A 138,130-nucleotide genomic window follows, 5' to 3' on the forward strand; every position below is an offset into this window, starting at 1 on the left:
GTGAAAACACACATTAGTTATATTATAAAGGAGAGAAATGTATATATCCCGAGTAACGGTAACATTATCTATATAATTATCTATTTATCTATCTGAAACATCTGGTAAAGTTGCCTACCGAAAAAAAAGCTAAATATTATACATTATTATACATGATGCTCTGTCTTCTGAAATCAAGGATTTCCTTCTCATGTCGCCACCTTAAAAAAAAACACGCCCCACGCTAATGCTGATTGGGTGGAAACTCGCTGCTGTCGTCTCCTATTGGTTAGTGCTGTTTCATTGATGCGCCTCCACCTTTACTTTGTCAATTTTCCGGGCTTTCATTGAAGTGGCCGCTGAACCTTCAGGGTTGGCTATCGATCTACGCACTGCGCCGGAGAGGGCAACTTTGCGTGTGTGCAAATGAATGCAGCAGCGTCGCTGGCTCGGTTCGTCATCTGACGATCTGAGCGACTTGCCATAGAATTTGGACGGAGAAGGGAAAGCCGCAAAACTGCAGGCGCAGGAGAGACCCCCACCGCTCCATTAGCGCTCCGCTCCTTCGCTACTGATGTTCCGATTCGAGTCGCTCCTTTCGGTCGAGGACGCGCTTTAGCAATGATCGCGCTGCAGGACGCCCGACCCATTACTTCATAAGCTTTTGTCCACGTTTCTAAATATCTTAGTATTTTTTTTTTATAAAGATCACAGTTGTGGGATTTATCTGGCGTTTTAAGACAAAAGGAATACAATGCCGGACCAGATTACCGTGGCGGAGTTCGTGGCCGAGACGAATGAAGATTATAAATCGCCCACTGCCTCAAACTTTACCACACGGATGGCTCACTGCAGGAATACTGTTACTGCTTTGGAGGAGGTGAGCGGTGCGGCGTTTAAAATACTCCCTGAACCGTGGTCGCTACACTTGCTTTTAGATAAACTGAACAATAATGTCAAAGAATTTAGGCAGTAGTATTAAGCGCTTGATAAATGCACTTACTCTTAGAACTTCGGAGTTGCTGAACAAAATCGTGATAGTCTTTATTTCTTTATAAATTAGGCTACTACACCGTTGCACAAAGCAAAGGGGTCTTTCATATTAACCTTGCGCTGGGATCACGCGTCTTTTACCGAGTTTTTATTACATATCGCTACAGGTTAAAACCGTTATCCAGCCCCTTTCGCCTTGAGACGAGCTGATGAGCGAAGCCTCGCCCTGGCAAGAGATAAAAATAGCGATTCTCAGCCCAGTCAGCTGTGCTATTATAAGGCTTTCACGGGTTCGTGCATGTGGCTTCCTGGGGGATCTCCATCTTTTAGAGCTATGGATGCAAACGCTGGTACCTCGTCATCGGAAGGGTTGAGAAGGTGATTTGGCTTGAGCCTGCAGTAACCCGAATGCCCGCCGTCTTGCAGGCAGTATATGTCAGATGCTATCAGTGGCGTGACAGCTTATGGTTATTTAGGACCCACCTTCTCCAGCTGTCTTATGTGTTTCTGAATTAGGACCACAGCCAGTACTTCTCACGTATTTCGCCAATTCTTTCCTGGACGCAATTTCTGTGGCATTGATGGCGACCGATTTTGGGGCTGATATCCTGATGTTTGGACAGGTGTTTCGGTTATGAATGCAATGCCACTGAACTATGCCAGTAAATAGTTATTACACTAGTGCTGGTCTTTAGTTGGTCTTGTGCATGAAGCTTGTTCAACAAACACACATTTTACAGTTCTTGTAGCTAAACCTTCATCTCCACATGTTCCAATATGTATTCAATTATGCATTTATTTTAATGGAACCATCAAAGTTGCCCTCTTGTAGTAACTGAGGTTGAATAGTTCAACAATCACAAGAGACCCAGAAAACAAAGTGTGCTATTTGCTGCGGTTTTTCTCTGAGGCCCTCAGGAAGTCCGGCCTGGAGCGAAACAATTGTTTTTGCCTTTCCTCCTCACATGAGCTGTTTGGGTTTTGTGGGTTTTTTTTGTTTTTTTTTTTTGTGTGTGTGTGTGTGTGTGCTGTGAGCATGGACGTGAGGGGCATAAATGCAGAGTGAAGCAAAGCCAGCTAGTTTGGACATTCCCTTCAGCACCCCCCGTGTCCCGTGACCTCGTTCTGTTCTAGCCAAAGCCAGTAGACGAGGCCAGTTGTGCCATGGAAGAGCGTCATGCCTGCTGGTCCGCTTAGGCCTTATTCCATTAAGGACATGGGAAATGCTTCCGCATATTCTGCAGACGTAGATGCCTGGAATCCCAGGAGCTTGAATGATGTGACATGCATGAGTAAACCTTCTGCTAGCTGATAGGATCATCGGGTCCACTCCCTTTTGTCATTTAAAACTGAGTTTCTTTTAATCTCAAAGGACCTATCTGCTTCTTTCATTCCAGTTCACTCCCTCTCTCTCTCCCTCTCTCTCTATCCCCCTGCCCTAAGCATAATCCCCCAACTATTTAAACTAAAAGGCCCTAATGCACCGAGTGTTTACTTTTATAACATGCTTACACCAGTTGACAGGTTAATAGAGGCTTAATGTTATAAAATGCATTCCTTACAGGAGGCGCCACTTTATTCAGCTCCAGAACGAACGTCCGCATTATGGATTTGGCTTCTCTGTGAGTAGGAACGCTAGCTAAGCGCTTGCCGGTCACACTCCAGGTCTGGTTGCCTCATCCTAGCATCGTTTTTCCGAGCCTGTGCGTTGCCGGCATTGCTGCCGGGCTTCTTCTTTTTTTTAAACCCCTGTAGTTCTCTTTGTGTGTATTGGGTTCTAGTGGCACAGCGCTGCTGTGGTCTTCAGCACGTTGTCCGGCAGAGGGTCCTGTACGGTGGACGTCCTTGCCCTGTAGCGAGGTGAATTCAAGTGAAGTGGCCTCTGGATCAATAGGCATCTCTGTGTAATGTTATTTGTAACGCTTCCCTTTACAAAAGCGCAGCTAGAGAGTCGTCCTGGTAAGCTATCGCTCCTCCACTTCCTGTTTTATTGCCTCTCGTCTGAGGTGGCAGGCGATTGGGGCATTCAAAACCTTTTATTTATTTATTATTGATGAATTTATTTTCATTTGAATGCATGAGGACTTTTATTAAGGGCTGTCTGGGAAGGAAATGCACAACAGTCCTCCTGGCCGCCCGGCCTCTCGGATCGTTTAGGGCTACTGCCCAGGCAAGCTCTCTGCCAGAATTCTAAGAAGCTTTTCTGTCTTGCTCTTGTCCACATCGGTCTACAAGATTATACTCCAGATTACTAATGGAGTAGAATAGGCCGGTTACTAGGGAGGAGTTGACATCCACCTGCTGCTCTGGAACGCTGGGTCAATCCAACAGCTTTTAGAGCTGCGTAAAGGGCTTCCAAATGGAGGTTAAAAACGCCCCCCCCCATTGCTACTTAACGCTACCACTTCTGTTGCAGCACACCGAGGGAATGATGTATCTCAAAGTCACCTTGATTTATTGCTGAACGACGTTAAAACACACAGCTATCGTGTTGGCCACTTTTCCTCTGTCGGGACTCAGGATGCAGCGTTTTGCCTGTCACGAGGCAGTGGGAGTCCCGCGTCTTCCTGTCCGCCCGCGTGTAAACAGCGGACCCGGGGATATGCCTCATCAGCTGCCGGCACCAACTGCAGCGCTCTGTGGGGAGATATGCAGTTAGTTGCCATGCACAGCTATGCGCACTCACCTCCTGCTTTATGAGAAACGCCTACTTCATTACTGCACTCCCTGGCCACTAGGTTCATCTATCTTGTACAACTCATAGTCGTACTGTTCTGGACTGTGTTCTGTTGGCATGCACGTGTTTTTTAGGCATAGTCTACATCAGGTCATTACTGATCAGTTTATATTGCATGACAGTACATGGGCTATAAACACAAACTGTGCACCTACATAGTGTACAGACTAATTAAACATTTCTGATTAAGTGGGTGGTGTATGTATTTTCATACAGAGTTTTTAATGTAAGTTTAGATGTTACCAGCGCAACCGAGTAATGGCTGTGGGCATTCCAGATGTAGCTCGGTCCTGAGCGGCCTCCGCATGCAGGTCGCTGGCCGGTCAGGTGGTGGGACCCCCTGCCCCCTGGGGCCAGTTCGGGCCCCACTTCCCGGAGCAGGCCAGGGGAGCCTGTGGAACAGCTGCTCCGTGGAACAGGTGGTAGCGGGGGATCTTTTAATGAGCACTGAGGACTGAGAATATCTAAGCAGTTCTAAGTCTGAGAGCATCGTGACCTCTGTTACCCAAGCCTACACGGTGGCTGGTGGGAACCAGGGAAACCGATGTCCCCCCCACGCTCACCAGTTTAAAGAAGATCATTATTCTCGCGGAAGCCTGACTGAGATCGTGTGTTGGGCACAATCAGAGCCGTCCTTTACTGACTGTCGCCGGTCTCCCGAGGCGCTCTTCAGTGAAACCGTAGGAACAGATTCATTCCTCTGTGCTGGGATCGAGCACATGACTTGAGTGTTAAAATCTTCTCGCCTTGAGTGTTATGAAGTAGATCTCTGTGTCATAAAACAGCTACGTTCTCCGTACATGTTTTCAGTTTGGTGGTGTGAGAGTGTGAGAGGATCTATCCCCAAAGATTTCCTCCCACACTGACTCCCCTGACTACGGGCTATAGGATACCAACTCTCTGTTGACACCAAAGAACCCACTGGAATTATGGGACTGAGAAAATCCCATGAATTAGGGCGGCATACTGGGCATTGCTCAAGGAGGGGTCAGAAGTACAACTGACCGCTGTGCAGGACGTGTTAAATGGGGGCAGGGAAGCCTTCTGTTGGGTTGGGCTCTGTCACAGATTACCATAGACGAGTCCCATTCTGGGCTGTTGTGAGGTGTCAGGCCGTGCCTCGACATAAAACCCCTCACAATGATTTGTCGCAGCGTCTGTGGAGAATGCGTGTTTCAGAGGTGCGTTGTAATCATGTTCTGCTGTCACTTTGGCTTATGTGTGCACCATGGTGAGGTCGCGCAAAGGTTCCTGACCTAGGCCATTCAGAAAGCTCTGGTTTGCTGTGTTTAAGTAAGGTGTTGTTCCTGGGCTGGTGACTTGCAGAAATCACATGAGGCAGGGCTTTTCAGACAGACGTTTTCAGTGACGGCATTAACCGTGTGTGCTGTATTTTTGTGTTGTTATTTTGGGTGTTTGCCGGTGCGTGCTGGCGGTTGATGGTTTACTTGTATTTTTCAGCAACAGCATCAGCTGTGTTGATGCTGGCACGTCACTCGCGCGACCGGCGGTAGGTCGAACACATTTTGCTGTCTTACAGACAAATTAAATGAACGGGTGTTCAGCGTGCTTTGGCTCATCCTCGTCCTTGTGGTTTTATCACCCACCCTAAAACAACCCCAACAACAACAAATCCCTCCTCGAGCAGGAAAGCACACGCAAGCTCAGCCCCTAGCAGAGCTGTATGCACCCATCACCTGCACGTTCCCTAGTTTGGCAGCTTCCCCCGTTGCAGTGTGGTAGCAGGGCTATTTTTAAAAAAGCTAACTCAATTTTTTATGGAAACAGTGAGTGTGCAGATGCCTGGTGGGAGCCCATCCCCCAGGTCCTGCCTCCCTGCGCTCCTCTGTTGGCCGGAGTGCAGGCTCTCCCAGTAGGGAGTGGGCCTACGCCACCGTCCAACTCCCGCGCTACTTCAAAGAGCCGACGGCTGAGCGCGCCGCTTCTGAGGAAGGCACAGGCGTGCGCTCGCCGCCCCGCAGCCTGGCTACCACATGTTCTTTATATTTTTCAATCCTTGAAGTTTTCCATGGGAGTGAAGGGGAGCTGTCAAATGCCTTATAAGTGTATTGCACCCCCAATGGAAAATCAGCGGTTTGCGCTGCAGTCTCTCCTCATACCTCTTACCCTGCAGTTTGTGTTGGTCTGCCAAAATATTATGATAAACGTCACATTTTTAATGCAAATTTGACACCAGTTATTTTCTGTTCAAAAAAGGGATTGTATGCGCAGGTCTGAGAGGGGTTATTTGCCAGTGCATATTTACTCAGGGATTTGTTGATGATTTACTTGTGTGTGTGTGTGTGTGTTGGGGGGTGCTGAGAGGTGTTTGAGAGCTGTTGTTTATGTGCCTGAGTGCACATTTGGTCTTCATTTCCTCACTGACTGCGTTTTCATCGCACACCCCCACCGCTGTTTATCAACTTCCAGACACAGTTGCTTCAAAGTCGAGCGCATGCTCCCAAACGCCTGCCGATTCTCATACCGTTCCCGTCCTCATGCCATGGTTGTCCAAGCATCTGACAGACTCCATGTCCAGACAATGTGACAGACATGCACGTTTCAGGGGTTGAGTCATCACGTCAGGTTTGACAGCAACTGGCTTTACCAACTCTGCTGGTGTGATGTTTGACCACTTGGCTAATAGTGCCTGATTGGTCCTGTCACACCCTGAACTTTGGCGTGCGCAAACTCCTCAGAGGTGTTTTTAAAACCAGGCCTCCTAAAGCTACAGGCAAAAAGGCAAGCGCGCCGTCGTACGTTTGCTGACTGGAGATTGTAAATTTGAAGTAGTAAGTGAGTTATTCCATGAAAGCAGGAGCAAGACGATCTCTAACTTCCAAAAGAGATGTGTCGGCTGACCTTCACGTTCGGTTTCCTTCGCTGACGTGCACAAGCGCGTTGGCAATACAGCGTGAGGAGCCATCGGGACATAAAAAAGCGCTTGCCTTTGAAGTGGCTGGGGTGCTAAAGGTCTCCCTGACGGCGAAGTGTTTCTCTTCATCCCAAATGGAGTCGGCCATAGATGTAAAACAGTGTTGTAAGTGGCGGGAAGGACCCAAGGGGGGTGTCACCTTCATTACGCTTTGCCTCAGCTGTTTAATTGCTTCACTGTGTCCACTGTGCAGATTCGCTTGAATAGTTTCCACAGAAGCGCTCCAGTGTGTGTTTTCTGCCTCTCTCTCTCTCTGTCTCTGCTCAAACAATGGAGTCTTTGTTGGGCTTAACCGTCAGAGCTCTGCAGAAACACAGGCCAGTGATTTCCAGTCTGTGGCATTTTCTCTCTTTGGAAGTTAGTGATGTTTTAAAGATGTGGCATTTGTATATGTGCGCACATATGAGGAAAAAAAGACACGGGAGAGGTAGACGGAGCGAGGCTTTAATCCCGCTAAGCAGCACGCTAGCAGCAGTCCTGGGGGAAGGTTATGTTCACATACTCGGTGTCAGCCCGCTCTCGCTTCATTCCCATGAGGGCGTGGAAGAGAAGTTCCTGCCCTTTTACCCGCTCACGTCCACACGCTCTCGTGCCCCGCCTCCGCGTGTCCTCTGAAGCTCACGTCCGAGCTCCTGACATCAGTCATTCACAGCTGCGGTAACGTCGTCATCAGAGCATCCAAGTTTATCAGCCGCCTCGTTCGTATCGTTAGCCTTACTGGCCATCTGTTCACAGAAAACATTCTCTCCCTGTATTTCCCACCATATGTTGGTTTCCACCGCTGGGTCAGTCACGCTAGGCCTGTGCCAGCTACAGCTGAGGTCATAGCTTCAAAAAAAAACAAACCGTCAGATGAGTTCAGGGGACAATGAAAAACAACACACACTTCCTCCCTTTGAGATGCGTTGGCTTTGTAAATCGCCTGACTTTTAACAGCCCCTCAGTGCTCCAGGTCGGGCCCAGGCTGAGCGACCCCAGGCGACAGCGGGCGTGAAGCTGTGCACGCCGTGCAGTGTATTTAGATGAGTTACTGTGCACCCCTCCCTCCCCCCACTGAGGTAAACTCCCCTCGGCATCGATGTTGGCCAGTTGCTCCTAAACAAGCGATTTTCTTCCTGTTTACAGGGTACGTGGAAGGTGCCGGAAGGCGCTCCGGGTTTCTGCGAGTGGGATTAGCCAGATGTGTGCATGCATGAGGGTGGATTCTTTGTTGCTGCCTTGTGGAGCGTACCTGGTGTTGACAATCGGGTCCGGGCTTATAGAAATCATGTGTGTTTGTGTGTGTGTGTGTGTGTGTGTGTGTGTGTGTGTGTGTGTGTGTGTGTGTGTGTGTGTGTGAGACAAAGGGAGTATTAGATCCAAATACACCCCTGATGTCATCTCAATCAACCTGATGGAAGGTGTGGCCCCAAAGCGGTGGGTGAGAGGGCTTTAGCAATCATGGTAATGGACCACACACACACGCACTCCACATCAGAGTAAATACCATTCCTTGCTCTCAATAGGCAATGTGAAGCATTTTGAAATGTCAAGGCTGTATTTGCCTTGTACTGAAATTCTTAGTGATCCCACATGCTGTTAACCCCGTCCCACACTTGCTGGTCAAAGGTATAACCTTTGTCTCATGCTGAAAGACACTTCACAGGATTGAAACAGCCAGGTATTTACCTGCCTTCCGCTGGGTGGGCAGTGGATAAATGCCAGCTAGGCAAACACTTGTTAAATGTTTACCGTTAACCGACAGTACGAGTTCTAGCCGATTAATACTATCAGTTAATCAGCAGAAAAATACAGATTTAAAAAAAAAAGTAAGTAAAAAAATAGCTGCACGGTAAAAAGAAATCTAGTCTATACATATAATCAGCTCCTGGGAGCATGATGAACAGGTCCATGATCGACATGATGAACAGGTCTGGCTTCTAGTTGCTGTTTATTTGAATAAGATGCACAGGAGATCTAAGCTATTCTGTTCGAAACAGCACACTAGACACTGATGGAGCCATTGTGAGCCTCTTTCTGTTCTCTTATTGATGATGACACTATCTGCCCATTCTTATGGAAATAAAATGTTCTGCTGGTATTGTTTGTTTTTAATGAGACACAGACACTTGTCCATTCTAAGCAGCACATTTTAATCTCGATTGGTTAATGAGCGGTTAATGATCAGTTAATGAGCCTCAGCTATTGATCAGGTAAAATAATTGAAATGAGCATCCCTAAGGCATGCTGCTTTTTGCTGTTAAATTCCACTTTACACTCTTTAGTCTTTGATCCATAAACTGCTAATCATGGATACCAGCAGAACTCCAATACCGCAACTCCTGTACAACAGCTGAGAACAACAGCTGGTTTGGCTGCACAGGCGACGTGAGCACCCACCCTACATGCGGCATCCAAGAACCAAATTTGTGCTTTGCAATTAATAGCAGCCAGGGACTTTCACACTGATGGAGCAACGGATCAGGCCCAAGGATCCCAGTGTTCCATGCCATGCCAACGAGTCCTCCCCCTGCCGGTTAAATGTTGCAGGCCCATGTTGCTTGGAGTTGCGTACGCCACTCGCGCGGCAAGCCAGCCCCGAAAGCTGCTCCTTCCTCCAGCTCGCGCTGTGGGGAAACGTCTTCATCCAAGCAGAACATCTGCCCACCTCACTGAACCTTAGACGTTAATCAGCTCAGTTTCTCTCTCTCTCTCTCTCTCTCTCTCTCTCTCTCTCTCTCTCTCCCTGAGTAATTATACTTCAGGCTACATTTCTTGTTTGTGGCTCAACAACATTCAACATCACACTCAACGTCGCCCTTGGCCAGTTTTCACGGCCGGCGGGAGAGTTCAGAGGATGAAGCGTGGGATGAGGATGCGACTCAGAGCCCAGCACGCGACCACCCTGCCTGAACCGCCCAGCACCCCACTCCCCCCAGGTTCCAAGGGAGCAGCGCTGCCTCTGGACCGTTGCGTGGGGAAGGAAAAGCATCCGAAATATTTCCAGCTGGCAGGGCCGCTTGGTTTCCCTGGGCATGATACAAAAGGGGCGGAGAGGCCCTCACTAGACATGATGTCATCGGACAGCTGTGAACAAGGGAGGCTGGGCTATCTCAGATCCCACAAAGGGCACAGGGCCCTGGGCAGTGTTTATCCTCAGGAGCTTTATGTCATCACCGGAGAATATCAAACGCAAGACCGGGATTGACACCTGCGTGGGTTGGGAGGGTGGCACTTCATGTGATCGTGTGGAATTTGCCCTTCACCTGTTAAATCAACTCGTGAGGTTAGATCTCTGGGCGGCCCGATGGCGGTGGAGTCAGACAGTTCTACACAGGGCGAGCCGATAGCCAACGCGCGTCCGACTTGCTTTGATTGGCTGTTTCGTAGCTGCTGAGCTGGCTGCGGTTGGCTGGTTTCAATACTGCCGGTGACCAGAGGTGAAAGCAGGATGCTAACAGCCACGCAGACAGGATGTGTGTTGGCGTGTGCAGTAGTGGCTGTTGGGGAAACACTTCCCTTTAGAGTAGAAAAATGTATTTGTGAATCCCAAGAATAAGAACAAAGATGCCCTACTATATAAGGACACAAATGTTCCAACTTGCGTGTTCATTTTCCTAACGCGCCAGTCAGCCTGCAGCGTATCAGGTGCGCTGTGTCCAATTTAATATGTGCCAACGTCTGCCGGGCAATAAATCACGTTTGGTCATAGAATCGTGACTTATCCGAAGCACGGGAGGCCTGTTCACGTGGGGCTATAGAGTGACACTGCGACCTCTGGCCGAGGTATGGTCACCTCTGTGATGCTGGCCTCTCCGGGCGGGAACAGCACAGATGGCACCTGACGTCACACACGCAGGACCTTCGTCTACTCGTCCAAGCCCAGCCAGTCACCAGAGGTTGGCTTGTTCTAGGCAACCGAGCTCCAGAGTATTATGAAATCAGCGGTTTTTGTCAGCAGTGTGTATTTGCACTTTAATTACGCAAGACAATAATCTGAAACATGTCTAATTTTTGCCTAAATTCCGTCTGCAAGGGCCACGTTCAACACAGGGTGGGCAGACTGCCAATGCTGGGACTGTCATTCTCTGGCCAAATAGGGTAGCTCTCCTTCTCCACCGGGGGTGGGGAAATGACGATGTGAGTTTTTAGAAAGAGCAGGGTGGGAATCTGCTTTCATTGTGAGACCACAGAAGATAACACAGACACATACACACATTAAAAAGCCATACCCTGAGCAAAAAGAGATTCCTAAAGCGATTTTCCTCAGGAAAAATGCACACGTGTGTGTGTGTGTGGGTGTGTGTGTGTGGGTGTGTGTGTGTGAGAAGGAGAAGGCAAGAGAGAGGCTGCCCTCTGAGCTATTGTCTAGCTTCTGACCCCACCTGACAGGCTTGATGGATATTAATCATGTTGGCTTAATCCCTCTCAGCAGGGAGGAAGAGAGGCAACACTGGCTTATGGGCCCCTTACCCCTCTTTCTCCCTCTCTCTCTTTCTCCCTCTCTCTCTCTCTCTCTCTCCCTCCCTCTCTCTCTCTCTCTCTCTCTCTCTCTCTCTCTCTCTCCCTCCCTCCCCCCTCTCTCTCTCTCTCTCTCTCTCTCTCTCTCTCTGTCTCCCTTTCTCTTTCTTTCTATCTCTCTATAACCCCCCCTCTATCTCTCTCTCTTTGTCTGTATCTCTGTCTCTCACTTTCTCTGCCTCCATCTGGCTAAATTAAATTAAATTCAAGGTAGTTTTATTGGCACTTTGCTATTAGGAACACTTTGCCACAGTAAATAGAGTTTGGAGCTGAACATGCTCCCAGGAGATAACAGTAATGTTTTTAGTTTGATAATGATAATGGCCCTACATAACAAAATAATAACAACAATAATAATAATGATAATAATCATTGCTGGCAGCAACTCTCTCTCTCACTCTATCTTCACCTCTCTCTTTCTCTGTTTTCTGTTTCACCGTCGAGCATCTCTCAGGCGTGCCGATGAAGACCTGAGCCTGTCTCGCTCGGAAGAGGAAAGGATAGGGGGGCGGGGAGGGATCGGATGGCCCCCCGGAGTTTCTAAGTGGGCGTAGCGCAGAGGTGCAGGCGGATGTTAAGCGAGGGCTGTGGTAGGACGCTTTCAGGTTGCAGGGTTGATCGGGCGTGTTCCAGTGGCCTCTGGGACGCCGTGCTGCGCTTCACGGCCTGTGAGTCAAAGGCTGGGGTTTAGAGGGAGCCTACTTTCACAGGCACTTTTACTGCAGCTTTAATTAGACGCTTTATATTCCCTTTGTCATCATTTACTCAACAAGGCTTGGAAAGAGGGTGTGTGTGTGTGTGTGTGTGTGTGAGTGTTTTGAGGGACACTGTGTTTTACAGCCAGACGGACTGATGGCTTTGTTCCAGCAGGCCACTCAGACTTGTTCCCCGGGGTAATGCAACCTTTCTCCTCCTCTCTCTGGCCTGTGGGGTGAAGGTCAGGTCCCACCTCAGCCCTTCCACACTTCGAAGGGCTCAGCGACTGCCCCAGAGTTCCCAAATACTTCCCTAGAATTCCAAAACACTCCCCTAGTGTTAAGAAACACACCTCCAGAGTTACGAAGTTACCACCTTGGGTTATGTAACACTCCGCTAGGGGTCTAAAACACTAAAAATCTATGGCTCTGAAAAACTCACCTAGAGTTATAGAGTTAACTCACTCAATTATGAAACACTCTGCTAGAGTTAGGAAACCCTTCACTGGGGTGACGTTGACTGCACGTGGGAATTTCCTTACCGTTCACCTGAAGTTCAAACAAGGACATCCAGAAAGTGTGGAGTTCTCTGTTCCCTGTCTGCGATGTGTATATATGCCATTGTCTTTTCTCTCATCCCTGGGCTGGTGTTTATAGTGGCATTGTTTTCCCAGAATGCTGTCTTTGTGCTGTGCTGGCCTCTCTGACTCAGCCTGTGCCTCGTTCATCAACGTGAAGGGGACATTGTCTACTCTCACCGTGTAAAATAAAGCGTCACGTTTTGGTTTGTGGCGCTGGGCGTGGCAGTCCGCACAGGAATGTGGTGTTTGGAGGAATGGCGGGAAGTGTGTGTGTGTGTGTGTGTGTGTGTGTGTGTGTGAGTGTGTGTGTGTGTGTGTGTGTGTGTGAGTGTGTGTGTGTGTGTGTGTGTGAGTGTGTGTGTGTGTGAGTGTGTGTGAGTGTGTGTGTGTGTGTGTGTGTGTGTGAGTGTGTGTGTGTGTGTGTGTGAGTGTGTGTGTGTGAGTGTGTGTGTGTGTGTGTGTGTGTGTGTGTGAGTGTGTGTGTGTGTGTGAGTGTGTGTGTGTGTGTGTGTGTGTGTGTGTGTGTGTGTGAGTGTGTGTGTGAGTGTGTGTGTGTGAGTGTGTGTGTGTGTGTGTGTGTGTGAGTGTGTGTGAGTGTGTGTGTGTGTGAGTGTGTGTGAGTGTGTGTGTGTGAGTGTGTGTGTGTGTGAGTGTGTGTGAGTGTGTGTGTGTGTGTGAGTGTGTGTGTGTGTGTGTGTGTGTGTGTGTGAGTGTGTGTGTGAGTGTGTGTGTGTGTGTGTGTGAGTGTGTGTGTGTGTGTGTGTGTGTGTGAGTGTGTGTGTGTGAGTGTGTGTGTGTGTGTGTGTGAGTGTGTGTGAGTGTGTGTGTGTGTGTGTGTGTGTGAGTGTGTGTGTGTGTGTGTGTGTGTGTGTGTGAGTGTGTGTGTGTGTGAGTGTGTGTGTGTGTGTGTGTGTGTGTGTGTGTGTGTGTGGAAACTGTGGGACGGTGCTGAGCAGGGGGTGGGGGGTGATTAGTCTGGGTTGGACTGGGGTCTGGGAGCGGACCCTCAAAGCAGAGGCAGTCGAAGCGATGGCATGACTGCTTGCTTGCTCACGGAGCGCGGCACGGCCAGCGAGGGGACATGGTGACAGCCAAGCCGGCATCATCTCCTTCAGCGGGATTTCCGTTTGCTGAGTCAGGAGCTCGTGATTGACTGGCATGCCCACTGAACGCTCACCTCCAACATCTGAGACTGTTTTTTTTTTTAAGAGTTTCTTTTAGGATTCTCATTTGCATAACAGCCTTTTGCGATGTCAGAACTGCAACAGCACAGCAGGCTTATTCATATAGCACATATCATAAATGAGGCATTTCATAGATTTACATATTAAAAAGATTTGTAAAAGATCATTCATTTGAATAGAATAATTAAAAACTTAAATGATTCAGAAGAATACCAATTAATTAAAAAGATGCAATAAAATCAAGAAGAATGACTTCAAATGCAGTGAAATGCTAAAAGGCAGACAGTGTGCTAATGCTGTAGTGCACAGCTCTGAGAAAGCTGACGCCACCGGGCCCTTTGGGGCTCTAGATGCGGCGATGCTGAATATATTGAGCAGGCAGACGCCGCAGAGTTTTGTTCCTGGGGTGAGTGTGTGCATGCCCTGCAGTGGCTGGGGCTTCAGTGTGTTAGTGACCCAGAAACGACCCCTCCATTACACGCAACAAAGAGACAGACAGGACAGACAGACACAGTGGCACCAGCAGCCTCATATCCTGGAGAGAATGAAGCTACGTGTTTTGTCTGTATGTAATGTCTCTTTGATATGTATTCATATGTATGTATTGTCTTTTTATTCTCTCTCTCTCTCTCTCTCTCTCTCTCTCTCTCTCTCTCTCTCTCACACACACACACACACACACACACACACACACACACTCTCCCTCTCTGTAGGCTCTGGATGTAGATCGCAGTGTCCTGTACAAAATGAAGAAGTCGGTCAAGGCCATTTACACCTCTGGTCTAGGTGAGTGTCACCACTCTTCTCCATAACACCTGCCCATGTGTGGGGAGGGGGCGGGGTGGCCTTGTCATTCTCGTATAGCTGTGGCATGTTCCCCGGGTTCCTCTCACTCTGCTGCCGACACAGGCGTTCTGTTTGGCAGTTGGGTTCCTCGGGGAGAGGGGGTTGTGAGGTGAAGGGAGCTGGCTTGAGGTGAAGCGCACTTCACCTCCATCTGCTCCTCATATGGTTGGTGGAACATGGAGAGAGAGTCTTGTGCAGGAGTGCCTTCACCTCACCCGGCCTCACGCTCGTGAATCCACCTCATGGTGATGGGAAGGCCTCTAATAAAGTCTGGATTCAGCTTCATTCTACCAACCATGACCCCCGTGAGCTCTGTCACGTGTGCACTACTCTGTGTGCTATGTGTACATGTATTTTAAATACTGTGTTTACACACACACACACACACACACACACACACACACACACACACGCACACTACTCTTGCAATACTAGTGCCGTGTTAGCTGATGGTGTGACAGTGCTGTTTGTTACAGCAGTGTCAGAGGGGCCTGGTACAACACGCACACACGCACACAGAGTGGGAGGCGTCCTCTGCTGTGCAGGTCCTTTCCACCAACACTATGTGCACTGTTGAGCCTTTGCGCTTGTGCTCATTTCTGACAGCTGAACAAGGTCACACCCTCTGCCTCTGCACGTTTCAACCCCTTGTTTGCTCTGCAGTTGAAATTCCCACAACTGCTGTCCTTTCATTACTCATTGACTCCTCCTCTGAGATTTTATATTCCCTTTGACTCAAATGAGGTCCAGGAAGTTAGTGTGACTGAGCAAACGAACACGCCGAAAGTCGTTTGACGCCCACTCTTCTGCTCCGCGCCTCCGAGTCTGATTTTCACTGTTCGTGCCCCACAGGGCCACCAGGTCTTGGGTTTGGTATCATTAACATTCCTGCAGTGTTTTCATAACCGATAGTACTGCTTGAAGCTTCACTCACAAAGGACAGAAATCCTTGGAAGTCATATTACGTTTCTAATCAGTGTAACTAAGATGCTTTTGGGGCTTAAAGCAACTGAATCGCAGCTTAAGAACAAATGCAAGACGAGAACTTGTTGACTAATGATTTAGATGAAAATAAACTTCAGCTGAAAGACTGCGGCTTTGCTAAAAGTAGGTATTGGCCGTCGACCTCCTCCTAGTGAAATAATGCGGGGCCTTTCTAAACACAGCCCGCAGCGATTTGGGTGCGAGCCTGGTCCGTTATACTGGGCAGAATAACCAGGGTGGGCGGAGTAGGTAACAGCAGTGAGAGGAACTAACCTGCTCAGGAGAGCGTCCCCCCAGCTGTTTGAACCGCTGTGTAAAACTGGCCCTAGATAGCCCCGTTCCATCACTCCTGACCCTGTCTGGAGCGTCTGTGCAAGCCGGGGCCGGTTATCAGACCCCACCGAAGGACGTGGTGTCTGACGGTGCCGCAGGGCTGTGGGGGCGGTGGTGTTTCCTAACATGGCGGGATTCCCACGTCACGCTGTTGAACAGGAGGATGTGGGCTTGCTGGGTAGGTGATGACTGACAGCGTAGATAGCTCAGCTGGCAGGGGAGGTTCTTTTTGAGCAGTGCCTACGGGTGTCTGTTTGCATACCCAGTGAATGAGGCAGAGAGGGACGAGTGTTAGAAAGGACGTAGAGAGGAACGGCCTTGAGTAATTCCTGTCCGATGGAATTAGTAGCTTTTCCACAGAATCTCAGTCAAATTACATGGAATCAGATTACCAAGGATGTGGCTGCTCCAAAATGCCAGAATAACATCATGCTATGGGCATTATAACCAACATGGAAAAAAAGAAAATAACCTTTAGCGGTCACTCTTATCACTCTAATATTGAAATTCTAATAAATATTTTTACATATTTTTAGAGATAGTTGATATATATATATATATATATATATATATATATATATATATATATATATATATATATAATGAAAACATAAGATGTTTTGTCTATAGAAAAAAGGCCCACTTTTCACAGCTGCTCTGCGTCTGAGAGCTTCTTTCTCTTGGCTATTTATTATAGACTCCATAAGGAATACTAAGTCACTATCACTTCAGTTGAAAGGCAAAATGCTGTGACTGAGGCAAAATGTTGTAGCCGCCTCTCCAGCTAAAGATACTGGAGTTCTGAAGCCTCTAGACTGCAGTAGATTAGATAACAGGGAGATGGCTTCACTGAGCTGAAAGCTTTGTTTCATTATGCTGATCTGGTACAAGCTTCACCCTCTCTGTATTGACTGTTGTACGTGAAACTGCAAAACTGGCCTCAGGTCAGCATGAAAAGCAATCATCTGCCAGGACCTGATGTGGCTCGGTCTTCCTTATTGTGGCAGGAGAGTGGGCTTTGCTGCTCTGTCGGGAGGGCCGGCGTCATGGCAAGGTCATGGGTCATCTGAAGGTCAGTCCAGCTACCATATGTTCCGTCCATCTGTGGGTGCTGTCTGGTAGGCGTGCCTGCTCCTGGAGAGGGCATCTGGAGCTGCCATGGTGATGCTCGGAGCTTGGACCTGTCTCTCTAGCCCAGGGATTCCCAGAGCTGCTGCAGTCTAAACATTAGGCAAGCCAGAGGGTAGGGGGCCAGTTTCTCAGACCCAAACGAACCCTAAGTCTACATAAAAAAGTCATTTTCAAATGAATCCTAACTCATGATTCATGCCCGGGAAACCGGTCCATTAGGTTAAATCCAGTCTTATTTACTTACTTAGTGAGCAGGTGAATGACTAATGAGTGGAGAAGAGATCAGCTCTTAGCCCAGAAGTACCAGCAAGAGCCAGGACATGAGAACTTTCTGACAGCGTGTTGTTAGTTACGCGTAGGAGTACCGAGAGTCACTGTAGAAGTAGTCAGTGTGAGAGAGACAGGAGGTCTAGGGGAGGTTGAGAGAGAGAGACCGAACAAGAGCGCTCAGCGTGTGGTCAACTGGGGTCATCAGCACCTCCAGAGCTTCCCAGGCACAGTTTTCTGCACGTGTTGGCGCTCTGCTCCTGGGATAGCATTAGGCCTGTCATGATTATTGCATAATTGTCCGATTGCGATTATTTGAGCTGACTGCAATGATTTACTCTGAGTGTGATTATTTTCTGTAGTAATTTGATTTCAATTGTGTTGAGACACAACTGAGTGAACATAAGAGCATCTGCTTCTTTATTTCAGTATGCATACAGAAATCCAATAAAATGCTCTTTTCCCCAAGTGTGTAGAATCTGGTGTCTGAGGTTTTAGTTTCGCACTGGTGCTATGAGGTTAATGTAGCTAACAAAAGAAACCATGAACATGGTTCTGCAAGTCAATACTTGTCTTTCTGATGCTGTCTCAAACCTCGTTGAGTTATTAAGTAATCTCAGGCAGCTTGCTTATGTGCTTTCTGAGCCTGCACATGTATAAAAATGGTTGGAAGTGCTGACAGAATCTAGACTTCGGACGGCTGCTAAGTGTTCTGTGGAGCCTAGCGTTGAAAATAACTCAAGTGACTGTTCCATTAAACATGGCGTGTTGTCGTTGTGTTAGGCGATCCTATGCATTAGTTAATATGTGCTGCAGAAGTGAAACCTTCCTGCACAGCATGTGAAGACACTATTTTGCGTCTGATCGAACACATTTATTTTCATATACAGTACATTTTGATATTGATCATTTATTTTCAAATTATTATAAGCATGCTAATTTCATTCAATATATTTTCCCAAGTGTACTGTTCAATACATTGCCTTGTGTGTTGGTTGTGTGTGTATATGTTATTATAGTATTTACAGGCCTACAGGCATACAGATAAGTAGATAGTTAATCACAATGAATTGTATGACCGTTAATGGTGATGTCCTGGGTGCTGAGCTGCTTTTCTACTGGAGCATGCATATCAAGTGCTGCAGCTTTGCTTAGTGGCACGCTGCAGAGAGCTGCATGTGTTTCTGGGAAACGCAGTCTCTTAGGAGAATATTGACAGGACCGTGTTGTGCGGGCCCCACACGTCATTATGGCAGTCTTCTGCACTGTTTTCATTTTCTCCTGCCTACAGAGAAGCTCTCTACGGATCATTTCTGCATATGGAAGCACTGAAGGGAATATGGCTTGATGGCATGGTTGTTTGTTTTAAACATGGGCCCCTGGGGTGCAGTGCAAACAGGTGTCGTGTCCACATTACTTATACAACCCCCACATTGGGTGAGTGCTTTACTGGGCAGTGCTGGTAATGTTTAGTGCTTGTGGTAGACCAGGCTTAGTTAAGGCAGCAGAGCCCAAGAAGTGCACACCACTTAGTACAAATGAATTGATGTCAGTGATTGCTTAATGTGCCTATAAATTCCCCAGCGCTGTGCTGTGTGTGCATGCTCGCGGGTGCAATTGGGCGTGCACGTGCACACGAGAGAGCGACACTGAGCCAAGAACCCTGGACCCCGGAAATGAGCCTGTCTAGCTGCCATCACTTAATTAAACGCAGGGTAGCCTCAGAGAAGCCTCAGAGAAGCAACGTGCGTTCCCATGCCAGGCGTCGACGTTGTAGCGTGCGCGCGCGGGATGCTCGTCATCGCGGCACGCTCGGTGGCTAGCCGTCACACGCGAGCTCTGGCGTAACGCCAGACGAGAGCAGGAGGGATTCAGTGACGGTCAACATGGCACGGGACAGAGCCGTGCTCCATGCTGTACACGTGGCTAGGTCTGCAGGGATATTTTCATAATATAAGACTAAAAACGTTTTTTTTCAGCTGAGAAAAAAGTTTTTACACTGTGAAAAACCAGAAGGTGTCATTAACACCCACCAGATCCAGACTATTGTCTATATCTAAGAACTAAAAAAAAAGATTTTTTTTTCTTTTTATAGGATGGCCATTTTTCATAAAGAGTAAACTGTTATTCTCTGTTATTGTAATACTGATATGGGACATTCGTAGAATCAGTTTTGAGATGGCCTAGAAACAGCTTGTTCTGACCCATTTGACTTTTTTTTTTCTGTTTAGCTCTGGATACACCCATGTTTTCCTGCTCCACAAATAAATAGAATGATCAGGATAAATTAGGTGTGTTACAGAAAGGAAAACATTGCACTGCAGTGACGGAGCTGCGGCGTGTTACAGGCTCAGGACTGGGCTAACACTGCAGTGATGGAGCTACGGCGTGTTACAGGCTCAGGAGTGGGCTAACACTGCAGTGATGGAGCTACGGCGTGTTACAGGCTCAGGAGTGGACTAACACTGCAGTGATGGAGCTACGGCGTGTTACAGGCCCAGGACTGGGCTAACACTGCAGTGATGGAGCTACGGCGTGTTACAGGCTCAGGACTGGGCTAACACTGCAGTGATGGAGCTACAGCGTGTTACAGGCTCAGGAGTGGGCTAACACTGCAGTGATGGAGCTACAGCGTGTTACAGGCCCAGGAGTGGACTAACACTGCAGTGATGGAGCTACAGCGTGTTACAGGCCCAGGACTGGGCTAACACTGCAGTGATGGAGCTACAGCGTGTTACAGGCCCAGGACTGGGCTAACACTGCAGGGATGGAGCTACAGCGTGTTACAGGCCCAGGACTGGGCTAACACTGCAGTGATGGAGCTACAGCGTGTTACAGGCCCAGGACTGGGCTAACACTGCAGTGATGGAGCTACAGCGTGTTACAGGCCCAGGACTGGGCTAACACTGCAGTGATGGAGCTACAGCGTGTTACAGGCCCAGGACTGGGCTAACACTGCAGTGATGGAGCTACAGCGTGTTACAGGCCCAGGACTGGGCTAACACTGCAGTGATGGAGCTACAGCGTGTTACAGGCCCAGGACTGGGCTAACACTGCAGTGATGGAGCTACAGCGTGTTACAGGCCCAGGACTGGGCTAACACTGCAGTGATGGAGCTACAGCGTGTTACAGGCCCAGGACTGGGCTAACACTGCAGTGATGGAGCTACAGCGTGTTACAGGCCCAGGACTGGGCTAACACTGCAGTGATGGAGCTACAGCGTGTTACAGGCTCAGGACTGGGCTAACACTGCAGTGATGGAGCTACAGCGTGTTACAGGCTCAGGAGTGGGCTAACACTGCAGTGATGGAGCTACAGCGTGTTACAGGCCCAGGAGTGGACTAACACTGCAGTGATGGAGCTACAGCGTGTTACAGGCCCAGGACTGGGCTAACACTGCAGTGATGGAGCTACAGCGTGTTACAGGCCCAGGACTGGGCTAACACTGCAGTGATGGAGCTACAGCGTGTTACAGGCCCAGGACTGGGCTAACACTGCAGTGATGGAGCTACAGCGTGTTACAGGCCCAGGACTGGGCTAACACTGCAGTGATGGAGCTACAGCGTGTTACAGGCCCAGGACTGGGCTAACACTGCAGTGATGGAGCTACAGCGTGTTACAGGCCCAGGACTGGGCTAACACTGCAGTGATGGAGCTACAGCGTGTTACAGGCTAACACCGCTTGGCAGTAAATTAATTGGGACGTGCAGGCTGGGAGGTGAGGAGGGGCACTGAGGAAGGTTTTTGATGTTTGGAACATGAGCTCATGGTTGGGGGTCCCCTTTGATCCACAGAGAAAAAAAACAACCTTGTAATCTTAGAGAAGTTATTTATTAATTTGTGCTTATTTATTTGGATTTCATTGCATTTCTTCTTTGAAGTGCTGGTGGAGCCGGTGGGTTTCTGACGTCCGCGTGACTGAAGTGTGCAAAAAAGCGTCTGGGCTTTTAATGAGATATGCGCTGAGTCACAGTGGAGAAGCAGGTGTTTGGAAGTCAGCAGTACTCCTGTGTTTTTTTGTTCTTGTCTGACATGTTTGACATTCCCTGAGCTATTTTGTCTCCTCTCCCTCTCTGGAGAAGAGCGGCGACCTGATTGTTCAGTGTGCCTGTGCGGTTTGCGCGGCTCTGCGTATCACACCTTACCTTGCCCTTATTGGAGGGAAAATTTTTAGAGGAACTCATAGCTCATTCCTTCCAAGCCCAGTCAGATTCTAAAGGCGAGAGAGAGAGAGAGAGAGAGAGAGAGAGAGAGAGAGAGAGAGAGAGAGAGAGAGAGAGAGAGAGAGAGAGAGAGAGAGAATTATTTCTTTATTTTCTTTTCACTTCTTTACCTTTCTCATCTGGATGTCTTTCAGGTACTCTTTCAATACCAATTGCAGTTCTTTTCATGTTAATTATTATTAAGATTGAGTTCTTGAGTTCTTAATTTCAGCAATTTCAGAAACCAGCAAAGGCTTGTTAGCTTGAAGTGGTAACGCTAACCTGTATTAATTGCACAACTCTATAGAGAACCTTTTACCTGTTGTCTTCGTATGTAAAAGAAAGATTTTTCCATGTAATAACCGTAAGACCGCATCTTCCAGGCCTGTGTAGGTATGTCTGTAGGGGTCATGTCAGACACCTGTGAACAACATCCCTGTATTAGTAAACTTTTCTTATTATATATAAATGATGGCACTGTGTAACTTGCCCTAGCACAGCTCTGACATGTGGCCTACGTGATGGCACGATGCTAAAAGCAGACATAAAGTGCACATAGCAATACCGGTATTGCTATAATAAGAAAACACTTCAGGTGTTGATAGCACCAACACACACACGTGCAGCATGCGGTGCCCTTTTATGCCATATTTAGGCGTATGCACTACACTCTCCCCTGGGGTGAACTGAAAAGAGGGTTAATTGTTAACAACACTAGAACATTTCCTGTGCTGCGGTGGACTTGACAAGCTTTGCCTCCGGAACATTCACTTACATTAACTCTGTGAGCACGGGAAGTGGGATGTAGGCTCTGCTAATTCTGTTTTCCTGGACCCAAGGAAGTTCTAGAGTTTTTTGGACATGTTTCAGTGTCCACTGGGCTATGTCAGGGATGTTTAGCCTTGTAGACAGAGGCAGTAACCGAAGGGCTTGCAGTAACCTCCAGAGCCAGAGACTCCTGGCACCACGCAAATAAACGGGGAGAGAAAAGAAGATGAAATGATAAGATGATGAGATCCAAGAGCTAGTTGACAGTAAGAGCATTTGACCTTTGCCTTCAGCTGTCTGGCAGCTCGCGTGGGCTTAAGTGGCGATACTCTGATGTGCTTAAGCGCATGTTTCGCGTCTGTCTATTTTCCTGTTTCGATCTCGACCACAGCCGTGCCAAAGTGTCTCATGCAGTGGTCTGTCTTTGTGGCATGTCTTTTTGGCCAGACCGTGTTCTGTAGATTGCACTGCACCATGCTAGTGCAGCGAGGCACTCCCGATGCCTGGAAGAGCTAGCGGCGGGGGTTCTGACTGCTCCATTCCGCCTGCTCTCCCCTCAGCTCATGTGGAGAACGAAGAGCAGTACACTCAGGCGCTGGAGAAGTTCGGCGAGAACTGCGTGTACCGAGACGACCCGGACCTTGGCTCTGCCTTCCTCAAATTCTCCGTCTTCACCAAGGAGCTCACCGCCCTCTTCAAGAACTTGGTGAGAGAAGACTGTGTGTGTGTGTGTGTGTGTGTGTGTGTGTGTGTGTGTGTGTGTGTGTGTGTGTGTGTGTGTGCGCATGCATGCATGTGCATGTGCTATGTGTTTACTGGCTAGGATAAGAGCGTCTGCCAAATGCCGTAAATGTAAATGTGTTATTTTAGTCTTGAAGAACAAATGCATTATGCGCATATTTCCTTCCTGCAGCCAGTGCACTGGGGCCATCAGCCTGAATATAACCCTCTCTCATTGGCCAGTGGGGCAGATCACCTTTCATGAGCATCTCTTGTTTCCTTCACTGTAATCCTTTTTATGAGTGTCGGTCCTGGCACTTCCAGACACTCGGAGCATCTAGAACGGTTGAATGGTGTCGGAATTTTACTTGAGTAGATTCATTGCCCCATCACCCAATTTATATTCCAAATGGATCCTGTTGAACTGATTATCAGAATCCTGCTTGGTTCCCCAAGCTGTTTGGAGCGCTTCCTCTCCACATAATCGCCGTCACAGCGGAGCGCTGCAACCGAGGAGAGGAGGAGTTGTTTAACGCGCACCTCTTCTTCTAGTTTCAGAACATGAATAACATCATCACCTTCCCATTGGACAGTCTGCTGAAGGGAGACCTTAAAGGGGTGAAGGGGGTGAGTAGGAACGTTCTGGAATATTAGCAGTGTTGACTATTAACACGGTTTCACCAGGCCCAGACGCTTTTCTGGTGTTTTCTTTTTGTAACGCTGAGTTTAGTATTGTCTGCTTTATCCCTATACACAAGTGCACAGGGCTGTGAAAAGAACTGTAATATTCAACAGTAGCAGACAGGAATGAAAATAATTGGAAGTAAATATTGCACCAATAGCAAAATGCGCTAAAATATGTGCACAAATAGCAAAGAATGATAGTAGTAAAATGGCATGGATAGTAACTGGTTTGCAGTATCAAGAGAGCTTGGTAATCACACAGCACTTCAGCAGTGTGTGACAAACCAGAGCTACACAACAGTAAAGTGCGAAAGGGTGGAGAACAAAACGCAGGGCATTAAACCACTGGGCCCGTGGAAAGACCCACGGCTTCTGTGCCAGTTTTCCACCTGCTTGAAGCAGAGCGGTTGTTGTTTCACAGCCCATGTTGTGTGGGAGGCGAACAGTGAACAGCCAGCACGTGATCTCTGCCACGTTCGCTCCGGCCTCTCAGGGTTCGGGGAGAGGATGTCATCCCGGTGCCGATGCCGTGAAAGACCCGGAGCGTGTCGGGCTCGGCGAGGCTTCTCTGTTTGACTCTCGTGCCAGCGTGAGCAGTGTGTGTGCGAGTGTGTGTTTGAGTGTGTGTGCGAGCGAGTGTGAGAGGGAGACTGACAGACAGCTGAGGTGTGTAGATGGAGCCCTCTTGGCCCATCATTCCCCATTAAGGTCTGTGCTGACCTCCTGACCCCTGGTCCGTGCGACTGCCCTCGTGGGGCGTGCCAGGCGGTTTGCTCTTAAGGAGGCCGCTTCTCGTCTCCTTGGAGACTCCCTCCTGCTCTCTTTCCCGCTTTCATTCTCCCTCTGTTTCCCTTGGCAATGGGGCCCAGCTCGCCGAGAAAAGCAAACGTCTCCCGGAGACATGGTCTCCCACAGCTGTGACGGGTGTAGTTGCCGGGTTGTCAAAGACTTTCAGACCGAGTCCAGACCTGATGTGGTGGAACCTTCCTACTGGCTCTAGGCTGTTCTGGTTCTGCTCCAGCCCGTGTGACGCGTAGAACCTCAGGGCCAATTATAGATGCATAAGCAGGACTGAGCAGCTGTGAACCTTTCTGAGCGGGAACAGCACAGTATAGGACTGGAAAAAGATGTAGTTCAGAGTGGATGTCTCTGACTACCACTGCCCAATCTGCAATGGCCGTCCTCGATCTTAAACTGATAGCAATGATAAATGCTACATTTCCTTTGGCTAGTTTTGAGCGAGCTGGAACCCCTTTTAACATAGATTGACCGAACTCTCCCTTTGTGCCTTACATTTATATGTAAATTTTATTCTTGCATTCCCTCACTGAGGCGAGTGAGAGTGTGCCCTCCGAGTTCACATTTACATTTAAAGCATTAAGCTATTACTTTTATCCGGCATTTTACTGACTGTATGTCTGCCTACTGGGAATCAACCCCATGACCTTGGCGCTGCTGGCACCAGGCACTACCAGCCGAGCTACAGTAGTGGGTTGCCATAGTGGCCGTGGGTTTGAAAGCTCTGGGTGCTGGGATGCTGATCGGCTCTGTCGGAGACCGCCACTAATGGCTGGAGACTACGAGCTTCAGTCCAGGCTACCTTTGCAGCCTTTCTTGCTCTGACCACCGTGGTCTGTTTGACGAGAAGCGTATCACTGCAGGCAGGACTGGTTCCAAATGGGCGGGCCATAACTCCAAACAGAGTGCTTTGCTATTGGTTGTTGAGAAGTCCCAAACAGCAACTTTCTGTGATGTGGGGTTTGGTATTCCTACTGTTCTGGTATTCTGATGTAATTAATTAAACATCGTATTACAGTGGTTTCCTTACATACAGTCAATATAGAGAAAACTAACATATCACTGCTTATTTTTGTAATCTAAAATGTGGGTAGTTAATTAGGCCACACAATGTTGGATTACAGTGTGTATGCTGTTTTCGATTACGACACAGCTCACCAGCACCCGATCCACCACTGCCAGTTTGTCCGCCCAGGAGACATTTCAGTTCAGGTGTATTTTATCTGCCCCTGCAGAGACAAACCTGTTTATTATGACGGAATCAAGCGCAGCTGGGTTATGTAGACAAAGGAATATCTTGTTTAACCTAGCTTATCTGTATTGTGTCTTAAAGGAATATAGTAGACAAACTGGAATTGGATACAGTTTGTGGCACTAAGATACAAAGAAGCATCTTATTGTTGATAGTTCATCGTCTAGTTATATTCGAGCAGCTACAGCTACATAATTAAGATGAATATTAAAGCGTCGTCATCGCGCTGAATGTGCCAGCACTGCCGTTTCGCCGCCGGTGTGCAGTGTTTTTATGAGTAAACCTAAGTTTGCAGTCTATGTCTACCTAAAGTGATGAACACAGATTGGCTCATTTTCACATACCTTATATGAAACGCAATCGAATACTCGGCTTATAGATCCCAAGGGTCTGAGCTCCATGCCTACAACATCAATAATGGCTTCTAATCATACCTTTCATTTTTTATTTATCATATTATTTTGTCGTAGGCCTATAGCCTCAGTTAACTGATGTGTTGTCATCAATTGGATAACGTTTTGCACGATTACCAACTTTTGGCTTATCAGATGATAACACGCAGAGATTTCGTTTTCTATCATGCTATTTATATTTCACATTAAAAGTGCATATTATATTTAATGTATTTAAAACTATTGCTTATAATTTAAAAAAAAATCAACATTTCACCGCACTGAAGTTAGAAGTAAAGCACATAGCTTTGTGCTTATTTACATTTCAATGACAATAGAAATGACAATTATAACTCCGTACAACTTGAGGGTTAAGGGTCTTGCTCAGGGGCCCAACGGTGGGGCTTGAACCAACAACCTTCTGAGTACAAGTCAAGTACCTTAAGCAGTGAATTCCCTTCATACCTTGGGAACAAGTTTGAAAATGAGTTTTTCCGTTGGTATTTGGGACGGCTCTGCCTTATGCACATCCAGAGAGAGGCATGAGGATGGATGGTGGGACCCAGCCTGTGCGCTGACCTCAGGGTGACCCTCCAGGCAGCAGGCTTCTGGGAAGTCCTGAGTCTGTATGTGCGTGGGCCTTTGAGCACCCTGCCGCCTGCCGCGCTCACGCACGTACCCGTATGTGTGCGTGCACGCGCATGTGATTAATGCCCAGCTCGGCATTCACTGGCACTGTTGGGTGCCTCTGCGCTGACCTGCGTGGAAAGCCAGCCACACGTGCACTGCCAAGACCGGCTCCTTTGCGGAGGCTGGCCGGGTCCACGGAGCTCCTGTGACGCCATTCTGGCTTTAATGCGAAGTGCACTTCGGTTGCCACGGATGGGCTTCAGGGCAGAGGGGTGGCGGCCTCTGGACCCTTAGTCCTGCAGCATCCCAGCTGCCTGTTTCAGCTGCTTTGCCTCCCTGGCCTGGAGGAGTGCAGTCTGCGCTTCCGTTTCATTATTCTGGTGTCTTGTCCCATGAGTAACATGACCACTCTGTTCTACATCTCACGTTCTTTCTTTTCTCGTCTCTCTTTCTGGATAATTTCTTTTTTTTTTTTTTTGCCAAAGTGTGTGTGTGTGTGTGTGTGTGTGTGCGCTCATATGGACAATCTGTTCTTGTTTTGCTATCTTTCCCCTCTCTCTCTCTCTCTCTGTATGTGTGTGTTTGTGTGTGTGAAGACCAGTTCAGTATATAAACTCTAAACATCTTTACTGAAACTCAGAGATATCTCTGAAACAGTGTTATGTTGGAATCAGTACAGCTTTTCCTACTTGTAGCATTATGTCATTCCTGGGCCTGAATATTAACTCCCTCTGCCAAGTGTGTGTATCCTGTGGAACCATGATGTAATGCTTCATATGGGCAACAGTGGCCCCTTAGTCAAACATCAAACACTTAATATTGCTACTAATGCACCACTCCTATTTCAGGCTGGGGTAGGGGGTTCTGCACACCTTCCAACAAACAAAAGAAAGAACGTAACTGTTTTGTTCATTAGAGGAGCCTGTTTTCGTTCGGTTTGTTCACAGGCAGCTGTATTAGAAGCTTGACTGTTTTGCGTTTTGTGACTGTTTTTCCTTGTTCCTTGTGTGTGTCCCTTGCAGGATCTGAAAAAACCTTTCGATAAAGCCTGGAAAGACTACGAGACCAAAGTGTAAGCCCCATTACCCTCACCCTTCAGCCGCCAGTCGCTAGACTACACCTGCCTGTTGTCATCGCTGACATCAGGCCCGTGTCTGGTTAGCAGGGCTAGACACACACAGGCGAACAAAAAGTGCTTTTGCTGTTCGCTTTCATAGCAAGTGGAGATTAACTGTGGGAGTCAAACTTATGCTGACTCATAAGAATTTATGAGACCTAAATTTAAGTCATCTGATAGCACTTTCACCAGTAGATGAATGAAACAGAGGACAGTGGCTTGTTCATCCACTGTAACTGTGCTGTTCTGTATCCCTGAGCCATGCCTTACTTTGTGATGAGGAACGCTCCCCTTCATCACCTCATCTCCTCTTCTATAGTTAACTCTTGTTGACTATCAATATTTTTGTCCACCCTTCACTGTATGGGTTTTTTTTTTTATAGCATTTTTATATATTTTCCAAGCTGCAAAGGACATTCTTTACTAAAAGGGTAATGCTTTTTCTTATACTGCGCCGTTTAACTAGATGAACAGAAGCCAGCTTTTTATGTGCTGTTTAGTTTGATGTCGTCATTTCCTGTCATTAGCTGCTTGATTTGCTAAGTCCAGCAAGTGCTTAATTGAGGACCCCACCATCCAACACCCCCCCCCCGCACCCTGCGCTCTGCACCTCTCCCAGTTCCACTGCCTCTCAGTTCCCTGGGGGTCTGTACACTAAAGGCTTTTGCTAATCCCTGGTAAGTGTTGACAAGTGTCTTTACATTTCCAGACAAAAGGGAATGTAATACTGTTTAGAGCGGCACGCTGGTATGTGAGCACCCCATCATCAGCGTAACCATCTGTTTATATCTGTGAGAAAGCGCTTCACTGTCTGGCTAGTGTCATTCAAGCCATGGTCTCATAAGCACTCTTAGTGCTTTGAATCTAATTACTGTATGCAGATGGTCTAATGAATACTGGAGACCAAAATTCCTTAGCAGGAAAGCTAAATAAATAAAGCAGAATTGTCCTTTGATAACCCACTGGCCTAAAGGATTAGTAGTTCGGCAGGAAGCATTGGGTTCTAATAATTTCTTTGTCAATTACAAAACTGTTTAACTTTTTAACAGCATGGCTGGCTTCATGTGAATGTCAACATGCAAAAATGTCATTTCCATAATTCATGGGTCTTTCTTCGGTGCTGTTTTGTTTTCATATGGTTCTAGCTTTTGTTATTTACAAGAGCTTTAAAAGACAGGTACAACTCTTCCACAAGAAAATTCACTCTTCCCATATAAACTATTGCCATTGGTTTAAAAAGAAACTTTTTTGCTGACACTGATATAGCTGGATAGTATGAACTCAATGTTAAAAAAAAATGTGAATGACTCCTTTTTTTGGTTCTTCAGCAGGAAGTGATGTGGCAGTATATGAGTGGCACTCCGGTTTAATTCTGGCAGCTTGTATGTCCGATGGAAAAATCCTGGTTACTCTGTAAACTGTTCAACGGCTACCACATGCTAACACACCACTTTTTTATTGCCTGAATCCGTTTATCTTCTGCTCGTTGCTGTTTCCACTCACCATGTCTAGTCTATGGGTTTGAGGAATGGCTTTGGGTTCTGTCAACATCTTGACAAAGATGAAAGACCCAGCGAGCTTTAGTCACTGGCACAGGTTCCAGAGGTGGCCATTAGAAACTTGCTTTCTAATGGATATAATTGATAGTCACAAAAGGGCTTTTTACTTCTGATCCTTAGCTTTCATTAATAGCAAGAGGTACACCCAGTTTTTTTTCCTCTTGTGCAGTTTTAGGTCCCCAAAGCATAATGAATGTTGGTATATGGCTTTTTAAAAGTGCCAAAGATATCTACGATGTGTGAATGGCTCATCTCCAGTTTGGCAGTGAGATATTACAGCCTAGTCATGGTGCTGACAGCCACGGCAGTGGTAAATTGGCATAATTAACAGCAGCTGCGCCTAGAAATGAGGTGGCAGAGCGAACACAGCAGGGCTTCGGAAGGGACCGAACCGAGCAGCTGGACGCCGGCTTGAGGGGGCACGCCGGGGGTCAGTCGGCAAGGCCGACGGCCTGCTGCTTCCAGCCTCACTTCCTTCAGCCAGTCGTGCGTGAGAGAGGGTCCTGGGCTACCAACTCGGGCCTCGTCCTGAAGAACACCGGCCGGCATGCTGTGGCCAGGGCATCCCACTCCCAGGCGCATCCGAAAAAGCTGCAGCAAAGCCAATGCCAACTGTACAAGTGGAGCAAAATTGGTATCGATGAATAAATCTAGACATGGTTAAGCAGGAAATAATCTCTCAGATGAGGTAAAAGGCCTTAACTAGACCTGGGGTGCTAGCTCTGGAGCCCTGTGCATGTGATAGGTCTTCCTTCCCAAGGAGGAAGCCCTTTATCCATAATCCAGGGTGTGATATGCTGTCGGGGCATATGGGAAAAGAATGCCCTGTTGCATGATGGGTACTTCTGAGTATGGGAGTGAGGGTGGGATATAAAGGGTCTGATTCCCACCTCTTCTGCAGCACCAAGATCGAGAAGGAGAAGAAGGAGCACGCCCGGCAACATGGAATGATCCGGACGGAGATCAGTGGGGCAGAGATAGCGGAGGAGATGGAGAAGGAGAGGCGCTTCTTTCAGCTTCAGATGTGCGAGGTGAGGAGGAGGCGTGGTGACTGCCGGAGAGAGCAGAATGGAGGATTCTGAATGCAGAACTCCGGCATTGTGGTGTCTCCACTAGTAATGAACTTTCCCCAGCTAGATGGATTTTCCATCTGGCTTTTTGGGAAGATGTATTATGCGAGAGCTCAAGAGGTTGCAGGTGTTGCATTGTTTGAGTCAGTTTTATGTCTGGTTGGTGTTTCATTGCAGTACCTTCTCAAAGTAAATGAGATTAAGGTCAAGAAAGGCGTGGACCTGCTGCAAAACCTCATCAAGTATTTCCATGCACAGTGCAAGTAAGTCCCCCGTCCTTCCCTACAGTCTTTTGTTTGTTTGTTTGTTAAAGAAGAATGGGGTGGTGGTGGTTGAGATGAATACTGTCCATTTCAGAATTGAAATGCTATGCCTGAAGCACAGTATGAAACATAGTACTAGTCAGAAGTCTAGATACACCTACCATTTTGTTTTGACTATTTTCCACATCTTAGAATAATAGAACTACCAATCCTTTGAAATAACATGGAACTATGTGGTGACCAAATGTGTTAAATGAGCCAAAACTCTTACACGTTTAGACTAGTCCAAGCAGTCATTGCTCTCGTGGGAGGTTTGCGCAGTTTTGGAATTCTCTCAACCTGCTCCATGAAGGAGTCGCTTGCCAACAGTCTTGAAGTTCCCACACATGCTGAGCACCTGTTGGCTTGCAAACCAAAGTTTGAAATGAAGGGCTATTTTTTCTGGAAGAGCATTTTGAAAGACATGTTTAAAAATGTTAGATGTTTTGTTTTGGAGATAAATTTACCCAGAGACAAGACTTTTCCGTTCATATTTGTGTTAGAAACAAATGCAAGCAGTAACCTGTAGTCAGGTGTGTCCACATCTTTGAAAAGTACTATGTCTATGGAGAAAATCTAAAAATGGATCTACTTTTTAATATGACAGACGTCTAGTTCCTAAAAATACTCTTTAGCTTCCCCAGTAGTATGACAGAGGATGTATACTTCTAACACTGAAAGGTTAGAAATGACCTCATTCTGTAGGTTTTACCCAATTATTTCTGAAGGTCGGGTGGAAATTGTTACTTGGAGAGGCAATTTTTAGTTCAGATAGTAGCTCTGTAAGTGTGTGTGTGTTTGTGAATGTCAACAAGCTCTTAGAGAGATCGAATGCTAATTTTGGGTGTTTTTAAAGCTGACTAGACATATCTCCTCTCAGTTTCTTCCAGGATGGCCTGAAGGCAGTAGACAACCTCAAGCCTTCCATTGAAAAGCTGGCCACGGACTTGCACACGGTGGGCATGCCACTAGCAGAGCCATTTACATACGCTTGACTGCTGCTGGCGGTTTGTTTTCTGTTCATGGCTTTTGAAATTGTTAAAGGAAGTTGTTTGTGGATAACATTTTACACAGAGAAGTACCATAGTATTTTATTCGAATGAATGACAACACCGCCTCGGTATTGTAAACCCAAACACACCTCTTAGTGTTGAGTGAGTGAGTCTCTCATTCTGCTAGGTGTATTTTACACAGCCCTGAACATGTCTGTTATCGTGGCCGCCTGCTGACTGGGTATCTCTCACAGATCAAGCAAGCTCAGGACGAGGAGCGCAGGCAGCTCACACAGCTACGGGACGTGCTGAAGACGGCTCTGCAAGTGGAGCAGAAGGAGGTAAGTCTGGCCTGGACCCCCATCTCACCAGCCCCCCTTCACCCAGTAGCTGGGAACGAGGCCTGCCCTGCCCTGCTCTGCCCAAGGTCTCTATGAGACGCGGGGCTGCATTTCATCCGACATTCATCCTAAAACGTCCACCCGAGATCTCGTCTCGCCCCCAGTGAGCGCAGTCTGCTCTTTATAAATGACTGAAGAAGAAAACCAGCCCTTGGTCGTAATTCCATGCACAGTTTGTGCCACGAGCTCTCGGTCCTCACAAATTTAACAGCTTTCTTTAATGTCATATTAAGACACCAGAGGACAGATGCTTGTGCCGGAGCAGTGGAGAGGTTGTTTATCTTAGCGGTCGGCGGCGGTGTTTGCTTTGGCACGTGCTGTGTTTCTGTAGCTGCTGTTGTAAACCACGCGGCGTTTAACATGTCTGACAGAATGCTTTTCCACTCTTCTTTAATGCTTCCGTACTTGACCAACAAAGTCTAGGAGAGTAAGTGCCTTCTTGCTGGCTTCTTTGCATGCTTTTGTACCCGTGCAGCAGGAATGTTTGTTGCATGGCACTTGGATACTGACTTTGACAGTTACATATTAAAAACTGCCTGCCCCTTTAAATTTCCTGTCCTTTAAAAAGCTGCAAGAACTTCATTTGAGACATTGGATGAGGTCATTCAGTCATATGTCCAGTAGAGCACACATCAACCTTCACGTCACTGTTGCCGAGTTGATAAATTGGCTCACCTCATATGATAAGATATTTGACAGTGCTCTCCATATCAAATATTAATTTGTTGTGGACTCAGAAGCAGCAGCCATAGAGGGCTGATCTGACTAGCTTGAGAAGTTCTCATGTTTCATTTCTATAAACATATTTGAAATTAACTTCTGTTCCTGCTGTGTCCAAGCTTTGCTAGGTCCTTTTGGCTTGGGAATGTGTTGCAAAACAAGATCCTCTCCCTAGGGCCTCTGGTGAGGCCACTTTAGCCATTTCCTCAGAGGAAGTGACTACACTGGATAGCAAAAACAGATATTTTCCCTTCCCCACACTGTATGACCAGCCACTTCCTGCACTGCTAACCTACATTTACATACACATGTTCAGTGCATTAACATATGCTTATTTGTAGGATTCACAGGTGCGTCAGAGCGCCACCTACAGTTTGCACCAGCCCCAAGGGAACAAAGAGCATGGTACCGAGCGCAGCGGGAATCTGTACAAGAAAAGCGATGGGTGAGGGGTGTGGGTGAGCGGTGAGCGGTGTGCGTGAGCGGTGAGGGGTGAGTGGTGTGGGTGCATGGTGATGGGTGAGGGAACCTTGTTAGAGTGGCACCCAGGACATGAGCTCATATTCATTAGTCTGACTGAAGCACATGGTGCATTATTCATCACAGGCTTGGAAAAGCCTTTAACAGTAGTGAGTTTAGTTAGAAGTGTGTGTGTGTGTGTGTGTGTGTGTGTGTGTGTGTGTGTGTGTATGGAGGGGGCACAGTAGGATGACTCTTCCTTTTTCCCCCAGGCTGCGGAAAGTTTGGCAGAAGAGGAAGTGCACGGTGAAGAACGGGTACCTGACCATCTCCCACGGCACGGTGAGGGACCATGGTGCTGACCTTTCACCTTCAACCTTCTCCCTGCTGTTCTGTTACCTCTATCCCCTTGTTCTCAGCGTCTGCAGACGCGACCCTGCCCGCCTGGCTGTCTTCTGCTGCGTCTTAACTAGGAGACCAGGCAGCCTAGTGATGAAGTCTGTCAGCTTGCTCTGTTTCAGATGAGACTGAGAGATCTGATTTTCTATATTTTTCTTTATATCTTTTTACCACTTTCTTTCTTTAACTCGTTCTCTGTCTCGCTCTTAGGCAAACAGAGCACCAGCCAAGCTCAACCTTCTGACCTGTCAGGTGAAGCACAACCCAGAGGAGAAGAAAAGTTTCGACCTCATCTCGCGTATGCCGATCTTCTCTCTCACACACACGCAAACACACGCACAGTGCTGAAAGTTTGGCTCCTCTGTAAACGTGCTGAAGGCTCTTTTGTGAACTGGCCGCTGCAGGGAAGGGAGGTTTGTGAAGGCCCAGCCGGGCAGGAGGCAGCTGGCATTTCCGACCTGCGTGGCAGCCACAATGCCCTTCCTCTCTCTCAGTTCATCCTCCTTTCACAGTGCAAAGAAAGGCTCTGTTTTTCTCCTGGACAGGCTGGACGGCGCTGAATAAGAGCCTGGATGAGCATCAGGACAGGATGCCTGTCATGTTGTTGAACGCAGCGTAACCCCTTTCTGCCTAAAATGAAATGAGAAAGCTGGCTTGCCCCGTACTTCTGACTGGGCTGTGATCTCTGCTTTCCTCCGCCGCTGAGGTCCTGCTGCAGAGTTAATGGCACTTGTCAGTGCGTGCAGTACAGATGAGGCCTGGATGTAGCTGGGAGAGTCTAGTGGAATGGGTACTAAGACAGAGTCTGACACACACACACAGGACAGTAGAAGGGGAGCTTTGGGAGACATGTACCGACCCTCAGTTTCTTGGGTTCGGGAGCATAATTTGTTCAGTGTTGGTTAGCGCCAGCCTCCACACAAAGCTGCTTACACATTCTCGACCGTGTTTGTAGGACATAAAGGTTTCAAATGTTTTGTGCATTATGGTGGATATAAAATTCCTACCACCCCCACAGTGTTTGTAGTCCACAATAAACCTACGGCATCGGGAGTCCCGTACACTACAGCCCAGATGTTCTGTAGCTGCGTGTTGCACCATAGAAAACGCCCTTCGTGCCAGCAGACCTTTGATTGGCTTTAAGTGTCCCGCTCCTTTAAGTGTCCTGGCAGCAGGCGGGGCAGTCAGACAGGGAATAGGGAGCACAGGGGCTGTTGTAACTCTACACGTCTCACTGCCCCACCCGACAGAGGCCATGGAACAGGGTGTAGCCTGTACCCACTGACTCTACAGTTGTGGGGCACAGAAAGTGGTCTGATGATAACAGTGCTGTGTGCGATGGGAAGAGGGTGAGGAGTGTGACGATCATCACTGCGCTAGGGGCAGGATGCTCTGCACTTTGTGAATGCCAGAGGCCTGATATGAATGATGTGCCAGTGTCCGCCGGCTGTTTGAGAGCCGTCTTCATGGTCATCCCCTTCCGCTTCTTTTATTGCATTCCTCTCACTTTCCCTTTCTCTTTGTGTCTTACAGATGACCGAACGTATCACTTTCAGGCAGAAGATGAGCCAGAATGCCAAATGTGAGTGCATGTGTGTGTTTCAACCACAAAAAGGATACCTTTGAATATACATTTCCTTTTTCCTGAACTTGCTAATTGCCTCCTTCCAAATCCACTACTCAAGTTTTCCTCGGTGCACTCTTTTCCTCTGCACCTCTTCCTCTGCCCGTGGTGTCTGGACTCTCCTCCCCTCTCCTCCCCTCTCCTCCACTCTCCTCCCCTGTCCTCTCCTCACAGCTGGATCTCGGTGCTGCAGAACAGCAAGGAGGAAGCACTCAACAACGCCTTCAAGGGCGACCAGCACGTGGGCGAGAACAACATTGTGCAGGAGCTGACCAAGGCCATCCTGGGCGAGGTCAAGCGGATGGCGGGCAACGACGTCTGCTGCGACTGTGGCGCTCCAGGTGAATGGCCTAGCGACAGGAGGGAAGGAAGATGTGGGAGGTGGAGAGAGGTGGAGGGAAATGAATCAGAGGAAGAAGGAGAGGAAGTGGATTTTGTCATTTTGAACTTGGCCCGAAAAAGTTTCAGCCCGTCTGAGCAGGGAGATGTGTGCGTTTCGGTTGCGTTCGCTGAATGAAAATTTTCATGATAACTACTCAGTTCCGTTGTCAAGTAAATCTCGATGAATATGGCTGCTAGTGTGTGGTTTCCTCATGCCAGAATGCTGGAGATCAAAGTAGATATGAAAACATTATACTCAACACTTCAGGTCAACCAGGAACCACTATGGTGTGAAATTGAACCTATAGAAGCGAACAGATTCAATGACAACAAAGTGTAGGAATTTCAGACTCTTGGCGTTGGGTTTCTCTGACACACCACACCTTAAACCTGGCTTCAGTGGAACTTTGTGAGCATTTCTTTCCTGTTTCCTCCAGGTCCCACATGGCTCTCTACCAACCTAGGAATCCTGACCTGCATAGAATGTTCCGGAATCCACCGGGAGCTGGGAGTCCACTACTCCCGAATCCAGTCCCTCACCCTGGATGTCCTGAGCACATCAGAGCTCTTGGTTGGTGGTGCCGATCTTCTGGTGACCGTAGATGCCTCTGTTGGTGTAGAAGAATGCTGCACACGCCGTGCGGCGCTCTTTTGTAGAGTTGTGCTGAATCTTTTAAATTCCATCTGCATGGTTCCCATTTCTGTGGGACCATATTAGAACATTAAAGGTCACATGTCTGATTGCATGTGAGGGTTGTTAACACAGACATTCTGAACATTACAGAACATTACAACACATGCAGCTTTCATTACAGTCATGTGGATGAAATGAACCATACGGTGTTGGAAAGAGCAGTTTGTGTTGGAAATGCACTGTGGTTGTGGTCTTCAGTTAAAGAGTGATCCTCAACTTGGGGCGTTTGTGTGTGTTGGGTGGGTGTGTCCCGCAGCTGGCCAAGAACGTGGGAAACGCTGGCTTCAATGAGATCATGGAGGCCAGCCTGAGCACAGAAGATGCAGTCAAACCAAATCCAGCCAGTGACATGTAAGACAGGCCGTCTCTCTCTGTTTGTCTATCTCCGTCCGTCTGTCTATCACAGGGCTGACATCTGTTGTTATGGTTGTTATGGTGTTTTTCCAGACCTGTACCTTCACGCAGGCTTTAGTGCATCCTGCACATCTCCCATTTTAGCCTCCCAAGTGCTTCCGCCTCCCCATCCACTCCGCTCTGTCCCTCAGGCAGGCGAGGAAAGACTTCATCACGGCCAAGTACACGGAGAAGCGCTTCGCCCGTAAAGTGAGCCCCGACACCACCTCCAGGCTGCGCACGCTGTGTGACGCAGTGAAGGCTCGCGACATCTTCTCCCTCATCCAAGTCTACGCTGAGGGAGTGGACCTGATGGAGCCCATTTCTCTGGCCAATGGGCATGTGAGTCGACTCGCCTTTGCTCTCCGATTGGTTAAACGGGTTTCCTGTGGTTCCGCTGAGGATTGAGCTTGGTTGGGAATGTCCAAGTCGGAGTGAAATGGACAAAGACTGATCAAGAGGTGCTAAGTGAAGATTGGGGAAGCCCCATCATGTTTCCAGGTTACAGCCCTGCTGTTGTGTGCTTGCGCGCTCTTGCAGGAGCAGGGTGAGACGGCGCTGCACCTGGCCGTGCGGCTGGTGGACAGGACCTCGCTGCACATCGTGGACTTCCTCACCCAGAACAGGTACGGCCTCCCTGGACACTGCCAACCCTGCCGGAGAGCATTGAGCCCCTTGCCCAGCCTTTAGGATGCGGAAGGCGTGCGTGCAGCCCAGTCACGTGCCTTCCTTCCGCAGTGCGAACCTGGACAAGCAGACGGTGAAGGGAAGCACGGCACTCCACTACTGCTGCCTGACGGACAACAGCGAGTGCCTCAAACTCCTGCTGAGGGGAAAGGCTTCCATCGACATTGGTAAGAGGCTGGCTGGTGCCGCTTCCCATCCGCTCCGTGACCCTCTGCTGCAGTCTCCTTCCGCTCAGGTGCACAGCCTGGTTTTGCTTGCTCCCTCCAGGCCAGGATCACAGAGGGTCCCGCCTTTTTTTGGCCGCTAGGTTTCCCAGATACTTTAATTCCATTTGCTTGCATCCTTCCACGTTCCTGGCCTGTCAGAAGCAGGTTTGGAAGCCAGGGAGCATTGAATGTGGCAATAAGAGAGGCAATCCGCTGCTGGCAGCGTTCCTGCTGCAGAGTGTGGGAATCACACTAATTAGAGCGTGCCGCAATACAGCTCGGCCAAACCAGGCAGCATGGCACAGGGTGTCTGCTTGTGTGTTTGGCCAAAATTTCTCCTTTATGATAAGAGACCTGGTAGGATTATTTTACTTTGTTTAGCTAAAGGTGTAGACCTCATGTATGTGTATGTGTATGTCTATGTATATGTATATACACACACACACACACACACACACACACACACACACACACACACACACACACACACACACATATATATATGTGTGTGTGTGTGTGTGTGTATACGCTGTGAGGAGGAAGTCCCCTCTAATTCAGCTGAAAACTACTGTAAACATAAGAGCTTTGACTGACGTCCACCGCTCACTTCAGTCGTACCGACCCCATCCTGACCTTTCTCTACAGCCCCTTCCTCAGAGCACACTTATTACACTTATTTCCACGCAAAAGATTTGACAGGCTGGGAAGATCACCTCCTGGAAACTTCTGGGTCAATTATTATAGTTTTATTGTAGATTATAGATTGTTATAATTATATGATGCTGTGTGTGTGTGTGTGTGTGTGTGTGTGTGCAGCTAACGAGGTGGGCGAAACCCCACTGGACATCGCGAAGCGTCTCAAGCACCTGCAGTGTGAGGAGCTGGTGAGTTTGTGCCCAACGCTCTCTCTTGGCTCGAGATGAAAGATCCTCAAAGCCTCTGTGTAGAGCTGAACTCTGTGTGCACTCTGTCTCAGCTGAACCAGGCACTGGCGGGCAAGTTCAACGCGCACGTGCATGTGGAGTATGAGTGGCGGCTTCAGCACGAAGACCTGGACGAGAGCGATGAAGATCTGGACGAGAAGGTGCCCACCCTCTCATTGAGAGGCAGCGGTAACGTGCGTAGCATGTTTACTAAGGCTGCAGACATAACCACACATTGGGATTCTGCAGTCTTCGGTCTACATACTCGTATATCGCGAGACTGCCATTTCAGATCTGCATCCTTAGGATACATGTGCACGTGCATCTGGCTGTCCTCTTGACGACCTTTGACCCCACAGCCCAGCCCCTTGCGCCGAGAGGAGCGGCCGGTCAGCTGCTACACGCCGGCTGGGTCAGCGCTGCAGGCCGCGCCCTCCGGCCTACCCAAGGACAAACAAGAGCGCCGCTTCCTGCCCAGCGTGGTCACCAACGAGACGTACGGGACTGTCCTGAACAGCAACCCCCCTGCCGGCATGCCCACGTCCTCTTTGGCCCCGCCGCTGCCACCCCGAAACCTGGGTAAATCCCGCCTCCGCTTTGATACTCAGGATGGAAATGAAAAGTGCGTCGATGGGGAGGGAGGCGGAGTCTCTTTGGGTCTGTGCGGAGAGTGGGCGTGGCCACCAGGACATCAGCACTTCAGGCCACTTTCTAGAACAGTCTCCAAAAAGACGTGTCTGGCATGCTAGCACCGGCACCGTATGTGACGGCTCGACTTTCATTTTCACAGTACTGCTTGTGGGGAAGAACGGGGTGGAGTTCAGCAGCTGTTTCCTCATTTGAGAAATTTATATTATCCTGCTTTATGGAAGAGAGTCGTGCCGAATTTCACTGAATGACTTCTTAATCTAACAGACAGCGTGCTGCCACTCGCTGAGTGTGAACTCTTGTCAACGCCTGAAGGGTGTTTTCATCGTGCTGTGTTCATCCGCAGGGCTGTTATATCAGGGTTGTATCTCATCGTTTTATAGGGCCTTCCACCGCAGACACCGTAGTTGGTGGAGGTCAAAGGTTGAAGGGTCATAGGAGCTGTTGTAGTGTGCGGTGCTTGGTTACTGAGGTCTCGTCTTTCAGGACAGGAGGCCTGCAGTTGCGGATTTCGCGCCGGGCCCCGTCCTCTCAGCCTCTCATGTAATTACACCCAGATGCTGCACTGCTGGCCTGGTGCAGAGAAAAAGAAACTGACGTGCATTCCGGAACTTTCTCGAGGAACCAAACACAATGTCCTTTGTAATGTGGCGAGGCTGAGCGAGCCGCTTGTTTTTTGTGGCTAATGTCTCGCTATTTCTCTTTCACTCTCTCTCTCACCCTCCCTCTCTAGCACAACTGGCTGGTCTCCAGGGTTCTCCAGTGTGGAAGCCTGGCTCCGTAGACCTGGCAGGCAGGCAGAGGTCCTCCTCGGATCCGCCCAACATGCACGCCCCTGTGCCGCCCATGCGGGTCACCTCCGCCTCCCGTGAGTCTGCCCTGCACACCGCAGTGGAACACCGTTGAGCCCTGTGACGAGGATGCTTGGGTCTCTTCCACTTTGTCCACTTGACTTGACAGTAAGCCACAGCAATAATGCTCTGCTCCCTGTAGTCATAGCACCAGCTGCCCCGCCTCCTCCTGTCGCTAAGACAACCGGTGTGATGGAGGCCATGAACGTGCACCCCAAACCGGGACAAGTGCTGGTGGGACAGAACATCAACAGGACCACCGCCCCCAGGTCAGAACGGGGACGGACGCGCACGCACGCACACACACACACACACACACACACCTTTCTAAATGATTCATCTAATATGGGTGAAAATCCTTAAAATCCTGTTTCATACCCATAATGCTGGTTCAGGTCTAAAAGATCTGTATGTCTGTGCCTATAAACGTATGAAGGCACCGAAGAAAACGCAGGTCCCCGCATACACACACATTAACACGGACGCACTCTTTGTAACCCCCACCTACTGCGCTGAGCTGTGTTAGACGCTCCCAATCCATACAATGACAAAGTAAGGATAATGCAGATTTTCCCAGGTACAAGCCTGCTTTTCCACTGTAGGAAAGGCCAGGTCACGTCAGGCCATTCTTGGCTGTTCCGGGATTTTGAGCCAGGTTACGTTTGCACTGGGCAAGCAGGACTAGGAAGTATTTGAGGCAGAGGTGGATTCTAGCCACAATTATGTCACTAAACAGTTCCAGTCACCGAGGGCTGTTTTTAGTCTGGGCTGTTTTTAGTGTTTCTTTTTATGTGTGCAAAATAGCACAGAACATATTCAAATATTCAAATGAGAATGTTGATGACGGGAGCTGGCAACAGGAAGAAGCTCTGTTTGTGTAGAGCCAGTCAGTGAAGCTCAACCCCAACAGTTCCGCAGCTCTGAGCGCGGTCAGCTAACAGCGCTGAGAAAACGGTGCAGGACACGGCGTGGACGTGCCTCGTGCCGAACCGCCTCCACGTGGGAATGTGGCCGGAATAGTTACCGTTTGGTCCTCTGAGTGGAAAGGAGGCAGCGCCTCCCCTCTTTTGCCTGGACCGCTCCAGCGCACGGTGCCGCAAGTGTCTCTCTAGCGACCCTGCCCATTGGCCGCAATAAAATGATGGAAAAGATGCCCACAGGGATCTGCAGCTCTGCCGGGGTCATTAATTCTTATTTGAGACCCGTTTTCAGGTGCGTAAGGATGGAGGGGCAAAGATGTGGGACACTTAGTGTGTTTAATGCCTCCCCAACCCCCTCACCCGCTCCATGTGGCCTAAATCTAGGTTCTCCAGCTCTGTGTCATGGACACTTAGCTCTGAGAAGTGAAGCTTCTCCTTTTGTTGATTGCAGCTCCGACAAAGGCGTCAGCAAGGGTCCACTGGTGCACTCGGACTCCATTGAGAGACCAGGTAGATGTCAAAGAAACTACTTGAACTGTAAGTGGATGGTCTGCTGTTATAGTCCAGCTAGTGTAGTTCTCTCACCGTTCAGAATAAAGATGTCTGGCAGGTTCCAGTTGAGAGCAGAACTGAACTGTTATTGTGTTTGGAAGTGTTTTGTTTTCACTGTGATATAATTTTCCTCTGTTTCGGCGAGTAGCAAGGGAAGTTCCTGGATCTCTTCAGAATGCGACTGCTCAGGCCCTGCCTCCTGGACAAATGCCCAGGAAAGTGTACCCGGTAAGTCTTGTCACGTTGAGAAGAAGCTCATGAAGTTCGAAGCTGGAAGCTGAGCGAGGACAGCGCTCTGTGGAGACATATTCGCCAAAGACAAAACTGGAGTTTCTATATCTGTGACAAATAAGTCCTCTGTGTGTGTGTGTGTGTGTGTGTGTGTGTGTGTGTGTGTGTGTGTGTGTGTGTGTGTGTGTGTTCGTATGTTAGAAACAGAGGCCCAAGCGTGTGAAGGCCATCTACAACTGTGTGGCAGACAATCCCGACGAGCTGACCTTCACCGAGGGCGAGATGATAGTGGTGGACGGTGAGGAGGACCAGGAGTGGTGGGTGAGTGTGAGCGCGAGTGCGTGCGAGCGTGTGTGTGTCGTGGGAGTTGAAGAAAGGCCTGAGAGTCCCAACTACGTCCGAGGACAGCAAGAGAAAGTGCGGGTCAGAGACGTTTGCGTTTTCTGGAGCTCTGGTTTCCACGGCCGCCGGGACACACGTGATGACCTCATCCTCCTCCTGGTGGCTGTCCTCTCCTCCGATATCTTCCTCTGCGCCTCATCGAGAGGGCGGGCAAATCTCTGAACCTGCACCCGTGGGCCCCGAGAAGCGCCCGCCCCCAGAGACGCACGTGCAGGCCCGGGGAGGAGCGCCTCTCCCCTGCCCGTGCCTGAGTTGTTTATCAGCCATAGCAGCTGCATACATCCTTAGCACGGGAAGTGAACAAGGGGTCATTTGTTTCCAGTGGAAATGCCACAAAGCTCTAGCTTGACTGCATGTGTGACTTTTGGTGTTGTCGCTCGCGTTCTGTGTTAAAGCGCTGCGGCGAACATGGTTACACAAACCCAAAGCTCACACGTCTCCCGTAATCCCTCATAGGTGCGGATAATGACCTGTGTGTCTTCCTGTTCTTACTCTTCCCCCAGCTGGGCCATATAGAGGGAGAGCCGCTGAGAAGAGGCGCGTTCCCCGTCACGTTTGTGCAATTCATGGCGGACTGAGAGTCGGAAACCCGAGCGGACCGCCCCCCAGCCTTGCTGCCTCTCCCCTCGCTAAGCTCCCTCGTCCTGGTCGCTTCACCGAAGGTTTATGCCTGCACTGACACCTGCCACACCCATAGCTTCCACCAGCCTGCAGCAGGGGGCGCCGTTGGACAGCCATTCATGCTACCTGTTCCTTCGCTCCTACCCACCATCCCTAACACCTACTCACATCGCTCCTCTGTTATTGTACAAGTTTTTCTGGAAGTTTTAAGTTTTACTTTTTTTTTCTCTCTTTTTTTCCTCCACTGGGGGGGGTGCGGAGAAGTGAGTGTAGTCAGCGCCTTTGATGCAATAACTGCGGTGTTAACTTTGCCTCTCCTGGCTGTAGTGCGGAGACGGAATACACTGTAGAGATGAAGACTCTGTTCACAGCACGCCATTCCTCTCACTGTGGAATGGAAGATTCCGGAAGGCCCCTTTTTCACGTGTGGTGCTGTTTGTACCTAGCTGAGCAAACCTGTGAATCCGGTCCTGCTCACGCGCGTTCCATGTCGGGCATGGTTGACGAGGACAGGTTGAAGGAAAACGGAGGAGGTTTGACTGTGTAGGGAGGCCGGCAGTAACCCGGGAGGTTGGCACCAGCCCTGCCTCCCCGTGGGGGTGCCCCGCTGTCCCCGTTTCCACCCACGTCGCCCCACTTTGGAACATATAAATAGACTTTCTGCTGTTCACACCTGGGAAAGCTCTGGCCCTGTGCTACGTGCCTGAGTTTAGGTGGAGGGTGGGGGCAGGATAAGAAGCAAAACTGTAGACCTAGTATGTAAACCCAGTATTTTGTGTGTGAGAGAATTTCTATTTTGTGATGAATGGCAGTTCATGGAGTAATTCAGAGAAAAATGAAGGAGCCCTGTGAGGGACCAGGGCTTGGGGCTTGTGCTGTGACTCGCTGGCGGCACCCAGCATCCTGCTGGCTCTTCCGCAGTTCAGGACAGGGTAGTGTAAATGGTGGTCTCTCTCTGTGGTCTCGGTCTCACTCACTCACTTTAACATGAAGCCTCGTAAAGTTGAACCTTTAGGTTCATGTGGCCTAAAGTTCCCATAGTTCCACGAGATCTCCTTGTGTTTTTGAAGGATGTTTTATTAATGTTGGGGAATTCATGTCTGACCAGCTTACAGGATATGTGGGACAGGAGCAATGTCTCTCTCTCTCTCTCTCTCTCTCTCCTCATTTCTCTGGATCTATTTCAGGGAAAAATTGATCCATTCCTCATATCTAGTTAACAGACGTGGAGATTGTAGATGTAATGTACAGGCATACATTTTATGTGATGGAGTTTTGATGTGGTTGCAGAGCAACTCTATAGATTGTGTTATATATAACATTTAATTAAACAAGACGCGTAGTCTCTGTTGAGCTCAACATGGTGACCTGTAACATTAGTAGCGAGAGGAAATGTAATTACTTTCTAGAATATTCCTCTGGCTTTTAACTCACTGGAAATGAACAGAACCTGTCTGTATGGGACTGTAAATAATTGAAGACTTATGTGCCTATTTAATTGTAAACTGAAGAAAACAAAAAACAAAAGGAAAAAAAACCATCTGTTTTGATGTTGTGTATCAATCCAGGATGCCCATGTAGACCTTCAGAGAAAACTTATAACCAAGACAAGGAAACCACTTAGATTCACCCTCATTTACTGTGTCCTGTTGACTCTAATACTGTACAAATAAATGGAAAACTGGAAGTGAACCAAAGCCATGAGTTGTCTTGCTATGTTCTCTTTGAAGTACAGTAGAAATCGTGTGCTTAAATACAGCCATTCAGCATGCTGGGTTTTTAGCAGTATTGTTATACACTGCCTGGCCAAAAAAAGGTCACACACTCTAATATTTCATTGGACCGCCTTTAGCTTTGATTACGGCACGCATTCGCTGTGGCATCGTTTCCGCAAGCTTCTGCATTGTCACAACATTTATTTCTGTCCAGAGTTGCATTAATCCCCCCCCAAGATCTTGTATTGATGATGGGAGATTTGGACCACTGCTCAGTCTTCTCCTGCACATCCCAAAGACTCTTAATGGGGTTCAAGTCTGGACTCTGTGGTGGCCATTCCATGTGTGAAAATGTCTCATGCTCGCTGAACCACTCTTTCACAATTAAAGCATTCCACTTTTTATTAATGCATTGGACAGTTCTTAACCCGATTTTAGTAATTTCAGCAATCTCCTTAGATGTTTTCTGTTTGATGCATGCCAATAATTTGACCCTTCTGAAACAGATTAACATCTTTTCCATGACCACAGGATGTCTTTCGACATGGTTGTTTAACAAATGAGAAGCTGCTCACTGCATCAGTTAGGGTTAAATTTACATTTACGGCATTTAGCAGATGCTCTTATCCAGAGCAACTTACAAAGGTGCTTTGTCATTTACTCATAGAATATATACAAGTACAGTATAGTAGGTTAGAATTAAATATACCAATTAACTAGAATACTGTAGAATACAGGGATGAATGCTGATACCTAGAAGTGCAAAATACATAAGGTCTATATTAAACGATGATAAGTACAATAAACAATAAGTGCTAGTTTGTTAAAAAGCATAAATAATGCCCTACAATATAACAAAATATACAAAATAACTTGTTGCTAGCTGAAACAAAATCACTCATGCAGTAATTATCCAATGGAAGGCTCTTATCTATTTGCTTAGTTAAATCCAGGTGATGTATTAGTGTTCAGTCCACATGCCCATGGACTGACACCAACAAAATTAGCACTGCGCTGCCCTCTAGTGGAATACCATGATAACCATCGCTAATACCCAGCAGGGTTCACTTCTGTTGTGCACTTCTGCAAACTTTGAACATCAGTGCATATCAGTATATATCAGTATTTGTTTTGTACCAAATGACCTACAGGAACTGATTGCCTATCACACAAGCAGAGCCGAGTGGAATTAAGGGGTTTTAGGCATCGTAACTTTTTTTTTTTTTTTTTTAAGTCTTGGAAGGACCACAGTTATTTGTTTTTATATACAAGTACTTTATGTTGTATAATGGTTTAATGTTTTTTTTTTCCACACTTTGACATCAACAAACTACACCACAAAAATGAATCATAGCACACAGTTTCATCAAGGACAATGTTAAAAGGGTTTTAAAAAGTCAAGGGCATAAACGAGTTTTCAATAAAATCACATTAGTGAAAAGTTCAATTCTGTTGTACCATGCTAGCTGATCCGATCCCATCTGGACCAGGAGGTTGGGAAACAAGGAGGAAGGTGCGGTGGGGGTCAGGCACACAGTGTGCTGGGCAAGAGGAATTTACAGCATTTCAGATTAAACCTTCACACTCCGTCGTACTGATTGTATTTATTGTACCACCGGGAGCAGTAATCCCAAAAGATGCACAGGTGCCATAAAGGTCCTGGGCCATGGTAGCACAGCACTGAGTTCCATGTATATTTACATTAAATAGTATTAAATAAGGTTAACAGACTGGACACGGACCTGCGGATGTAAGGTGATGGTGCTAAGGGCAGTGGTGCCCTATAAGACTACTGACTGGTCTAAACACTGCTCCTGATGGAGTCCCTTACACACTGGCCTGGGATCAGTTTGACTTCACTTTGATCTTAATATTAAGAGGAGAGGAGCAGCAAGGCTTCAGACCAGAGTGAAACATTTTGACTTCTAGACACAGTAAACGTTAGCCAGGGCTTCCAGAGCCTGAGGGACAGTGCTTTGCCACTGTTGGAGCTCTGCATTGAAGGCCTGGCTTTCCGGAAGAGGGATGAGGAAGAAAGAGCCTCAGGATTTCTCAGAGGCCAGAGCACAGTCAAAGGAAGCTGAGAGAACTTTACAGATGGCCTGGGCATGCTCCTGCAGTGGACAAAACATTTCACAAAGGATAATGCGTAATTATATATGGTAAATACAATTTTTATATATGAAATTGTATGAAAATACAATATTGCAACACAACACTCCAGATGGCTGTAAAAAATTCTCATATCTCCATCTATCCATTTTCCATTGATGAAATGTGAAATGCACTTGCAGGCAAGGATGGTACGGCTAGATCACAAGATTTTAAAACAGCTCCACAAATCTTTATATAGTGTGGTATGCAGCCCAGTCTGAGCTACAGGGGACCCCGCGGTCTTCTCACCTCTGACCCACCCAGCTCAGCGCACGCAGGGCTAGTATTAACTGCCAGCAGAATCGGTTGTGATAAAGTAGGGTAAGAAAAGCAGGTCTCAAAAGTGGGTCGTGCGCGGTGCCAGGCCGGGCTGGGCCAGGCCGGGCCGTGCGCCTCTTCTCTGCAGACTCACCGCGCTGCTGCACTGGTACACCCAGATACTGCACTCCTGCTGCTTCACGTCGGTGGTGCTGAGTGCCAGCAGGTTTTTGCCGGCGCCTAGGCCGTCGTCATAGCACAGCATGCGCACGACCAGGTAGAGCGGGTGCCGGTGCAACACGTCCTGTCGAGGGGGCAGGAGACAGCGATGCCCGTGTAACTACAGCAGAAGGCACACTGACCCTATACACAGTTATCTATGTTATGGACTCCTGCTTTGTAGCTATGCCAATATATGCATTTCACAGTCGGCTGGAATCCACTGCGGGCGCAGCTATACGAAGCGAGTCCTGTACCCTGTGTATGTTACCCTCTGGCCGCATTTCGTGACCAAGAAGGGACTAAGTAAATATAGTCTACGTATACCTAGTAAAGGGATCACTCAGTGCACATGTAGTGTAGGGTGCAGCCATACACTACAGGTGCAGCCAGAGGTTTTGGAAGGGAAGTGTAACGTAGGAAACGGCAAAACCCAGCAGTTCCCAGGAAAACCCAGGAAATGTGAGTGTAGCACATCATGGAGACTCACACACTGGTCCAGGGATGCCACTTTGACTCCGTACTTGGACACTCCCAGGATCATCTCCTCTTCCCCGGGCACAAACGGCAGCTTTCCATCTTGCTTTGAAGTGAACACAACGACAGTTTGCAAGAATTAAACATGGCCAGTGTCTATGCGCGGTCCGAGCAGTCGGCACTTTGATCTGATGCACTGAATTTGATCTTATCCCAATATGTTTAGGACAAAACCAACCATCCAAGCCAGCCACACTTCCAAAGCCTTTAGTCACTACAATAATCGAATGACTACCTGAGCTGCATCGATATAGCTGATCAAGTCTAGTGGTTCCTGGAGAGTTTTGCTCATCTCGAAGTGCAGTTTCTCAATGCAGCCCACATATTTCACTCTGAACTCAGCACATGCCTCGGATGCACTGTTACCTATGGGGTTTGATATGAAGGAGTTATTAATGAGTAACTTATCAACGATGGACGTTTAATGACTGAACACTTTGTTCCTAGAGAATGCGCTCATGGCAGCTAACCTGAGCTCTTGGTGGAGTCCGTGTCGAGGCTGGCAACTGTGCTAGACCTGGACAGGCCTCCTAGGCTGGAGTCTACAGACTTGATGAGGAGAAGGCTAGGGTTAGTCTCGTGGCCCCGGGCCGGCCTAGTGCTGCACAGCTGGAGGACCCCAGTGGCTCTCACCTTACTCTTGGTGCTGATCTCGCTGCTTTGGGAGCTGCTGCTGCTGTGACGCTTCTTGACCTTCCGGAACATTCTTCACCATGACGCCAGCACTCCGGGCATCCAGTGTTCCAGCAGACAATGGGATCTAAAGGAATGGGAATGAACCTTTTTACCGAGAAACTGGAGCGCCATCATGGAAGACGGATTATTTTATATGCTGGCATTGTAAACAAAAGCAATAAGAATACTTTCACTGCTGGGAATGTTCAGGCAACCTTTAAACACAATAAGCAGTGAACTTAAGGAATATTATTAATAACGGAAATATACTTGATCAGGTCGTTAAGGTATAAATATGTCAACTCCTCTTGTATTCACATTACTACTTCTCAATAACTGTACCCAATATGAAGATAATTTGATTCTTACAGCAGAAACAGGATAACCGAACTGACTCAAGAAATAAAACCAAGTACACTAACTTTCTTTTTCCCTGATAACATCACGTAACTTGAATGGCATGCAGGCAGAATGGCATGCAGGCAGTCTAGAAAGTGTCATGACAGCTAGATGTCTCTGCCGAACTGAACGCAGTGTGCTGTTCAACACACCACGACAACACTGTTCTCTTAAACGGTCTCCGGCTTTGGGACCACCAGTTCAAAGTCCTGGGCACGCAAACGAGACTCAAAATCTTACTTCACGGTCCTGCTACCTACTAAACTCTCGTTGAAGCGACAAATGAAAACCGAAACCTTAAAGCATCCGTGCCCGGGCTTCAAGCCAACACCCAGGTAAACCCTAGCTATTAAACTGTGCGTAACTTTCCGCAGAACAAACGCGCCGCGGATACACTACCAAGCCACCGTCCTGAACTGGTCCATGACATTCCCAATGGCGCTAACGGAAAGCCGTCGCTCGGATAAACACTCCGCCCCACACCCACCCACCCACCCACGTCCACGTTAACTGTTCAAAGCGCAAGTCCTGCCGTGTGTTTCGGTGCATATTCCGCATACGGACACCTTAAACCAGCACGCAGGGCGTACCTCTGTTGGGAACTGGTTGCGGGCCAGTTTGGAGGCGCCGTTTCATCAAAGTGGCGAGACTTGCACTGACACTTCACTTCCTCTCCAACACCACCCAGCTCCGCTTAAAGGGGACGGAGCATTCACCCAAAGTTTACGGACAATAGACAGCGTGGTTGGGGTCAAATGTCCACCTTGACTGACACTTCATGACCTGGAAGTTTAATATTTTGCTTTATGAATGGGAAGAACGTTTGTTAGAATACTGAATCAATGTAAAAGGATTTGATGGGAGTCATACATATCGGTAAATAATTAATACTCTAAAAACAGAAATTAAATAACCAAAAGGAATCATCCGCGCCATTGATTACTCTAAAGATATTTCAATTACATTAAATTTCTTTTAAAATGTTGTTTTCCAATTCATGCTGACCTCCTTACGATAGGAGGCGCAAATGAGTAAATCTAGCACTTATACCGAGCTGCCCGTAGTGAAATGGTCAATGCATTTTAAAAACGTTGTGGCTACATTTATGACAATGTCTAAAAGCATTACTTGGCCCCGAGTCGTTCTCTTTGGAGACTCGATTACTCAGGTAGGTCCGTGTGAGGTTAGGCCATGTTACGGCCGTATAAACGCGCACAGGTTATTCCAGCTCTGAAACGCCTCGTATGCTTCAGTTTTCCTTCCAGGCGAACGGCTGGGGCTCCGAAATCGCAAACAAGCTTGCGAGGTTAGCGTCTCCCGTCGGCGGGCTTTTACATTTACACGTGTTCGTTTTCAGTCCCTACTGATTCTGCCTCTTGTCAGAAAATGCGACGTGGTGAACAGAGGCCTGTCCGGCTACAACTCCAGGTGGGCTACGGTGGTCCTCCCTCGCATCATTCCCAAACGCGCCCCGGACGCCTCCATCGCAGCGGTCACCATCGCCTTCGGTGCCAACGACTGTTCCCTGGAAGGCAAGAGAATTCCCAGTTTTCTCTAACTTACCCTGAGTACTTTCCCAAAGTACGTCTGTTATTATGATCGTGCGTCGTACATCGCATATCTGTTATACAGTTAAGTCTTTTAAACTTTTCAGATAAGAATCCACAGCAACATGTTCCATGTGAGGAATACAAAGAGAACTTGAAAGAAATGGTTAAATTCCTCGCCTCAGCCGGGGTGTCTAATGACAAAGTTATATTAATTACACCTCCACCACTTCATGAGGAATGGTGGGAGAAAGAGTGCATCCTGAAAGGTATAGCTTCTCTTTCCCTTCAGGATTTGTACTCATGTGGAACGGAGCTAGTGCTATTGTTCATTTCTTCCTTTACTCCAGGCTCATCCCTGAACCGTCTTAACTCTGTGACTGGGCAATATGCCCAGGCCTGTGTCCAGACTGCAAGCCACTGTGGAGTGGATGTATTGGACCTCTGGTCCCTTATGCAGAAAGATGGAGAGGTCTGTCTCTCTCTCTCTCTCTCTCTCTCTCTCTCACACTCACACACTCTGATGAACATTACACATGCAAATAATAAAGGGTGTGATCATACTTGTAGATGTTCCCCTGGTCCAGACCAAATGGAAAAAAAAAAAAAAAAAAAAAATTAAAAAATATATATATATATATATACACGGTTACATTTTAGTCCTGGTTTGCTTAGCATTCACCCTCACCAATTTATAATCGAACCAGACACATATCATCCTGTTTGGTTCTGTTAAGATGCTTTTGGTTTGTATTGTGTTCCTACTGAAAAATGAACTGCACCAGAATTAGTTTAGAAACGGACGAGACCCACCTGCTTAGGTGGTCTGCCTATTTGGCACATGAAAGGAAGTGTTCACACTTACTCTAACGAACCGCATTGACAGAGCAATCGTGCCAGGGTTCCCTTTATTCGAGCCCAAGTTACACATCTCAACACACCCTAAGCTGGAGGCACAAACAACCAGACTAAGCTGTTTTTCCAGATGACCTTAAAACATGTATGACCATGACTTAAAATCTGCTGTGTTGATATTACAAAGGGTTACAAACAAATCCAAATCTCTTCTTTCAGGATTTCTCAGTGTACCTCTCAGATGGCTTGCACCTCTCCGACAAGGGCAACCAGTTTGTGGCTGAACACCTGTGGAGACTCCTGGAGAGTCGAGTGGCTGACTTGCCTTTCATCCTGCCGTACTGGGCAGATGTAGATCCCAAGACCCCAGAGAACAGCCTGCTGTGATTAGACTGAGTAGGCTTGACGATCCCTGAACTGCACTGAGGCTCTCTGGTACGGCTCCACGATGACAACTTGCCTAAGTAGTTGGTGCTTATGAAGCTGTACTTGTTTGAGAGCAGGGCCAGGATTAATAATACAGGGGAAAGGTGGCATTTTTAAGCAGGGCTTTCAGCATTGGCTGGTGCTTCTTAGGTTAAGAATATATCGGTCTACAAACAGATGTATGTAGTTGGATCAATGGAGCACAAGTTTCCAAGAATCTGTACAGATGAACTGATTCTGATTGACTGGATTGTTTAACAACTGCTGGTCAAGCTGGTTACAGTAGTGGGGATATTGGACTTTTATTAAATAGTCACACATTGTCTTTAGATGCTTTTTCAGATGAAAAACCACCAAGACGTTTCACACCTATACACATGCGCAAAAAAGCTCAGTGCATCCAGATTTTTCACTGCTTGAAAAGAAGAAAAAAAAAAAAGTGATGACCGTTAATGAGGACAAAAGGTTTTGTTCACTCATCCATGTCCAAAATGTTTAGTGAAGGGTTGTGTTCATGTTCTTAATAAATGCTTACTTTTGCAGTTTGTCACAATAATATACATGCACCTATGAACTGCTGCTATACTTTATTCATGTGGGTTCATAATTTCCAGTAAATTTATCTAGCACAAGATCTTAAATCAGGAGATAAGTGCCCCATACAATTCTGAACATTCAAACGAGAATCAACTTTCTACTTTATGTTCTATAATGGTAATATAGATTTTTTTTTTTACAAGGCAGAAAATGTCATCACACTTATGGCACATTAAAATTCTATAAACTTTATCAAACCATAAATTCAAAAGCTCAAATTAGAATTACACTTGTAGAAACCAGGGATAGCATTTGCAAATATATATAAAAAGAATAAAAAATACAGTATCAATGACGATCCAAATCTTACACCTGTGCAACTACAGAAATTTAATAGGGTACATGTGATCATACTAGCAAACTAAAGTACTTCACAAGGTATGTTTGATGCAACATTTAAATCGCTCATATTGCTTGAACATATTCACAATGAACATCTGGGTCATTATGGACCACTTATAGGATGCCGGTGATATCAATGGAACTTAAGACCACAACAGCATCTAACACCATAGTGTCATATTAGAATACATGCTCAGTAACAGCTAATCTAATACTATTCAACAGTGTTTACCATTGAAGAGTTCCAGTTTTGTCCAAAATATTTAAGGACACAGTAAGTAGAACATTTATAGCAGAAGAAGTAAAGCCCATAGCCCCAAGACGTTTTGAATGATGTACTATTCTTGGTATCCAATGACAAATGCTTTACACTCATTTTGAGTCCGTCTTATACCATAACAATAACAACTGAATCCTATCATTATGTCATAACTAAGAACGGCGACTCATGCCAAAATCCTGCATTGGAAATAACTTGATTTAAGTTAGTAGCAGAGCACAGAGGTACAGAATCTCCGATGGCTGATTTCATAGACTCAGATTAAGCGGTACATCACTGGCAATGAGGAAACTGCTGCTTGAAACGGTCTTTGGCCTAGATTTGCACCAATCTGTGTGGAAAGCTGACCTTTCCCTGGTGTGACTACTGTGTTCAAAAACCATTCATGAAAGAGGCAGGAACAGTTGGTCACATTTTGAAGTAGCAGTGTGGTTTCAGAGCACTAAAGTAGACACCACTCCTTACCAGCAGTCCAGAGTGATCGAAGTTAATCTTTAAACCGTTTCTTTCATGTTTATTTTCGATGAGACTCTGCAGATGCTCTTCCATAAGGCACTTTTTGTTTTGGCTAAGGTTACACTTGCCTTTGGTATGACTTACTACGCCCTATCACACCATGATGCAATAAGGGTTAGACATGTGCACTTCTGGCCGGAGACCCATGGACACGAGGAGGTCCATTCTGAAGAGCCTTCAGCGAAGTGGGCTGGCTCTCAAAACTGAAGGTGTAAAATAAATCCTACTTTCTAACTAATCAGAGCTAACAAGGGGGTGTTTGTGCACATCAAAACGACCTGAGCTGGTACTTACAAAAACCAAAAGTCCCACCAAAAGTGTAACCCCATCGTTTATAATCCAAGCCCCTAGACTGCAGTCTCTAGCATTTACACATTACTCCATTAGCAGACAAATGTGTTAGAAATAACAAAAAAAATACTCTGCAGTCCACATACCACACTTGTACCACATGTTGGACTGTCATCAAACTAATCTGTCAGGAAGGCTCATTTTTGTGTTGCCCATCAAAGTGCATACTTGAGGAGTGAGTGTGGAAGTGTGAACGGGGACAGTGGAGGCACCTTCCTCAGCACGCCGTCTCCTTACTGTCGAGGCGGGGCTGCCTCTGCAGCTTCTTCCTGTCGGGTCGGTTTAGCGGCGTCTGCTCGGTGAGGTCCTCGAAGGACTTGGCCGTCAAGTGGCTGGGCAGGAAGTCTGCCCCCAGCTCGTCCTGCGGTGAGTCCCCGCTCGGATCCTCTGCGATGGTGGCCATTCGCTGCGGATCCACTCTTGGTTCGGCGGAGGCCAGGGCAGGGCCGCGGGCTGCGGACGGTCCCGGTGCCGGTGGCGAGGTGCTGCTGCTGTTGGGTGGGGCCGGTGGGGGCCGGGCTGCCAAAAGGGAAGGCAGAGCAGGCCCCTTGACGATGCGCTTGGGAGCCCCCTCGAGACCACTCAGCATCTCCACATTCTAGAAGAGGGAGGGGAGATGCAAAGGCAGCGGGGAAGGAGAGAAAACAACATCCCAGCGTATTTCAGGAACACAGAGTTCGGCACAGAGGTGAAACAGAGGTGTGAAAACAATGTTCTTTGATGGTGTGAATGTTTCTTGTGAGTAAATGTTAAGAAAAAGTTCCCCAGCAATGTCTTCAGTAGTAGAGTACGATATTGATCCAATTCTGAAAGGAGCACTGACACTTTCTATAAAATATTAACCCTCTCCCCTCCCCCTGACTATAATACCAGAAAATACTGTTTTCACAGATGTTGACTAATCATAGTAAACATGCTAGATTTGTACGCACCTGTACTGACATACCCAGGCCTGCTTGGGCTACTAGCCACATCACAGGTACCAGAAGACAGCATATCCCCATGCCCTAGTGAGCATTCATGGCATTTGTAACGTATTTCTAAAAAGCCATGCACTCAGAACACTAAAAAAACAAAACTGACATTCAAATTCGCACTGGAGCCACGACTACACGAACGCCATCAACGACACGGACTGCACAAGAACACAAGCGCCGCTCCAGCCGTGCTACAGCGTCTGACACACCCACTGGACCACGACATCTAGCCGGTACGCGCACAGCGATTCCGCCACTCTCCCTGCCATCCATGCGGCAGCACACACTCCAGGGTGGGGCAAGAACACACACTCACTCACCTGAGGCTTTACTACACACCTCCACCACCATCTGCTGCAGTTCCACGACACCCAGAGCAAACAGTGGAGCCACAGGTCATGTCTTCAGCCAAAGCTCACCCGCAAAAACACGTGAGCCTTACCGGAGACGCCCATGAGAACTGCAGCTACTTACAAACCGTTTCACACATGTACTGTGTTAAATGTGCTACCTGGCTTTTTTTTTGGTTGCCATTTTATTAGGATATTAAGAGAGTCCTACTTCTGGAAGGACAGTGTTCAAGATGGGTATGGGCTACTGCTCATGAGGCAGAGACTCACGCTGGGAAACATCAGTGTCTTGGAGTCCTCTTCAAACTGTCTATCTAGCTTCTTGTCCTACAAATAAGTGCACAGAAAAAAGCCATTACGAGTCTCCTGTTGTGGGTCCAAGAGAAGTCCTTTAGGCAGGAGCTGTGATACAGCTGTAGGAAGCTCGGAAGAGCAATTTAAAGTGAACGGAAGGTGCTCTTACCACACAGTGCACCAGAATGCTTAACGGGATCCAGAAGAGAAGAGAGAAAACCACCACTGAGCCCACAATATTATCAGCCAGGAACTTCCCTGCAGATTGGAGAGAGGTGGTAAGCTGCTACCCTTGAAGTAGACAAGCCAACGCAAAAGGACACACTTGTAACCAAGCCACACCCAGCCGTTACCGAATGTGTTGATGTCCAGCTTGTCGATGAAGTCCCACAATCTCTCCACCACGTCTTGCACCTGCTTCATGCATTTGCCCTGTGAAGAACAAAGAGCCAGCAGAATCCTTCACGGGGGGGGGAAGCACCAGCCAAACGGAACAAACCTTCCACGGGAATGGTGTGCTGGGGGGTGAGAACACTCACGTGGCCATCACAGAAGCCCACGGTGCATGGTTTGCCCTTCCGCAGGTAGAGGTAGTCTCCAGTCGCATAAATGTAAGGTGTGCACACTCCGCTCCCATTCTTACAGCACACTTTACACGAGTGGTCCGTGTCTGGGAGCAATGCGACGACATGCAGTGTAAATATAACCCCTCAAAAAACAGAGTCCCCCAAGGACTGACTACAGATAAATCCCAAGTTAAAGGGAGAAGCCCCTTAAAGGTGGCCCTGCGAAGCCTGCCGGGACGACTGCACTCACCGTTGCAGGCACAGGAGCGGCTGCTCTGCTTGGCCTCACAGAAGGGCATACACTCGCCCTGGCGACACACGCCCTTGTCCACACACTCCGTGCCGTCGGGCAGGTTTCCGGGCGCAGGGCACTCACTGCTCTGGCCTGCAAGGACAGCAGGACACTTTCACTTTTTTTGAAAAGGATGGAATTTTTAAATTGTTAATAATAATAATTATTATTTACTACTATTGTTATTAGTAAATACTATTGTCTTTTGTTTATTTTAAATATGTTTTAGATGCGTTAGGCTTCTGGTGCCAGGAACAGACACTGTTCTTCAGAAAGCCCATTTAAGGCCATTACAAACCCGTGCACTTGGACGTGGCTTTACATGTGGCATTGATGGACTCCTGGCAAATCTTCTGTGCTTCCTGGAATCTGCAGTTGTTGCAGCAGGGACTGTTCCTGTCACTGAGGTGTGGACAGAACAGTCAGCTCAGCTAGGGCTAAAGCAATGCCCAAATAACACCTTAGAGATCTCTGAAAATGAACACTGCCCTAAACTCCCGCCAAGTTCTATGGCAACAAGTACTGAAAGCAGATATATTAAATAATGCTACAGGTGGCATACAGGAACGTGGTGTCAACATTCTGTTTCTATTGTAAAATGCAAGCAGCTGCGGTTTGTCAGATATCCTAAGTGGACCGGCTGGGAGTAGTCTCCAATTTATACTCATCGAGGCTTGTGCAACAGCAGATCACGATCCTATTCATCCACTTCCTTAAAAGGTGGGGTGGCCAACTCTGGTCCGGGACACCTACCTGCTTGAACGGGTTCAGGTCCCACCCTAATCTACCCCGGCGGATCCAGACCACCCACGGCCCCTTCCCACGTACCTGCACTGTGCGCCGTTCTTGAACATGCAGTTGGCTGTGCAGCAGAGGTCATCCTGGAGGTGAAGGAGCCCCGGGTCGCACTGCTCCCCCTCCTCCACCCGGGAATTACCGCACAGCTTGCTGCTCCTCACCCGGAAGCACATGGGAGCCTTGACCCGGAGCGTCCTGCTCACGGAGGCCTTGCTGCAGTTGGAGAATCGCTGGAATGAAATAGAACCGAGAAGAGAAGACCGCACAGCGTCAACTGATTAACTGTTAAATCGCTGCGACTGCGACAGAAGGTTGCAGTAGTCAAAACAAACCATTATCTGATCATGAGCATTTAACGGACCTGAGGCATTTCAGATGAACGTACTGTGGCTGTTTGGTCCATGGCATTTACATGATCCAACAAACCAATTCAGTCTTTAACTACATCATGTCAAGGGTTAATCAAATGTATGAATTAAATGTTAAACACGAGGACTAACTACACTCCCAATATGTAGCAATATAACTGCAATATGATATTTTTGACCATTTTGTGCAGCCCTAGGCACAGTGGTCCAAAAACCCATTACACAGCAATGTGTGACTCCCCCTCAGGTAACAGCAGTTCTAATTAGTTCTTGTCACAGAACATTGAGCTATTGTGTCACTAATAGGTATATTATTTGCCTACAATAAGAAATGTCAAAGTATGTAGAAAAACATGGCCTGTCTGCATGAAATGGTTATTTTTAGCTCATCTCGCCAATGCTCAGGATGGGTAACTAAATATTTTTCTTGTTTTGCATACTGTTTGGTTTCCTGAACCAACAGACCAAATGTTTCCCCCACACAAATAAGGATTATTCTCGTGTGCCCAGCTTCAGATGGCTTATGTATGTCAGTAACGTCAGCAACTATAGGGAAAAAAAAACTTGGTGGAGGATCTATTCATGGATTAGCAAAGGATGGAGATCAGAGGACTGAGTGACAACCTTGTTGTTGACATGGTCTCCACTAACAGCGATGGGGTACATGACAAACTTGCCCCCTTGGTCATCGCTCGGCGCACAGTACGGGATGTTGTCTGGGTCATGCTCTGCTCCAAAGTTGTGTCCAAGCTCGTGAGTGGTCACAAGGTCGGCTTCCTGGACATCAATCAACACTCAGGTCATGCCATCTCACTGGGCTACAGTCCACAACAAACGCATCTTTGGAGAAATCTCGATCTGGATCCAAAATGGTTAAGGTGCCTGCAAGGCTGGGACATGGTAGGGCAGGTTGCATACAAACCTTAGTGAGAATGGTCTTGCCATAGTTCTTAGTGCTGGTTAAGCCAGTGTTTAGGTAGCTGGGTTTCTCCACAGACTTGGATGGGTAGTAAGCTGTAATGGGGGGGGAAACCCAAAAGTCTCCATCATGTCACTACGAGAGGAGGCGTGTTCTAACGTTTGAGTGTTAGGAAGAGCCGTACGTTTGGAGCAGAGTCCTCCTAAGGCCTGGTCCCTGGAGGAGGCCACATAGGCCAGACCCAGCGTGCCCTCATCGAAGTCCTGGTAGGTGAAGAGGTGGGCCAGGCAAACACTGGAGGCATTGTCTGCAATGTCCACACTGAATTGCTGATTGGAGGTGGAGTTTAGAGGCAAGAGAGAAAGCTTTCAGCATTCATCAATTCCAATGGTCACTCAGGTATATAGTCAAAATAGTTTCCATCAAAACACTAGCAGAGCTAAAGTTCACTCAACCAATACATGCACTTAGGCAGAGCACTCACTTCCAGAAGCTTCTTCACATCCCACACTTGAAAGTCCTTTGGCCGCGGGCTGCCCTCCATGTTGTAGTGAATCTGTCCTGAAGACACATTGGTCGGCCCCTTGTTTATGATTATCTGCAGGAACATGAGGCAGAAGTTCTTCAAAGTCGACAGTCGCACACACCTCCAAAATGGGGCTGACAGGTGATCACATGTCCCTCAAAGAGTTGACAACGCTGACAACATAAAACCCCATGACGACTGAGCCAAGGCAACAAAGGCCATTACATTCTAACCACAACGCATTCGGCAGTGCACCCTCAAAGAGGGCGTTTGTATGAGTCAGCGTCATGTGTTGAGTGACTCAGGATAGAGTGCTGCATTGTAACTTCTGATGGACACTGGAAAGAGGAAGATGTGGGGTTTTTTTTTTGGGGGGGGGGGGGGGGGGGATAATGACAAAGGCTTTGAGATGAGGTCTAAACTCCTAAACCTTAAAGAGGACAATGACTCCACGCTGAAGCACACTACAATACCACAACACACTGCAACAGAAGGCACCTGCTGGATCTGCACACCGTAGCCCTTAAATTCCTCGTCCCACGATGTATTCCTGTAGATGTCATCCACGCGGTCAATCAGCTCGATCTGGAAGGAACCAAATGAGACACCCAACACGTCTTTACACCAACTGCCAGATACAAGTAACGTTTCACATCAGAAGAACTTAACTAATACACAAAGCATAGTCCACTTGCTTTTCATCATCATCTGCTTTGGCAGCAGCACAGCAGTGTTGTTGGGTAGGTAGGGGGAGGGGCTTGGGGTTCTGCTGAGCCCAGCTGCAGACAAATGCTGTCATGCCTCAGTGGGTGTGAACTCCAGGGCTCACCAGATAGTTGAGGGTGGTGCTCTCCTCCCCACGGCCCATGTAGTGGAAGAAGCGATAGTCGGCCACCAGCAGCAGCGTGCAGGTGTTCTTCTTGTGGCTGTAAGCCTGCCTCCGCGCTCTGTGGCTGGGCTCTGGATCATCAGAAACGGAGCTCATTAAGAACTAGATCACAACAATAAGAACCATTGCTGATCTACCCCAACAAGGTGTGGGACTAGCTGGAGGTTACTCAAATGGCATGCGTTCTGTTCAGTACCACTGGAAACAGTTGCAAAATTATTCTACACTCATATATGCACATCCATACACTGACCACAAATCTTCTCCAAAGGTCATAAGTATGACATGTTCGAATGAGTGTCCTTGCTATGTCACTGCATGTAATCTTAAAATGACAAGCTGCACTCTGTAAAGAACAAGACACAGGAGGGAACAGGAGCAACAGCAGCAACTTGCTGTCCCTTTCGATTTAACCAGCTTCCCTGTGATCTGGACAGGGGCTAATTTGCATAATGCTGACCCATGTCACACGCCAGGCTTACTGGAATTCACAAACAAAATTACGAAGACAATCGTCACTCCAGTGACGCCTTTGAGAGCCGCTGACCTTTGAGCTCCAGGCAAAGGTGGCTACTCACCCTCATGCAGCGAGGCGTCCTGCGTGGCCCGGGCCAGGTCTGGTAGCAACTCCTGTGCCTCGGCCTGCGTGTAACCGCACACTGTGGGCGAGGCGAGGCGGCTGATATTGCGGATATCGTCCGAGCGGTAGACGAGCAGACGCCCGTCTGGCACCGTCTCCGTAATTCTCCACAGTGGCTGGCGGAGAGGGAGGGGAGGGAGAGAGCTGCTTCAGAGGACACGGTACATGCACCGAATTAGCGAAATACCGTTAAAGGGACACAGCGGCATACAAAAAAAGTGCAAAAAAAAATGGCATACAAAAAACCCCCCCAAAACAAACAAACAAACAAACAAAAAAAACTTAGTATAGATTTAGAGAACTGAACTAAGGAAATAAAAGTTAATTAATAAATAGAACCTTTATTCCCTTAGTTCACTGGCTTCTCTAAATCTAAACTAAGTTACAGTGATGTGGAAAGCCAGCTGGACAAACCTCAGCAGTCAGGAGCACTATTTAAAATATTTTATATATATATATATATATATATATATTTTTTTTTTTTTTTTTTTAATTATTATTATTTTTTTTTTCACATTTTCTCTTTGTGCTGTTCACAATATGGTCTCACAGAGGAGTGGAAATCAGCTAATGCCGCGCAGGTTCCCGCTAGGCCTGGCGTTTACCTCCACATTGTACTCAGCTTCGTCGGTGAGGATGTGGGCTGAGAACTCCTCCCCGTCCATGTGCGCCTGCACTCGTGAGTGTTCCTCACCTGCCGACGGCAAGAGGAGGTGCTTGTTTCAACCACTCACTATTCCTCTCCCACTTTAGGCTACAATACAAGTGAGCCCCTCACCTACTACATGGCCTCTGAAGTAATTCTGGAGCTGGACTTCATAATTCTCCTCCCTCCCATGCTCGTTTAAAACTACGGCCTTGAAGTCGTCTGTGAAAAGCTCTATGTTGGTGGTCAGGTATAACTTGAAATGCCTTAGGAAAAAGAGAGAATATTCCAACTGGAACCAAGGACGAGTGACAATAACAAGAACGTTTTGAAGTGAATGAGTATTAAAAGACAGGTCTTTAAGTTCCTACTACATAAAGACCTACTCTGAGTGCAACAGTGTTTATTCATTGGGCTGTAGATTCTCTGATGGACTTCCAATTTAATTTGATACATTTGCCATAAGCTTCAGGAACATTGTGCAAGGGTGATTAAACAGAGCCTCTTTACCTCTTCAGTGCTGTAAAGCTGACCAGGCGTTCTACGTGGGTTGGCGAGTCCACATCCCTCTTTCTTATAGAGTGCCGCTGGAGGCTAGAGGCAGGCAAGATGTCAAAGTCTGCCAGTAAAGAGCTGAGGGCTTCTACACGGGGGGAAAATTCATTGAGAATTAGCTACTTTCGCTGCTAGCAATCACACAACCACATCGGCATAGCTGTCCTAGCTAGACAAAACTTCAGTTTATGGGCATTCCCAAGGAGAAGTGGTAGATCAGTGGTTAAGGTACACGACTTGTAATTGGAAGGTTACTAGTACCATCTCCAAGTTGCCACTGTTGGACCCCTGAGCAAGGCCCTTAACACTCAATTGCTCAAGTTGTACTCAGTCATAACTGCAAGTCGCTTTGGATAAAAGTGTCAGCTAAATGCCATAAATGTAAATGAAGCCCTGATTAATGCCATTGAAATCCAGTTTCAGAGGAAACTCAACTTCTTTGCAGTCGAAGGCACACCCTTTGAGTAACATTGTGCATTGACCACTTTGCAATGCCAGACATCTTCATTGACATGGGCTACAGTGGTAGTTAACGAGAGCACAGAAACCTATTAATGAATTATTACAAAGGATGTGTTATCAATGTATGTTAATGTCATTGACACCATCAGCATAATTCAATCCACAAGAAATGTAGGCTTGGGCTGGTTTCATTTATTAGCCTAACTAACATTTATAGTTGCTTAGCCTGTACAGATCTCAGCTTATTGTTGCATTAGTAGTTAATATCTGAGAACTTGGAAGAAGATCTGGTGATCTTGGCTTCATGCGCCAACCACTTGAATGTCATCGGCATCTGCCTCTCAGGAGTGGCAACAACCACTTGAATGCCATTGGCATCTGATGTGTTATCAAAATATATTTTGATATGAACATAATTAACCTATTAAATCCATTAGAAAAGTAGGCTTGTGCTGGCTTCAGTTAACCAGGCCAATTATTTATGGTTGCTTAGCCTGTAACTATTATTTAGTAGATAAAATATACGAGAACGTTGAGGAAGGTCTGGTGACTGTCAACATTGGCATGCGGGAATTAAAAGCCCTCAGCATCTGCTTCTCAGGGGGTGACAACCACAAGAGGTAGCAGCCACTGAAAACAGCATCCATCTGCCCTTGTTTGACGTTTATTCTTCAGTGATCGACATTCTGTAGTGTGTAGGATGAAGGTGTATGCGGGGTTGATCATTCAATAGCTAACGGGGCTTACGGCTACACGCAGACGACAAATACCAACCTATCTGGTTAATTTAATTAGCTAGCCAAGTAACCATAGTTAGTTATCTGACCTATCGGCCACCCAAGATAACTGCAAATAAATGGAAGCACTTTACTTGCTTCAGTTAATGTTTTAAGGAGATGCGTGTCTGGATTAGTATCCAAGACGTGAGAGAACAGTTGTTTTCAATAAAAAGACTTATCTGTTGTATGTACAGACGAGGTGTTTCCTCTACATGCGACCATACAGCTAGCGTAATGTTAACTGGTAATGCTAACTAGCCAGCTAATTAGCTATTAACCTCCGTTTGAAAGGGTAAATAGCTAGCTAATTAGCCATTAACCTCAGTTTCCAATTTAACCAAATGTTAGCTAACGTTAATTATCCAGATAAGCCAAAAAGAAACTGCCATCAATGTAGGCAGTCAGCTTTAGCCAACTAACAACTCCACAGCTAGCTACTAACTAACTAAGCTAAGCTAACCTAGCTACACACACTTCCTGTAAGGAGTAGCTAACGCTTGATGCAAAGACGGACGACTAGTGGGACTGGGACAGAGAGTGACTGCATTTTCACAAGGAATTAAAGGATCCGTCAACACTCCAGCTAACGTTAACCCATATTGGGTTTTAGCAGCGATGCTAAACCCGCTAGCTAAGTCTACTCACCCAACTCTTCGCCGTCGTCCAGCTTTGACCAGCTATGCTCGACGGATCTCGGCTTAATCGCACCGTCCACCCAAAACGGGAGCAATGCGATGGTAAAGACGACCAACTGCCTCATCCTAACGCTGCCACACTCGAAGAAATCTACTCTCAAGAGACGTTCATTTCAAAAACTGACCGCTGCCGACAGCCGTTTGATTTTTGCCCCCATTTGCAAAGCAGAACCGAAACATCGCAATGACTCGTTAGACAAAACCCATGGCATGAACGACCAAAATATCAGTGTCTCTCAGTCAGGCAGAATGAGAAACTATCTACATTATCGCTGGACCTAGGCAACCTAGCTAATGTTCAGACTATCAGCGACAAAAGTTCTTCAGTGTGCGTTTCCGTCTGGGGCTTGTACTCAAATTCCCTGTATGAGGGCGCTGCAGACACTGCCCTCTGCGGGAGGGCCGCGGTTTAACAATACACAGCCGCAGCTGCTCTGAAAAGACACGACATCGTTTTACAAATACTTCACTTAAGGGGGTGTGTGCATCCTCCTATTCACAGTTTGTGGTATAGAAAATACAAGTACGCAGGTGTTTGGGGATAAATTTTGTATTTATGCAGGATTTTTTTTTTTTTTTTACACACATGCAAATTCATAAGCTTACATCTGTACAAGTGGGATTCAATTTTCCAAATACACAGAAAACACAGTTAAATATTTATTTTATCCATGAAGTATCAAAAATCAAATTACACATTAAAGGCCATCTAAAGAAAGAAAGGCAAAACCCATGTCAGGAGCGAAGGAACAATACTCCCAAAGCCCCCCAAATAACATGGCAAAGGAGATACATTCCTTCTTTATTTTTTTTAAAGCAGGTATGCAGGTCAGAAATATTTGGAATAGCCAAGCTGTGGAGTTACACAGACGCTTACAAATGAACCACTGCAGTATTAGTAAAAAGAAAAGAAAAAACAACCAACCAAAAAAACTAGGCATGCATAAAAAACAAACTAACTAACTAAACACCCAACCATAACTGAAAACTATACAACTGATCTCTGTCTTCTTGATCAATTTGTCCAACATGTGTCAGATAGCTGAACAAATAAAAATAGCCCCCTATTTACTTATTATTTTTTAAATACAAGAGGCATAGGTTGGCAGTGGGGGAATGACTTCCTGCTATCCAACAGACCTATTACTATGTTAGTTTTCTGGAGTTATTTTTATGTAGAGAAAATGCTTACCAATGAATGAAAGACAATTTGCCTTTGAAATGATGTGGGCGTCAGGTTATATACCTCGGTGTATGCAGTGTGCTAAACAGGCTAAATGTGGTCTTGCGAAATCAACCTAGTCCCTGAAGTGTACAAGTAATGGGAAAAATGAATGTGTAATAAAATCCAAGGCCCATATACATACATGTACTGTACATGACGCAACCATTCAAAAAATATGTAGATCATACAACGTCAAGAGGTAAACTACAAACACAAAAAGGTGTTTCTTCACCTCGTCAAAAGCAACCTCCCATCAGCATCTTAAAAACCTGCTTGGCACGATTGTCATCCATGGATGAATTTGAAAACTGTATCTACACACAATGAAATATCAGTGACAGAATGCTTAATCTAGGAGAACCTGAGAATGAATGAAAGGGGGGGGGGGGGTCAAAGCTATGTAGAAAACAAAACCCAAGTGAGGTACTCAGAATGTAAGGCTAAAACTGTCTTAATGCAGATAGCTACTCGAGAACAGTTAGAACGTACAAACAAGGCTTTAACACGACGAGATTCAAAACCCTACTGAAGCTCAAAGGAGAGACGAATCACCCAAACTCACCCAGACATATGAATCCCCCATACTACACTTAATGTACACATGGTGTAGGGAACACGGCTGAGATTCTAAAGGTCTTCCAGTGAGCTACATATTATCCAGCTACTTCAACTCAACCTCTGCTGCTCGCCATGTGACAAATTCAGCAGTACTGATTTTCATTATTTTGTATTACATGATCCAAGGGAGCCTGATGACGCATGCGACACTCATCAAGAGCCGCAGGCAAGATTTCTGTCGACAAAATAAGATAATAAGCTCCTAATGAATCCTCAGATGACATTCTTTTTCAGACAATATGGTCTGGTTGCCATGATGTACACCGGGCAGAAGGTTACAGCCAAGGATATGCTGGACAGCATTGGCTATAGCAGTTAAGACTGCAGCTCTTGCCTACAGTATTTCTAAATGCACAATAGGACTGCACGAACCACATTTTCTGCAATCTTCAAGTTGTATAAACTTGCATAGATATAGTGCTAGACTTAAATGAGCACACACGAACAGTCTTGACATCAGCCAGTTTAGAATTACTGTCTTTTTGATATATCCTCTGTTTCAAGTCATGAAGGTGGACATGAGTGAACCAAGACATGCAAGTTTCCAACTATCTGACATGGAACATATAGAATTACTGTAAAGTACACTGTTGGGTTATACTTAAGTAACTCCAGATACACTGCATTTAAGGAGAGTGTTTACCGTAGACATTTAGACACAGGTGACTGTCATGACATTAATGAGGTTTGTTGGACTGCATTTTGCAGAGATTTCCTTGAAAGGTGTCAGGGAGGGATTGACAACGTTTTGTTTTAAAAACATTATTATTTAGGAGCCTGAATTCTTTAAGTGCTTTTTGTTTAGGCTCTTAAATTAATGCAATATAGTTTCCATAGAATCATTTCACATGCTGTTTGGGGGAGAATGCTCAGAGTTTCAATGAGACAGTAAATGCAAACATAAAAGGATGTGTCAAACGGGAATATCACTGCCAGCCATTCAGATTTAGAGAATGACTAAGTGCAACTGGATAAATAAAGTCCATGTCGATTCTAGCATGGAACAGATAACCTCAATTGCCAACTAAATTCTGCCAATAGAACAAATGTTAATCTGAGTGTTCTTCAAGGATCTTTTTGTGTCCTTGGATGAATAAGAAAAGAAAAGAAAAAAACAAAACAAACAACACACCCCCACACACACACCCACACCTTAAAACAAGTTCTAACTCGTTGCAATGAAAAGCCCATCTCCAATGTAAAGTCTATCTTTAAATAAGTATAAATCATGCTGTACATCTAAACAGGTTGCTGCTTACACAGCAGGTCTTAAAGTGACAGAGGAGCCCCTTGTGTGTGCAGGACTGAGAACCAGGGATAGTGGTGGGTGACCAAAGTGCTACTATGCACACTGAGCTGCAAGAACTGTAGTGTGAATACCAATTCCTTTGAAGAGCCCTCCAGAAGCAGCGGGAAACCAACCCAGCCCTCGCAGAGGAAGAAGAGTTTCCAGTCAGTCACCCAGTGTGTAGCAACCACGTTACTGAGGGCAGGCTTCAGCAGCCCACCTGTCCAGTCTACCATACGGTGCTGTTCACAGGTGCGAGGCCTTGCCGGCCCGGGTTGGCCCAGGCCCTGCGCAGCAACCCTGGAGAGCAGAGCCGGCGTGGGACATGGGATGGGCCGCGGCGTGGCTTCAAACGGGCGGGCCCCGCTGGGTTGATGAAGAGCTCCAAGCCGGAGGATGGGTGGGGTGGGGGCGGCGAGGGAGAACGAAAAGAACCGAGGAAAGGAGACGGCTGGGGCGGTCCCCCCCCCGCCCCCCGGACGACGTCTCCTCACACCCCCCGTGCCGTTAGGTCGGCAGGGGATCGTCGTCGCCTTTGCTACACTTGCACTTGCAGCAGAGCACAAACGGCGTGGCCAGGAGCAGGAACGGAGAGGCTACCAGCAGCAGCAGGCCGAACCCGGCGAAGATACCCACCACCTGGGGGGAGAAGGGCGCAGCAGGGTGAGACGGCGAGGAGACGCCACTTCTAAAAAAAACGGAACGCAGAACACGCACACGCTATATTTGGAGCCGCTGAAACCCTTCGGCACACAGTGCACCGAAAACCCAATACGTCTGGAGATCAGGTATGCAAATCACACTAGATTCGACGGCCATAGCTTTCTTGTGGCCAAGGGTTTGCAAGGAAAACTAGTTTGGGGCCACTGTGAGCATAAGTTTCTACCTTCGTGGAGTCTTGGGATCTGTGCTCAGGACTCTGGGGCTGAGTCTCGGTGAGTTTTGTCTTCCTGACTGGTCGTGCTCAACTGACCTCACACTCCAACTTAGTCAGAGTTCGCAATCAATTAAAACGTGCAGAAAAATACTTAATTTGTGACTGAAGAGTAAATGTAAGAGTGCACAGGATTTCTAGTTTACCAAAAGATTGGTAAGTGTCATTTCATATTTGAGCACAGGATGCCATCAAATGTTAAGCCTCCACAAACTGTTCAGGAGAATCTGCTTGCAATATGCCATTACTGTAAAGGACTGTAAACGTGCCCATTTGTTTAGGTCACCCTGAGTCACTATCAAATGACCGCAGTATGTTTTGGTTCAGTAAACCAGGACGCAGCACAGTCGGTCTCTTCTTTCACACTGAACCTTTCTGTCTCTCGTTACATCTCCAACGGTTCCAAACCCATCTGGGTGGTATGACGGAGGTGAGGAACATCAGCGAGAGCCCCGTGGTCCCTGCTGAGGCAGCCCTTCCTGCCAGCCCTTCCTGCATGCCCGGCATCGGCGCGAGGGCTAGCCTGCCGGGAACGTGGCAGCATGCTCCGGCGAGGCCGGCTGACTCATCCTTCCTCGCCCTCCCCGCCGAGCAGCAGATGTCTCCATGCAAACAGAGCAAAGCCCTCCCTGCAGCCTCGGCCAGGCAAGGGCTGGAGAGTGCCAGCCTCTTTCAGCCAGCAAGGAATTGAAGCTCCCGTGCACAAGCAGCCGTGCTGATTCCGCCTGGAAGCTGCGTCCTGTTGTTGGGGTGTTCACTATAGCAGCCTGCCCTGTTCCTGTTCGGTATCCATGACCATCCTTCTCAGATAACACCTCCACACACAATACCGTAGAAGGTGGGAAACGTTCTACAGGTGGGAAGGCCGGAGACAAAATTCCGAATCCTAAGTGCCAATTTTCATAAATTAAATCTTTGCCTACATTTGCCTAGAAAAGAATACCAGTGGTGATTAACCACTGGCACTATAGTTTAATGCAAAACTAAGTTTAATCTGTCTGAGGAACCAGACATTTAGTCCAAGTTTATTTAAATAGAGGGGGACATATGTTATATATACTGTGCAGATATACTGTGCATTAATTACAATTGAAGCCTAATCTGGTATGAAGTTTTAGAATGATGAGTATCATTTGTGCAACCTGCATGTGTCAGACTGTAAGTAGTCCAAATGCATGAGCCAGCATGAACAGTATGGACAGAGGGACAGTACATCCCCGGTTCCTGCACTTGGATGAGTGGGACTGGCTACTAAACGAACACAACATGTTCACAACGGTCACATGTGAGCGCACGTGTCCAGTCCTGGGTCAGACTGTGTTTCCAAACTGTGAAGAAAAGTAGCAAAGGGAGGGAGGCGGATTGGGGGGGGGGTTGGGTGCCCACCTGCGTTCTGTGCCAGATCACGGAGGCTCTGGAGTGGCCCAGCTTGTTTCGGCAGGGGCCTTTGTCATAATGGATCAGGAGGAAGTCATCCTGTCGAACACAGATGAGCGTTAAGGAGAGGCTGCTGTCACCGTGGCGCACGTGAAAGCACATGGCCGCCAGCCAGCAGCCGCCACGGCACAGCACATCAGAGGAAAAACAGGAAACTGAGGACAAGGTACAGGCGCACGCCACTGAAATCCCAGAAACATTCAATTACTGCGCTGCATTAGCATATTAGAATTATTCATGCATAACATGCATATTGGATTTATTCTAGGGTCTCCTGGAAAACGTTAATATTTCTTGTTTATATTGTTGTAGTCAAAAGACAAGTTATTAAAAGTTTTGATTTGCATTGATCAGCAATTAAAGGGAAGAAACTCAGGCACTTACATCCAGAGACTCCAGGCAGTACCAGCAGAAGGCATGCTTGCAGTTCTTACACATCATCTGAGCACAGCCCTCGTCTCTCTCGATGTAGACTTTACATTTTGGACAGCGCTTTATAGGCGCGTCATCGTCGTCACTCTTAAAGAAAGAACTGTACCGGTGCAGACGGACAGACAGACAGGCAGACAGATCGGAAGATTTATATAAAAGTCAGTAGAGTGGCAATAAACTGAAGTAGTTACGTCCATCGCTACTTTACTGTTCAGACAGAGGCGGACCCATATCCTCACACTCGGGGGACAGTTAGGCTAGTGTGTCGCCTGTATATTTATTTGCAGTATATATATTGCAGTAATGCAATCATGTGGCCAATCCACGATGCACCTGGCGAGTTTCCGGCAGGAGCCTGAGGCAAGACGCCTGAAGACATGTCTGTATTCAAATCCCCAACACCTCACACAGCACTGAGCAGGAGCACACAGTGCAACTCAACCTTTTACTGGCACTCCAGTGTATCTGACAGCACTCTGTTTTGGTGGTGAGGGAAAAAAAAAAAAAAAAGCCCTGCTGGTATCCCAGAATCCTGAGTGGAGTTGAGGCTGGGGAGGCAGGGCGTGAAGAAGGGTGGGGCGTGGTACCTGGTCTCCCCGGGCAGGAAGGCGGTGATGGGTGGGTTCTCCTGGCAGTCCTGACCCGGGTGCCAGCCACTCTTGCAGGCTGAGCAGAACTCCAGCGTGCAGCTGCCGCAGTGCACCAGCTGGGGCCGCGAGGCGTCTGGCTCTTTAAGCTGGCACACGGCTTGGCACGACGATGACGGGCACCATGTCCGGCACGGGTCCAGCAGCACCTCTGTCAGTAGACACAGAGAGACGAGGTCGTGTGGTTTGTGCGTGTGTCTGTCTACACATATTCTGCCAAGCTGCGTACCGCGTGCAAAGGTTGATGGGTCACCATGGTTACACACATTACTGTCCAGACTTTGTCTGACCTGGATAAACAAGTTACCATCAGCAAGACTGCTTCTTTGGATGGGATATTTTCACAAGCTGTGCAACAACATGGACATGAAAAAGACCTAATACACCACTGACACTGGGCAAGCACGTGTCTGGGCCGAGCAGAGCTCCCAGAATGTACAGCATTATAATAATAACAACAACAACAACAATAATAATAAAAAGTAGATTTAAAGTGTGTAGATTCACTCTACAGTCACAACGGCCAACAGCTGACTGCTGCTTCCAAACCTACTCTCCTGTCAGGGGTGAGAAGGCATGTTTGTGTGTTTGCTCTGCATTGGCACTGTTCAGCCAATCCCCCGAAAACAAAACACACACGAACACATATACAAACTAACATACAATTCCATATGTAGCGTTCTCTCTTTTACATCAGTGTTTTAGGGAACGCTGGTGAACTAGATGAGTGCCTTTTAATTAGGCCTTGTGTAGCTGTATCTGGGGGGTGGATGTGTGTGTGTGTGTGTGCGTGTGTGTGTGTGCGCGTCTCCCTCTCTCAGGGCTGACTCATTTATGACAAGCCACAGTGGCTCTCGCGTGTGGGTGCAGGGACGTTCAAGGCAGACGCATCAGAGTGAGACTGACTCTCACCACACTTAAACTCGCAAGAGATGGAAACGCAGGCGCACATACACACGTGCGGTCGCACATACATATTCTCGCTCTCACACAGGTGAAAGAATGCAATGCGCTTGCAGCTACTTATGTGCATAAGACACTAGCAGAGGGCTTTGAAGGCCAGACACTGACACAGCTGGGGCTATATAAATAAAACACACACACACACACACACACACACACACACACACACACACACACACACACACACACACACACACACACACACAAATAAAACAGCTCCGATTGTCCGAGAAGCCCAAATCTCTCTCGTGCTAAATAAAACAGTGCTATTCATCGACAGAAGCACTGTGATTCAGCGCTAATGGCGGAGTGCGAGAAAAATGCCCCCGCGTGTTCCGCCGCTGACACCGACACCGAAGGAGGAGGCAGATGGCAGGCCGAGGGTGTGCGCGAGAGCGTGTGCGCGAGAGTGTCTGCGCGAGAGTGTGTGCGTGCTGGTGATGAGAGACAGAATTTGGCCAACGTGACATTGGCTGGACACGCATGTGCTGACGTCCAGCTGCTGTGACTCTTCATCACTTGATCCAGCCAGCACGAAACAGGTGGAGAATGGCTCACGCACGCATGCACAAACACGCAAATACAAACATGCACACGTGCCAAGTGTCATTTACATTTAACGTTTCTTAAAACTACAGAACGCGTTTGTCTCTAATGTAGCCTTCACATTAAGCAAAGCCCCAGCAAAGCCTCCATAAGCTTCACCTTATTTCAGTGTGAACTACACTTTAGTCCTTCATGCTCTTTTCAGCACTGTAAGCTTCCTATACTGGCTGCAGAGAGCTGTGGGCCTTTATTTTTCCTGAAATCTTATGTTGGGTTTGTCTTAAGAACAACACTGTCCAAACACGGCTTCTCAGATGGCCAGGAGAAATCATTCCAGCACTGCAATTCTTCTGTCGGATTTATTTTTATTCTCCCATACTGGAATGGCACCTAAAAAGCATCACGGAGAAATGCTACTACAGTACAAATTCAGAGGAGAGAAGGCAGGATGGTGGGTGGTGTAAACAAAACCTCTGACTCACAATGAAAATTTCAAAGATGCACGACTGCAACACAATAATCATGCTGGAGACAACGGATTGCCTGGCTTTGCATATCAACAATAACGTTAGCAACAGCAAAATACTCAATAGTTGACAAAACTGACAACGATTGAATGCGTTTGCATCCTGTTTTAGCACTAAAACTCTCAGGCCATTAATATGTCTTTATCCACCAATGAGCCTGTGACACCTCCATCACTACATGAACTTCTATAAAAATTGCTCAGATTAGTGCTATTAACAATGAAATTTTAATCAATACAGTGATTTTTCCTAAGTACAAATTGAACTACTTTGTTGAAACAGAAAATACCGTTTCTGAAAACAGAAGACTTGCGGTGTCCCCCAGAGTTCGAGTCTTACTCTTATTTAACTTCAACACCCTTCCTCTTGGCTAAACCATACAAGATTTTGGGTAATCTTACCACAACAATACAGACATTCAGAATTACTTAGCCCTCTCCACAAACAACTACGATCCCCTCCACTCTTTTTGTAAGTGCCTTGGTCACATCACTAACTGGATGGGCGAAAACCTTATGCAGCTGAATAAAGATTATATTATTATTATTATTAGATTATTATATTTGGCAACAGCAACAGGAGGTGCAAGCTATTTGGACTCAAAAACTCTCTAGCTCTTAACCTTGGCGTACTTATGGCATTTTATCACCTTAAGGACATCAACAAGATCAGAGATTTCCTGACAAACCCAGACCTAGAGAAACTCATCCATGCCTTTCTCTCTGGCCACTTAATGGCATCCCAAAGCAGACAATCACACAGCTTCAGGTTATTAAAAATGCATCTGTTGGAGTTCTCACTGGGAGCAAAAGAAGAGAACACATCACCCCTATTCTTAGGTCCTTCCTCTGGCTATCAGCATACTACAGAGTTGACTTTAAGGCATTATTACTGGTCCATAAATCACTTAATGGTGTAGGACTAGCACATATAATACTGCAGTGTTATGAGCTGGGCAGAACCCTCAGATTATTAGGAACTAGCCAATTAGTCCTGGCCAAGGTTTATATATAAAAAAAAAAAAAAACAAGCATAGAGAGGCAGAGTTTCTCCATTATGCTTTTTTAAAATAATGATGCCTGTTGTCAGAGGATACAAGAAGAGCTCCAACACCATGTTTTTAAATCAAAACTAAAAATGGCCAGACATTTGGCTCAAGTTAAGCCCTGTTCCCTCAGATCCTGTACCACTGCACTTTTAAGCACTACAGTGCATTCTTATTCCTTTCCATTCTTAATTTATACCATCATTACCTTTTATCTATAGACTTTATGCGTTTGATTTTATGCACTTTATATTTTTAATTACTCATATTTATTTTAATTAAGGTTTAATCTCTTTTACCTTTCATTTCAGTTCCTCAAATTAACTTTAGTTAATTTTCTATTTAAATCAAATATATTTAACTTTAATAAATGATCTTTGTGACATTTAGTTTTATTTTTGGCAAAGACCTTCCTGAAGTGATGGATCTCGGGCTGTAATTAGCTTTTTATTCATCTACATCTTATGTGAAGCACTTTGAATTGCCGCTGTGTATGAAAAGTGCTACACAAATATAAACGTGCCTTTCTGTTCTTCCCTGTATACATGTTTTTAAGCACTGAATTTTAATCAAATAGACTTCTCCTAGTAAACCCAGTAGACAGAGAGTCTCATCACACTTACCTTTCTCGAACTGCAGCTTCCTGTATCTCTGCATTATCTCAGATGCCACCATGCACTCGATCTGCGTGGCAAAAAGACAGAGGGCATCTCAGCTTCAGAGAGGCAGACAGACGAGGCGGCTAACAAGCGGCATCCGACTAGCGATGTTGAGAACCGACTGCAGGCGCTGTGCGCAGATCCCAGCAGCCCGGAGGGGGCATCAGATGGCAGGCCTAGCAAACCACTTCGTCAGACCGGCAGGGTCACATGCGCTTGCCGTCTGGCCTCATAAGGCGCTAGTGGGTGCGAACACACGTTTGAGCACGCACCCCCCCCCCCTCATTGCTCTGAGATGAGGATGTTTCTGAGAGGAGCAGTTCTTTATGTGCACAGCCTCGGCTGGGCACCAGTTATGCAGCACATCTAAGCTCTGAAATTACAATCTTAGCTAGAAGTGGGGGAAAAACTCCTGCATGAAAACTGATTGTTGGTTCTACTGTTAATACTCGTAGAAAAAAAAGCAAAACAATATTTGACAGTATTTACTTTGAAACAGCAGCATTTTAACTAAACAAATAAGAATAAAGATGAAAGAAATAAAGAATGTATGTTTTATAATTCAAAATAATGAAAGGCCCTGCATTACCTCGTTTTCTTGTAAATGTCCTCGTTTTGGACAGGCGGAATCTGGGCAGCTAATAGCAGTTTCAAGGCCCTCTTTAATGAGAAGTTCCACATACTGCTTCAGGCACTACAAATAAAGACAAATTGGATGGCACAAACTCATGATGGGGTAACATCCAGACGGGCTTCTCGTAACTGCTCTCTGCTGCATGCATCTGCAATGTGCAGTTATAAAAACACATGAAACAATCAGTAACAAAAGTCCGTAACAGATCCTCTGAGCACATAAAACCACAAAATACATTTTACTAATGCCAATAGCATCTAATCATAATGCACTATATTGTGTACCAATTTTTCCTAAATTAGGCTGTCTTGTAATTGAGTGCTCTCCTATCCAGACATCTACAAAAACTGCCCAGTTAGTCCAGTACCGCAGCTGTCACATCTCACAAACTAATTAAACTCCAAAAAAGCAATTTGTGTTCCAGAGAGAGAGAGAGAGAGAGAGAGAGAAGCCACATAAAAGCCACAAATGGGCTATTCAACATTAGCAGTACAACGATGAAAATATATAAATATATTGGTCTATAAATAATGCCTCATTATCTCTGAGGTGTAGTGGAAAAATTGTCCCTCTCTCAATTCTCTCTAAACATTCGGCCGCTAAACAAAAGGGCGCTCCAGTTCTGTCGGAGAAATGCCTGGAATCTCTGGCAGAGAGAAAGCGCGAGAGAGAGAGAATGTGAGAGAGAGAGAGATTGCGAGAAGGAGAGAGGCCCTTCCATAGCGATGCTGCTGCTTCAGGCAACAAAAGTTGGCCTGTCTCTGGTGAGCTCTGCGCTCGCGGACAAGGCTCCGCGGGGCTGGAGAAGGCCATGGCACAGCCGGGCGGAGCCTTCTCCTCGGCCTGGGATCAGGGCCACGCTCGTCTGAATGCTGTGGTTTCTGGTCCGAGTGGGAACACGGATCTGGCCTCAGATCAGTGGAGGCAGCGCCTGCCACGCAAGCATGACAGGAGGGGAGACAAGAAAGGACAGGAGCAGCTTCCAATATTTATTCTGCGGTAGTGAATCACACTCAGCCATGTTGGTGTAACAAACAGAGCGCCTGGCACGCTAAACATCGTTTCTGCAGAAAAGGATGGGGCTGCTATTTTGAGATGTGGCATGTGAAATGGTGCATAAACGGGGGTCAATCTAGCTGGATCCCCGCCACAAACAAAACAAAACATTTTTATGTACAAAGCTAGCTACTTACATGGTGGTTTATGTATCTTTAAACCAAACAGCACACCCACCTGTGGTGGAGTAGAGCTGCCATTTTGTAGGCTGCCCATGTCCCTGCCTGGGCAGGCTCGTACTCACCAGTGTGCAGAAGACACATTGGCACTGTGTGATGGTGGTCATCTGCTCGAGGGGGAACTCTCCCAGGCACAGCTTGCAGGAGACCAGCGGGTCCAGGGCCAAGTCCCAGGTGGGCCGATACCGGGCCGTGGTCATGGCTACCTACCGCAGAACTGCGACAAAGACAGGATGCGGTTAGAAAGCACGGCCGCCGACCACGCCTTCATGAGAGGTGGTTCACGATGCTCCACCAAAGCTGAGAAGCTCAGGCTTCTACCCAGGTAAATGAAGAGCGTGTTCACAGGAAAAAGAGGTTTAAACGTTAAATTAGAAATATTGATAACTTAAAACAAAGGATTTGAGAGATTCTGTATCCTTATACAATAGTCTGTGTGCAGAGCAGGGGCTTTTAAAAGCACTCTGGGTAAACCACATCATCCCTTCATTAGGTACAGAACAACCACCTTATCTTGTATGTGTAAGATAAAGTTTATTTTATTTTTTTAAATGAAAGAAGTCTTCTCTTGGAGTAATGTAAATGGTACCAAACTCCAACTGGTATAAGTATTCAAAATCAATTTGCATAATGGTAAATAATGTATGAGTTGAACATAATGGTGGAAACTTCAGAAAGATCAATATGTAAAAAAGGCGGGGTGATTTATATAATCGCCCTTGAAACAGTGTATAAATATTAAACTCCTGTTTGCCATTCAGACATTCTCCGGAGGAAGAATCTTATGTTATCCGCGTTATCTTTAGCCCGTCCTGTCCTTTATTGCAAGTTATTCTTTTCAACTAATTCTTCAATCTGCACGATTCAATTTTTCGAATTGATACATTTAAAGCCAGTACATTCAGGAATTCAGGAATGACACTGCTGTGTTTTTGGAATACCGCGAAACATGTTAAATTGTGTGGGAAAAGGTCTGGATGCGATGAGAAGGGAGTGGAAGGTGCCCGTAGGCGTATTAGGCAAGCAGCTGCAAGAGCTTGTGAAATACATCCCGAATTGCTTTCGAGAAACGGAGCACAATGGACTGAGGAGGGAGAACTTGGCCTACACTACTCGGTCCGTCAGGCCGGGCCCAGACTGAGGGGTGGAGAGGCAACGCCGTCCTGCTGACTGCGTCACTCCTCGTCAGCTCCAAATAACAGATACTGAACCCACACCGGCTCCCTCCGGACCTCATCCTCAGACCGAGGGACATTTGCTTTGGGCCGCTGTCTCTCCACACCTTCCTGTTGTTGCGAACGGGGCTGCCGCACACAGGCCCCACACGTGACTGAAGTGTTTACAGGAAAACGCTCGTCACACGAGTCGACCTTGGAGCTGGGAAGGGACGTGGGACTGCCGTTGTGGTGGGCGGTTCAAGGGAAAGGGAAAGATAATATCCCTGTGTACGGCCCAGCTCGAGCGCAACTCCGGGGCCGCCGTCTGAGTGCTGGAGCCAGCTGCATGTCACAGAGAGGTTTGGCCTGAGCTGGCTCTGGGGTTTCTGGCAAGCATTCCACCAACTCCAGGCGTCACCTGCGAGTCCATTTATAAACACTCACCAATACACTGGTATGCCGCAAAAAGTGAAAGCTGCATTAAATGCATTCCGTTCATTAAAAAAACTGCAGACCTTTTGGCAAACGCTACAAATATTTTGTCTGCGCCACACTGCGGACGTTGGAAAGGTGTCTGACAGTTAAGGATGTGTGTAGACAGAAGCATTATGTCTGCACTGGACACTAAATCAAACCACAGAATCACCAAAAGATCCCACAATGACATTTCCAATCGACAAACAGGATGTGAATTAGACTTCATCGCCTAAGCAAATAAACTGGCTTCAAACACAAAGTTCCAGTGCTTGAAAAACAAAGATCTTGGCAGTTAAGACCTTACTGGTTTTGAATAGGTTATTTTGTGTCAACTCACATGAGACCATATTTCTTCCTGTCCGAAGCAAAACGTTGACAGAGCGATGACAACTCAGCTGTAGGGATCAGTGGGATTCTGTTTATAACCGAGAGTAACTTGCAAACGGAGCTGGGAATTCAACACCTCTGGGAGAGGCATACTAATGCCCATTTACAGATGGTCCTTACCTGCTTTACTGCTCTAAATAAGCTGAAAATAAGCTGTATTTAGTATTTAGAGTTGTGGTGCAATACCACTGCTCCAAAACCATCAATATCCACTGTTCTGTTATATGGCTAATTTGACAAAACCATTTCCATTGCTTATTTGACACACAAACTCTTTATGGTGCTCAGGTGAGTATCAAACCATTACAGCAATACTAGGGAAGATCTGTCAGATCTGCTCGTTCTTAGGCTGCTCTTTTCACTAAAGCACATCAAGGTACTTGGACAGATATAAACATGTCTGTCCCTGTTGTAACCTAACAAAATGAAGTATTCTTCTACATTAAACTAAAGGAAAAAGAACAACATTTCCCCTTACGTTACAGGGCCTACACAACAGTTTTAGAGTGAGCTATTTAAAATATATCTATATATAGTAGAGTGATAAAACATCTGGCCATGTGAAACCGTCCTAATGTTCCAACATGTAGTAAATTATCTGGGGATTCAGCCTTTTTCCGCCAACACTATAAACTTAGTAAGATGTTGCCTTAAGCCTAAAATGCACTCAGAAATGTAACCTATTTAAATGTCCCATTTTAAATGTTAATTGGCTCTTTTTCTTCATAAGGTAAATGTGTATTATTACACAATTACTAAGCATATAATAGTGGTGTATAAAAATACAAAGTGATCAATATTATTTGTCATCTAAAATTTTACGATCATATCAAAAAGATATGGAGAACTGTCATGTAGTGTCAATGATGATGACAACATGTATAGATTACGTGCCAGGATAATTCACATATGGGTTTCTGGGCTTGCTGTGTCTAATATGGCTCTTAAACCTGCAAAAATGCTTTGCAATTCCTTTATCCCTGAGAAAACGTACATTCCCAACCCCATGCCCTGGGACGCGCATCCAGTCTGTTCAGAAATGAGATAGACTATCAGGCCTACTAAAACGTTACTGCCATCACACAGTTAGCATGAATGTTACAGTTAAATACCCAACTTGCACAGAATATTCCAGCATGGAGAACCAGAGCATCATTTCAGACCTGGTGAGGAGAAACTCATGGCCAAGCTGGGGCACGGTCCTGCAAGATATTTAAGGAGATCCATTATGGCTCAGCAGTATCAAAAGGTTCCAAAATGACTCATGCCACAGGGAGACTCTACATTTAATGTCTGGTGCTACAGCAAATCACTAAGGAGGACACGAATAATTTATCCAGCAAATTATATGAGCTACTAGATGAATTGCGCTGGTGAAGTAAAACACCTCCCAGAAAAGCAATTATTGTTCCATCTTACACCAAGGCTACCATCTGCTCCCAAATCTACCCCGCTGAGACGCAAAGTGCTTTGGGAAATGTTCTGGGGAAAACAATAACTAAAGTAATTCACACTTTCAGAATAATTATCGGAACAGTTTACCTCCTAGAACTTGGATTTTAAGCTTCAAACAGTCCCACAGAGAAAGTGGAACAAAAGTCTCATTATAGCACATCATTTCCCTACTGCACACAGTGTCCACTGTACTCATCTTTACACAGAATGCATACGTGAGTCTGTGTCATAACGAAAACGTATACAGAAACCCCCGATGGAAAACAAATTCTATGAATACGGAGTCATATGCATATGATTTAAACGTCTATGGCCCTTAGGACTACATTTGTGTTTTAGACACTCTTAGACTTATTACCATTACCAAGACGGTTGATCAAATTTGTCCCACCACCTGCAATTGCTGACCACCTCTTTAGGCACTCAACAGGTTTAGTCTTTTCAAGGAGATTCAGAACGATATACTGACACCCAGGATAACATATCCTTGAAATGTACGATGTCACCGCCGTCTTCAGCTTATGGGTATATTCTGGTTAAAGGGTGTTTGGCTGAATAAAGCCAATCGGTTTTTGTGGACGTGACGGGTACGTGGTTAGTGCATTTTGATTCGATCCTTTTCATCCAACGTAAGATACACTAACGGCTCCACCAACTGCATGAGATCCATTTCATGAGCCACCATCATCAACCGCAGAGTGCTGGCTACAACAGGTACCTTGCTGTTTCCAGAGCAACCATTCACTGGCCACTTTCAAACGCTGCACCAGCTTTGATGCATGCTAATGCTAAACCAGTCAAAGCGGCTGCGTGACTCTTTACATAAAGGGACCTGCTCACAGCGGCCTCCACCACGAGGGCCGGCAATCTAGAACGCAGAAAAGTGGGGGGGGGGGGAAGCCAGTGTGGCCGTACCGGCCCAAATACTGCCGTTCAGCCGGAGAAGGAGGCAGGCCTGCATACCACTCTGGTTTCCCACCTATATATAGACTTCTCTCTGCAAGTCTCATTAGAGGAGTTTTAAGCTTCACTTCTCACTGCATCTCCAGACATCTCCAAGTTACCTTGACCTACTGAACTTAAATACCGGTCCTCTTAAAAGCCATAGTTGGTACGTTCGGAACATTAAGGGGATGGCCCCGAGGAAAGGGTTTCAGAAACGGCTCTTCAAATGAGGAGCGTAAAATGCTTCCCTCTTCACAGTGTTTGGTAACAATAGAATTCTCCTCTACATTTTCAGGAGCAACTGACCACTCCAGCGAAAGATGTTAGATAAGCATCAGACATAAACTCTTTAGGAAGGCAGGGGTTCAAAAGCAGCACATATGCATGCCCATGCACACACGCACACAAACCCCCCTGTAGTAGCTGACTGTACTACGGCAAATGTTCCACTCTCTCATGTATCTTGTGATACTTGTAGTTTCTATCGTACTGTCTATTCAAAAATGCCATGTCAATCTTACAGCAAAGGTGAAATGTGACCACCCAATTCCACCAGTTGGCATGGGTGAATGGGAGGAGGACCTCTTGCACTTCTGTCAGGCACCCACCCCTAGGAACAATAGAAATGGTCTGCGTTCACCAGCCTGCCTGGAGCCTCACCTAGAGCTGCAGCCTGCGCGTGCTCTCGTCCTGGTCTCCATCAGTCACTCTCTTTAAAAAGGTCACTTCTGGCCTCCTGCGGAAAACCCTTGTTAAACCAGCTCACTGCCATAGCAACAAGTGGCAAACTATAAATCTCAGGACAGGTGTAATGGGAGTTCAGCCTGTATTTGTAAAAGAGAAAGGGTGGGTGTGCAGTGGATGCCCACGGCCTGGTTTTTTGTTTGTTTTTTTGCGCTGTCAGACCTGCCATATTAAGGCAACTACAGGGGAGGCTTCCGTGCTAATGAGTCATTTGCTTAGTAAGGGTGCTTGAGCAGAACAGGTATGCAATGCCAAGTGATGCGTCTGTTTCCCCCATCCAGAAGAGTTCTGCAGAGTTTAGGAGCAGTTCCAGTAAACAAGTTTGCTGACGAGCCAGTAAATCTATTTCAATAATTGGCCGTCAGGCACAAACGGGACAGAACGCAGTAGTCGCTGTGCACAGTTAAAGAACCTGAACCCCAATCAGTGAAATGGCAATTCCCAAGAATTCCCAAGCACTGCGGCTCGGACAGCATCCTGACAGATGGGATGCCTGGAGGAGAAAGATCGTTCTCAACAATGTGCTGCAGGATGGAGTATTATGCCTTGGTAATGTTTTTATTAAGCGCACCGGTTCTGCTTTCTCATTGTGCAGTTAGCTCTTCCCCCCCACAGCTGATCAGTGGCCGAGATCCGCCGCAACAAACGCCTGGAGCAGCTAAATCCTCCATTTTTCATTCCTTTCTGAAAAAACAAGGTATATGAAAAGTGGTCGAGATATGATAACTATCAAATAATACCATGACGAGGATGGACAGATGATGAACCAGAACACCAGGTTGCAGGAACAGTTATCCTGACGCTAGAAACAGGCACAGCTTGCTCAAGTCATGTCATGTGCAGTAACTAAATAACTGAATTTCAGTTTTTCCCCTTTAAGAACCTTATCCAATGTTTCTTATGAGAGGACGAGTGTGGTTTAATGACCCTCAGAGAGGACCATGTTGATGCTGAAGGGAAACGTGTCTCAGCATCCTACAGCCTGATTAAAAGGCAGACATTTCCTTGAATGCATCATTGGCTAAATCTGAGGAGAGGGACGTGGCACTCGAGCCGGCCAAATGGACACGCTATACAATTCTAGTATCCGTCTGATTCATTGATCGACCAATTTTGAAATAACTGGCATTGGCTGAATAGGGTGTTTTTAAAAACACCCATACCTTAGTTGACACATTATTTATTATTTAGCCTAGATTACTTTTTTAATTTAAAATAAATGCACTGGAGACAGAGTTCAGATCTATAGAACAGACACAGAGACAATGCAAACAATAAGAGTTCATGTTCAGCAATTTCCTCTCATTTGTTATTAAATTGTTAAACTTTATAAGATGCAAACAACAACAACAACAACAACAAACAAACAAACAAACAAACAAACATCAGCCTCACTGCTTTCTACATATCGGCACTGGCCATTAAAAACCCAAACTGGTTGGCCACTGTACAACTATTGTACAAAAAGCATTCAGCAAGACAAAATATTGCATGACAGCACTCTCACTTCCCCCATCTAGAGTAACTGGTCTGTAAAATTTGAATGTACATACTTCTTGTATTTTGCGATGAAATTATGTAATACCACAACAGGAAAGCCATCCATGAGATACTCTGAAGAGTTTATTGCCTCATCACTGTGAAGAGCCTGTTGCCTTAATCAATCAAAACTTTAACAGAGATCACTAACATATAATATTTAACTATTTACCATTGCCATCAATACTGCCCAGAGACATTAAATCGGTGACTTGTGTTAAAGTTCAAACCCATCTGTAACTGTAAATCTGTAAACTGTAAACTCAACCCAATAATACCAAAAAGCAAAGCATAAACTATTACACAAGCAACTTCAATAGAGACAACAGCAGCAAAGATCTGGGTGGAGGCTGAGAAGAAGCATGAACATTAGTGTCCATACTTATGCAACAACTCGTCTGCCAAACATCTGTCAGCCTGGCTACTTCAATTCAACATGATCTGAAATAAGGCATAAAGAACTATCAAAACAGAAAGCCTGGTCACTTACATTTAACCTCATGTCATGTGAAGCATACTGTTAATGCCAAAGCAATTAAAGGGATGAGACAACCATGCCCTGCGGTACTTCTTTATATTCTCTATATTCTGGCAGGAGCATTTGTTTGAACAAAAGTTAGACTGGTTTTGGGAAAAGCCATATATATGCTAGACTAAAGGCCAAAGCTAGGTGCTGTTGCTGTTACCGTATCCGCCCAATTGGTCAGGTGCTGAGTCTAACTTTGCCCAGCTGGAATGCTAGCATCATCCCCTCAGTCCTAAGCTAAGACAGGTCAGTAGGGGGGCTGCACCTATGGGTTTAAACAAGTACAGAGTCACAAAAGACTGTTGCTAAATGAGCTTTGATCCAGTGCAGACCCAAATCTGCTAGTTCGCCTCCAAACTCCCTCCAAAGCTCGCAGCTCTGCTGAGCTATGTATTTTTAAGCAGACGCAGCCTGTGTGATCACCGCGTGATTCACCCAGTGCTTCAAGACTCACTGACCTCAGCCTGACTTGGCTTTTTAACACTAACTAACACACACACACACACACACACACACACACACACACACACACACACACACACGGTGTTGCAAAGCAGGTTCCTCAAACGCAGCTATGACAGAGCCTGTATTGATACATACAGACCCAAAGGAGCAAACAATTTTGTACTACACAATTAATAATCGCCAAATCATCATTATGAATTCTGCTTTTGTTATTTTTCGCAGGCAAAACTAATGGCTTTATCCTGTTTGTTTGTTTGTTTGTTCTTTACTAGTTGTACTGGTCCAATCAGTTGTGACAACCCCAGGCAGCCAATTTAGCCCCTGAGAGTGGTCATCATTACTGGGTCTCTACAGAAGCAGAAGCAGTCAGCACAAATAGACAGAAGCGCATCCTTAAGTGACAGCACGCTGGGTAATTATGGAGAATTTTAGATAGCCAGTAGTTCCTTATTACTGGGTTTCAGCACAATAATTCGTTTGTATCAACGGACAAAGACAGCATAGAAGACTTACATGCTGGTGACTTAGGTGGGATCAACTCTACACGCAAAAGCACATGAAGTAAGCCTTATATGTGAAAGGCGACTCACTATGAATTATTGAGAATGACTAAAGAATTATGCAAAAGGCTGACAAGGTCAAAACGGGCATATGTTGAAAAACAGCAACTGGGACCTCATAAAAAAAATGGCCTGAATAATCTAAAAATTATTATTACTGCAAGAAAAACACATTAAACTGTCTCCTAAATAAAAGATGGGAGGCTTTTTAATCCATTATGCACAGTTGCCCTCCATTCAAACATGCTAAAAATTGAATTTTCTGCCACTCTGCACTCACCCCATGCAGAGCTTGAGAAAACACTATTACACAGCACCCGGGCTGATATGTAGCCGTGGAAGCTAGGCTTTTCATTATGGAGGAAAAGCTTCCCTAACGCAATGAGCCAGCAACTCTTAGAATCCTCTCTCTATTGTCACCAGCTTCCTGGGGTCACGCCGTTTTCTTCCCGACCGCTGATGCTGACTGACGGAAGCCACGCCGCCTGCCCTGCCGCTCGGAGCCAGGCGGGGGGGGGGCGCCACTATCCGAGGAACAACAGAGACGAGGATTGGGAACCACCGGGAGCCCAGAAGCCAGGGGCCCAGCGTGGCGAGGGCCTTTAGAAGGAAGGGGCGGCTGTGATGGCCTTATCAGATCACTGCTTCTCTCGCTTTCTCCTCCCAAGTTAAAACATGTTTGCACTGTGTGTACAAGTCACTTAACTCAAGCGTGGAGAGGTATTTTTTTTTGCTCATGTCCAAATAGCAGACATGTAGCCTCTGAACATTTATTTTTAAGTACACAATTTGCAAGTAAATTGTGGCTAAAATGCAGATCTAGGACTAATTATTTCATAAAATAGGAGAAGGAAATCAGAGGTAATTTATTGCTGGCTAATTTCAATGAGTGTAAAATAAAGGTTACTTGTCATATAAACCACTACATCATCACATTTCATTTTAATGCTGCAGTTATTTAAGGCCAGTTTGGACATTTTTCAACCATACTGTGGGTTTTCCACTGTGGTGCTTAAGAAGAACTTAATTGAGGCAGTGGTAGCTCAGTGGTTAAGGTACTTGACTAGCAAGCAGAAGGTTACCAGTTCAAGCCCCACCACTACCAAATTGTCACTGTTGGGCCCCCGAGCAAGACCCTTAACCCTCGATTGCTCAAGTTGTACTCAGCCATGACTAAGTTGCTTTGGATTTAAAAAAAAATAAAATAAAAAAAATCAGATAACTGTAATCCTACACTTCTAGTTTTCTATCACCTTCTTTGATCGGTTGTCGCCCAGAGAAGAATGGGTCTGTCTGCTCTCAAGGCTTCCTCCCATTTTGTCTCAGGGAGTTCCTGCCACTTCTGCATTTGGCTCTTTAGGGATCTAGACCCAGATTTCTGTAAAGTTGCTTTGTGACAATATATATTTGTCAGAAAAAAGGACAATACAAATAAAATTGAGTTTTTCCCCTCAGAGTACATAGCACAGCATAACATCTAATGTTCCCCACATACAGAGGAAGCTTCCATGTATAAACCTGTCTGTGCTATGTCCGTTTAAAGCTTCAAGTAGAAACTTGCCATTGCCAGGCTACATTACTCAAAACGAACAACAAGGAGTGTCTGGTATGAACAATGCCAACATAGAAGGATAATAAATATTTTTAAAACATTATTTTGTTTCACAGGCCTACATGACTGGGATACAAAATTAAGAAGACATCAGAAAGGAACAATTAAAAGGTGGAATTGGCAATATAGGTCTGTAAAGTACTGTTACTATAGCTATGTAACCTCTATGTTTACCTTCAAGCACTCGATCTGGAAAGGCCTGAATTTACCTGTATCAGTGGTCTGTCCTGTGTTATTAAAATCCTTTATTCTGCAGTGATACACAGCACAAATATGTACTTCAGAGATACATGGTACAACTGACTTACTACCTCGTTAAAACGGCAAACTAAAACAAGCTCAAATTTTAAATGAAATTCACAGAGTCATAATCCACCCACAGGTCTGTTCCCAATCATGTCGTGACAACAACGATTCACCAGCAGTTTCATCCAGTCCTGACCACATGCACCACTTTCACACTTTGCTAAGCATCAATACAGCAACCATAATTAATTCTATCATTAAAAAAAAGAAAGAATTATGTTTAATCTTGCTTCCAGGCTAGGACTTGGCTATGTGAAAATTTGACATCTACCTACTGCTGAAACAAAGGTCCTCCTTCCTCAGTTATTCTCAAACCAGTCAGGGAAGCATGCGTTGCAGGCCTTATCCAGACCCTTCTTCTACCGAACGCTGAAGGTAGAGTCCACTTCCACTCAAACTCCTGTGTTGAGGAAGCTGTTACCAAGAGGCCTACTCCTTCAGCCTTACCGAACCCTTCTCCAGTGGAGATACACAACACCTCTGTGTCCTGGGCCACACAGGCTTGTTAGAATACAGTCAAGGGCACAGAAGCACATACTGTAGCTGAGCTTTGTGACACAGTGAAGTTTGAGCTTCCCAGCGACTGTGTGTGTAGGCCTGCTGCATATGAAACAGTCAGAGATCAAGGTTTGGTGGGTTTTTGGTTTTTTTTGGGTTCCCCACAGCATTGAAGGTGACTAGCATGCAGGGATGATCTATGCTGCTGCTAATCATTTTGTTAAGCGATGGACTACGTTATGACCCTGAAAAACTATTTGACAAAATAGTTGGTGTTGGTGATTTATGGTCATCTGTTTAAGTGTCTTCCTAAGCTACACACAATGCAATGTTGTACCACTGTAAATGAAAGGCGATATACAAAAAAAACTTGCCATCTTGCCTTGCCATCATCTATAGTATGATGCACAAAGACTCCATGTTGTGCGCTTTGTTCAACTGCTTCTGTATCAAGTGTATCACTCATATTAATGAAAAACGCATAAAAGATTAACCTTCACAGAATGTGAAGAACGAGATAATAGATTAAAGAAAGCCTTGTCTTCTAAAGCATATCGCACCATATATCAAAACACACAAGCCCAGCATCTTCTGTGGTCAGGAGATTCCTTCAAGGAGAAACGGAATACAGCCTAGATTCATTATGACAGCAACAGCAGAGTCACTAACCACATCACTCCTTTATCGTGGCTATATTTGTGTACAATAAAGCAGACAGTATACCGTGATCGAATTTTTAACCCAGTGCACTCACCTTCAAAGAAGAGGCCTGAGTTTGTCACAACTTGACGAGCTACAAACTCGCTGTGTATGGAGTCCTTATATTCCCCACAGATTATTGCCAAAGGACCTGAACCCCCAGACAGTTAATCGCAGATTAGCCAGGGCGCAATAGCCAACATTGTACAACATTTAGCTAGCTGGCTGTGTAGCTCAGGCTGCGGACAGACATCGCTTGCCTTGACAGGTCCTGATCTCACGGAGACCATCTGAGTAACGACCTGTGGGTAGAGAACAACCGAGTAAACAACATCAGCTAAATGATCGAGCCGTGCAAACAACTGAGAAGCTTATTAGCGAGCAAGCCACTCACACAAAAAGCCGCGCTGTCAACGCTAAAATTGCATGTACTTTTAGCACGTATCATAAATAAATCGCTATGACGCTTGCTAAGGTAAGTGCACCTAGCCAAGTTAGCTGCTACAAGCTGGAATTTCTGCTGGTGAGGTGCACAGCGGATATTCTTTCGGCATCAGAAAACGTGATTGTTGAAGCCTCAAAATGTAAAACAACGTCACGCGGTTTCAAGCCCCTCCACACTGTTTCGATGGCTGCGCTGCGAAATGCTTTATTCACCTTAGGACTCCATGTAGTTTGGAAGAATCAGCTGGTTAGTCCGATTTGTTGTGAAGACGCCATTTGCGCGAGCGTTTCCTAGTTTGGTGCTTTAAAACAGAGTGCACGCGCTTGCGTGCGAGCCCTGCGCAGCAGCGCCGCCCGTCGGCTGTGCCACGTGCTCACACGGGCTACCGTCTAACCAGGCGAGGCGTCAGCCAATGTTTGTTTTGAATAAAAAACAAACAACCCCCCCCCCCCCCCCCCAAAAAAAAACGTAAACGTTGTATTTCTTGTTAAAACTTTAATTTATATACACAAACAGAAACGGACAGCAGTTGTGCCTTTTTAGCAATTGTTTACTAATAAAAGCATCATCATCAAAACATTTTTAAAAATGTACATAAATGTGCATCATTTAGAAAGGGTACATGAACAAGGCATCGCAGGAAATGCAAAAAATGATCAATACTATTTCATCAAGACTATGTGATCAAAACTATTTGATCAGTACAACTATTATTAAAAACATATTAATAACTATTAACAACAACAACAGAAACAACAATAATAACAATAACAACAATACTAACAACTCAAAATGGGTGCAAATCAAATTAAAATAACAAATAGTAAATATATTATAAGATATGCACTGTACATAATGCGGTAACAAAATGATCACCAGTCTAGCTTCATGTCTGCTTTGCTCCATACATATTTCCCTCCTCTTTTGAGAAACATCCTCTCATCAAACCCACTAAACTGGATGGCAGCCTCTACCCCAACATCCAGAATGGACTTAGATGGATCTTTACTCCCTGCACGACAATCCAAAAATCGCATCTGAAAAGACAAAAATCAAAGGATTTTTCACAAATGAGAATAATTTGGTCATTTCAGAAATGAGCCATGAATTATCCTGCTCAACTGCATAAATTCAGCTTCATTATAAATGCAAATTTGCACTACAAAAACACTGTTATAATAGATCCCTCATCTTAAACTACACAAAGCACGACATAACAACATTCTGCAGTTTATAAGAAAAATCACAAGAAAACCTTATGTATGCAGAATGAATATTCTGACTTACATATTCATCCAGAATCAGGTAGGAGTCTCTCATCTGGAAAGAAAACAAACATCAACAATTTATTGGTTTTAATTTTGCTTGAAATGTTGTACCCAAGTTTGATAGTGCTGGGTGGGTCAGTGCTAGGAGTCTATGTGTGGAAAAGCAACAGCCAGATATAACTGAATTAAAACTGCAACAAGTACCTTACTGCACACTTTGATACCTTATAGATGCGGATAGGCTTACACGTGGTAGAAAGCTGTTAAAATACCAGTTATAATACCATGATAATAGACATTACCTTCTGATTAGATTCCGGGACCAGGCAGTCAATGCTCTTGTGGCAGTCCAGGAAATTTTGGAACTCCTGATCGGTGATAACAAATTTCTCGGCCTCGCGAAGGCTATTCTCTCCTGTGTTCTCACCCTTAATCAGAAGTCACTGGAACACCTAAAGCGTTGAACCAACAGACCCCATCAACACAAGAGGCCATCAGCAGACAAGCGGCACAAAATATACGTAGCCATATTAGGTTACATATATTGCTTGAACTGCGAGTTCAAAGAGCCTTACCTTCCAGCGCACCGGCTTAAGGGAAGTGATGTGTTCTGTCATATGTTCATGAACGTTGAATGTGTTGATAACAGAGTTAATTTTGAAGGCCACCTTGTACTCTTTGCACCAGTTGCACACTTTATGCAGGTTGTCCAAGTGGCTTTTCTTGCCCTGACCTCGACCAATGGCTCTGTTGGTGTCCTCATCAAAGCTGTCACAAGATATTGCTAGAATATCCAAATACTCCCCTAAAAAAACACAGTTTGTCGGTTTTTGTTAAATGAAATCCCTAAACAATGCCATGCAATGGTTTGCAGACATATTCACACCATTTTATTTAACCCAAAAGGTAAAACCAGTTTTCCATAGTGCTATACTGGGTTTTTCAGAGCTGAACATGTGTTGTTGACTTTACTTAAAAACAACAGTGCATTCTGTTGAATGTAGGGCTGAAGGCGGGTTTCTCTAAAACCAATACGAAATTCACCCGAAAACGAAACTTAAACCGTAAAGCTGATAATATGAGCTGTTGGTGCCCTCTAGTGTTCAGAGCCTCTCATATAGTTACCATATTTCTGGAACCACTTTTCCTTGATCATGCTTCCGTTACTGACGATGCTGACGCTCGGTAGATTGAACTCTTGCTTGCAGTATCGAACCAGCTCTCCCAGAAAAAAACCCCTTTCATGCAAGAAAGGTTCTCCGCCCGAGAAGTTTATTTTTTCCATACCTGATAAATAATTGTAATGCGATAACATGCTATCAATAATAATAATAATAATAATAATAATAATAATAATAATAATAATAATAATAATAACAATAATAATAACAATAATATAGAAGAAGAATAAATAATGGAATGGCGCGTCTACTTTAACGAACATCTAATAAACAGCACTTGTCATGCCCAGCGTTTTGGGTTTTTTTCCCTTTGCGCACCTGCTTTTTTCAGGAGTTGCAAACCTCTCTTAGCCTCCTCAAGTGGAAGAACGAAATACGTCTTAGCAGTGTGAAAGCAAAACCCGCACTTGTAGTTGCACTGGCGAGTAAAATGGTAATTCACGCTTCTTGGAGTTGTCACTTCATTTTTGCACGGCTCTTCGGTTTTGGAGAGCTGGAGTCTGGTCCCTGGGATCCGATTCCCCCCCACACGTGCAGAAATCCATTTGAGGACAGCCGAGATAATACAGTGCACATTACTGAACCAGAGCAGGAGTAACGAGGTGACTTGATGCATGACAAACATGTCGAGTTATGGGCTTTCTGGTCCGGTTTTCTAAACAGTCGTCCATCCTATATATAGCAGCTTGTCAGCTGGGTGAAGGTGTGACTGGGAAAGGAAAGCGAAACGCTGTTTCAATTTTTACGGGTTCAACGCGGCATTCTTAAAAAGAAACTGCGTTAAGGTTGAAGACGATGTTAAAGTGGTCGATCTTCTTGACTGGTTTGGTCATAGGTGGGCTAATAGACTCTGTATAACTCTATAATGTACTTTCGGTTTCCCGGCCAGTTTCGTTTCTCTGTAATAAAACCTCGGCTACCGCGCTACGCTACACTGCGCTCCAGCACTGCTCCTGTAATGGCACACAGGAACATACTCCGTTGGGCACACTGGCATTCCCGAGTATTTTGGGTGGAATTTGACCTGAAGACAGAACCACTTTATTTCGCCTTGAGCTTAAAGCCAACAGATGTTGGTGATGAGCAGCTCTCGGCACTGTCCAGAGCGTTCGGGAGTGGGAAACTCTATTCGCTGCATGTGAACTGCGATGACAGAATTCAGAGAGCGAAATCTTACGCGAATCTAAAAAAGGAGCTCTGCAGAGATCTGCCTCCCGGATGCGATGTGGTGGAAATGGCTTCTTTCCTCCCCGAGGTGAAAAACTCAGTTGTACGGGGTTTTTTCCTGCGGGACAACTCCGTGGCCTCTTTGGCCGAGCGAATCTCGCACCAGGTCCGTCAGACCGGCGCGGCGCGCGCGTTCTCGTATGAGCGAGACGAGCACGGGCGTTACTCGTGCCAGGAGCTGTGGTCCGCGCGCGCGGAGGAGGCCAGGGCGCGGTATTACGTCATCCCCGCAGCATCGCCCGAGCGCCATCCGTCAGAACTGGACATCATGAACTCGGACGTGTTCTATCGGATGGAGGAGGCCCGCAGAGTTCTTGAAGAGGTGGGCTGCGCTTGTTTCAGTGGGGCATGTTTTATTAACTCATTTATTTTTACTAGCACTGCTGGAAAGGCAACTGGCAGTGGAAACCTTTGTGTGCCACAGTTAAAACCAGGGTTTTCAAGCAAGTTCATCAAAACTTGATGACAAAGTAAAAACAAACAAACAAAACAAAATAAATAACAAAACGAAAGAAATAAAATCAGCTCAGCTATGGTTCAAAGCAGCCTTTGGCTTGATGGAAGCTTTGCAATAGATTTTTTTTATTACTTCGAATTTTGTGGGAAAGCAATAAGTCATTACATTTCAATAAACTAGTTATCTGTGAGCACTAATTACCTTACAGTTATCTGCATATAGCAATTTCTCCTCAAAATCCTCACCTCAAGATTTATCACTGATCCAGCATGAGGCATTCTGGGTATTATAACATCATTCTCAGTGCTGTGTAGCTTTTATGTACATAATTCTGGACACACCTAAAGTTTATTTCTTTCTTTCTCTTTACAGCTGAAATGATTAGAAACCTATAGAGTTAAATAGTGCTAGCATAATAGAATAATTTATAATCAACAACTTTGATTCCAACTTTTTTAGTATAGCGTTTTGAACATTGGTGTGCATTCTGTCAGGTAGGTCCGAACCTTTGATAGGGACAGCAGTTCTCTCTTCCATAGTGCAGTGATACGATCCCAGAGTCAAAGGCAGTGCTGGAGATTGTGGATCACCAGCTAGAGGCCTGCAGATATGAAGAAGGCTTTCCCATCATTGTGCTCGAGGGACTGGATGCTACAGGTGACAAGCGTCCTGTATCAAAACCACTGCTCTTCTCCTTACCTGTAGCAAAAAGCGGGTTATTCTGTATATAGATATCATTTTAATGATTAGCTGTAACCCACTTGATCAATACCTGGTAGGTGGTTTCATTTACAGTATGCACATGCTCATAATTGGGAAGTGGAGTTTAGGCCTATCCAAAATGCTCTGTATATTGTGCCACTTCTCCACAGAGATAATGTCAATGTAGAAAATCAAGCACAAACAATGGCTATAGCAAATCCATTTGTCTTGGTCAAGTTTCAGAAAGTCTAGAAAACCAGGTCAGTTTTGGTGTTTAATAGACCCATAGCATCAAGCTGACAGGTTGTCTGAATGACTGCACAGGAAAAACCACTCTCACCGAAAGCCTGCACAAGGCCCTGGGTGCCTCTCTACTGAAGTCCCCTCCACAGTGCCTGGCCCCCTTCCGGGAGCGCTTCGACTCAGAACCCCCGCTCATCCGCCGGGCGTTCTACGCTCTGGGGAACTACCTCACGGCCGCTCAGATAAGGGAAGAGTCGTCACGGGCTCCCGTGATCGTGGACAGGTTCGAAACGTCCCATCCATGCACAGATCCACACGGCGTATTTTTTTGCAGTAGGTGAACTGACGGAAATGATTAGAGTGAGTGGGAAGGGAAGAGACTCGGAAAGAACAAAACAGACAGAGAGGACTGGAAGAAGCCTGGCACCAAAACCTGGCTGGGTTATTAATGGCTGAATTCCCTCCTCGGTCAGGTACTGGCACAGCACGGCGGCATACGCGATAGCCACTGCAGTGAGTGGGAGGGTGGAGAACCTGCCGCTGGTGGGCTCCGAGATCTACGCGTGGCCCGCTGACCTGCTCCAGCCCAGCCTGGTCGTCCTCCTCACCGTCAACCCCCAGGAACGCCTGCGGAGGCTCCGGCACAGGGGCCTGGAGAAGACGGAGGAGGAGACCCAACTGGAAATCAATCAACTCTTCCGCCAGAAGTAGGTCAAACTCGCTTCCGTTCCCAAAGATCGTGTTCAAATTCTGTGTGGCACGCCCATGCTTTTCATTAATAACATGCAAGGGGCTTCAAAACATACATGTTCTGCTTACTATATAAAGACCATATGTTTATATACTCACTTTTGACAACTGTGGTTTCTTGTGTGGAAATGCACACGTTGGGTGGATAATGAAAACATACAAAGGCGGAGTGCAAACGCCTAGGTGAACAATGTTTATTTAAGGCAATTCCAAATGCACTGGCATTGTAACAGGCCTTGGTGAAAAAAGACAAAGAAATAGCAACATAAAACATGACACTCAGAATAGAATTAAACAACAGGGACTGTATTAAAAAGAAGAGAAACAAAGAAGACAGTGAAACTAGGTAGGTGACTAATGACTGCAGGGGGAATCAGAATGTAAGGGCTATATATGCACAGGTAGATATTGGGGAAATAAAGAAAGGGTAGTTATACACAAAACCCCAGATAGGGCAAGATAGGAGATAAGAGATAAAAACAAAACAGAAACAAAAACAAAACCACATAAAGCTAGCGCCATGGCACCACAGTGCCAGAAGGGGGAAATCATGACACACTGTTAAGTTTCGTTTCTGTCTTATCTTGACATTCCTCAGAATGTTTCTGTGCAGCTAGGTCACAAGACATTGTAGTGAATCAAAATCAAATTCCACTTAATTAGTTTAATTTCTGTCTTAAATTGGTTTCTGTCTTACCCCAGTTCACATTCCTCAGCCTGTGTCTGTGTTTCATTTGACTTAAGCTGCTTTACATTTCTTGTAAATTACATTTCTACTGTGTCATTGTCCATTAGTTCACCAAGCAAGTTGATTGTCATACTAATAAGCCACAGGAAGTATCAGGTGTGGGGCATGCCAGTCACCTTGCCCATACCTTTCTCTTTCAGAGTCGACGAAGCCTACAGGCGGATCCGGAACCCCGCCTGCGTCGTCGTGGACGCCAGCCCCGCCCCGGACCGAGTGCTGCACCATGTGCTGTCTTTGATAAGAAGCAAATGCGGCCTGTAAACACTGGCTTCTATCAGTGGCTTCTCACGAAGGCCACAGTACCTTCCAGCTTCACTAGATGGTAGTGTCACGTTATAAATGTCCCCTCCAGACAAATAGGGTGCCCCGCTGAAAAACGTCCCAGGTCTTTGAGTGCATCGACTGCACAGGAGGCTGGTGGCCAAGGGCCAGCTCGTATCAAAAGCCATATCTGGACATGTCACAACCTGTTCTATTCCTACCGAGCACCACTGATGACATGAGAGGGGAAGTTATTATGAACGCTGGGACTAGATGTCAACTCCCATATACCAGGTTACAACCTTGTGAGTTCCATTCGTACTGTGTTATGTTACCCACATCCCTGCCCCCCCCCCCCCCCCCCCCGCCCCAACTGCAACACAGGAACTGAACTGAAGGAGTCGGTGAATTCATCAATCACTTCAATTAGATTTCAGCACAAGGGCCCATTGTTGGTGAGCTCAACATTTGCTCCTGCGAGAGCTGGGAGATGAGAGCACACGGAACATTAAGAACCAGCAGGGCCTTATGGACCAGGAAATTCCTCCAGTTGGAGGTATTTCTGTTGAGCATTAATAAAGTGAGATACAGTAGGAGAGTAATTTAATTTTCTCCTTGCTGTTCAATGTGTGACATACTTTCCAGTCAGCTTTTAAAAACAGAATGTGTTTGCGGGATTATTGTGTAATAGTTATGTGCAGTAGGCGCTCTCTAAATGAGGTCTGAATTCACTTGTTTGCTTGCAAAAAGTTGAAAAAATTCTCTACTGCATTTTATTGCCTGGACATAGCAGAGGTAGTAATGCATCAAGCTTTCTGCACTTTTTTTCAAATGCTCTGTATTGTCCTTTAATAGTGCACACACACAGACATACACACAAACACACACAGACATACACACAAACACACACAGACATACACACAAACACACAGACACACACAAACACACACACACAAACACTCACAGACACACACAAACACACACAGACATACACACAAACACACACACAGACACACACACAAACACACACAGTCATACACACAAACACACACAGACACACACACAAACACACAGACACACACACAAACACACACAGTCATACACACAAACACACACAGACACACACACAAACACACACAGACACACACACAAACACACACAGACACACACACACACAGACACACACACAAACACACAGACACACACAGACACACACAAACACACACAGACACACACAGACACACACACAAACACACACAGACACACACAAACACACACAGACACACACACAAACACACACAGACACAGTCACCCACCAATACAATTAGGGCCATAATTCATTTATATAGTGAGTGCTATAGTTACCCCATGATAGCAAGATTAATTAGAGGTTTTAGACGTTATGAGCTTGGCGCGGAGGTGGGCTGGGGAGCACTGGGTGACCTGTCTCTCACTCTCTTTCTCTCTCTCTCTCTCTCTCTCTCTCTCTCTCTCTCTCCCTCTCTCTCTCTCGCTCTCTCTCTCTCTCTCATTGGCTGAGGTAGCAGTGGAGATGAGAGAGGAACATTCATATAGCAATTAATGGACTCCTGTAGATCACAGCCAGGCTTCTTTTCACACCACTGCACAATCACAAACTCCCCTCAGCCAATTACCCAAATGCAGTCATTTTTATATATGATACCTATACTTTGTCCACTGAGGTGAATATTCATGCCTCTGTGGTAGTAGGTGATAATTTTCCACGCCCGGTATTGGAGAATTATTGGTCCGAATGTTGGAAGAGGTAGCATGGCTTTAGCTTAGATTCCAGAGATTCTCTGTAATATTCATGTCATTCTCTCTCTCTTTCCCCCCCCCACACATACACAGTAGAGAAGTAGCAGGATGCCTTGTTGGCTAATTTTTCAACTAGTATTAAATATATAGTATTTCCCACTGTGAGGGCCTGGTGTTTTAGTCAGTCAGTTTCCAGACTTTTCACAGTCCCATCTGACTGTCTGTTTCCACTTTACTTTTGTAGTCACGTGCACACATATTTTCACAGTTCAAAAGATATGCACGATGTAGAATATACATAATAACATTTATGTTGCATGTTCACCTAATGTGAGTTTTGCCCTGTTCTTTGTACTGATGAATACAGCACATATTAAATTTACAGAACTTTTCTGACCGTTTCTATTCTCACCGGCATTGAAGTTCGGAGAATGGTATCTCGCTGAAGAGTAGTCTATGATGGACGTTTGTGCAAGCCACTTTTCCTGTAAGCAGAAATGACCCCAGGGCTGACCACTCTGGCTCACACCGACTACTGGAGTGTGTATGTGGTCACGTGTGTTCTGTGGAATATGAACCAGCTGGTCTGACGGAGACGGGCCCATCGCGTGGGGGATGGCGATGGGGTCAGACCGCCGCTCAGTATTTGACCGCCGGTATTTTCAAACCCGAAGCCTGGCCGTAATTAGAGACGCGGCGTGCAGGTGAGAGCACAGCTCTCCACGGGGATCCTCCACGGTGGGCCTCGAAGCTACGGATCAGACGGAAGCTGCTCTCCACGTGTGAAGCGTGGCGCACGTGACGGGCGGGGCTCCGAGGCCTGGCTCGGACATATTCCAGCGCGGGGCCCCGGGGTGCTGTGGGGGTGGTGCATTTGGAAGGTGGAGGAGAGGTGAGAAGGGACGGGTGGAGGCGACAACAGAAGTTGGAGTAAGTGTGTGTGTGTGTGTGTGTGTGTGTGTGTGTGTGTGTGTGGGCTCCTCGGAGGCGAGCAGGGTGCACAGGTTGTACATATACAGCCGGGAGAACAGCACCTTAGACGGAGCTCCACTTTAGATCTAACGTAGAGCTGGCCAACGATGTTAGTGGGCAACAATATCTGCAGATGTTAGGACAGATAAACCAAATATAATGATCTGTACGTGTTGTTGGTTTTGTTTTTCTTATATACTATAGATGTGAGTGGGTGATAAGGATTAATGTAGAGACCTATAACAGTGGTACAGTGCGTAATAATATGTTTGCATGTGGCTCTACAAATACTGAGCCTTTATTTAGGACCATCGTTTTACACTCACCTGTCTTAAGCTCTGCGTTACTCCCTCTTTTTTCAGTGATCCCACTACAAGCCTAAATTACCAACAAAGAAATTAGGCCGCAAGGCGACGAAGGAACCGCGACATTTTCTCATAACCTACTTCCCCGTTTTATGCATTTCCTTGGATATGTAATGAAACCGTGCCGCGTGTTCATGGCGGCGATGCTACGCCAGGAATCGTTGAATATTTAAACACGTTAGCGAGATCTCATTAAAGAGTGTACAACCACAGCCCACGCCACACCCCACATCAGTTTCCCCGCTAGTCTCCCAGCGGCTCGCGTAGCCACTCGGGAGACTAGTCATAACTCAGCGAAGGGTGACACAACACTTATTATCTAAAGCTTCCTGCCCCTAGCACGAGCACAATGCATCATCATTCCCCATGAAATGAGGCGCGCGCTGACTGCAGATTCATAAAATCTCAGAGTGATAGAGCATCCGTTGATTTCTGTCAGCTAAACATGGAAAATAACAAAAATAGGCAGGGAACCAGAAAAGGCGAGGGAAAAAGAAATGTGACAGCTCGATTAGGTTAATAATTCAAAACATAGAGGCAAGATAGGGAACAAAGTTTTCCTCTCCCACATGCTGTCCCTGTAACCAAATCTTAATTCACTGGATTGTTAGTGTTCCCTGTTTTAGCTGGACTGGCCAGTCAAATAAATTGATTTCCCATGGTGAGCTTGAAATGTTGTGTGCTCCAACTCTCTCCCTCTCTCTCTCTCTCTCTCTCTCCCTCTCTCTCTCTCCCCTCACACACCATCCTTTCTTTTCCCCCAAAGGAATACATCAAAGACCAAGGCTGCTGAGTTGCTTCCCAGCTGTGCGTCTTCTTATTCTAACCCAAAAAAGGTTTATTTTTGCTTTAGCGCCGTTAATGGCGGGACACTTTGAAGCCCCATCTTCGTAACCGCCGTCGTATCGTACACATTTCCCTTTTTTTTGTACTTTATTACGATATGCAGCTTCATTTTTCATAGCATCCAAAACTGAAGTGGCAAAAAGGTCGAAACAAGTTTGCAACAAACTAAACTCCCTGTAAAAAAAACAACGCTCCAGCTACCCAAATAAAGGAGCAACTTGATCCTGTACTCTTGTTTCAGCATCAGGGGAGAAGCTAGTCTTCGACGAACTCCAGCAAGGAGAAAGGCACTGGCTGGGCCGAGCTGGGGGAGGAATCCCAACAAACTGCGCCAGACAGCCCACTGGACACTTACTATGCATTATTAACTGCAGCAAATGTACATTTAACCTCTTAGATCACGTGCAAACAGCTCCTGTTTAAAACATGGATCCTCATCAAAGCAGGTCTTTAATTATTTCTCACACAAGAGCCCACATGCTGCGAGGAAGCATGAGCCATGCTTGTCTTCACGAACCATGCTTGTTTGTAAATATGACGACCCCCCCCAACACCCTTCTCGGAGTGGCCGGAGGATTTTACAGTCCAGACACTGTCCAGATTTTCATTTGGATACCTCACTTCTTAGTCACAGGCTGTCAGAAAGTACAGCACTGGAAGCCCAGGGGTGGAGGGGGAGACTATCTAGATCCCGGTTTCTTATCCGGTCTAAGCCCCACGAATCCCTCTACATCCATTTAGCCTTCTTGTCATGAGCTTAAGACCCAGACGTCTTCCTGCCTTCCAGTTCCCTCACTCCCCCCTTAAAATATCGAGCTCATAGTTGTTCATCTCAATAATCAACCATGTGTGTGCTTGGCAGGCGACTGTGGGACATGCTAACAAGAAAGTGGCTTTCTGCCAGCTTCAAGCTCTCTGTTTCTTTTCTATCTTTTTCAAAGGTAGCTTGTACTGTACGTCCCTGCGAGGCCGAAAGGCCTCAGGAGTTCGCACAGTTTGATATGCTATCAATCTGAAATATGGCCCCGTTGAAGCCCTTTTAAAGAAGAGTATTCTGGGGTGGCACAAGGGAAAGCCATCAATACAGTCCTTGCAAGTATGACACGGGGTCCCGAGGCCGAACAGCTACGCAGGGGCCGCTCATGGAAAAGAAATAACGTTTTATCAACGAATCAAGGGCACTGAGCAGCTTAAAAGCTTTAAAAGCCTGACATGCAGGCCTACTCTATAAAACTCTGCGTGCAGTTGCTCTGTGTGCATTGGGTCGCATTTCTGTAATTGACAAGCACAATCAGTATTTATCAAGAGCCACTCCACCTATTCTGTTTCTCAGGGACGCAGGACCAGAAATTTGTTTTGCGATCTTGCCATCAGGAACCTGTGGGGAAAAAAAAGCAGGATTCTGAGGCCGAGAGAGGCTTGTCTAGGCTGCTTCAGCGTTTGTCTTGGTACACGCTGAAATATTATATGTTTATATGTTTATATAATAAATGTTTACCCGCTTGCACATGTTTACAGTTAATTCCAACTCATGCATACTTTTTGCTTTTGACTGTTCCATCTTGAGTGTGAACCTCAGAAGACCTCAGAACCCCTGAACTTCGTGGTGCATATCCTGTATTTGAAAAATGCCTTCAAGTATTATAAAATTACATTTTTGCAGTATTTCACACCCTTATCCATTAAGTAGCATTTAGCCTACTGCGCAGTAACCCTACTGGATCACTATACATACACATACTAACATCAAAGTTGCCTTGCCTCCCTGGTAAACCACAACAGTTTCTTTACTGTACCTCTAAGCATTTGTCTTATCTTTTATCGTTATCTTTTGCATCATTTATCTCTCTAGCTTCAAGAGCCATGTGGACAGCTGTGCAGTGCTTTTCCCCTAACAAAGGTTAAAAAAACTGAACTGAGATACATCTACCATAACTATAAACAAATAACTCAAGTTGTTCACACCAACCCTACAATTCAGGCCAGACCAACCACTACCGCTTCCCTTCTTCACTTTTTAAAGGTCTTGTCAAAAAAAGTAAAAAAGAAAGTGAGATGTCCTTAAAGATTCCACAGGAGTCATTCTTATGTATACAGGCAACACTGTATTGCCTGGAATTCTGGACTATTTCCGCATTTATGTTTGAGGCTGCTGAAGAGAACAATATGATCTCTGTCGTCGTTTGACCTACTGCATAACTTAACCAGAGCTCGCAACAATTACTGAAACAAATCCCATGTCTCATCCCACAACCAGAGTAGCATTTCCATGGAATTCAGTAAGTTTAAGAACCATACAGTGTCCTCCTAACATTAGCTCACGCAAGCATGTTAGAATCAATTTAATTCAGGTAAGGTAAGAAAGGGACCAGGTAAGCAGTTAAGGTGTGATACCATTATATCACCACTCCTCAGTGCAGGCTCTAAAAACAGATCAATATGTGGGAATGATATCCTCACTCCTAAAGGAGCTAAAGGAAGAATTCTCTCCTCTCTCTTTCTGTCCTCTTAGAAAAATGTTCTTATCTCTGAGGGTGGAGCTCCCATTCTGAGCACTGCTGTGTGATTTAGTCAGCTGTCCTGTGCTCACACTCAGTCATACAGTGGCTCTCTGTTACAGCCCAGCGAGGCAGCTCACAGGAGTGCAGCCTGACACGGTATAACCCCACCCCCCAAACCCCCAACCCCCTACCCCAGTCTGCAGCGTACGAGGAACAGCAGCAGAGCAACCCGACCCAAAGAGGGAGGATTTATGATGGCAGAGAGAGAGAGAGAGAGAGAGAGAGAGAGAGAGAGAGATGTAGTGTAAGATGAGTCTGCTGCGAATATCTCCAAGTCTGACCCTCACTAGCCAGCGCTCTACATCACAGCAGTCTGCAGTGCCAAGGCAGATACCCAGCAGAGAGGGATGGAGAGAGAGAGGTGCAGGCATACCACCTGCCTCTACCAGCTCAAAAAAAAGAAGAAATGAATGAAGAAATAGTAGCAGAGCCACTTTGCACACCTTAAGCTGAGTGAGAAGAAAGCATATGTTGAGGGTGCCTGCTTGTCCCATGTGGTGCAGTAGAGGGCTCCTACAGAGGCCACTCATCACACACTCACAACCAGGAAACCATGATACTCTACAAGCTCTGCTGTCTCCATTGAGTCTGCGTAGCCCTGCATACAGAAACCAGATAAGATAATGAATGGTTATGTATATGTGTCTTTGTGTGTGAGTTTGTGTGTGTGTGTGTGGGTGCTTCTGTACGACCTACACTCGTGATCCCATAATGAAGCATGTGTCTGGATGTGTCTGTCTCACCCTTTGTGAAGGATGTTTATAGTATAGCACCAAGGCCCAGGGCATTGTTCACTCTGGCATCGGGCGATGAGCTGTCTGACTGTCTGCTCCACCCCCAGGCCGGCAGCGACGGCCAGGCTTCACTGGGCACAGCGGCTTCAGTTCCAGCCTGCGAGGGCCTATGCGCTGCCTGTCAGACGATCTCGGCTGGCCTCCGTCGTCTCTTCCGTGCCGGCTCGGCGGTCTGCGTGTGCCAGGTTGAGCCGGACTGTTGCAGTTAGCCTCGTACATGGACTGGTTTCAACATATTTCCCCAGTCAGTCTGGACTTTCCCCCCCCCACAAACTCAGAAATGAAGCCCATCAAAGACCCACATTATTTCATACTTATTTCATACTCATCCTACTCTACAGCAGGCTGGGCAACTTTGGAATTGAGTAGGCTGGCTTCATGCATACCCTGTCAGCTGTGGGCTTTGTCAGAAAATAAAACTTATTTTTGAAATAACCCCTTTAATCACTAGGAGACTGATACAAGAGATACATGGCAGGTGGCTGTTCAGAGTAAGAAAATATCTCTAGTCTGTAGCATCGTGCATTAGGTTGGTGTGCTTGACATAGACACAGACTAAACTGTGAAGGAGTGCTTCAGGGCTGGATCCAAGAATCACCATAATAATCAAGTTCAGCTTCATTATAAGAAACACTGACTACTTACCATTGTAATGGGTCCCATTCTTTCAAACTCGGGTCATCTCTTGCCCCGTGTCAGTATAGCAGTGAGAACTAAAGTGTGCCTAATTACGACTCTGCATGCAGGCGACACCACACCTTCGGCACCGTTTGGACTAGGCAAAGACCAGGGCTCAGGAAGCGGCCGGTAAACCCGAGGTTGGGCCCCGGGAAAAGCTGGAAAGGCTCAAGCGGTGGAAAATGGGCTGAAGACTAGGCACTGGTGTTAGCCCGGACCCTCCCATGACTCCAGAATGAAGCGCTCAGCTCTGCCTTCTGCTCGTCATGACAAATGATCAAACTGTTCTATTACACAATGCAGTGAACTTATTAATTCATTAATTGGGGCGATGAAGATTTAATCAGGCGCAGAGATATTTGTTGTGCTGCATTCTCCATCAGTAACACTGTAGATAATTTATTCAAGCATAAATAATTTATTTAAATAAAGATGTATACACAGACACAGCTGCTGCACGTCGCTCCAGTTTTTTGTTTGCTTGTATGTTTGTGTGAGACTGATTATGTGAATGCGATCAACTATCACAGATCTTAAAGCTGCAGTGAATATCATTTTGCCTTCAATTTTGTTGTTATATTTATAACAATTTATAATGCAACAATTACCATTACTCAAATGTATTATTGATCTACGTAAATATTACAGCATTTCCAACAACGCTACACAGTAGGTAAATGAAATAAGCATGGAATCGTACAGTACAATGAGAATCCAAACCTCTCAGAAGTCTTTGAGATAAGAAGATACATTTTCAAGCTCTTTGTTCAGTGCGTAGACTGATAACAGGAGACTCAGACAGAGGAATGTTTCCAAAAGCAGTCTGCTTTCTTCCACCTACTCAAGTTCAACTGCTGTTACAGCTGAGCTCAGTCATGCAAAAACTGCCGCGAGGTGATCAGACCAGTTCAGCAAAATCATACTACTGAATAATTGCCTGTGGAAATTTGGTGCACCATTCACACCGCGTGCTCAGAGGTGCATTGACACCGTGTGATGGACACACGCGTGTTGGTAGTTTTGAGGGGCCAGGTCTTCAGGCTAACAGGTGTATGACCTCATTACGATGAGCTAGACCTGGTTTTCCGCCCTCCCCTATGAAAGAAGAGTCTCTCTTTCTACTCTCATTTCTCTGCACCCCTCTTCCCCAGGTAACGTCTTGTTCTCCAGACTAGATAAATAACAGGTGAGAAACTCAAAACCAACAGCAGGCTTCGCACATCCTCCCCACCACAACTCTAATATCCCTTTCCCACCCTTTAACTTCCCTCCTCCAGCGTGGTGGAGCTCTCTTCTCGGATATCTTCTCCCTCCTTACTTGGGACCAACCACAGGTCTTGGCACCTGATCCACACATGCCGCCTCAGTCCCGCTACAGTACTGCAGGGGCAGAGCAGGATTAAGCAGACACACTCGTGGTCAGTGGGGTGGGGGAGGGTGAACAACTGTTGTTAAAAATGCTGGCCAGCCAGATTGTCTGGCGGCCAGTCGCCATGCTGGGCCAGAACGCCTCTCACTCCTGCGCAGAAGAAACTTGTGCATGGGTCTTTGCAGCAAACTCACTCAGAATATTAAGCCTTTCTGTCATCCCAAAAAACAATGGACACACATACACACCCACAAACAAGCACGCACACACACAGCCTGAAGGGCTTATGATATTGTACGAACTATTCTGCAGTACAATATCTTGCACTGATACAAAATGCAGACTGTCTAAACTCTCTGTGCGTTTTAAAAATTATTATTTTTTGCCTCAGAGCCAAAAACATGCGGGACATGTTCTGAGTTCTCCCATGTTCTGCTGACACACCAGAAACGTGGTGAAAGCATGTGCACCTACAAAGCAAAACACCAACCAACTGCGCAAAAGTGCAGCAGGTGGTGTGCGTCCACCATCACATCCATCAGCGGGTGGAGCAAAGCCCTCCGCAGAAACTTCACAGGAAGAGAGCCCCTGTTGAGACCAAAAACGCTGCTCTGAGATAAGCCGCCACATTACGTTTTGTCAACACAGGATGCAGTTGTTCTCTGAATGCCCCACAACCAAGGAGTTAAAGGTGGGGGGGGGGGGGGATATCTGTACAAGATGGGCAACCTCTGGTTTTCTTCAAACAGATGGCTTAGAGAAGGGCTGTGTTGGTGGATGCGATGTATGATGAATCACGGTCTTCCACCTTTGAACCTGACCCCTTTAGCATACCTCCTACACACCCACCCACGGAGGAGGGGAGTCCCTAGAACTGCCCTGTACCCTGGTACTCCGGTTTCTCACCACAGTCTGCATACAGAGAGATTTAGTCACATGTGAGGGGTTGGTTTAGTGTGACAGCCCTGCTGTAGTGCTGTCCATATCCGCTACCGGTAGCCCGCGGGAACCTCAAGCTCGTGCGAGAATGTTTCTCCATGTGTCCACCACCCGAAAGGAAAACAACCTATGCGCTGTTCTTTCCAATCATCCCGATGCCTTGCTTGGAACGAAAAGAAAAACAAACGCACAGTGAGGGTCTCCTCCGTGGGACCGCGTGGACGCGATGAGCTGGCATCTGTGCAGAAAAGCGATGCCCTTGTGAGTTGGCTTAGCAAGTGCACACCCTTGTGCGAGGCGAGGCACTCGTCCGCATATTTCACTATTTCATTACCTTGGCAAAGCAACGCGTCGCCGGCAATGGATAACGGTGGGCTTTATTTACATCTGAGCGCTTGCACTTTAGTGGATTAACGTGTTTTATAGAGGAAGGCTGCAGACCCAGCCCTAATGATCACGTCTGCAGGGAGAGCACGCACGCAGACGCAAGCCACGCTAAATTGATTTACGGGGAGGCTCCTGGCTCCTCATAAGGCCGCGCCGTGATTTACTGCAGCAATATCAGGTGAAATGTTGCCAAATGCTTTACATAATTCACTGTATAGGCCTCCGCGTGAAGGCCCCGGTGTCACTCCGTAGATTATTGGAGTTGGAAGCGTTAATTACCGTCACTGCGCTATCTGTTGCGCACGCCGGCGCGCGTAAGAAACGCGCGGAGTCCATAAACCGAACGGCTGCTGGGTCTAGCAGCGAACAGATTGCGGCATTAAAGTGAACGTTGTTTGTGACATAGTGTGGGGAATATGGGATTTCCGGGTTTAAAAAAAAGAAAAGAAAAAAACGGGCAATAATGGTGCACATGGCAACGATTCATGTCCCCCACCACAGCCTGCTTGTGTGGTGCATTGCAAATATTGCACATAAACAAAACCAGGCCTTCTCTGTTCTTGAAAGTGTGACTGTTTGTGGAAGTGAATGAGGCCTGTCACTGAGAATGAGAATGGAGAGAATGAGAATAAACCTGCTGAGTTAACCATGCAAAAATACTACCGGCAGTGGACATTCTGACTTAGAGTGGCCAGCACCAGAGGGAAGGTGGTCAAAGGCAGAGGTGCAAAGCTCTAAATCATAAAGCAAAGGCCTTAATCAGGGCTTTGTTCCAACCTCCTCATTTGCTCATTAGTTCAAGCTGGTAGGTAGAATTAAAGTGAAATTAGTGATGTGATTTTATCCTACATGGCAAGAATTTTGTTCTTTGGGATTCACCCAACACACTTCAGCGTGCTTGCTAATGGTACTGTAAATCCTAGCATAAAGCTCCAGTTGGCAATCATTTTAGCTGGCATGATACTTTAGAAATTAATAGCACTGTTACAAGATTGTGACTTGTTAATGGTCCAATATGTGCCTTTACTGAACTCTGTGCTAGCAATCATGGAGCTCCTTCTGGGGGATCGTGATGCTATTTCAGCAATCCCCTTTTGAGGTTTCTCATAAGTTACGCTCTGCTTATTGACTTCATGGAACAGATGACCACGCTGGGCCATTTACATGTATTTACGCAGATGTGGTAGCGATTTGGTGCCTATGCACCAGTTCTGTTATACCCTATGATTTTGCTATAAAGCCACGAGCACTGGAACGGTGAACACAGTGTAGCAAGTAATGAGAGCCATACAGTCCATGTGTGTTTGTGGCAGGCAGCCCCAGAGGCAGCAGCGGTGGGTCTCGGTGAGCATGGCCCGGTCGGGGTTACAGCAGGGGCGGGTCTTGGTGAGCATGGCCCGGTCGGGATTGCAGCAGCGGTGGGTCTCGGTGAGCATGGCCCGGTCGGGATTGCAGCAGCGGCGGGTCTTGGTGAGCATGGCCCGGTCGGGATTGCAGCAGTAGCGGGTCTTGGTGAACATGGCCCGGTCGGGATTGCAGCAGTAGCGGGTCTTGGTGAGCATGGCCCGGTCGGGATTGCAGTGCTTTGCTGCAGCAGATGCTGACCCCACGGAGGGAGGCATTAGGACAGGATCCCCTGCACAGTCATTTTTTACCCACTTCTACCAAGGGCATGAACAAAGGCAGAAATGCTTTCAGCGTGAATCCACTTTGGTTCTGTGGCTCTGCGCATGTACTCGGGTTGGGCAAACCTGGGCAGGATTGCTGACGCACAAACACAGAAAAACACATACACACAATGTGAGCATCACCTCTCAGCCACTTGGAGCAGACAGCTGGCTGGTATTAAATTGGATCCCTGTGTCCCTGCAGTGGCTCTGGGAGACAAACCCATAATAAAACCATCTCTGCTGGCCCCAGACCAGGGGGAGATGATGGCCCCCAGCCAAGTCAAGCAGCCCTCTGCCAACCGCACCCCTGGATCACAGCATCTGCTCCACTCCTTACCCTGAGCCCCTGCTACTCCTCCACGGTACGTGCAAGCTGCATGCCGGCATGCGTTTGCATCTGCCCTGCCTGCCGCGGAGACGTGCAGGCCTCGCCGGCAGCATGCGCGGCATTTGCTTACGGGTCGTGTGGAAATCGGAGATTTCCTTGCGTCACGCGCACCGCCCGCTCCGCCCCGCTCTGAGGGGCCCGTCGTGGCGTGCGCGTGGGGGCGGCTGCCGTTTTACGCAGCGAGCTCGTTTTATCACCGACTGCAATTGAGCTCCTGAAGTGACGGGATCGCCCACGATGCTCCCTGGACAGGCGGCTCGCCACAGAACACGGCACAGCGCGCACGCAAACGCATCAAAGCGCTGCCAGCGCCCGTTAAAGCGGAACATACATTTCCTGTCTATCGTTACAGACGTTGCTTTGGAGAGAAAAAAACAAAGGCAAAGCAACCATTCCATTAAAGAGATAACGAGTTCCTCTATGTCCCGTGTCTGAGGTGGAGACTGCCAGACGTAGCAGAGGTGTGAGGCTAGACTTCTCCACCAGACACAGCTATGGAGAGCATGCCATAAAACGGGGGGAATCTACCAACTTTGTTTTGCTTATTAGTCTAAATGTTTCCTCGCAAAGCTAATTAGGTAGCAGCGCCTCAGGGATCTTCTTCATTTCCTTGGCACCCCCCCTTCACTCCCACCCACTGTTCGTTTGTTTAGTCACTATCCCACTTGCCACCCTTCTCCAGCACTCTGCTCCTGTCATCTGGGAACTGATGCGGAGTGGCTGCCTGTCTGCTGCTGGCCTGAGGTTCCTTTCCTACGGTGCGAGGCACGCCTGGACTCCTGGATTCCTCCTCACCTCCAGCCGACTGTAGCGGTTCGGGCCCAGGGGTCACGTGCAGTAGCCGAGGGGGGGGGGGAGCCCTCCTAAGGCGGAGCCTTTATCTTCACAGGCTTCCTCCAGGCCTCCCTCAGCACCTCTGCTTTCAGTGCCGGGACCTCGGATAGCACAGGCGCTCTGTGAAAAACGCCTCACTGCCAGCCTGACGCTCCGCTGCGGACGCCGCTGCTGGATGAAGTACGGAACGGGCTCCAAGGGCCCAAGGTTACGTGTCAGCGCGTGAAAGCATTCCGCCATGTTGCATCCCTGTGCTAGAGCCAACACGGGAGATTTAATCAGCGTCAGAAGGAAAGCAGGAGGAAATCAATATGGCCTGAGCTTGTTTGCTCTGGTGCTTAGCGGGTGAATAACGGGCCCTGCTGCATGAAGTGCACTAATTGAAGTGCGCACTTTAAAGGTGGCCTGCACGAAGCCTCTCCATGTCAGTATAATGCGCCGGACCGCCATTGCGTAATTTAACTGCGCTGAACAAGAGCAACTGAGCTATTTGCAGTAAGTCTGAGGCAAGGGATCTAGGCATGGGTGACACCGGTATCTCCATACTTCTGTAAACATGCGCTCAAACAGAATCATACACCTCCAAATATACGGAGGCCTTCACCACAGACTAGAAGTGGGCATCGTTGACTATGCAAACCCTTTTCCATGCTTGAAGGCAGGCATAGGTTTACAGTAAACATATCAGGCCTAAACATGCTGAAGTTGCTGAGTAAGAACTGGATGGAGAAAAACTTCAAAGCGAACAAACAATTACAAATACAAATCTCCAATGCCAGGAAACGGTAGGCGCAGCAGACTTCCGACTCAAGCACCGACATGTCAAAGAGCTCATTTAGGCCAGTTTTAGAGGAAGCAAAACTCCCCGAGAACTCTTAGCCGGAGGTTCCATCTTAATTAATAAGTTTGGCAGCAATAGTCAGAGCAACAACAGGTTTTAACCCTGTGACTTGTCAGGTGTGTAGTGCGTGGAGGGGCCGGTGTTGTAATGAAGGGCCTGATCGAGAATTAAAAGATCTGTGCAGGGATTGCCTCGGTGCCAGAGGAAGGAGATTTAAGCCTGAATGAAATGATTGTATCGGATAGAAATCGATGGTCATCCATGGCTCCCTTAATCCAGCTGCAGTGTCCAGATCAGGCCCCGATTCAGGCAATCTGCTGGCCATCATTACGGCAGGCCGATCGATCGCTATTCCACGCTGTGTTGGTCTAGCTAGCGCGTGGCTGACACAAGAGGGTGTGAATGGCCTCTATAGCTTAGACAGCTCTGGGTGGCCAACATGATACAGTGCTGCTAGTGGGAGGTAATTAATACACACACACACACACACACACACACACACACAAATACAAATACACAGAAAAAGAAAGACAGAGAGAGAGGAGCATGACTAGAGTAAACATTACAAGCAATAGTAACCAGTTGTACTTTACATTAAAAAAGGGCAGAATGGCTTTTCATATTATCTGACTCATATCTATAATGAAATATTATTATATGCAGTCAGACGTTTTAAACATAAGCACCATGCAGTCAGTTTGATTTAAATGAACCTATACATCATTACCAGTGGTATTACAAGTGGCGTAGGTTTCATTTCAACACCACCCAACCTATCATATTATATGCACACCTCCACACCCCCACCAAACTATGCCTATGGTTGGAACTGTTGTCTGTAATTATTAAATTGTGCACGACAGAACAATTTCTCACACCAGCCAAAAGAGCCCCAGGGTCAGACCCAAGAATAAGACAAACCTTATTTTGAATATGACATTTCTGTCTGTAAAACAGAACTCCCAGCACTGAGCTGTTACACCAGCGGCTCTAATTGTAATCATCGCTAAACTCAGACGTCCTCCCAAAGCACATATCAGCTCGGCTCTTAAAACCCCATTCTAATTTCCCACCTCCATCAAAGTCTGTTCGGTTCCGCGAATTCTCTCCCCCTCCGAGGGCTTTGTCTGGATCTATGTAAAACAAGTAATTAATTCGGAACATCAATATTCCGCTCATGAGGTCTGATCCGAGTGTGAGTGCACACGGGCGAGGAGAAGCCACGCGGTTAAGCCGTGGAGCTGCAGCTGTGGAGTTTATTCGCGGCTCTTCCGTAACGAACTCGGTCTCTCTTGTTTATCTCCAGCACCCCCCTCCAGCACGGCGATGAAGAACTTTCTCACAGCAATTAAGAGGCACCGGCACGCTGGGTAATTACGGCGGCATAGTGGTGCTGTCACAAAAAAAGCTGGATTTGCCGCCGGTCATTAAAAGAATCACACTAAAGAATATCTAGAGATGAATTATTTAAAGTGATTGCTCGCGTCTCATTATTCATGTGCTGTGAAGACGATTTGCATTGCTGTGCTGCAAATAATATTAATCCTGCCAATTAGAAAACTCGTTACCATTCCAAATTCAGTGAATGATTACTCCGAATTGTGTGTGCTACTGGTTGACTTAAATGTTTAAATATTTTTGAGAAAGAATGTAATGAAGAGAGCTGTTAAGAAAACAAATGGCATCTTCGGTTTAAGCATTTTAGATCATATCAAGAGAAAAACAAAATGCTTATGAGAACACGTTGCGCGCACACACACACACACACACACACACACACACACACACACACACACACACACACACACACACACACACACACTCCTTCCTATGTAAATGTTTAGGCAGAAAAGCCTAAACCAAGCAGATCAAACTCTCCTCAGATCTCTCAGACCATTACCATCTGGTATTTGTTGCGCTCCCAAGTTCTTAAGGAAGGGAGTTTACACGCTAACTTTGACATGCAACTATACAGTAGAAAGGAATTGTCTAATTACCATCATTTAGGTTTTTTTTTCCCAGTACAGTTCAAGGAATAGTGAAAAGAAACATTACTGGAACTGTTGACTCAAGCGTTTAATTTTGGACACAGCGTCTGAAATTAAGCATGAAAGAAAAAGGAGTTGTCTGATTCCAAAGTGGGCCAGTGTCTCTCAGCCTTCATTTAACTCTAGTAAAATAACTTTGTTAAAAGGGTTCTTTGGTGTGGCTGTGGGTTTCTAGATGTATCACATCATTAATTGTCTCTGAACATTCTGCCTCCTAAATAGCTTATTAGGGTTCAGAAGAACTATGACAAACCTTTTCAGGCCCAAAACCATGCCAACCTTGGCAAATATGGGACAAGATTTTAATGCCGTGATAAAGTATGCCCTATCTATAACCACAAGATTTATGGGTTTGAATAGTAGCAGAAACAATTGTCCCTTAAACTCAAGCAACTCTAAAACTAAGTTCTGGAGCCCTGCATCTTCATTAAAGCTAGCCCCTTCTATGAACTACAGCTATAGCGTTTAAAGTATAGTGCTCCTCAGCTCTGAACACATGCTGGAAGTGTAACAGCAACAAGAAAGAACAAACAATGTGTATTACCAGTTCGGATTTTGTATGCATTCCAAGTAACCTTCTGAAGTGCCACTGTGACTGAATAACAACCCCCCACAGCTAAATGAATGTGTGGGCAGCTGCTGTCTGAGGCCCCTTCTCTACAGCTCAACCCCCCTTCACATCACACTGTAAATAACATGGTCCATCTTGAGGCATACACAACTCGAGCTCGAGACATAAATATTCGGAGGAATAACAATGTTTCAACCAAGTCATTTTAGGCAGTTATTTACGGATCGGTTTACATAAGTGGCACAAAACGCCCCGCTACACACACAAAAAAAAGGCTCAGATTTCACCTTTATTAACACTTAGTCTAAATCTCACTGCCTGAAAATAGCTGCATTCAGATCCATGAATGGACACTATTATATGTACTTACACACAGCCAGTCAGCACAAGCGTAAGGTGTTGCTTACCAACTAGACTCCCTCCAGCTCTGATCTCCCTCTCCTTCGCCGGGGAGAATTACTTTGACAAGTTTACTCGCACTAATCTCATAAACGTGCTCTCTCCACTCATCCCCCAGGACGCGGGCTTATGCAATAAAATCACTAACATAAACTCCTGTGCCCAGACGCCGGCGGGGTAAAACCAGCTGACATATTAAAAGTTCCACTCCAGGCCCGCGTGAATGTGGCCTGCTGATTTCCTCCAGGAGCGCTTTCCCCTTGCTCTTCATTCCCAGGCCTGTCCCACCATCTGAGGAGCCGTTTTAATGAGAGACAGTATGGAGAGGTCTTAATGCCCCCCCCGCATACGCTGCGGGGGAAGGACTGCTGCTAAAATATGAAAAACACATGCATCTGCTGCTGTAAGGCTTTGGCCCCCCTCCCCACTGTCAAACTGTGTTGCCACTGTGTTGCACATGAATAGACAGCTACCTTGGTACCTCTTTATGTTCTGTTCTTTAAGGGGAAAAGAGGTTCTGATTCTGCGGGAATCTTAATTTTTCACGAACAGCGTGAAGACCTCCGTAAACAAATTCGATGTAGCCCTTAGGGGCCGCGGTGTAAACACACTCACAGAGGTGAGTAATTTACACTAGTTTATTTTTACATGGTTTCTAGGGCCCGCCTCCGCCAGACAGAGACAGTGAGAACGTTAAAAAGGGAGAGAGGGCGCAAGAGTGCAAGCGTGTGTGTGTGTGTGTGTGTGTGTGTGTGCGCATGTGTGTGTGCGTGTGTGTGTGTGTGAATGAGTAAGGGAGAATGAGAGAAAGAGAAATCAGGAAAGACAGAGATAGACAGAAAGAGAATGAGAGAAGGAGAGTGGAAGGAAGAGAGAGCCTCCACGCACTCTGTGTGGAGGAGTCGGAATTATGCATTCCTCCCCACGCCTCCCTGTGCTCTCTTTACGAGGGATCGTATGACGCGCCATCATTCACGCCTGCGTGTCAGTCTTCCCCATGGAACGGGATCATAATCGGCCCAGCTTTGCTTTTAATAGCCAAAGTGACAATATGCTAATACCTGGCGGGGAGCACTCCTCAATCTGACACCTCTGTGATTCCGGTTTTTAGCGTGGGCATATGTGCCCGGCGGAGCAGAACCGACAAAGCCCGCGGAACAGGCATACTCATTAACAAGATGCCGACAAACTGCATGCGCGCGCGCCAATTAACGGCACCGAACAGACCCTTTGAACGGCGGGATTACGAACGGGCGAGCCCCGATGGTGGGCTCGCGGCTGCGAACGTATTCAGGACCACCGTACGAACACCCTGACCGTAGTACGTTCATACAGGTAGTTTACAGCGACGTCGTCTTCGCTTGGGTGCAAGACAACAGACCCAGGTGGCCCCTCACAGCCAGGTGTCAGGTTCTGGTATGAATCTGCGCTGGAATGTCAACTGTTCCTGAACCCGAAACTTCCCCTTTCTGCGGTGAAATGAATGCACACGACAGAATAGGCCGTGGAGGTAAACAATGCCACAGGTTGTGTGGTGCACCTGGCTTTGCGGATCTCTGAGGCACATGCCTGCCTGCTGTACTATTGTCCGTGCACTGCACTTGGAACGGGCACCTGCATCCCAGTGACTGATGACCTCTCTATACATTCCAACATCCCATCCCTTGTTGACAAATCTCGGCTCTGGCGGCCAGCAGATGTGCCTTATTGCTCTGGTTAGGTGACCACTGGTGTTTTTCCTTTTGTTCTACTCCTCCCACCCTGAGCGGTATCCCTCCACCTTGATCTGCCTCCCCACCGGTGTCTCCCAAATCCAATATAGGTTGAGGAAGGCCCGGGTGAAGGTATTCTTGATGAGTGGAGGTGGGAATGGGGTGGAGAATTCATCTGTGAAGCAGCTAGAGGTTGTAGAACATTGAGAAGTGCTCAGAGCAGTGAGCGGTCTGACATGTCCTCTTGGCAGAGTGCATCGATCGCGCTATGCTCCCCCCTCCCCCGCCCCCGACCCCTGGCTGGAGCTGGGCTCCCTGAAGCAAAAACACTGGTAATTGATCCTACCTGGACCTGGAGCCGCTACCCTGTGCTGTGCCAGAGCTGTGGGGAAGCTTCGAGAGCTAACGCTCACCTCTGGTAGCTGCATGTCTACCAAACGGCCGGCTCAAAGCCTGGCTCCACGCGTCCCGTGGGGACGCCCGGTGTTCAGGAGACGTGGAGCCCAGGACCTCTCTCTCCCACCCCTGCTACTGATAGTGCCCTCTTGAGGGCCTGATTTAAAACCACTGCCTTTTTGGAGCCAGTGATCAATGGGGCCACTGCCCCCTCAGACATGGAGCCGAATCGCCTCGCTTTCCAATTTGCTTCATTGTCCTGCTGCGATCAATGGCTTTGCTAAAAAAGCACTTTCAACATCCCAGTGACAGCTGTTCTGCTCCTCTTCTCATTCCTGAACAAAAGAAAGAAACTCGCCAAAAAACTGCCAGGTGTGATGGTTGACTTCGCTTTTGTCGGGAGAAGCTTTTAATGGTTAATGACTTTGTGTTCGGGCCACAAGGAACATTTGGATTCAGCAGTTGTATATCTGCAGCTCCCAATGCTGAGATCTCGGCACGTGCCAAATTACAAGCTTCATTGGCCAGGTTAATTAATGGTTCATAGCACTGCCTTGAATTTATTAATGCTGAAGCACCTGGCCTAATCAAAAAGGGGAGACCTCATAGACAACTGTTAACCTGTTATGGGTCTGTAGAACCTGAGACCTTGAGAACCAAATATGTGACAAAGATTCGCTTTATAAACTCTGCCCCATGGTTTTTTTATTATTGTCTCTGACACATTGACTGCTCTCACAGTTCTTTTACAGTCATTCCACTCCTGGTTGTCTACACGAGGTTTTGTTTATCTCTACTCGCTGAAAAATGGTGTTGTGTGCCGTGCTACCTCAGGGCTTAAATGCCATTATGATATCGCCTTCCAGACATTCATTTTGTAACACTGCATGCTACCTCTGACTACAGGTCAGCACCACATGAGATTGTTCAGGGAGTGCAACACTTTCCTTGAGGATACACGAAGAAAAATGTCTTTAGAATCAAAAACAATACCATAATATGATCGGCTACATTCACCAGTCCCATTGATAGATTCTGTTATTCATTGTATTTAACGAGTTCAAAAAGCTAGAAAGCTGTATTTCTAATCTCATTTGCAAACTAATTCAGTTGGCATTGCACTGTTCTTTAAAACCCCCACTGAAGGCCACTGGAAGTGGTGTTGCTTTTTAGGGTGGCTTTAAGGGCGGTAACTGCAGTTCAAACTTAACAGGCCTCGGTCTCTGAAACGCCTTTCTCTAACACCACCCCTGAGTCTAGCAAAAGAAAAAAGTGTGAAAGGGCAGAAATGGATCTCGCATTCAGAAAAAAAAAGCTGTCTGTTGTGCAGCCTTGTACGCTGTCATCAGCAATCAACAGCTCGTCCATGGGGAATGCACTATCTCTGCTCGCAGCCTCCTAAAGAGAGCGCAGTCTGCCTGGCAACCAGTTGCCTGGAAGTTCCAATCCAGGAAGCACCAATTGCAACAGTATCTGCACCCGGTCCCTAACGTGACCAAGGTAGTGCGAGCTATCAGTGGTGGACCTCACTCCCTCTCTCTCCTTCTGTGTCTCTCACGCTCTTGCATCATGAGGTGAAGACGGAGTGTGTTGTCTTGTCCACAGACAGATATCCACAGTTGGCTTCTGGAGTCTGGGACCGCAAAGTGAGAGAGGTAATTGAGTATCAGCAGTTAGCTCCTCTGGGCCTTTTGGGGTGGTGGGGAGTATGCTTCCAAACACTTTTAAGAGCAGTTGAATCTGGAGCACATTCGTCTTTTGACTGCCCACTGTTTAAGCAGCATGACTTGCAGGGAGATTCACCCTCATTGTAGATTCATGCAGCTTGATGATCAGGACAGAATACAGCCAGTGTTGAAGGATACTGTCACTGTAAATATGTCTAGATAACATATTCTTACCTGGTTATAGTCATAGAGGGGATTTTAGCACTGTATGTAACATCTAATCTACTAGTCCTATATACAAATGCTCTATGCGGTAAACAAATACACACCTGTTTCAAACAAAGACCAACCTGGAGTGGCTGCTTTGTGCTACCGCGCCGCCATTTTGCCACAGATCTATAGCAATCTAAGCCACCTTATACTGAGATTAAGAAACTTCTAATTCTAACACATCGCAACACACGGTACAATGTTATCACAGTTTCATTTATACCTTTACGCTCAATCCAAAAATGTCATAGCACCCAGACTTTCATTCCACAGACCTGTCGGCGGGCCCAAAATCTCACCCCTCACCCTCCAAACTACACACTCTTCTTACTAGTTTCAGTGTAGTTACTGAATATTTCACAGCACTTACTGAATCGCAGGTCTTAAGATTAATAACTAAATAATAAAGCTGGAGTTTTAAAAAAGGTTAATGCGTAGTTACATTTCTTTATATGTAAATGTGAAGAACTGGATCATTATTCCCTCATCTCATTGTCACAGCACTAGTTTGAACTTGACAGCGGCCCTTGAAATTTGACAAACAACGGCGGCAGAAATAGGTTTTGAAGAGCGGCGGCGAAGCGCAGTTCAGCTCTGCCGCTGCCACACCTCCCATTGCCTTTGAGTTGCACCATAGCAAAGAGCCCCTTGCTGCAGCTGCTACCTTTGCAAAGGGCTCCAAAGAAACGAGGGAGAGAAGATGAATCCTCCTCTTCCTCGTGCTCTTGTGCGGAACAGGAAAAAAAAAAAAAAACACAGCCTGTGCCCTTCTCTCGGGACTGGCTTTTCTTCTCGCTGGTATCAGTGTATCAATCAAAGCTCACTGTAAATGAGACACAGAGGGATGCGAAAGGAAGCTTTGTTTCTAATTGATCAATGGCTTGTTCAAGGAATTAGGAGCCTGACTGGCCTCATTAACTCAAATGTAAGGCATCTTTGACTCCGGCAACTCTTGGAGAGAAACAGAGCCAGAGGGCATGATTCTCCTCTCACAAATAAACCCCTGCGATTGAAATTATACCAGACTTTTTTTTTCTTTTTTTTTGGGGGGGGGGGGGAGCATGCTTTCACATTGAGTGCTGTCAGGGAAGAATTGGAGGCTTGCCTCTTGCTGTGGGCGAACAGGTTCTGCGTTCAAAGCATCAGGCCTCTATCTTTCTTTCCTCTCCCCTCATGTAGACGATCAAGGGTTTAGTGAAAGACCTGTCTTATAATACCTTGAATATCATACGATTGTGATGCGTGAAAAGGAAGAGCCTTACACGGCGTAGCGCCTCATGTGCCTCAGAGGGTGGCTATTAGCGTGTGGAGAACTGGACCGGGTTTAACTTGTCAGACGACTTCAAAGCTGCCGGTGCTGGCCTCTCAAAATCCACTCGCACTGATTGGGAATTATCGATTGCAAAGTAAAATATCTCGAGGCACTGGTGTATAGCACTGGGCTTTAAGACGAGGCCCCTTACGTACAGGGCATGCATAATTTATTTGGTTCCCATCAAAAAAAAAAAAAGGCAGGGGGTGGTGGTAGGTAGCAATATTGAAAACAGTGAGGCTTTTCTAAGAATTTGCTTCACTTCTTGTGTTTGAAGTTTTGCTCCAGAATTGCCACAGGTGAACCCAGGGAGTGTTTTTCAGCCAAAAGCAGGAAACTCTGGAGTCCCTGGATTTTGACATTGTGCAGAGTTTTGTGTTCCTCATTTCTGCTGTCGACACTTTTTGGTTCATGTTTATGATTTCAGTTCTGTAGTTTGACCATCCATCCTCGCTGGATACAACAAGGATATGTCCTTTGGTCCAGTAAGAAGCAGGCACTTTCAGTCACGTCCAGGGTGCGTAAACAGGTCAGAGCTCACGCTGTAGTAATCTTTTTCTTGCCTGGGCTGCCGATGTGACCACGTTCATTTGTTAGCGATTCAAATATCGATCCCTTTGCTTCCTCCGGGCTCCTCTCACTGCGGATGCTTTTTTTTTTTGATGCTTTTGCTGATGTGGATGCAAGGACGTGCGGATGCTTCTTTGAACCCAAGTAAATATACGTGAACAGATAGCCGTGGTGACACGGGACACACGGGAACGCGGCCGACGCAACACGGGAGCACGGTGACCATAAAGAGGGGCAGAAAGGGCTCCTCCGGGCAGCCTTGCGCTACATCAAGCTCATAACAAGTGCAGAAACCTACCCAGCTTCCTCCTCTCCTGTCAGTTGGCCGAGCGAGCGCATAAATGTGTGCGCGTATATGGATACGCAGGATGACAGCGCCTGTCCTTATTACCAGCGCTGCAACACCCGGGGGGACGAGATGCATCCTGACGCCGGGGCCTGATTTCCACCCCATTATCGCCAACAGGGGGTCACCGCCAGCACATTACGGAGGAGGAGGACGAGCACAGAGGGGGTCAGCAGGGCTGCACACTCCAGGGGGCTACAACTCTGGAAACACAGGCTTAACGATGGCGCGGAGCATGCTAACGCAGTCCCTGCTCACGCCCGCCTGTGTGGCCAGCCTTAATCAATACCACCTGATGAGGTGTCTGGCTGCCACCGGTGTGCATCAAAACGGAGTACACTTTTTTGTCGCTCTTCCTATAATCGATGGAGAGTGTGTGCGAAACTAATTGGTCAGAATTGCAGGGTATTTATCGATTAATCATGTAGAAAAATGACAGCGCTGTGTGGTGCGCGGGGTGGACGTTTGAAGTGGGCGTCGCATGTTTTTTCATTCGTAAAATAATTCAATACTGCAGGACCACTGCACAATAAATGATGAAACGAGGACTGTCAGTCAGTCACACTTTATGTGCCACCCTTCGCTCCTTCTCTTGCAATTCAGAATGCAATACTACCACTATGAAGGAACAAAAGGTATCACCTGTCATAAGAAATTAGTACAAAGTAGTATTAGTAAAAAGAAAAGAAAAATAAGAGTTTAATATGATTAATACATCTTGATTTAAAACCATCAGTGAAAAGAGCATAACACATAACAAAATTCATGTCTGGAAAGATATGTTCTAAGATTGCGTTTAAAAAGGTCTACAGAGTGAAGTGCCCTCAGGTCTTCTGGAAGACACTTCCACAAACAGAGACAGTAAAAACTAAAAGATGCCTCCCTACAGGATTTGTATCTGAGTACATATTAAAAAGACCCTTGCCAGGGGACTGGTGGGGGTCGGTTGGATAGAAACCATAAATGATAGCTACTGTAAACACACCAGCCGCTCACTATTTAATAGAGCCACCTACTTTACACCTGAACTGCCTGGTTACCTTATTAGGTTCACTTATTTGGGGAGGAAGCTGAGAAGTGTACAGTTCCAGCCAGTAACCCTTCTGTTAGCATGCACAGTACTGTAGCCTTCCAACTCTGACTTCCTGTAGGACCACTGTTAACTGATCTTATTTTCAAGAGACACCAGTATGAAGGCATCAGGCACTTCATTAGTAAACGTGCTGCAGCATTTTGAACAAACTGTAGTTTATCAACGGCTTTAAGGGATACAGCTGCCAAGAGAGAATTACAGTGGCTAAGCTGAGTGAAATAAAAGCATGCATTGAGCATACTATATCATGTTGACCGAGGGACCGCTGAACATTAGCAATATTTCTGAAGTGACCGAATGCTAAGCAGCTGACATAAGTAATGTGACTGTCTTAAAAGTGCATCTATTTTTTTTTTTACTTTATTGGTTATGAACTTTATTGTATTTTAGATGGGAACTAAGTACTTGTCTCTGAAATCCAATAACCAGAACTGCTATTATGGTCCCCCTTAACTGCAAAATGTTTAGATTTATCCATTATTATTTCATGATTACTTAATCAATAGGGAAATATATAGCTGTGTCATTCACAAAGTTATGAAAATAAATTCTGTGCTGTCTGATAATCTCTCGCAGGAATTATGTACCAATTAAATGTGGTTGGGCTCATAATTGAACCCTGAGGCATGCCACACTGAAAGGGAGCTTTTGTAGATGAAAGCTCACCAAGTGCCACCTAACATTATCTGACAGTGGGGTACGATGGAATTGAAGAGTACAGTGGCTGTGAAGACCCATTGCGCTGCAAATGTAAAAAAAAAAAAAAGAGCTGCTAATACACGAAGCACATTCGTCAAATTGAAAAGACGTGCGCCACATTTCTGGAATGCAGTGCAAATTAAATACGCAAGCAACTTTATAAAACACAACACAACCCAAGACGTAACTGAGTGGTAACTGAGCAGCTAGTGAAATACTGCATTTACAATTTCCACAGTTTACATCAATTGTGCTGATACAAAATGACCTATTCATGCTCTACATTCTTGCACATTTATTGTTAAATAACTATTTACATTCAGAGTGTCTTATTAACTTACAGCATAGGGTATGTTTACGTTCAAGTCTGATGGTTCACCTGGTCTACTACAATGACCAGTTTGGTAAATGTTACCTAATCTGAAGTGTGATGCTTATATATGCATACAAAATCTGATTTGAAATGAAGAGCACACTGTAAATGCATGTATTTAGTCAGAAGAAGAGTTGTATTACACAGTATCTTATTAGGTTGAATGGGATTGTAAAATAGCAACACACTGAATGTAGCTACCTGGTTATTAACTGGCTGGGTCAGGTCTATATTTGTGTTCAGTGGAATTTTCTAAAAGCATTCTTTAATACTGCATTCTTTACAACCTTTGCATTCTTGCATATTTAGCAAGGTCAAATGTTCATTCTGTAGTATATACATTCTCTCACACTAGCTATGCACTATATATGCATCACCTAGATCTAGCAGCGGCACCCATAAATGGCTCGTTCACATGTACAGAGAGGGGCTGGGATGCTGAGTTAGATAAGCAGTCATGTTTGTTGTTTCAGCTGGAACCCTTGAACTGGTTTGCTTCACAAAGATTCAGACCAATTTAACAGCAAAAAAAAAAAATTTTAAAGAAGAATCGCCACTAGCAGTTTACTTATATCTGATACTGGGCTTAAACTGGAAAACAGAAAAACTGTACAAACATGTACTGTACACTGTATTTTGCAAATCCATGTTATGAGAAATGTAAAAATGATCTTTAATTGTAAATCATCATTTGCAAATATGAAATTTGTATTTTGCAAATAATATCCTGTAACAATATTTAACAATAATTTACAATTACTAATAATGCATTTTCAAATGCAGATTTGTATATTAAAATTTTTATCAGTAGTAGAAGTGGATGAACCATCCTAAAAATTGTGTGATTGTGGTCATGTGTAATTTGTATAAAAATTATTTGACTTATGTAACTCGATACTTATTACTATAGTTGTTTGTGCAGAACTAAATAAGAATTAAATATTTACAGTTATGTTGTTGTAATTGGGAAACATGTTACATATTGTTGTAAAATGTAATGCCTATTTGTGAAACTCAGTGTCTTTGACAATCAATGGAATATAAAATAAAATTCCACACAAAAAATATATTGTTCCGAACATTATTTCGTATATTGCAATATCTTCACTGTTAAGCAAGTAAGAAAACCTTGTATCTATAAAAATATAAAAGCATTATAGCAGAAGGATAAACCCAAATGTCCTATGAGATCTGATTATGTACCATTTCTGTTGGTGCATTGCACTCACCATGAAACATCCCCACAATGTAAAGGGCAGCTGGCACTTCCAACTGGAATAAAAACAAACAAACAAAAAGCCCCTAATAACAATGAGAGCATTGATATACACGAAAGTCATAAATTCTATAAATAATAGTGAAGATGTAATAAATCAAGAAGGATGACTGAATGAAGTCCTCAGCAAAATGCCTCTGTATATTGCAGCTGTGCTTCAGTATATGGCGGTGTCCGGCCTAGTCGCGTCCAACAAACGTTGTGGTGTCCGAGCTGCATTATAGCTCCACGTGAAAAGGGGGTGCGATGGCCTCACAAAACCACAGCAGCCCAGCTTTACTGGAAATGTAGGGGCCTCCACCTTCCCAAAACTGGGACTATAATGTCTATAAAGTTGTTTGACAAAGACTGACAGAAAATGTCAGTCAGTTATAGGACAGTGGACATGAAAAGCTTTATGATCTAAATAAACAATTCTCTGCTTTTGTGTCACAAATGGATATACGGCAAACATCGCATATGTGTGGATGGCACTATGCATAATTCTGTATTATGTTGACCCCTGCTATAGTAACCCGTCTGTCACCAGATAGAACAGTACTCCCCTTTATTCCTGCTTTGCAAGCTCTGCATAGCCCGCTGCATTGCCTTGTCCAGTCTGGAACGACTCTTTCAGACAGTGAAGGGTGTTAAAGAGCAAAGCTATTAAGGCCAGGAATGGTACGACTGTAATCCACAGTCTGGTTCGACACTACCCTCTTGGGAGGGTTGTATAATGCCACTTAAAATTGATTTCTGCCTCCCTGGCATGCCGTTCCACATGTGGCACACTCCTGTGGGCCGGCTGAGATCCCTGTCTGTGGCCCGAATAGATGGAAACGGCAGTCGGGAAAGCGACTGCACGTCCACAAGCGCTCCCTCCACATCAGGAAACATTCAGATTTTCCTGCCCTCAGAGCACATTTAAAGCCGCTATGTAAAAAGAGGGAGAGAGAGAGAAAAGAAGAAGAAAAAAAACAAGATTAATGAGATTGCGAATCCACCCTCCTGCCTTCTCATACCACAGTCCTTTTCTTACTGCTCAGTTATGCTTAAAGCCCTCTGACAGGATGAGAGCCATTATAGAGGCCTTCAAATATTTTTGGGTCTTAGCACGGCCTTAAAAATATGCACAGAAATGCCTGAACATGAAAGGGGACTCTTTTGGCATGTGTTTTTGGATATCAGAACACAGATTACAATCTGTTTAGGGTTTACAGTATGTGAGTTGACCAGCTGTCTGTGGATATGTGAAGATCGCTGAAGCCCCCTCAGGTGAGGTTCCTAAGAAGCCCGCATCTTCTAAGTGCGCTTTGCTTAAGAGGACTCTAATAGGCCATCCGCCGGCGAGGCTGTGAAGTGGAGGATCGCTCTGAGTGGGCTGGCTGGACACCCAGGAAGGCCTCATTAGGGACGTGTGCTGTCCTGGCTTTCGGCCTGAAGGGCGCGTCGCAGTATTAAGTACAGTGATGCATCCTTCAGATCCTACAGTTCCTCTTTCATTGCTATAAATATGAACATATGAACAAAATAGTCCAGGAGAATAACATCTAGGCCAGAGCGTCAGTTTATAAAAACAAGCACGATTTTGTAATTCAGGCAATGTTCATGAGGTTCTATCTTGCTGGTTTGGTCCTGGTCATATCTTGCTGTGGTCATGAAGAATATGATAATAGAGACTATGGTTTGTGTAGAGATTGGCCTGTATCACTTTGGCCTCCAGCAATACTTTAACCTTTAAACTCTGTTATATTCAGGTTAGTTAGTGCATATCACCACAGCTCTGAAATACACAGGAAGGGCACTTCTTGGAAATCTGCACAGTCCAGCTCATTTGCAGAGATTATGGAAGTAAATGATTTCCATAAAAGCCCAGTCTTTAATGGCACGAGTCATTCCCCTAGAGAGGAATTATTTTGCAGGGTGTCCTATTGTCTTGGGTTTATTAGCGCCGGTTTATATATTCTAAGTCATTACATAATGATTCATTGGCCCTTGAAGAAATCTGTTCCCACTCTGGAGGGCCCCCAGGAATTCCAAGTTTTTAAGAGCCTCTTATAACTCCAGAGAAATACTGGTTGACACTATGCAGATCCCAGTCAGGTGCGCTAGTTTATCCACGTACCACACAGGGATGGACTCGGTGAGAATGCAGCAGGGGTTCTGAGAAAATCTCCACATATAGGCAAGGCTGGTGTTAAAAACCAGACTGGGGGGCCATGCAAAATGGCGTAATCACTTCTAATCAGGTTCGACGTGAGTGAGATGGATTAAGGCTCAGAGGTAAACGTGGAGCTATATTTACAGGCTTCGTGGCATATCTCTTACATCACCTCATGTACTTTGTTATGAGCTGCAACAAAACATGTGCGAGCGTCGTGTACCTACCAGTCTGGCCAGGCCTGTCAGCGCTGGCTCATCTGCTGTGCCAGCGCAGAATCCCCTACGTTCTGGTCACTAACTCCGCCGTGCTTTTTTTTGACAGGTAACCAGTAGCGGTACGTATTCTGCAAATCTCTATACACCCAGAGAAAGCAGGGCTTTTTTTCGTCAGACATCGGGGATCTAGACAGAGGGACTAGAGGCAGACCTGGTTTTACAACCTGTTTGGGATTTGGCTATTGCACCGTGACTAACACCCCTGCTGGATCACATATGCTGCTGAATTTTAACTCTGCCATTCTGCGGGAGGCGCTAGTTCTGCAGGACCTGCGGACAAACGCCATCTGTTACAAACAAAGGAGAAAAAAACAGAGAGAGAATGGCCTTAAGAACTAGATGGTTGAAGGTTCGAAAATAAACGTATGTCATATAGCATGTGCCTCCAGACGGCCAATTATATTTTATTCGGACACTTAAAGTTTGTGGGCAAGTGCAGGATATTGGCTGTAATGTGTACACATGCAGGCGATGGGGGTGGGGCGTTCTCGGTTCAAACTTTTCCCATGAGGCCTGTGGAGGAGGGGCGGGGGGGCATGGGCTCAGTATAGAGACCGCCACCTGCACATGTCTGCTCCAATGCGTGCCAATTACTCACCGGCAGACAGGCTGAGGGGTTGACAGTTTGCTGCTCGTTTGGCAGATGCCTGGCACGACTGCCCCCGCTCCTGCTCCACATCAGCACCGCGCTGGGGCTGAGGCCCTGCAACTGACAGGCTGGCTGAGCTACAGCCAAGAGGGGAATACCTCACCCAGAGGGAGACAGACACCGAGGAAAATACACCCAGACAAACAGACTTCAGGCCGCTCATGTGACCCGATAGCAAGGTGGAGAATCGTCACAAACAGAGACAGACAAGCTAGTGGTAGCAGGTAGTGTCTGCATACTGCAGTGTAACACTCGCCGTCTTTCAAAGCAAGTGGTACTTGACATTAACTAAGTGCAAAGCTTTGATGTTCACTGTTATCACCCACAGCTGGTGCTGTCCAGCTGAATAGCTACTAACCATTAGGGCGCAGACAGTCCATCTGTACGACAATAGCTAAAGGGTACATTCCTAAGGAAATTTCCCAACATACGATGTTAATGTGCTGGATTTACACTAACAGACCATTTTATTAGGTACCCCTTACCTTTACCTATACTTGCTGTCCATATACAGTTATAAAACACAGTGGCATGCATAAAGCAGCTGCCCCTTCTGCATAACCACCCTGTCCTTTTCTTAATGGTTTAATATTCACCAGTGTTTGAACATTCTTTAAGGTAAACCACGACAAAACTCCTCAGACAAGAACCTATTAAAGCAATAAGCCATGAGAGGCCACAGAGAAGAGAACTTAAAACCCCCTTACCCATGATACACTGTAACACATGGCCTCAGGTGCCTTATTGCTTTGATGAAATGGCAAAAAAACAATGATAAAATGCACTAGTGCTCAACAAATCATTAAATTTATTATTAACAACATTCATGGTAAACAATTGTTCCACCAGATAATTTATCACACCACTGATATCACACCACTGACTGCAGTTACCCACTGCAGTCCATTTTATGCCAAGATTTGTCAACAAGCTTCTGCTCCATTCATCAATGGAAAGTTTTTTGCAAAAGCTAGAATGATCTGCTGTGTGGAGAATAGTCTTTAACTCCAAATATCCAGCCAGCAGTTTATATATGGAGAGTAGCTCAGTGGTCAATGGAGAGCTAGAAAATGACAAGCACGGTTTAGACAGATCTTTCCAATAAAGTTATTGGTGAGATTATGTAACTATGTAAAATTCTTTTGAATGGTCCATTATGTCGACCAGAGTTATCATTCAATTAACATACAACTGACAGTACAACAAGCTTTCCCAACGGAGCATGAATGAATTAAACAGTAACGGCACATGTCTGATCCACACACATGCACAAGTTCAGGCACCTGCACAGGCTGACAACTCAGTCCAACTCTAGGAATACAGCGACAGTGAACCTGCATCATTTATTTACCGACGTGCATCTGCCTGAGGTTGGCTTCATTGCTCTGGATCATATGATTCAGGACTGTAGTGCCTGGGCAGCACTATTACACACACACACACACACTGCACCCTGAGCCTCAGGCAGCACGCAGGAGCCTACAGGAGCAAAGTTGGAGTGAACAGGACAACAAGACTTCATCTAATGTAATAGTCTGTTAAACAAAGTCAAGCATTCAAAATTGAAAGCACTTTTTTTGCTTAGGATTTTAAAGTCAAAGTAAGATGTATATATAAAAATGAAAGAAGGACTGTTGAAGGTGAATGTGATGAGATGAGATGAGATGAGATGTGATGCTGTTTAGATGTTTTTTGGTCCAAACTGCACTTTTTGCTTTATTACCGAAAATAAAATGCAACCATTGGTGGTTTCTCTCTTAAAATTTAAAACATATGCACATTATGGCCTCATCAATTGATGAGACAATTGTAGGCATCAACATTGAGATCCATGGTGGACTAAAAGTTCAAAGTCAATTCAGAAGTTTGAAAGTCCAAAGTGTAAATAAAGTACGAATACTAAACGACTTGGTACTTAAGTATGTTAATGAAGTACTTCTGCTGTGTTCCCGTCCATCCTGGCCAGAAGCCTGCCTATTACGAGACCCATATGGAGAGGGCAGAGAGGAGCTTCAGCAAACAAACCATGGTGAGTCTTTAGACTCATCCATCTTATATTTAGCTGCATAACTTGCAGAGACAGTTAACTTTCTATGTTCATTACTCTATGAAGTCGAAAGCCTGCGTACATCCATCCTTTGGCCAAGAGAATTTCTGACACCACCAACAGTTTCCTGAACATATTGCAATGTTGTCAAATAACAATCAATTTTCATGGTCGAGTGCGCGCCGCATTTATGTCATGTTGACAGTTTAACTCGGTGTCTGTCCAAAGCTTGATCAGGTGAGTCTGATTTGCACGTAGGCCCATTAACTTCCTATCTCACTGCCCAATTAATTTAATGGGACTGGGTGTTATGTTTTACAGTGCATGGGCAATAAAGTTGAAATAAACACAGTCATCAGGACAGGACTTGAGGCCTAATTTTTAATGTATTTAAATGAATTTGGGAATTTCATTTAAAGTCCCAGTCAGGTCTTTGGAATGAGCATGATGCCCATTGGAAAGCTAGCGTTAAGCTTGCTAATAGAGGGCAAAGTGAATGGTATGTTGTGTGAGTTTTAGTGGACTGTTGCTGGACTCCAAACCGGATGGCCCAGACTTAGCTGTTCATGTCTGCCGCTTTAAGGACACTGTCTGCGAGCCCTGATCAGCAAACGTACAGTGCTGTCACTGAAGGTTTTAACTGGCTAAAGAAAGGAAACTGGAGCATGCTGCCCATCACGAAGGATAAACGCACAGGCCTGAATGCATAATCCGAGAGTCCGTAGCAAAAAGCAATGTTTCTAACGCTCTCAGAGGCTTGTTTGTTCTCGGTAAACATCCACAAAGGAAGTCCTCACTTTTTGGCTTATGACGCAGCTTGATAAATGAGCTCCACATCTTAGGCACTTCAGGTCCTGTTGACATTCACAGGCACCTTGTAACCATTTCTGACAAGCACTCTCAGGGTTAGGAGATAACAAGCTGGCATGTCCAGACGTCCTCCCCCATGAGTTTTTCAATGAATCAGGAAGCAGGCTTACACCAGGCGTTCAGAACTGGTTACTGGACATGGCTCTCAAAAGTGCTGAATGGGCATACTAAAGAAATATCGTAAGTATGTGAAAAAGCTTGATTATAGAAATAAACTGTACTATCAACAGATCCCAAGGTTACTGTCATTCAGAATCAATGACAGAAATGTAACAAATCCCCTATTTTTTATTTAAGCTAATTTACAGCTAATGATTGAACTGTTTACATTGTGATAGAGTCTGATGTACAAACTAGTTCTGTGTTCAAGAGAGAACATTTTCTCTCATAGCTATAAGCTGTGTTCTCTTTTACATACCATGCATTATAATAAGTCAATTTACACAAATCATATCAATTAATGAGACACTATTACCGCAATCTATATATGCAAATGCAGAAAACCAAACACACAATTATAGATAACTGAAAATAATAACTTTCTTCCCATAATTATTATAGTGATTCAACTCAGTGCTCAAACAAATTTCATTAAGGGATTGCATGCTAAGAATGATCCACTACCCAGTACTAAGAGGGTGGATTAGCCTCCACCACATTACAGTTATCTCCACCTGCAAATGAGAAAGATAAGCAATCACTCGTTCCCCTGGCAGCTACAAAGACAAATAAAGAAAGTTACTGAGCTTGAAACAAAGACATTAGCTATTGAAATACATGAAAGTGGTGAGAAAGGGTAAATATGTGTGACACGATGGGTCTGTATCATGTTCCTGTCTCGTTTGCTTTTTGTGTTGAATATGCATCCTAATATATATGAAAAGGCAGAGAATAAATACTTCCATACTCAAAACACAGAAATAAACACTTATACATTTCTGAAAAATAGTGCATTCGGAGACAGAGACCCGTTTATCGGTATTTATGAGGAAAAGGCCAAGCGTCATCCTCAGTGAACATCTATAATATAATAGCCGTCTTTTGAAAATGTTATTACAGAAGCTAAACACTCCATGTGGTATAACAGAAACGCATCACTGTCTGCTATTTGAGGGCAATGCTTGAATGATAATGTCCTGATCTCCATAGGAACCCTGTCTCTCTCTCAGTGCGGAGAAAGACTCCTCGGTTCGAGCGTTTCACAATCTTCAGGAAGAGTATCATGTAAGGAAATATATCTGCTGTCAGCCCTCACTCATTTGGAGAAGATCCTATTCTGATTCTGTCTAGTTTTTCATCCCATTCCTGGTGGTACATCCTCGTATTAGTATGCAGTGCACATTTTCTCATTACGATCTGAGCCCGTCTGCTCTCAAGGCCTTATTCTTCATCAGGAACTTCAGGACATGGGTTTATGTGAGCCTACATCCGCCTCTGGCGCTGGGCCTCATCCAAGCCCATCCACGGCCCTGATCTTGCTGGGGCCCGTGGGGGCCCGGTTGCCCATATCTTTGGCTTCGACCTCACGTTGTGAGACTAAGGGCCTGTACCCTCTCCCCCCAGCTCTGTGGCTGGCTAACAATCGCTCTCTCTGGGTGAGTGGTCTCGGGGGGTTTAATTTAGACTACAGCCGGTCAAACCGGCGCAGGTTACTAGCTTGAGGGTGTTGCGTTCAGGGGGGATTTGTGTCGGCCCACTCAGGCAGACCGAGTTAAAAGGCCTGGAAACAAATTGACATGGCTGTAATGGACACACTGCAGAACTTGCATGAGCAGCAGTGAGACGTGTGTCTGTAGGATGGGAAACACTGCAGTTGCTAGTAGGACACAGTGAAGTACTTCTTACCTACAAACTGAGATAAAGCTGGACACATACTAAGCTATTGTTCATGAAGATATGAAACGCTGTGAATAATACAGAAATGGGATTTCTCTGACCTTGTACAGTCCCTTATCACTGCTATCATTGTTTTATGTCTTTTTTTTTTAGGTACCTGATGAGCTTTCAAAGAATACCTGACCTGAAACTCTTTTTCAGAAACCTTCCCACAAGGGTAGATTATCATAAATTAAGACGGTTGAGAGGCTTCATGGGTTATTGTTACAGTTTAGATCTTTTTAATAAAGGAATGAGGCAGTAAGTCAAAGTTAATGAGAAGTACAGCGAGGTTAGTGTAGCAGAGCTGTAACAAGGTCATTCTCGGCATCGCTCAAGGTTTTGAGACTTCAGATGATCAAAAGTGCCATCTAGATGGATAACACAAGAATATGTGGCGTCTGGCAAACTCGAGCGTTTGAAGTGAACATTCACACCCAAAAACAGCCATCTGCAGGCCAGCAACTTAAAACAGATTTCCACTGTAAAGTGAGGAAATATGTTTGACCATTATTAATTACATGCATAGACATAGGCCTGCATTTCCTTATAAGGTGTAATTGATCAGCCCTGTACCACACCGCTCTGAATTTTTTTTCCCCATCCATTAACGATCTTTATGGTGCGAGTGAGTCTTTGAATCAAAGCTAAATGAAACTGGTGAGGTATCCTGGGCTCAGAAGAGGCTTCCTTTCTCTGAGAAGTAGCCACCAGGAGCCTTCGTTAGATTCCTATTAGATGTAGCTCCTCGAGTGACCTTCCAATGTTTACCTGCTTTTGTTACGGATAACAGAGGAGTTGTCTGGCCGCCATGTGCACCCGCTCTGGCAGGATGGCGCACCATGAAAGCCCATCACGTCTCTCCCTGTTTTATGTCACAGAGAGGAGTCACCTGCCTTCTCCCCTTCGCTCCTGCGTGGTGCTCATACTAAAGTTTTCTGGGCTGACTGACAGATCCTCTTCATTAGGCTTTCCTTGGCTGACCTGGGGCTACAAAATAGAGCCTCAGCATCTTCTCCTCTCACCCCCTCGTCGGGGATTCGTCGGCTGCCGTCTCTCAACCTCTGGCCCCGAGCCTTCGGAGGCAGGATTAGAGTTGAGTCGCATCTCTCGTTTCGGCTACCGAGGGCTGGGCACGGCTGCGATGACATTCAGGCTGCTGTCCGAGCTGAAGACGACCACAAGCCTTTGTTCCCTTGAACGGCAGGAAGTGGCAGGGCAAAGCCTCGGCGTGGGTGCACTCAGCCCACAAACATTCCATAATTCTGAATAGGGCAGTTCTTTCACAAACAAATACAGTTATGTCTCGGTTTTGAACTGGAGTTTTAATGTAATATAAATGAGACTGCTCTATTGACTTCTGTAGGCAGTGTACAGTTGGCCTTATTTTCTGCACTTTTAAAAATGATGGGTTAAGATTAAGGTTAGGGTTAGGGTTAGTGAATGTGCTTTTCATCGACATCAAAACCTGGTTGCAGGTGGTGCGGCAATGTCAGCGCGAAGTCCGGCTCATGTAACAGCAGACCTTGTCAAAGTGCCGCTTGATAGGTCAGAGTCCAGCCCCTCCAAGAACGAGTTTGGACTAGGCTCCCCACATAGCTCACTTTACATTCTCAGATCCCATGAAATCTGTGACTGAATTCACTGAATTCCCAGCTGTATCTGAGAGTCAGTTGGGGTTTGTCGCACTATAGCCAAGGCTAGATCCTCACCCATAGTGGTCACTTCATGATGACTTTACTAGATGTATATGTTACTACAAAGAGCCTAGATTTTGCATGAAAACAAAGGTGAATAATCCTTTGCACTTAGATTGAGTGCTGTCAGTAAATGTATGGAAGAACTGATGAATAAGTGAACAAATGCAAAATTCTCATGAAACCACAAAGAAAACAGTGAATAAATTAAATTAATCATTTGTTCTTCACAATGCTAAGCTTTCCTTTCACTTCACAGAGATCTATCCATCTTGGCAGAAAGAGAGCAGAGTCAGGTCTTGACACCTCTCCATGTGTTTCTGACTTGGCCAGATTACACCAACAAAATGCATGTTTCCACATCATCCTACAACCATAAAGGTTTCTGTGCCTTCTCCAGGTTGCTGTCCTTGCCATCAATTACTGCTGGTGTGACATCACACTGAGGGGGGTGGGCTCTTTTTGCTTTTATGCATGTTTGTAGTTTTTATGCATATTATACTGTGTGAATCTCGTGGCGGAGGCTATGCTATTCTACATGAAACACCTCCTTCTCATGTATATGTTACGAACTATGAGACATGGCTGGTTTTGGATTCTGAGTTGCGATAACAGAGTGCATAAGTGAGTGGATACAATAATCCTCCTATGTTCTGGGCACGTACACTCTCTGCCATATGAGATTGGCCGATTGTCCTCGCAGTCCCATCTGTCATTCGATGATTATTCTAAAGTCTTCATATTCTGTAGATCTAAGCCATCGAAAGTCATCCTGCAGTAAGAAAACATCATTCCCTAAAATCCTCTTTCCAGTTTACATTTTCTCAGGGACAAAAATATGCTTTGCACTAAGGAAATACACTCTCTCAAACCCCCCCCCCCCCCCCCCCACACACACACACAACCTGTATTGATTTTAATGGTGGCAGAAGATGGCTAGCACAGGCAATGGTCTTAAAGCAGATGTCTAATAGAGTTCTGTGAGTCCCCCACTTTATCAAGCCAGGCCAGTGCTGACAGTTAGATGCTGGAGGGCAATTAAAATTAAAGTGTGCCTGATTAGAATATCATATTCATCTGGATGGTAATTACTGTGTCTGGCGTGGTATAAATAATTAATTATGCAAAACCCAGGCAGCTGCCACTGGCTAGAGTTAACTGACTTTCTGTCAACATCTCACAGGTCTGGGGAGGATAAAGAGATTTGGGAAATAAGCTCTTTAGCTGCTATCTGCGTGTCCCGCCAGGGTGCAGGGTGCCTGCGAAACGAAGGCGGCCTGCCCTCTGCCTTCGCAGGTGGTGCTCAGAGGGCACTGTGGCTTGCTTTTCAAATTCTGGAAAACGCAAGTGCACACACCATATAGACATGACTGGAGTCCCCAGTGCCAGCGTTCCCAACAACCTAAGCGTATTCTAATTCAGACTGGTGTTCTGATGATTTTGTCCTACCTTGTCCCAAAAGAGCAGCTGTACTGTGACGTATGGCTTATGCAGCGGTATGAAATGTGCACCATAGTAGCTACTTCTGGAGCACCCAAAAGAAAATAACAATAATACTATGCACTTTGGCTTTGTATATTGACTTAAATTGAATTCAACTTGAATTAATATTACAAATAAAGCAAAGCTTTCCCAAAGGAAATAACAATTAAAGCATTATTTTAGAAAATGTCAGCTTTGCATGTATGGATGTGAATGTTTTCAGTTAGCATATATTACAAACAGTTTTTAGCATTCACAGCCCCCAAAGATGTCGGAGCTAATGGCCTTTCTCAGCCATAAGGGCTCTGCAGTGCTTTGAGGGAAGCTCCCTATCCAGCCATCTCTGGATATTCCATTAGTCTGATTTATGATGTCAGGCGCTGAGGCTGAAACACTCCGGACCAGCGAGGTGTCAGACGGCCACTACACGAACAGACACACTGCACCTTGGCTAGCACACACACTTACCGCTGATAGAGGCCTGTCAGGGATTAGAAGTTGGTAAATAAGGGATACACATAAAAATAATAAAATAATAACAATAATAATAATAATAATAATAATAATAATAATAATAAGAAGAAGAAGAAGAAGAAGAAGAAGAAGAAGAAGAAGAAGAAGAAGAAGAAGAAGAAGAAAAAGAAAAAGAATAAAACAGATCAATTGTACAATCCCATTATTTAGGCTAATTTCCACATGGTATATATTCCCTTAAATACAGCAAAAAAAGTAAATAATAATTCTCCCACTTCTCGTTAGGAAAAGGTTTCTGCTTTCTCAGCAGGTGGTAGCCCACTAAAAACACAAGCAGAAACCTGTAAGACAATTTGTAGGTCAAATGGACAAACAATCTCTAAGCCCATTTTAAAATCTCTCTTCCCTATAAATACATCTCTATATATAAACATTTAATGTTAAATAAGTTATTCTCCACATACTCATTAACATGACCTTCTCAAAGACATCCACAGCTCACAAATGAGCGTCATGCTGTTACGGCCTCGAGTAATGTATGGTAATGAAATGCAGAAGCTTATGTAACTAAGGGAAGGTTATTCTGTTTCACAGGGGAACATGTGAGAGCCGAAATTGGAACCAGGACAAAGAGACCTCAAGATTATTTAGCGCGTTTATCAAACTCCGCATTGCTCTTCAATTACCCCTCCGCTGGTCCTGTGTGTGTGCACGCACTGCTTGAGTCATGCTTAATTGTAACATTATGTAAGAGCGATGCCGATGAATTCGAGGAAGTTAAAAATAATGCAACTGTGTCGCATAAATCTAGCGATAAACATCTGGTAAGTGCAGTTGGCCTGACTCATGTAAACGTTCTTGAGAGCGCACTTCTTTGGGGCTGACTGAATCTCCCCAAGAAAACAGCACCTCTTCGACCGCAGCTGGTTTTTGCTACAGCTGAAGTTCCAGGGCTGGTGGAAACCATTCAGTTGGCGCTCTTCTGGAGTCAATTTTGTGCTTTCACATTTAATCGATAAAGTTCAGATTTTGGAGTCAAAGCAACTGCTTGTGTCTGTATAGAAGACAGCTGAGGCTTTGGTTATTTCCCAACCAGCTTTTTTACAACCACCCGCAAAGATCTGGATGGGAGTCACATTCAAAGTTGTGTAGCTTGTTCCTGTGAACCATTCAATCACTGCTGTGTGATAAAGTGCTGTGCTGTCTATGAGCTGAACCGATTTACAGTGAGTGTACACAGCCGGATGCTATCTGTGGTGCTACTTTTACATTGACCATTGACCAAATATGTAATGTTATGGTTCCTGATGTATGCATGCTGTGTGTGTGTATGTGTGTGTGTGTGTGTGTGTGTGTGTGTGTGTGTGTGCAGTGAGACATGAATTGGTAGACACTTTGTTAATCTCTCGCTGTGGGAAGCTTGCTGATTATACTGCAAACCCCCGCAAGCCCGAAGTGATGGGATACAAGCTCGACATTCATTTGACCACTGAAGTCACTTTGGCAAAGGAATATATATAAATGATGTGAAAAGAAGAAAGCAATGCATAAAAACGTGCAATTTGATTAAAAATAGTGATGGTATTAAAATGCAGGCACGTGAAGAAGTGAAGAAGAATGCACACTGAGGAAGCGTGGGGCATTCCTGCACAGGATGAGATTACAGACACTGAAGTGCTCACATTTTAAAAATCAGCCTGCATAAAATACAACCTGCAGCTACTTCCTTTTACAAGTGACGAAAACAAAAACAGGCCAAACTGTCACAATAAGCAGCAACAGAGACATAATGAACAAAATATTTTAAAAGGCCTTTTCCTCAGCCAAGTCTACTTGTATAGCAGCACTAAATGATTTTTCTTAATGACCAAACACTTTGCGTGTTGGTTAGGCACATGAATGTCAGCTGCTGTAAAACACAAGCTTGACCAGCGACCTACACGGCTTCCATATCCTGAATACCCTTCAAGGGCACTTTTGTGGGAGAAGCTGGCACAACAGTCCCTTGCTCTGGATGTGGTGACAGTGGAGGCTAGCCCCCTGGAGCTCAGGCTCCTGAATGGGGCCCCGTCACAGCTGCTCGCGGTGGCTTGCATAGCCTGGCAGAGGCCTGTTTGGCTCTTCTCCTCTGTCAGCACCCTGCAGGAGGCTCAACCTGTCCACCAGCCAGGCCTGCCAAAACACCCAAACAAGCTCTCGCCCTCGTCCAGCTCTAAGCCTGGCTGTGTGTGTGGGAGGGAGGGAGGGAGGGAGGGAGGGAGGGAGGGGCATGGGGGTGGAGAGTGGTGGGTGGACCGTGTGAACTGGGAGGGGCCATGGTGGCTGATAGACTGCCTCTGTGGCCTATGCAAATTTTGTCCCTGCTCTGCTTGTCTGTTCAATACATACAAAAAAAGAGAAATTCTGCACCCTGAGTAGTGTTCGGGAAGCTGGAGGACGGTCAGTATTCGGCTCTTAGGAAAAACACTTAACCACAGCCTCATGTTATTTTAGAATTCAGAGTTGAATGCACTTCTGCATCACAGCCTGCCTCTGTCTTCCTGCTGTAGGCAGATATTGACTGAGCGAGAAAGACCAGGCGTAAAATCCCCCCCCCACACACACCTTCTCTGTTTTTTGGCTGGCGTGCTGCAAGCCCATGTGAGAGTCATGCTGGGATCTGTCGAGCCTGAGGGGAAGTGAGAGAGGAAAGGAGGACATAAATCAGGACTGTTTCATGTAAGATAGGAGATTTGCATTGAGCCTTTCAAATGAAGGCCTTTATGCAGGCGGATGACTGACAGTCATAATAGCGTAATGCTCACGCAGTGGGCCGGATGGTAGCAGGCGTCGAGCCAGCGCGGATCAGAGCCGGAAATGCTAGCACCCCCACCCTCTTGGAAAAAACAAAACAAAACGCCTAGCGCTGAAGGGATGGAAAAAAACTGGATCCTTTCCTGTTCGTAATTTCTGGGTTGTCCGACGTGCGCTGCACTGGAAAATACCTCTCAACGCAAAAGGACTGCCTGTTAACAAGGCTATAAATTAACCCCAAGGGTGCAGGAGTAGAAATGTGCTGTTCTCTCACAGTAAACCAGGATAAAAAAACAACAACAACAGAACAACACAGCCCGGCCTCCGTGAGAAGCGCGCGTACAGCGCGGGCGGGAAGAAGGACGGCTGTAAAATACGATGACAAGTTACTTTATTTTCGCGTGCCTGTGCCAAAATGACAGTTCTGCCCACCGATTCTTCTACATACTGTGTTTGTTTTGCTACCCATGAGTCAAGGACAACGGGCAGGTGTTTTAGCGTTCAGCAGTCGTAACAGGCTTGTCACTATGTTTCTATGTTTATAGGTAGGCAAGGTGTCTTTTAAATGTATGAGGAATTATTCCAGGATCAACCTTAGCCTGTAATAGCAGCACACATTTCTGTTTCATCCATCCACAGCTGTCACCCGCTATCTTGTATTACATCATTCTGAGTCATATGGAAAAACAGTGATATTCTGGCCAAGAGAGACTCCCAAAGTTACTGCTTAAGTTACTCAATGTATTATTTGTCTGAACTGTTCTTTTTTAAACCGAGCCTGCATGAAATAAGTTCCTATTATTTGTTCTAAAATCAGATCCCAGATGACACCTGGGATGGAAATTAAAACCAAAAAGTAAATAAAACTATTATATAACTGTAAATATGAATAACACAATGTATAATTTAATGATAATGTATAAAGTCATGCACAGTATTCCAAGGGTGAAGATATAAACACAGCAGTGTACAATCTGAGTGTAAATCGGTACGATCAATTTAACGTCTGCCTTGCCAGGACTGAGACAACACACACGCCAAGGGCATGTCCCATCAACATGTCCCATGGAGATGTTTGGAGGTTCATCAAGAACAGTCTAACTAATGTTCCCATTCCTAATAGCTCAGATGACCCTTTGGAATGGGAGAGACGCCACCCAAGAACACCTCCATCTGCTGCATGTCAGGGGAAAGCGGATCTTTAAGCGTCCTTGCGCTGACAAAGCCCTAATAAGCAACATGTGAAACAGTTTGGTAAATGACTGTAGCCAATGTATTAATTATGCGTGTTGCTGTGAAAGCGGTTCATTGGTATTTATCATGAAAAACAAACAAAGAAACACAAAAAAACCTCACAAAGGAAACACTGGTGAGAACTCCTTCATTATCACGTCTTCTTAAGGGGCTTTCTTTCACTGGGCGTTTACTGCAGTTCCACTTCTATGAATATGGAATGAAGTACAGTATATAAATCACTCTTTCATGAATATTTCATATTCATGACGGTAATTAACAAAACAGAAAGTCTCATGGTGATAAGCTAGCTACTGCAGTCCATTTCAGCATTGCTTTAAAAACCTTGCCCAAGCATCTAACGACTCTCATTGTGTTTCTCAGGCCTCAGTGGTACGCTCTTTACGGTTTTAGCTGAGGCAGCTATCTGCAACATCCACAGTGGCAGATTACCCTTCTAACCACCAATCCCATCACTACAGTCGAGAGGATGAGACAGCCTGCTGGCCTCTGGCCAGAGCTTTCAGTTGCTCTCTGTCTCCCTCTGTGTGTGTGTGTGTGTGTGTGTGTGTGTGTGTGTGTGTGCGCGCGCTTAGGTTAGAAGGGACACTGTAACCACAGTGCAGAACTGATATTGGAGCAGTTCTGCTCAGTAGGCCTGAGGCCCAGATGGTACTGGATCTACCTCCATGCTGTCCACATGCGCTTCTACACATATAGTCCCTCTCCTGTTCTCTCTTTCTTTTGTTACACATGCACGCAAGCACACACACACGCGTGCGCGCGCACACACACACACACACACACACACACACACACACACACACACACACACACACACACACATACACACACACTACCCTTGTCCTTCATCCTGATCCTGAGTTGATATGTTAAAACTAATGTGTTAAAACAACAGTGCCTGGGAGGCTGTGATTAACAGAGCACTCTGTAAGCTAGCATGATCGTGCAATCAGTCTGCAAAGCATTACATTCAAAACAAACACACACACACACACACACACGCTGGTAAATCATAGAAAGGAGAAAAATCGGGTGATTCACTGTAAACAAAACTGTGGATAATTGGACACATGTGAAAGCAGTCGTTATTTGTAGTGTGCTTTGAATCTTTGAGTGTTTTTTTTTCTCTTCACACTGAAGTAGATCTTGGTGCAGTGGATAGCAGTGTGTGTGGGGGGGAG

General features: G+C 46.1%; 7 protein-coding genes and 1 long non-coding RNA gene across 24 annotated transcripts; 3 read left to right on the forward strand and 5 right to left on the reverse strand.

Annotated features, from left to right (window-relative positions):
• The first annotated feature begins 324 nt into the window (after positions 1 to 324).
• Positions 325 to 44,460, forward strand: asap2a (ArfGAP with SH3 domain, ankyrin repeat and PH domain 2a). 9 transcript variants are annotated; one of them, XM_081722368.1, is made up of 28 exons: positions 325 to 859; positions 14,318 to 14,390; positions 22,696 to 22,841; positions 23,408 to 23,482; positions 27,634 to 27,683; positions 30,189 to 30,318; positions 30,535 to 30,620; positions 31,540 to 31,615; positions 31,906 to 31,992; positions 33,114 to 33,217; positions 33,504 to 33,573; positions 33,841 to 33,928; positions 35,164 to 35,212; positions 35,429 to 35,595; positions 36,073 to 36,206; positions 36,586 to 36,680; positions 36,875 to 37,064; positions 37,263 to 37,348; positions 37,461 to 37,576; positions 38,432 to 38,499; positions 38,592 to 38,732; positions 38,898 to 39,117; positions 39,920 to 40,054; positions 40,180 to 40,306; positions 41,409 to 41,494; positions 41,658 to 41,737; positions 41,942 to 42,061; positions 42,646 to 44,460. In XM_081722368.1, exons 1-28 carry the CDS (start codon positions 734 to 736, stop codon positions 42,718 to 42,720), a joined length of 3,000 nt encoding a protein of 999 aa, XP_081578494.1. In that variant the 5' UTR covers positions 325 to 733; the 3' UTR covers positions 42,721 to 44,460. The 9 variants fall into 9 exon arrangements, with proteins under 9 accessions (XP_081578494.1, XP_081578495.1, XP_081578496.1 ...); XM_081722369.1 differs by having other exon boundaries at positions 41,948 to 42,061; XM_081722370.1 differs by having other exon boundaries at positions 41,409 to 41,467.
• Positions 44,461 to 45,753: 1,293 nt separating this feature from the next.
• On the reverse strand, positions 45,754 to 49,470 carry itgb1bp1 (integrin beta 1 binding protein 1). 6 transcript variants are annotated; one of them, XR_014125732.1, is made up of 7 exons: positions 49,311 to 49,470; positions 48,280 to 48,406; positions 48,117 to 48,195; positions 47,882 to 48,012; positions 47,600 to 47,692; positions 46,882 to 47,194; positions 45,754 to 46,592 (listed from the first exon to the last, which is right to left on the reverse strand). XR_014125732.1 is itself a non-coding variant. In XM_027012871.3 (7 exons), the coding sequence occupies exons 2-7, from the start codon at positions 48,349 to 48,351 to the stop codon at positions 46,521 to 46,523; spliced, it is 597 nt and encodes a 198-aa protein (XP_026868672.2). In that variant the 5' UTR covers positions 48,352 to 48,406; positions 49,311 to 49,470; the 3' UTR covers positions 45,754 to 46,520. The 6 variants fall into 6 exon arrangements, 5 of the variants coding, with proteins under 5 accessions (XP_026868672.2, XP_081578506.1, XP_081578504.1 ...); XM_027012871.3 differs by having other exon boundaries at positions 47,045 to 47,194; XM_081722380.1 differs by lacking the exon at positions 46,882 to 47,194.
• A 234-nt stretch (positions 49,471 to 49,704) lies between these two features.
• On the forward strand, positions 49,705 to 52,090 carry iah1 (isoamyl acetate hydrolyzing esterase 1 (putative)). The gene is made up of 6 exons (XM_027012868.3): positions 49,705 to 49,888; positions 49,974 to 50,026; positions 50,104 to 50,252; positions 50,375 to 50,536; positions 50,618 to 50,739; positions 51,342 to 52,090. The coding sequence occupies exons 1-6, from the start codon at positions 49,748 to 49,750 to the stop codon at positions 51,507 to 51,509; spliced, it is 795 nt and encodes a 264-aa protein (XP_026868669.2). The 5' UTR covers positions 49,705 to 49,747; the 3' UTR covers positions 51,510 to 52,090.
• A 30-nt stretch (positions 52,091 to 52,120) lies between these two features.
• Positions 52,121 to 63,752, reverse strand: adam17a (ADAM metallopeptidase domain 17a). 3 transcript variants are annotated; one of them, XM_027012866.3, is made up of 20 exons: positions 63,341 to 63,751; positions 61,410 to 61,542; positions 61,032 to 61,165; positions 60,859 to 60,947; positions 60,192 to 60,369; positions 59,554 to 59,684; positions 59,223 to 59,309; positions 58,683 to 58,796; positions 58,383 to 58,527; positions 58,202 to 58,293; positions 57,904 to 58,056; positions 56,942 to 57,141; positions 56,412 to 56,515; positions 56,072 to 56,206; positions 55,795 to 55,925; positions 55,609 to 55,687; positions 55,425 to 55,513; positions 55,232 to 55,288; positions 54,932 to 54,965; positions 52,121 to 54,232 (listed from the first exon to the last, which is right to left on the reverse strand). In XM_027012866.3, exons 1-20 carry the CDS (start codon positions 63,453 to 63,455, stop codon positions 53,868 to 53,870), a joined length of 2,565 nt encoding a protein of 854 aa, XP_026868667.3. In that variant the 5' UTR covers positions 63,456 to 63,751; the 3' UTR covers positions 52,121 to 53,867. The 3 variants fall into 3 exon arrangements, with proteins under 3 accessions (XP_026868667.3, XP_026868668.2, XP_081578503.1); XM_027012867.3 differs by lacking the exon at positions 54,932 to 54,965; XM_081722377.1 differs by lacking the exons at positions 57,904 to 58,056; positions 58,202 to 58,293; positions 58,383 to 58,527 and having other exon boundaries at positions 63,341 to 63,752.
• Positions 63,753 to 64,750: 998 nt separating this feature from the next.
• rnf144aa (ring finger protein 144aa) lies at positions 64,751 to 87,736 on the reverse strand. 2 transcript variants are annotated; one of them, XM_081721739.1, is made up of 10 exons: positions 87,608 to 87,736; positions 87,211 to 87,252; positions 87,006 to 87,101; positions 75,646 to 75,797; positions 74,301 to 74,405; positions 73,676 to 73,736; positions 69,912 to 70,122; positions 69,277 to 69,424; positions 68,842 to 68,931; positions 64,751 to 67,160 (listed from the first exon to the last, which is right to left on the reverse strand). In XM_081721739.1, the coding sequence occupies exons 4-10, from the start codon at positions 75,778 to 75,780 to the stop codon at positions 67,029 to 67,031; spliced, it is 882 nt and encodes a 293-aa protein (XP_081577865.1). In that variant the 5' UTR covers positions 75,781 to 75,797; positions 87,006 to 87,101; positions 87,211 to 87,252; positions 87,608 to 87,736; the 3' UTR covers positions 64,751 to 67,028. The 2 variants fall into 2 exon arrangements, with proteins under 2 accessions (XP_081577865.1, XP_081577866.1); XM_081721740.1 differs by lacking the exons at positions 87,006 to 87,101; positions 87,211 to 87,252; positions 87,608 to 87,736 and having other exon boundaries at positions 74,301 to 75,276; positions 75,646 to 75,785.
• Positions 87,737 to 87,887: 151 nt separating this feature from the next.
• On the reverse strand, positions 87,888 to 90,505 carry rsad2 (radical S-adenosyl methionine domain containing 2). Its single transcript, XM_027012863.3, has 6 exons — positions 90,163 to 90,505; positions 89,789 to 89,950; positions 89,239 to 89,468; positions 88,966 to 89,115; positions 88,683 to 88,715; positions 87,888 to 88,432 (listed from the first exon to the last, which is right to left on the reverse strand). Exons 1-4 carry the CDS (start codon positions 90,467 to 90,469, stop codon positions 89,104 to 89,106), a joined length of 711 nt encoding a protein of 236 aa, XP_026868664.3. The 5' UTR covers positions 90,470 to 90,505; the 3' UTR covers positions 87,888 to 88,432; positions 88,683 to 88,715; positions 88,966 to 89,103.
• Positions 90,506 to 90,704: 199 nt separating this feature from the next.
• On the forward strand, positions 90,705 to 94,590 carry cmpk2 (cytidine monophosphate (UMP-CMP) kinase 2, mitochondrial). The gene is made up of 5 exons (XM_027012865.3): positions 90,705 to 91,393; positions 92,068 to 92,185; positions 92,555 to 92,756; positions 92,947 to 93,180; positions 94,112 to 94,590. The coding sequence occupies exons 1-5, from the start codon at positions 90,710 to 90,712 to the stop codon at positions 94,230 to 94,232; spliced, it is 1,359 nt and encodes a 452-aa protein (XP_026868666.3). The 5' UTR covers positions 90,705 to 90,709; the 3' UTR covers positions 94,233 to 94,590.
• On the reverse strand, positions 92,027 to 92,675 carry LOC145659444 (uncharacterized). The gene is made up of 2 exons (XR_014125658.1): positions 92,571 to 92,675; positions 92,027 to 92,227 (listed from the first exon to the last, which is right to left on the reverse strand). It is a non-coding gene; the product is annotated as an uncharacterized LOC145659444 (long non-coding RNA).
• Positions 94,591 to 138,130: the final 43,540 nt, after the last annotated feature.

Source organism: Electrophorus electricus, chromosome 10, assembly GCF_041902795.1.
Source record: "Electrophorus electricus isolate QZ-2024a chromosome 10, ASM4190279v1, whole genome shotgun sequence".
NCBI classification, from domain to species: Eukaryota; Metazoa; Chordata; class Actinopteri; order Gymnotiformes; family Gymnotidae; genus Electrophorus; species Electrophorus electricus.

Coding starts and splice junctions, on each gene's coding strand:
- asap2a (XM_081722368.1), top strand. CDS start 734: ATGCCGGACCAGATTACCGTGGCGGAGTTCGTGGCCGAGACGAATGAA. Junction 35,596..36,072: donor CTGCGACTGTGGCGCTCCAG/GTGAATGGCCTA, acceptor TGTTTCCTCCAG/GTCCCACATGGCTCTCTACC. Junction 41,738..41,941: donor TGCCCAGGAAAGTGTACCCG/GTAAGTCTTGTC, acceptor TTCGTATGTTAG/AAACAGAGGCCCAAGCGTGT.
- itgb1bp1 (XM_081722378.1), bottom strand. CDS start 48,351: ATGTTCCGGAAGGTCAAGAAGCGTCACAGCAGCAGCAGCTCCCAAAGC. Junction 48,013..48,116: donor GGACTCCACCAAGAGCTCAG/GTTAGCTGCCAT, acceptor CAAACCCCATAG/GTAACAGTGCATCCGAGGCA. Junction 47,195..47,599: donor TGGCATCCCTGGACCAGTGT/GTGAGTCTCCAT, acceptor CCCCCTCGACAG/GACGTGTTGCACCGGCACCC.
- iah1 (XM_027012868.3), top strand. CDS start 49,748: ATGAGTAAATCTAGCACTTATACCGAGCTGCCCGTAGTGAAATGGTCA. Junction 49,889..49,973: donor TTGGAGACTCGATTACTCAG/GTAGGTCCGTGT, acceptor CGTATGCTTCAG/TTTTCCTTCCAGGCGAACGG. Junction 50,537..50,617: donor GAAAGAGTGCATCCTGAAAG/GTATAGCTTCTC, acceptor CCTTTACTCCAG/GCTCATCCCTGAACCGTCTT.
- adam17a (XM_027012866.3), bottom strand. CDS start 63,455: ATGAGGCAGTTGGTCGTCTTTACCATCGCATTGCTCCCGTTTTGGGTG. Junction 56,207..56,411: donor AGCCACGTCCAAGTGCACGG/GTTTGTAATGGC, acceptor CTGTCCTTGCAG/GCCAGAGCAGTGAGTGCCCT. Junction 55,289..55,424: donor GCATTCTGGTGCACTGTGTG/GTAAGAGCACCT, acceptor ACTTATTTGTAG/GACAAGAAGCTAGATAGACA.
- rnf144aa (XM_081721739.1), bottom strand. CDS start 75,780: ATGACCACGGCCCGGTATCGGCCCACCTGGGACTTGGCCCTGGACCCG. Junction 73,737..74,300: donor GACATTTACAAGAAAACGAG/GTAATGCAGGGC, acceptor TTTGCCACGCAG/ATCGAGTGCATGGTGGCATC. Junction 68,932..69,276: donor ACTGCCTGGAGTCTCTGGAT/GTAAGTGCCTGA, acceptor TGTGTTCGACAG/GATGACTTCCTCCTGATCCA.
- rsad2 (XM_027012863.3), bottom strand. CDS start 90,469: ATGTTTGTCATGCATCAAGTCACCTCGTTACTCCTGCTCTGGTTCAGT. Junction 89,951..90,162: donor GCAACTCCTGAAAAAAGCAG/GTGCGCAAAGGG, acceptor ATTATTTATCAG/GTATGGAAAAAATAAACTTC. Junction 89,469..89,788: donor AAAGTGGTTCCAGAAATATG/GTAACTATATGA, acceptor GTGTTTTTTTAG/GGGAGTATTTGGATATTCTA.
- cmpk2 (XM_027012865.3), top strand. CDS start 90,710: ATGTACTTTCGGTTTCCCGGCCAGTTTCGTTTCTCTGTAATAAAACCT. Junction 91,394..92,067: donor CCCGCAGAGTTCTTGAAGAG/GTGGGCTGCGCT, acceptor TCTCTTCCATAG/TGCAGTGATACGATCCCAGA. Junction 92,186..92,554: donor CGAGGGACTGGATGCTACAG/GTGACAAGCGTC, acceptor ATGACTGCACAG/GAAAAACCACTCTCACCGAA.